The sequence below is a fragment of the Schistocerca serialis genome, chromosome 9, assembly GCF_023864345.2.
Source record: "Schistocerca serialis cubense isolate TAMUIC-IGC-003099 chromosome 9, iqSchSeri2.2, whole genome shotgun sequence".
In the NCBI taxonomy this organism is placed as follows: Eukaryota; Metazoa; Arthropoda; class Insecta; order Orthoptera; family Acrididae; genus Schistocerca; species Schistocerca serialis.
The window spans coordinates 451,526,854-451,671,032 of record NC_064646.1 but is presented as its reverse complement, the minus strand read 5'-3'; the positions used below and the strand labels follow the sequence as shown (position 1 = coordinate 451,671,032).

The following is a 144,179-nucleotide window of genomic DNA, read 5'->3' as shown; positions in this document are numbered from 1 at the left end:
GAGGTGGTACCATGGGTGAGCGAGGGCTACAACATGAGCCTAGTAGTAGATTTCTTGCATCAACATCATGCCAAAATTGGCCTTGGACGACAAACTGTAAAACTTGGTGGAATGTTAATTCCACTAGGGGAACCTGTAGTCAATGCAGAGCTGTCACGAGGGCCGTTCAGTGTAATGAACAAACCAATTGAACCGCGTATATTAGCATTAAGGCTTAATTCGTATGAGTGTGTGTCCAGTGGCACCGGAAAGTCGCTTTGGGTAAGTGTGGAGTCGAATCTACCTGTGCGTACAGTATCTGTTATTGAACCAATGGAAGATAATGAAGATTTGGCTTAATTGGGTTGGTTTGTGAAATTTAGTGTTTTACACGTACAGGAGGGGAACAAGGGGTGAGTAGTTCCCGTGAACGTGGATAATTTTAGCGCTGTAGACGTGAATTTGAGGAAAGGACTTTTAGTAGCAAATTTGAATGTGCCAGATGATTAAGACTGGTGTTCGAGATGTGGGTGAAGTGATCAACCACTAACTGCCGATAGAACTGCATTGCGTGACAAAATCAAGCGTTTGAAACGAGAAGAAAGGGTGCAGATGGAAGAATTATTGTGGGAGTTTAAGGATTTGTTTTTTTCACAGGGGCCGTTACCAGCAACTCCTTTAGTTCAACATATGATACCAACAGGGAATGAAGCAGCTGTTTACCATAAACCATACAGAATACCAAGGTATTTGCAGCCGTTTGTGGAGGATTTCATTGAACGGCAGTTTGCGGACGGTATTATAGAGCATAATAATAGTTGCTGGGGAATGGGAATTGTCGTTGTGCCTAAAAAATCTGTAAATGGAACTAAGAAATACAGGTTCTGTTGTGACTACCGATGCCTCAATAATAAGATAGTAATGTAGGCATACCCCATTCCAAACATATCGGAGATTTTGGATCACTTAGGACAATGCCAGTGCTCTTCTACGATGTATTTGACAAGTGATTATCACCAGTTAGAGGTGGCTCCAGAGGATCGTCCAAAAACTGCTTTCTCTACACCTGGAGGCCATTACCAGTACATTAGAATGCCATTCGGTTTGAAAACTGCTCCAGCAACGTTTCAGAGGTTGCTAGACAGTGTATTGGGGGGTTTGAAGCCACAGAAGTGTCTTGTCTCTTTGAATGACATTATAATGTTTTCAAGTAGTATGGAGCGACATAGACAGCGGTTAAGGGAAGTCTTCACGAGGTTAAGAGCAGCTCATTTGACGTTGAGCCTGGAGAAGTGTCGTTTCGCATTAGAAGAACCAAAATATTTGGGTCATATTATCACTAAGGACGGAGTGCGAACAGATCCGAGGTTGGTACAGGCTGTGAGGGATTTCCGGGAACCGAAAACAGTTAAGGAACTGCAGTCATTCAATGGATTTTGCAATTTCTATCGAAACTTCATGAAGGGTTTTGCAGATTTAGCACCGCCGTTGGCACGATTCTTACGGAAGGGTGTGAAATTTGAGTGGACAGTGGAGTGTCAGAAAGCATTTGACAAACTGAAAGAAGTGTTAACATCGGGTCCGGTTCTTGTGCTTCCAGATTTTGAAAAGGAGTTTATACTTGCATGCGATGCATCAAATCAAGCATTAGGGTGTGTTCTTAGTCAGGAAATTGATGAGAAAGAAGATCCTGTAGCCTATGCGTCTAGGCAGTTGAGTAATTCTTCTCTGCTGTATTCAACAACAGAGACAGAGATGCTTAGCATAATCTACGGAATCACATATCTTAAATATTATTTATATGGGAGAAGATTTCGGGTCGTGATAGATCATGCTGCATTGAAGTGGTTGTTGAGGTTGAAGGATCCGTCCACTAGCCTCGCTCGATGGGCTGTGAGGCTTAGTGAATTCGACTACGAGGTGGTGCACAAGCCTGGGAAGAGGCACGGTAATGCGGATGCACTAAGTAGAAAGGTGGCAGAAGTAGAAGTCATAGGTTATGACCTAGTAGCATGGCAAAAATTACAAGACGCAGACAATGATTGTAAATTGTATCGGACACAGCCACAGTTTAATGTGTACGATGGTCTTCTGTGCAGGGAAACGAAGATAGGGCCAAGGATAGTAGTGCCAGCGAAGTTGAGGAATGAGGTTTTAAAGGAAGCACATGATCACGTGTTATCCGGTCATGGAGGGTGTAGCGCAGTGAACAGGAAAATGGTGGAGAGGTAGGAAAGTAGATGTGCATCTGTATGTCAAGAATTGCGTACCATGTGCTTAGAGAGCAGATTTGAGTCTGAAGCAGGTACAGCTACAACGATTACCGGAAGCAACATGTACATTCTCTTTCCTGGGGTTTGATTTCTTAGGACCTTTTAGGCAAACACCATCTGGAAACAGATTCGTTCTGACAATAATAGACCATTTTTCAAGGTATGTGGAGATGGTGGCTACGCCAAATCAACAGGCAGCAATGGTCGCACAAGCGTTGGTAAATAACTAGATTTTGAAGTTTGGTGTACCAGAGACAATAATTACTGACCAAGGGACGAACTTAATGTTGGATTTAATGAAGGAACTACGTATATTTTTGAACGTAAAGAAGTTGAGGATGAGCGCGTTGCATCCACAGGCCAACGGAAGGAGAGAACGAGTACACAGAACAATCGGAAAGATGCTGAATTTTTATGTGGATTCTCATCACCATCAGTGGGACGAGTATTTGAGGCATATTGTAGGCATATACAATGCAAAAGTCCATACAAATACCGGTTTGTCTCCATATGTGGTACTGTATGGATGAAAAATGCCATTACCATTTGATTTAGTGAAGCTACAGAAAGGAAGGACCGATGAATCTGTACGTCAATTCGCGAGAATAATTCGGGATGTTTGGAAATGGGTACAAAAGGCGAATACAAAGGCTCTGGAAAGGCAAGAAGATGCAGTAAAGCGGAAAGGAAGTTTACCGCAGTACAGGATGGGGTAATGGCTAATGCTGTCCAGCCCCTGTACGCAAAAAGGGAAAACGAAGATGTTCAAATGGTTCAAATGGCTCTGAGCACTATGGGACTCAACATCTATGGTCATCAGTCCCCTAGAACTTAGAACTACTTAAACCTAACTAACCTAAGGACATCACACAACACCCAGCCATCACGAGGCAGAGAAAATCCCTGACCCCGCCGGGAATCGAACCCGGGAACCCGGGCGTGGGAAGCGAGAACGCTACCGCACGACCACGAGATGCGGGCGAAGAAGTTCCTCATGAGGTATCAAGGACCATACCAAGTTGTTGAAACCACATCTCCTGTTAATGTTAAACTTCAGCTGCCAACGAGATCAACTTAGTGCACATTGGGTGGATACGGCCATTTAAGGGTTGCCCAGTTGTGATTCCAGGTGAGTCACAGGAAGGAAAGAGGAAGAATGAGAGAGTGAAGAGGGGTGCTAAGGACAGAGGAAACCAGGAAGATAGAGTACAACATGAAGCACCATATGCCTTGCTATCTAGGAAGTAGTAGAGTATTTGTGGTTTTTGTTTTCGTGTCATGTACCATTGGGTTTGCGCTGAGTAATTAGGCATTGTATTTTATATGTGTTTTTGAGTATTGTGAGCCTGCTAGGGACATCAGTCTTTTTGAAGAGGGAGGAAGGGTGATGGTCATCCCTGTCCTCAGGTTACTGAAAACGGAAGTGTAGTGTCTGATGTATGTGGAGTGTTGTTGGAGGAGAAATAAAACGCAGTTCTGCAGAATTAAATGCGTCAGAGTAAATTTTGTGACAAAGACTTAATAAATATGTGTTGAAAGATATCAGAGTCATATTATTTCTTGTTTAAATTTTTAGTTATTGACAGTGCTTGATCAGGAATGTCATGTTTATTGCACCAGTTCATATAATGTAAATTTAAGGATGAAAGTAGTCACACAATCAGTGTTGAGTTTGAATCAAAAGTAGTGAATGTTGGAGGATAATCTGTGAAGCTACAAACATGGAACACATGCATGGTGCAGTTATTTTTAGCCAGGGAGAAAGGAATAGACTGTCCAAGGGACATCGTGGAGCCAAAATTGAGCTTGCGTTGGATCTTCACCACCTACGAGAATTTGGTAGTAGTAGCAAACCGTTTTAAGCAAGGAGTGTTTACGGAAGCGAAACATGTAGAGCTCGAAGAAAGTGGAATTTTAATCAATGGACCTAAGTGTAACATAATAGGACCAATCTTCCATCTGCCAGCATCAATTTCAGGACTCACAGAATTGAATGTTACGCAGCCACAGCTGTACTGGCCAGAAACCACTTTAGAGTTTTTGTCTAGGCAGAATCTGATGTTGGTAAATCAAACTCTGGAGCCAGGTCTGTTGAGATCCTTAAACCAGTTGATTTTATAGCAAGAGGGGCGCATATCCGCCGAACAGCTTGTTCAACATGTCGCGCAGTATAGGGAAAGGCAACGGCAAATAACGATCATTTTGAGCACCTCTGTGCCAAATGTCACCGCAGCCTTAACTTTGCCTGATCAGAAAGAAAACAACAGAGAGCCAATTCCCAGAGCGATTCGATGGTAGTCCAAGTTCCAGTGGATTGGATACCGAGGGCGTGAGATGAGTAGGTAAGGGATTGATCAAGCAGTGGTCATCCAGTAAGGAATTTTTACGTTTTGTTTCATGTCATGGTTTTAAGAGGGCACTAGACCACATTAAAGGTTTCTATAGTAAGTAAGCATGGCATAAGTGCCAATCCAAACAAGTTTAAGACTTAGTTGAAAAACGACCCGGGGACCGGGTCCTTCCGGAGAGGGGAATAATGTAGCTGCACCAACATTTAGGATAGGGAAAGTTAGTTTTGTGCGATATTCTGAGCACAAGTTACAGCCAGGTTTGGGCCAGATTCCAGTAAGTTATGCTGACCAGCAGTTGCGAATTGGAATGGAGGCCACAGGGGCCATCAAACTGCTGAAAAGAATAAACGCAGGGGTTAGCACGTCACAAGTTACAGGAAGAAGGGGCCCACTGGCGCAACCGGGATGTGAATCGGAGCAATGTGTTAGCGAAACAGAGGCACACAGCCGAGTATAAACAGGTGTTGTTTTCTAACGAGATTCATTGAAGTGTGACAGCTCTCCTGGACAGCAGGGCATGTCGCACCACCAGCTGCACGTGGCGACAGATGGAGCGAGAGTGTCCCAGTCCGCGGCGGGTCGTCGTTTCGACCCTCCGAGGCCGATGCAGGGTCCGCAGCCAGCCAGTGTGAGCCACTCTTCGGCTCACTACTGCAGGCAGTCATCTCGTCTCCCGACACACGCCGGAAACTTACAAGGCGAGGGCTGCAGGTTTGGACACCGGAACGGGGACGGTCGTTGCCGCCGCTTTGCCAGCTACACCAGCTGAGGAAGAAGCAGCAGCGGGGCCAGCCTACGGCTCCCGGCAGAGCAGCGGAGAGTCAACGAGGACGGTGGCCACTGAGTCGACTGCTGGCGCAGCCATCCTGACGTAACTGGAACTCTACAGCTGGTGGACAAGGCCGGCACGACGCAGCGCTGCGTTGCACAGGCCGCTGGGGCAGTGGCCTCAGCAGTGCGGGGCCTGTGATGTGGATTAAGGTGAATGAAGCTCTGTAGTGGAAACGAATAAATCATTTGGAAGGTTCTCACCGACTTTTAACATGCCACATTCTGGCACCAGACTACACATATTGCAGAATCTAGACAAAAAGAATTCTGAGGTACTTACTCCGACAAATACATTTTTTGGTTTCCATTCCCAGATAATACAGGGTACAACGTGCACACCACCACACACCGTACTGTGGCTTGCAGAGTATGTATGTAGTGGTGATGTACATTATCTGATGGAAGCTTTCCTTATGCTTGAATTCAATAACTAAAAATTGTGTCACATCTACCAAAATACCATTAAGATAATTTACCAAGTTCTTTATCACACACAGTGCAACTGATACGAATTGCGTTCTGAGTAGTAAGTTTGTTGGTGCACTTTAAGATGAACGAGTACTGCTCACTAAAAAAGCAAACTCATGTATAAATGAGTTAGACAGCTACAATGGTCCCCTTCCTCTTACCTCCAAACCAAGTATATAGGAGCTATAACACACATCAAATGGCTAAGCCACAAATGCTGCTAGGTATAAAACTGCTCAACGCATCAGCTCCAAAGTACTATTTTCACATGCAGTGTTTGATGAAAGAACCTGCTCGTAGCCTTACATGCAGACTTACTGTACAGCACAGCTTGTGTACTTTGTTCCAAAATGTTTATTGGCTGAAGTGTGTTCATTTCAATCTGTTGTTGGTGTTCTAGATTTTTACAGTTGCAGAATTGTTGGAACTGAATATTGTGTATTTGTCCCGTACCATGCCAGGTGATCGAACACCATTTCTAAATGTTGCTGTTATTTGTTTGCGAATGGCGTCAGTTGTGTGGCAATTTGATGCATATGTCACCAAATTCCTGTCGTACTGTAGATTTTCAAAAATTGACGTGAGGGTGAGGTCACATTCAGATGGTTTTTCCTGCAGCAGCAGTTTTGTTGTCACTGGTTTTTTTGCAGGAGATCCTTCACATTCCACATGAACCCTACAAGTAATGTTCACAGCTAGCCTTTGACATGCAGAGTAGTGATTTGAGTAAAACATCTCGGATGACAAGTACTCATTTTTGATGTCTTCATATTTGTAGTATTTAGAATTTCTGACCAGGACTAGTGGCTCATTTCTACAATGATAAAATTATCCCCAAAGTAAATATGGCAACAGTGCTCGATGTCATAGTGTAAGAAGAAAACTCTCAAAAATGCAAACCATACCTGAAATCACTAGCTGGCTATCCTGGAGAAGTTACTTGTCTACATTGGATTGGAGTAGGCTGCTCTCCAGTGCGGGCGAGATGTGAGTGTGGGTGGATAACAGGTGCGTGGCAGATGATGCCTTCTTTTGTCTGGTCTAGTAATTGGTCATCTGTTTCAGAAAGTAAATAGTTAGCAGGATGGTTGAACTTCATAGGAGCATCTGCGAGTGGGATCCATACAGTTAAATGAGTGTCACCACAGTTGATGTGTGCCGGTTTAACTGCACAATTCCTGGAACTTTGGAAAATGCCCCTGCTGCTAGAAGCAGTGGATCAGCTTGCTTTCCTTTAGACCTTGATCTTCATTTGCATGTGATGAAGTAACTACCAGACATCTCCTACATTCAAGGCTGTAACTGGGGATTTTCTGTGGCTCTGCATCAGAGGTGTTCACAGCCACTGTTGCCCGAGATTTGCTCTCTCCGACACCAATTACGCTGCTCAGTTTCTTTTGGGTGAGGATTCGTGCTGGTTCCAGACACTATCCTGGCTGTACGTACACAGGTGCATGCCAGAGAGGCAAAGCTAACTCAGGCAGGGCCATTATGCAGGAAAAGTTCACTGTGGACTGGGGCATCTAATCCACCACGAGGACTGTTGTGTTGTGGTGCTATGATTGCAAGACAAATACACACATCACAGATGCTGTGGTGTACGATACACTGATTTTCACATATGACCTGTTGATTTCACTCCTCGTTATGTTCAGTATGTGACTGAACAAATCAAATTGGAGTGGCATAACATATTTTACAGCTTGGAGATAAGTAAATTGACTTAGTTAAGATTGGTATGAAATACATTCATCTGAAGTAGAAGCTGCTGTCACTGTAGCCCGATCCAGCTGCTGTCGACATTTACAGTATGAAGATAATATCAGTAAAGATAAAGATCAATAACTGCATCACAAACAATGAGAAATTTCAGTTTCAAAACTTTTCATGTACTTCATCTCCATGGTGCTCCATGAGTGTTTCGTGCCGGCATCTGGAGCACCAGAGATCAAACATTACACATTACTATCACATCTGTTAACCTTTGATTGAGTGGTCCAATATTAACGCCCCCTCCTCCCCCCCCCATCACCCCTTGGACCTAGAAACAAATAGGCAAAAAGTACTAATTATTGGCTAACAACTCCTACATTGGAAAAAAATATAAAAAGTTACTTACATATTTTTTCAGTCCTTTTAATACGTTGTCACGGAAAGGTACTTTTACAGTTCAATCCTTTGCTTAGATAAACTAGAAACAGCACACACGTTCAAAACTATCAGAAAGAAACAAGTGTAACACTAGTGGGTGCGCAGTAAACATGGTGCCCCACTACATTTTACTTACAAAACAATGCAATACTGAGGGCTCTGAGTCGAGGAAGGAGGGCGGAGGAAAGGAAGGGATAAGGAGGGTCGAGTAAGCAAACTTCTAGAGCTGCCACGTCGCAGGACTCTGCGTTCCACTACAACTCTGCAAAATTCCTCTGTCAGGTACTCAGTACCCCAGCACATCTGCTCAAAGACTAATAAACTTCCTTCATTCACTAGTTCTGGCATTTCTCATGCTGATGATTATTAATTGATGACATGTATGTAGAGCACACTGATAATGAAGGTTGAGGATGCAAAATCTAGATTTCTCTCACCAGATCAGGCGCTTCCCCATATTTTGTTCTTAATAACTAATACCTGAAACAGTCATTCACGTTAAACTGTATTTAAAATTTCTGCTACCTAGTACCCACACTGTTTGGCTGATTCGCTTGTTGGAGATAGGATGAAATAATCCTATCATTCTCCATATGATCTCCATCCATGATGGCGTCATCTGAGTGCTTCTCTCTTCATTCCGATTGCTTATATGAATCTAAAACTAGAGATTACTTCTCTGAAGGACACATTTCTATTTGAAACTGAACAATGACTTTTTGTCATATTCTGGATTATTGCCTTTTAGTGGCTTACAGGAATAAATCTTGGGAAGTCACCTTAGATAAATGACACCTCTATAAGAGAGACCCTTAGGGTTTCAACTCTGTCAAGTATACATATGTTTAGATCTCATTGGTCGCAAGTTCGCAGATGCGTTCCTGTGCTCAATAAACTGATCATGCATAGAACGAAAAAATAAAATTTTGTAGCAGTGAATTATCAACAATGCTTGAAGAAGCATTAGGTTGGGTCAGTTGGCAGCATCTGATGTTTTCCTAAGGGAACAGAATTCATTATGATATCTTCTCATTAAATATGAGGAATAAAGTCTTTGTAATTTACAATGGATGTTAGTGTGCATACAAAATGTTTCTGATGTCTGCAAGAGGGGTGCATGACAGACCAGATATTTTCTCCACTTGAGATGTTCAATGTTTGAGAAGATATGTCCTGGCATTCCTGCAGGGTTCATAAGTAAGACGATTCACCTGCTTGAAAAACGAGAGACAAGTTACCTCAGGAAAGATTATCATTGATTGGCTATCTATCAGTACTGTTGCGGAGACCCTGATTCTCACTACATTTATTGTGAAGCTGACCATCTCCTCTCCAGTAATGTGGCCAATATAATAATCAGACATCCAATGTTGTGACAGTCTGCGGGAGCAATGTCTTGTCTCACCGAACTCAAATCTTATAATTTTTACTTCAAAATAGAGATCAGTCAATCCACCAATGAAATCAAAAGTCAAAGCAGATTGTAGAGGTTTATGTACGTAAATAATGAGCTAAGGTAACTTCTGATACGTTCACAGTGTGTGGAAGTTTCTGGACTGAACCGTGTTATGTAGATGTGCATGCACTGGTCAGAAATTTGCCCTCAGTTGTTTCCTTATCATGTTTCCATACTGATGTGTCTCCGGCAGCATTACTTGAATGATTCCCATAAACAGCCATGACCACATTATCTGAAAAGCCTGGAAGGTCAAGTTAAGATTGTAATGAAAGCCGTCATCTACAGTATTTGCCTGTGACATCTGATCAAATGATGGAGCAAAGTAGTAAATGAACAGGAGATATGTTGGCAATATTGTAAAATCAAATAGGATTATTGGGTGACCTTACCAGTTTGTGGAATTAGTGCAATGCCATTTTATGCAAGGAAAAGGGTGGTGTCATAGTTAATATAAAAAGTACACAATTCCCATATGCAAGAACGGAAAACGAGCTATATTGATGTAGTTTGGAAGTCAACATCTAATTGATCTAAATACTTTTAAGGATTTTGAAACCACCAAAGAAAAGTTTTATTGACATAATGAAGCCTTTGTGGAACTGCAACATTTTTTCTTCCCTCTGTTTGATGTTACGACCAGAAACTACTGCAGTCGGTGGTTACAGACATTACAGGTCAGTCTGCACTCCCTGAGTGGTTAGGAGCAAATGCAGAAAGATAAACTTCCAAGGACGGCACGTCGATAGCTTCGATCGGCGCCCAACAGTCACAGACCGACTCCGAGTGGAGTCCCAAAATCTGTGCCTAAGGCTACTTGCGGCAGGAAATTCTAGAAACTCTGTATGTAAATTTTGTTATTCGTGCCCGTGACTTACTGCAGGGTAATTGTAAACATTATAAAAATCAAAGAATGCAACTTGCTGCTCAGTGGTAATCAGTGTTCGTGCCTGCAGGGTTGGAGCGAATGGCTGCATCCCACTTGCAGCACTGTAAAGTACAAACTTTGAGGGTAGCATTCCAAGTGAGAAAACAGATTTGCTGGAGCTTACCTGAAGGTGTCAACAAGTGACATGGAGTTTGCACACCAACACCTTGACCGAGAACTCACCCCGAATAGAAAGAATATGGGTTTTTAAGGGATTGTGGCCGTGCACTATTTCTCCACATCTGTAGTTAACCCGCCAATCCACCGACACTTTACACTCGTTGGCTGTAAAATTGGACAAATACTCAAGAAAAGTATTCATTACCACAGGAGACAGTAAAAGTCTAGATGGGGACCAGTGGCATATGGAAGTGTCTCGTGCTGCCATGTCGTTGACGGTCACCGTGACTTAAGCCAGGAACGAAATGCGGTGTGTCAGATGCTGGATCTACGCAGCCACTGAGAGAGCAGTGGGCAGACGCTATGTTCGGAGCCAATAGTCTCATGCCAGAGAAGAAGAAGAAGAAGAAGAAGAAGATGATGATGATGATGATGATGATACCACAGATGACAGGGTTGGTAATTGAAAAATGTGGAAAAGAAAATGGTGTGCAAATTAATGTAAACCATTTTTATTTTTTTAAATTTTATTTCTCCTTACACTATCAAAATCTGAACAATCAATAAATGGCATAAATTTAGAGTGGGTATTATGTTAACTTTGTAGGCAGATACTATAACAGCTTATGATTGTGATTAGTCACAATATATTAAAAATGATGTTCACTCAAGCAACTCCTTGAAAAATGTGGCCATCTTCTAATCAGGTTTGTTTTATACTCGGGTAAATACGGAAGAAATTTATCACCGTTTTGGAATACTGGAATAACTTTAAAGTTTGCGGTGTGTCCCAATTCCCTTAAAATTTCTAAAAATTTGTTAAATATGGAAGACAATGGTCTACCTATCAAATCTATTCTTTTCTTTACAGTCTAATTGGAGAGCCAGTAACAGCCCCTAGTTCTAGAGTTTGATAAAATTGAAACTGTTCATTTAATTTCAGCAGGTGCAATACTATACCAATTAAAAACATGAAATTCTGGTGGATGGGCATTGAGTAAATTTCATACGTATGTGTCTGTGGAAAGTAATAAATAGAATACAAAAGTTAGAAGAAGCCACAATCTCAACTTCCACTGGTTACTAGTAAGTTTGATGTCAATTTGTCTGGAAAATAGTACTCCTTCTTGAAGCAGCTGATCTCATAGTGTATCCACTACTCTTCACCTATTGAAGTGTGGAACCAACATAACTGGGATCCCCATTCTAGATACTACGGAGATAAACTATCTGGCAGAAAGGAATTGGTATCAGTTTTTTCGCCTTTGTCATAGTGACTCAAATATGCACATTTTTTCAGTCATAGGGCATCGCATACTGGCCAATACTATAACACACACAGCACACCACATTAGGGCTTTTCTTCATAGTTTACATTGACAGGTGATGCCATTTATAGGGATTTGTCAACAGAACCCATTGTCCGACTTTATGCTGAGGAAACATACTGACCTACTATCCTCTGTTCCTCGTGCTTGAGCAGGTTTGTAATCACTTCCTTTCATGCTCTGTGACACATAGAAAAGACGTTTCCAAAAATATTGTGCTGAGCACTCATTTTTCCCAAATAGTGTACGGCATGAAGATGCTTTCACCTTTTGAGGTAGTAAACCCTCTATCTCATAGTGTGAGAGCACAATACTGCTCAATTTTTTACAGTTATGTGCTGATACAGCACATGTGCGTCACAACTCTGTTCTTTTGTTGGTGTTCATACATAAATTTAAATTTGGCAATTGTTTGATGAATGGGCTGTCTTCTGCTATTGATAGGGAGGGTCTAGTCCTAAGCTTGTGAATACATGGCAACTCTGATAACTTTCCTACTAGATCAGCGATATAATTGGTACTCTGATCTGTGGTTATTGTCAGCAACACGAAATTTTAGTAGCATCCTGGTATTGCATTGAATGGTCTGGCAACAGCCTCCCCCACTATTTCAAATGGTTTGGATGCTTCCAGCCACCTTTTTAGTTGAGGTCTGAGTAATAGATTAGAAACTGAATACTGTGTGCACAACATGCCAGTCTCAAAGTCCTGCTCATGGTCCACTGCCAAAATTTTTGGGCTACTGATCGATCAGTTGCACTCCGAGCTCCATGCCAAGCTGAAACATTGTCATATCGTTGCCCTAATACTTTCTTTGAAAGCTGCAGATACCACCATGCGTAGTCTACAGTCAACAAGCCTTTAGGGCGCAACCACAGTCTGTGACACACAAAGTAAGCAGTCAGTGTCAGCAGACCATGCTTCTTGCCACTCAGCAGTGCTCTTATCCATCGCTCACAGTACGTGAACCTTTCTACTTGCTCGTGCTGAAGAGTGTTTTAGTCCTAGCAACCTCTTTAGCACAGCAAGGTCTGCCACAACATTAAATTTTCTTCCCTGCAGGTAACAATGTAGGTACGTAATACCATAGATAATGGACAGCCTCTACCGTTCTCGAATAATTTCATTGTGCTTTATTGAAATGCCTCAGTGCATATACAACTGAGTGTTCCTTGCTTCCATGCCCTGGTTAAGAATCCACCTGACAGCCAAATAACTTGTGTCACTTGATCAAATTACTTTTTGAAGTTGGAGACACCAATGATGGGGTTGTCGTTAATGCTCGTTTTAAATTCTCAAACACGGCCTGGCAGTCAGTAGACCATTGAATTTTTGCCCCATTCCTTAAAGAATCTTATAATATCTCAGTAACTTTGGCAAAACCTTTCCTTAAAATGATGGAACAGCTTTGTTTTCCCAGTTGGCAAGGTGATATGTACAGTATAAATTAAATCTGGCTCAATTTTCACCCCTTCATGACTAATTTATGTAACCGAGAAACTGAACCTCTGCTGCCTCAAAGTGCCGTTTATCAACACTCAGTGTTAAAATTGCTATACAGTCTTTTGAATACCTACTCTGAGCTGTACATGCTCTTCCATATCCTTAGGAAATAGAGTGCTGTAAAACTAGAGAAATGGATGGCTTGTCTTGACAACGTAATTCTGATAGCCTTCGGAAAGTAGCTCACATATTCTTGAAGCCAAATGGCATCCTGCGATATTGAGAGCAATTCCATGGGACAGTGAGTGTAGTATTTGGCCAGCCTTCAGGAACTACTAGCTACTGGTGATAACAACTTTTCAACCCCACTGTCAAATAGTATGTACACAGACCCAAATTGTCTGGAGTCTCCATTATATTTGAATGTAAGAAGTACCACTGATGCATATCCTGTAACAGTTATCTGTAGTCACATGAAAACCTATAATTTATTGTTCTGTCTGATGAATTTTTAGGCAACAATTAAAATAGCTGTATCCCACGGATCATCATTACATTCAGTAATGCCATAAGCAACCAGTTGATTTAGCAGTTCTTCCTTTATTGTTTGTAGATCTTTTGTGGTACTGTATGGTTTCCTGTGAAGTATACCGTTACTACCCATTGGCACCGTATGTTGCATTGTAATTGTTATTACAGGACTAAAAAAGTCTAAATTGTAGCAGTGCATCTTATCACTCTTCTGTCTTTTTCCAAAAGTGACTCAACTTCTCTTGTGATGTAGACACATTGACAGTCGGTGTGGAACGATGGTCTCCACTCGACATACCTAAATTGTCATACTGCAGGATGTCTCAGAACTATATAATCTACATCTATTTCTCTTATGATCACTACACTACCATACAGAAAATTCTACATACAATGTATTCATCTCTTTACAGGATTCCAACAGCTCCGCTGCACACACCATCTGACTTGGTAGGTCATGGCCCACACTCACCAAGACTATCATTTCCATACCTCTTGGTATCATACCATGCAAACTGAACCAGTCTACACGTCTGTTGTTTATTTGATACCACCTTAATTACATGTGAAACTTGCAACAGTTTCACACTAGCAGTGGTTGTTTGGAGCTAGAATGTTGCCACATAACCAGAAAATCTAGGTCCATGACCATGCAATACCCATCACCAACAAGTAGCAATGCTTCCATATGCTCCCGAAAATTTCTTAATCCAACAGTGAAACTGAGTCATGTTGATGCCAATGACACTGCATCATTGTCTACTGCTCCACGTGACCTATATCATGTAGTCTTGACATATCCCGTAGGTGCTCTTAAAAAACTCAAACAGCATCTGGCCTTAAGCAGAATAAGTCTATAAATTTCCGTGTTTTGCCTTGACACACAGCGTTGTGTGCTGACCTTTGTAATTATGACTGAAAATGCTTCTACAGATTGACTAAATTTCTGGAACAAGCCATTAAACTGTTCTCTAAAAAACGTTGAGATGTTTTGTTTCAAAAGGATTGGTAAAGCCCCTTTATAAACTGTTCAGATGACTGAAAGCTGTCCTTAAGTTAGCCGTACACAAGCACGTCTCATCTGGCCAGTCTGCTCAATTACAGTTGAACGGAGACACGATGTTGTAAGTCACGTACTGTGAGGTACAATTTGCTAATAAATACTAACACATCCTAAGTGAATTTGCGCAAAAAGGAGGCACCAAATTAGTTGCAGCAGCATCTGTAGGAGGGATAGAGATATTCAACGAAGCTTTTACCTCTACCAGCTCAGGTTGTTCACACTCACTAAAAGCTTCCAAAGTTCCAAAGAGCTCACGTGATGCAGTATTACACCGCCATAATAGAGTTGCTGAAAACTGTTGCACTTGAAAAGTTCAATCGCTTTGCGCAAACAATGGAGACATGAATAGCACTGGCACACAATCTCCATTTGATAATACAAAAAATGCTGGGTCATCATAGTAAATAAACAACTGGAGACTAAGATTAACCCTTATGTGCAGCACTCGTAGAAGTTTGTGGTTATGGAGTGCAGCAGTGCTCCGAATCTTGTCCGGCCACGATACAGTGTGGCTGTCATTGTTATTGTGCTTGGCAACTTGTGTCCAGACAAACTGCAGCATTGACATGTAACTGAATGCAGGTAGCATTCTTTACAGCTGCTCATGAAATGTGAAAGGTCTGCAGGCTCAAGATGTTTCAGCAAAGAGACTTTTAAGCTGCAGTGAACATCCTATAGACTAATTGTGCCTGTAATGCAGAAAAAGTGTTCAAAACCAAGAATCGCTCACTAAAGTTTAGTGGTGGGATGCAGGGTGAGGCAGAAGTTACCTCTGATGCCAGATGGCTTCCATTACCAGATGCAGTGCCAGTTGGGTGGGACGTTATCATGCTGGGTGGCCTCTGAGGGCTGACTGCATTCAGCAGGCTGTCCAGCAGTCACATCAGGTTTGGTGAGTGGATTCTGGTCTCATGCCTGTGGGCATTAGTAAAACAGTATAAACAATAACAGTTTGGTGTCTTGATAAAGGACAAACATTGAGGTTTCTACACTACAGGCAGCTGGCTTTGGCAGGATGCATCTACCTGGTACCGAGATCAGCGGGGGTGTTATCGTCTCTGGCTGTGTGACATCACCAGACCTGTCAGTCGTGCACAGCTGACACCTTGAAAGAGTGCCTTAGTTACTGGATATATTCCATAAAACCTTAATCCGTGAAACAATGCTTACTTTCGTGTCTTACCTTTCATTTATCATGCACTGGTTTGAATACTTTGATGTCTGGCACTTACATATGGTATGACAGATCATGGCTATTAACCTTGGGATCTAGTTTTGATTAACTTTTGTGTTTTTGGTATTCAGTAACACTTGGGTCTGCAATACTTCAAGATATGGCAGTTCACATGGAAGAAATTCCTTACTAATTGTGTTCTGATTTTACTTGCATTCTACTCTTTCTCAAGGAACAACTGAATGGTAACCACAATAAAAGAGCAGGTGGAAGAATGTAGGATTTTTTTGCACTCATTCACACCCCAGAAATAATAATCTGAAATAAATAAACGGTTGCATGCTTATTGCAAACTAATCCTCAAGGAGATGCAGAGACAGAAGTAGGTTATGCTATGCACATGTCCACATGGTCACAATGTTTTCCCCACTATCACAAGAGGAGGTACAAATTATGACTGCATTATTTAATACGCGAAAGGATATAGTTACGTGTCTGGTATGACCCCAGTTACTAAGTTTGAAAACATACACTAAAGTTGTACTGCTGGTACTAACGTGTGGACGCACAGAATATTGATCCACTTTTGTCCATTATGACATGATAGATGACAAAATCTAAAATACTGGACCTATATAGTTCTGCATGGTATCATTGGAATGTATGCAAAAAGATCTGCATACATGACTTGCTTAACATGAATCTACATAAAATTCGCAAATATGTGGTGGTAAGATGCCACCCACTGCAAATGTTTCAAATGAGCCACGATTTCTTAGAATTTACGTGATCAGTCCATTTTCTGTGTATCAGTGAGGGTGATGGACATGGAAATGTTGTTAGATCGCTTTAACTGAGGTGGGTATCGAATCAAAAACACATTTACTGGATGGACTCTACGGTCATAGCTCAAACGAGGAAATCTCATTAACATCTGAATTAAATACAGGTATAATTTTATTTCTGCCATCTCCTAATAAACAGTGATGTTAACAGCTTGAACGTTAAAGAGCCTGCTAAGTGAGGGCAAAGTCCGGAATTGTAACTACATCACATGAACAAAGCAGAGTTCACAACCAGTGTTTACTCTGAAACAGATGAAATGAATTACGCAGTTCTACACTTCATCCTGAATCATTTCTATCAAGTAACTTGAGGAAATTAAACCAGATTCTGAATCACTAAAGCTTGGTTCTTAGAAGACTGCAGAGCTGTGCAAAAGTTTTATTCACCAGGTTCCAGGCACCTTTGCCCCCTCAGCCTGCCTCAGACTTTATGTGGTAATGGAAAGGAAGAGCATTTCCACTAACTGCATTTCCCCCGCAACCACACCACTCTACTATCCCCAGGCCCTCCTGATAGAGCACAATGGAAATAAGCTTGAAAACATGCTGGGTGGAAGGCAGCAGAAGTCACAGTGGAGCCCTCCAAACGGTCTGCTAACACTCAGTCATTCAGTAACGAAAACCAATAAAGTTGCACAATCACACCACTAATCAAGAATGGTAATCCAGTGAATTACTGACCCATATCACTGACTTCTGTGTTCCAACATTGCGAATTACTTTGTGACGATGAAGAGCTAGTCGGCATTCGTAAGAAAAATATTTTCTGAATCAGTAGTGAATATATGCCATTAGACAGTTTTCTTCCAAGTAACGAGTGCTATCGACAGGGAACCTCAAATCGATTCCGTATTTATAGAATTCCAAAAGGCTTTCGATAATGTTCCTTACGAGTGGCTTCTAATCAAATTGCACGCATTGGAGTGTGTCGCAGTTGTACAACTGGATTCGTAATTTCCTGTCAGAAAGGTCACCAGTGATATCCAGCATTCCCCAATGAAGTGTAATGGGCGTTCTATTGTTTGTAATCTGTATAAATCGTTTAGGAGACAGTCTGAATAGCCCTCTTAAAACTGTTTGCAGATGATGCTGTCATTTACTGAGTAAGAAAGACATCATAGTATGAAAATCAATTTCAAAATTATATAGGCAAAATATCTGTATGACGCAAAGAGTGCCAATATGACCCAAGAAATGAAAAGCTCGAGGTCATCCTTATGAGTACTAAAGAAAATCCATTAAATTTCAGTACATGATAAATCACACAACTCTATAGATTGTAATGACTATATATCTAGTAGAACTGACAGTCACGAACAACTTAAATTGGAACGATCACAGACAATAATGTTGTGGGACGCCAATGTAATAAATCAAGATAGATTGGAGCCCGCACAGAAAGTTTTAAGTGTTCGTCTTCCCTGTGTGTTGTTAGAGAGTGGAACAGTACAGAAATAATGTGAATGCTGTTAAGTGAAACCTCTGCCAGGCACTTATGTGTGAATTGCAAGATGGTCATATGGATGTCGATTGATGATGTGCTGCACCAACAGCATCAGAGTCTGCACAAAGGGTCTTGCTGTCCCACAGCATGTCATAGCCAGCTAGATGAGAAGACTTAGGTCCCCCATCCAGGCTGTTCTGCTACAGACACACGTAGCTACAATGGAAATGAGCAGTTTTTACGTGAAGCTGCTCAGTGTTTCTCATGATACTGTGAACCTGTAAAGACACAACTGGCCTGCTTTGCCCACGTGATCAGCTTTCCTGAATGCTCCGTGATGTCCCAACATTCCATTTCACTCTCTCTGGGTACTACATTTTGTAGTGTCAGTACACTGCTGTTGCATGTATGTTACAGTTTCTTACTTAATCGTGCACAATCAACAGAAAGATGGCACCTCTCTCTTAAGATATTTTGCTGCATAGATGTTTGATTTACAGAACACATGGGGTCATACCATATGAGCTGGGCAGTCAGAAATAACTGAAATATTAGTGGTATCTGCGAACTGAAACTCCACTTGATTACTACAGCTTGGCCTGGTTTCCTCTACTTGCTGACTTGTCAGGGAAGATGCCTAAATTTTTACTTAGCTGCACCAATATATTCTTTTGCAGCGCAGCACTACATAACAGAGTGCTATCAAGATTCTAGTAAAAGACTTAAATGATACTGACCAGTGGATAGCCATCTGATAGATCTGTGTGTTCAACATTTTTCCAGTAGAACAGAATTTGTTACCAGATTTCATTCACTAAACACGAGGAATAAAGCTCTTTAAAATTTACAATGTGTATTTACCATACATGCAGAAAACGTCTGTCCTCCATCATACTTTCATAATGGAGATGGTTCACATACTAGGAAAAACAAGAGTACACATTCCGAACAAGGTTAGCATTGACTGGTCTCCACTACAGTACTGAGAGATAGCTAGATTCCCATTCTGTGTATTGTAAAGTGAACCATTTCCCCTGTGTTAGTGGGGCCAGTGTGATATTCGGATTTAGAGTGCACGGGAGTCTGCTGGAACACTGTTGTCGGCTAGCCTAAACCGAGTCTTGTAATTTTTACATCGTAACTGAGGAGACTGAGTCCACTTGTAAAATCAAAATGTGATGGCAGACTATCCAGGTTTATGTATTAACCAACCAGCTCAGGTACTTGGAATGACTTTATGTTGTGTGGAAATTTGTGGATTGAGCTGTGACTAAAGTATATAGAACTGATATTCCACATTGTGTTCAGCACATGTGAATGCTCTGAGTAGAAATAGAGGTCAATATTTCCATGCTGAGGAGTTTGCAACAGCATTAATTGCAGGTCTATCACAAACAGCATTGATCAAATTATTGGAACAGCCAGGAAGGTCAGGCATAACAGAGGTACAGTGCTAGCTGTCAATAGGATTTGTGTGTGCCAGCTGATTAATAGATGTAGCAGAATAATACAACAACAGGATATGTGTTACTGATGTGTAGTTGTCAAGTAGGAACAGGGTGTATCTCCTTATGCCAGGGGGTAAGATCCTTGCTCCAAATGGTGTAGAATTATTATAAAAATTTTTATTTCTCAGATTGATTACACATAATCTTGATTTAAGCTGTAATTTAAACCATAATTGACATTCATACTTTATACGGTTTACGGAAAGATCAAAGAAAGGTTTTATTGCCGTAATGAAACCTTTTTGGAAAGGCAACAATCCATCATCATGAACTAGCTTAGTTGAACACATCCAAGGATCTCTTTTTTAGTACTCCCGAATTATTATATTGATTTCAAATCCACTACATGAAGGTGAACATTTATCATTTGGAGGTTTGGAGTTACAGACATCTTTGATGTATTGAAGAACTTCAGTAGTGTCATTAGATAGAACGTACTCAAATGGCTGAACTGCTAGTCATGAAAATATACATTTTGCTGTTCATTCTACATTGCTCATCCACTTACACTAAAGAGCATTTTGGTAATCTGGTGCATTATTGTGAAGTCACTTTTTGGTGTTAACTAAAACTACAATAGAGAAACTTTCCAGTTTCCAAACTATTACATAGCAGAATGCCTCTTGTCAGTGGCCTCAATTCAGTACAGTTTCAACAGATATGGTTTGTTGAAGGAAACACATATGCTATTGCTGTTACCTTCTGGATTCAGAAAAGGTTTCATTTAATACCTGATATTTTCTGCATGTATATCATATGTCCTGGTACAGCATATGTTGCAGATTCTTTGACAGTCTTGATGATAGTCTGGAGCACACTACTAGTCATAACTGTATAGTAATTGTAATAAACTAGCTGCCTATACAACCCATGAATCTTGATAACCTGAACATTGGAATGTGGATCAACTCCCATGAAGAGCAACACTTAACAGACGCATGAAGGAATTAAAGTGCAGACCTGGTAACATGGAGGACGACATACATTCATTGTTGAGGGTGTAGTTGTGAAAGTAAAAAAAATACTTTTCTAAGTGTGTGACTTTTGGAGAGGTCTCATAAAGTCAATGCATGAGCACTCTCTTATGAATTCCATGTTATCCTCTGTTTCTGTTTAACAGATGACTCATAAGTGTAGGAAGTGTTCTGCCATAATGCTTTACACTAGCACAATTGACATGTGGTTACATCTTTCACACTGGGTAACGTATTTGTCCACTTTAAAGAAAGAAAACTGTAGCATTTGTTTTGCTCTTCAAGGCTGTCATGTCCACATATTTCTACTTCTTTCTGTACCTCCCTTTAGTATGAGAGGAAGATGACTGCTGTGGAGCGGTCTGTCAGATGGCCTTTTCATTTTTTTAAATGTATAAAACAACTGTTTTGGTGAATATATATTTTTATGGCTTCCTGTTGTTTGTTACACTCCTTAGGAAAAACGTTATGGGAATTTTAAATATTCTATTGTTAAAGAAATTCAAACATTTTGAAAACCAAAACATAGCAAAATTTGCAACTTATTTTTATTTTGTGTATTACTAAAATAACAGCACATATTTACCTCTCTACTCACTCACAGATTATCATCACGCAGATAGTATACAGATCTGCAACATACCTGTATGGAAAAACATGTTTGAGTTTACTAATTTGTCTTAACTAAAAGTTGATTCCCAATTCCATCATCATTTCAGCCTTAGACTGGTTATTCCACTCTATAATTCTGAGAGGGAGAAATTTTGCCAAATTTTTAATTTGAAAATCAAGAAGAAAGTAATTACTTTGTGTATTCTTATTTGGTCCTGAAACAAATTTTATTCGCTTTCAGCTTGCATAAATTCCACGCAGGCCCTCTTAGAATTCTGCAACTAAATCAGATCATTGCACTGTTGACACAGTTATCTTGTTTTCCACTTCGAAGAAGGACAACAAAAGCTGATGTTTTTCATTTTTCAAAGCATTATTTTTGTATTTGACGCTTATGTTTCCAAAACAGCAAGTTTGCTCTGAGACTTTGCAGAATCAGTTGCAGTCCAGGCAGCTAAACGACAGTGTTGAGTTGTCCTGTTCTTATGTTAGTTTTCACTCAGCTGAGTGGTGAGACCTCTGGACGCAAGATGTTTTGCTTTGATTACCTGCATTTTTAATTATCAAATTATGTTTTTATCCTCCTGTTGTGCCTCGATCCTGAGATATGTCATCATTTCATGGGATAATTATGTACGATATTATCAGACAATTATGCTTCTCCCTGGGTTGTGGTCCTTGCATTCTGAGGTGTGTCTCATAAGTTTGACAGACAACTATGCTGTCCATAGTTTCCGTTAGTCTCTGAAAACTTAATGTATTTATCAGGGTTATTGGGTTCAACATTAACCAAATCATCAAGCATACCTAATGCATTCAAGCGTTCAGTGAGGAAATGCACGTCTTATCTGCCTAAATTGTATTTGCCAGGGAAGTTTATTACTCAAAGTACACGAGTTGTGTTCTGCGCTACAGAATATCATAGTTAAATTACAGTGATTCCCACAATTTTTTCAGTTGTTTTATCTAACAGATGACTGCAAATAGAACACTTACATGCACTCTCATATAATGATTTAGTTCCAGGTGTTTCGATTATATGAACAGGGATATTGAGAGGATCATCAAGTCTCACTGCAAGTTTTTCCAGCTTAGAGAGCAACTATCTTGCAGCACCTGTACCAATGTATGGTTCGAAACGGTTACGAGATGAATCGTATTAACATACGACTTGGTATGCCACTGCAAAGAATACGTGTTGTTCTGTGGTGGCAGTTTGTGAAATAGTAGGATCTTCTTCGGACTGCACTACAGATGTAAGCAGACATCCAGAGTCTCCATAGACAACGATTGGTACTCGCTCTTTGCGGAGAAAGTTCATAAATTCTGTGAATTTATCATGATTTGTCGGCATTTCTGTACAGTGTCTATTAAAGAACAGTACTGCTGCTACTCAGATAAATTTTCAGTCATTGCCAGATGTACTTAAACATTTATGGCTGATACGCTGTACACCGCGATGTTTACTCACCTGTGATGGAATAAGATTTGATGACAGGTTCTCTATCCAACAATAATGCTGCTTTCTATTGTTTTCATCAGAGACGATCAGCAAATATGTATGTTTCTCCCGCTGTCTGGTAAATTCTGAGAAATGCAGGGACAGCTGTATGAGCAATCTTACCATTGCTATCCTTTCATGCATCCAAGGTGTATACATGAATAGAGACATGCAGATACTGCTTTTCAAATTAACCTATGTCCTCAGTTCTCATGGGATAACCAATGCCATCATTTTTATAATGATTGTGAACATCATACATTCCACATTTACTAGGACACTTAGGATGGGTCTCCAAATTATTCTCGCAGGCCACAGTATGAAGAACAGAATTCATCTTTATTTATTACGTTAATAGCCGTGTGTTTTGATGTAGTACTTCTCGGTAGTCTTATGTATGAGGAACTCCTATTACACTGACGATGGATGGATACAAAAACGTCCAAATACAGCATGTTACTTTATACTTTCCCAGGGTCTCTTTCTTCAAATTCTTATGACTTTGTAGGAGGTCACACATATATTTCTCATACCACTCACTGAACGAAGTGCTTTGAGATAGCAGTCATAGATTTGTGGAGTAGAATAAATGTAATACAGCAGTCACATCGTGATGTGTAGGAATTGCATTGCTTGACACTTACATGAACGATACTGGGGGTTCTTTAAATTTAAGACATCCTATGACTCCAAACAGGTTTACATGCATCAGAAACACAAGGGCGTCCAGATATCCAATAGCATTTTTAATTCAATCTTGTGCAATTCTGTTTCTGATAGCACACCAAATCACTGAATAAGTTAGGTCTGTGGTCTGTCTTACCTCAGGCAACCGGTCTTTATCACGGGAACTGCTGATGGTGCTACTGCATCCACCACTCACAGAGCTCTACCCGCAGTGGCACTGTTTGCACTGGCTGTGCACCTCTAGCGCAGGCGAGAGGTGGGGGTCTCTCCCCGTGTGAACGTGCGGGCTGATGTGACGTCACGCTGCTTCTGCCACTGCTGTGTGACGTAGGTGTTGGGGTGAAAATGGCAGCAGTCCCCCCCTCCCCCCACCCAGCCACATCGCGCTGCTACCCCCATCACGGCCGCCTCCACGCCTGCGTTGATGTAACGAGTTTACACACGGAAATGTAGCTCTGCAGTGAGTATATGCCATATATATATCGAATCCCCATCGCCTTTTTGCAAATGTACACTACAGGCCATTAAAATTGCTACACCACGAAGATGACGTGCTACAAACGCGAAATTTAACCGACACGAAGAAGATGCTGTGATATGCAAATGACTAGCTTTTCAGGGCATTCACACAAGGTTAGAGCCGGTCGGAACACCTACAACGCGCTGACATGAGGAAAGTTTCCAACCGATTTCTCATACACAAACAGCAGTTGACTGGCGTTGCCTGTGTAAGGAGTAAAAATGCGTACCATCACGTTTCCGACTTCGATAAAGGTCGGATTGTAGCCTATCGCGATGGCGGTTTATCGTATCGCGACATTACTGCCCGCATTGGCCGAGATCCAATGGCTGTTAGCAGAATATGGAATCGGTGGGTTAAGGAGGGTGATACGGAACGCCGTGCTGGATCCCAACGGCCTCATATCACTGGCAGTCGATAAGACAGACATCTTATCCGCATGGCTGTAACGGATCGTGCAGCTACGTCCCGATCCCTGATTCAACAGATGGAGATGTTTGCAAGACAACAACCATCTACACGAACAATTCGACGACGTTTGCAGCAGCATGGACTATCAGCTCTGAGACTGTGGCTGCGGTTACCCGTGACGCTGCATCGCAGGCAGGAGTGCCTGCGATGGTGTACTCAACAACGAACCTGGGTGCACTAATGGCAAAACGTCATTTTTTCGGATGAATCCAGTTTCTGTTTACAGCATCATGGTGGTCGCATCCGTGTTTGGCGACATCGCAGTGAACGCACATTGGAAGCGTGTATTCGTCATCGCCATACTGGTGTATCACCCGGCGTGATGGTATCGGGTGCCATTGGTTACACGTCTCGGTCACCTCTTGTTCGCATTGACGGCACTTTGAACAATGGACGTTACATTTCAGATGTGTTACGACCCGTGGCTCTACCCTTCATTCGATCCCTGTGAAACCCCACATTTCAGCAGGATAATGCACGACTGCATGTTGCAGGTTCTGTATGGGCCTTTCTTGATACAGATAATGTTCGACTGCTGCCCTGGCCAGCACATTCTCCAGATCTCTCACCAATTGAAAACGTCTGGTCAATGGTGGGCGAGCAACTGGCTCGTCACAATATGCCAGTGACTACTCTTGATGAACTGTGGTATCGTGTTGAAGCTGCATGGGCAGCTGTACCTGTACACTCCATCCAAGCTCTGTTTGACTCAATGCCCAGGCGTATCAAGGCCGTTATCACGGCCAGAGGTGGTTGTTCTGGGTACTGATTTCTCTGGATCTATGCACCCAAATTGCGTGAAAATATAATCACATGTCAGTTCTAGTATAATATATTTGTCCAATGAATACCCCTTTATCATCTGCATTTTAATGGCCAGTAGTGTAGTTGTAGAATGATTTCTTGGTTGACTGATTGGTCAACAACATTCAGCTCAAGTATATCGAACGTTTGAACGCTTACAGGGAGATATATAACATTAGATGAAACCTGTTAATATTTTGTAACCAGGACCTACTGCTGAAAAACAAAAACAGAGATTGTATGTAGCAACTTATCCTTTAGATATGTATATGATGCAATATTGCGTTAAGCATGAATTGTCAAGGATATATCTACAGGCAGATCAGATTTGTAAACAATTTCAGCATCCAATGCTAAGCGTTGTTCTCACAGGAAGCATGTGCTATTTTAAATGTCTGCTTAGATTCTCGAAATTTTTTGATACTCTCCCATACCGGCACTATTCACTCAATGAGTTAGTATTCTGCAAACCTTCAAACATACGTACAATAAATTTACTATGACCTGTTTATCATAGCTGTAAATATCTTGCATAATATTTGTTTCGCACTGATGCTGTTTCAATAAAAGACAAACATACATTGTATATTACTTTGTTTATTAAAGTTTTTTACATGCAAAAAAATAAAAAAATACGTCGTTGGCAGATTTCTTATTATTCAGTCTGTGTTACATCCATACAGTGTAGTTTAAATAATTGGTTTCTTTTCGATATAAATACTGGTTGTATTGTGTTCAAACCAAGAGCAATGACATGTTTGGTTTCTCTGTCTGTAAACCAAGTTCTACATGCAGACTTCGATACTGCAAGCATATATACATTAACACATTGTTCTGAATCATCTTGTATGCAATATTCACGTACATAACATACATGGTTAAATAACGCTTGCGTATATGGTTGCCACCGATTTTGCCTGTTGCAATCCATATTACACTCTACAACCAACACAACTTCATGGCACTTCAAACTTTTCGCAGTGTGTTTATCCAAGAGTCATGCGATGACGATGAGAACTGATGTACGAGTTTCACACAGGCCGGTGACGGCTGCCTCATTGCTAAAGTTGTTCATGTCAGGAGGAAGCTGAAATGGATTGTAGTCTGTTGTCATCAAGCTCTCAGTGTGCTTCATCGGGCTACATTGCACTCCCTAGTTCATCTATGTAAATTGTGTTTTAGCATTACGACGGACATTCTCGGCTTCTACTATAACTTCATATTCACGATCACATGCTAATCCTACGTTTACATGATTTGAACCACAAGCTGTTAACATGTATGTACTGATGAAGAGTAGCACTCTGAAATGAACTCAGGATTTTGAGGTCATCTATAATGCAGAGAGATATATAAACCTAAGACTTAACAGAATAACGTTTAAAAATTATATAGCACAACTGCAGGCCAATTACACACATTCTGAAGACATAGGGCAAATGATGCTGTACAACGACTGTCGTGGTAAATGTTATTTCAGTATCCACAGCTGAGGGCATCTCAGGATCGAGAGACCAAGACCATGCATGAGAGCAGCAAAATTGATAAAATCATACGTACTTCTCTGATGAAGTTATGACATACATCCCAGGATGTGGGAGACAGTCCCTGGGTAATTACAAATCCTGATGATAAAACATGCAGATAATCGAATCAGGACGTTTGAGGGTAACGAGATGTCTCGACTAGCGCAGTTGGATCATTACGTGACGTCACAGCAGGGGCCAGGGCGTGCAGCCACCTCAAGGACTTTGCAACATGTGGCCTTGTTTCTGTTGTGATAATATTTAGGCTAGGGAAAGTGGAATGTTTAGAAAGTGACATTGAATCGTCTGCAAAAGAACGCTCACCCTATACTGTAACTGGATTAGCACTGGACAAGTCAGATGTGCTCGTCTAGTGATCTGCGGAGATCGAATCCTTCTGTCTGCATCAATGGGTCTCCACTAGATGCCTGTTGAATACTGATGACTGATCCCACGGAATTTTCCGTGAATGGTTCTCAATCAAAGAGGACACAACAAGGTTTTTTTGATGTGCCCCATGAGGTTTTCCTTGATGTAAAGCGTTGGTGTTCTGTCTGTGCATTATCACGGTGAACGGGGAGCTGAGGATTCTTCTGAATGTTCTTCCAGACTCTTAGGGCAGCTCATGTTCTAAGAGGTGGAGGTGGGATGATGTTAAGAAGAGGAAGTCTTAGAGTGTTAGTAACCTGAATACAGCTCGTAATGCCTGATTGAGTTGCGCGTCTATCTTCTTAGTGTGAGCACTATTGGACCTGGTCGGGCAGCAGTCTTCAGCAACAGAGCACCTATGATAGGGTTAAAGCTATGGATCTTAAAAACACGAGCATTAGCTCCCCATAAGGTATCACCAAATTTTTGAAGACCGTACCTGCTACAACTGAAAGATGCTACTTGTAAGATAAGAGTTCTATCTAGCGCTGTTCCTAGGTATTAACAGTGTAATGCAGTACAGCAAGACTTGGCCTCTGAGTCTAACTTCTGGTCTGTAGTCTGACTGTCTTGTGCACAGAAGTAATGCAGATACAACTGTTTTCTGAGGGTTTAGGTGGAGCCACCATTTCTTCAAGTATACGTTCAAGACTTCCATATCAGTGGATAAAGAGGTTTCAGCATCAGAGACGTTGCGGTTCTGGCCCACCAAGAAAATGTCGTACGCATAAATGAACTTTGTTGACGTTTTCGTAAGGTGTGCACGTACAGACCAGAAAGGTGATGGACGCAGAACAAACGCTCGAAGTAATCCATCATTTAGCTCAAGTACCTTGCATCTGTCATTGTCAGAATATATATTGCTTAGCACGTTATTAAGTCCGTCTTTAGATTTACGACACAGGATAACAATCGTGAATTTCCAAACAAGTCCTTCTCACCAAGCACTGTCGTAAGCAGAAGGTCAGAACGTGACAGAAGCGGCTGTGGGCTGCAGCAGTGAGTGGCCGATGGTGGGGCTTCCAGTCCTCTGCTGGTCCTGGCTGTGTAGAATGATTCCGTGCAGGGGATCCTCGGAGCTGAGGGAATCGACAAGTCGGTCGTGGCGCTGGCGAGGCGGGTCGCGGGCTCTCTGGCGAGGTAACCGCGTCGCGACACAAAACCCCGTTCCAGAGTTCTGCAGAATGAGATTTTCACTCTGCAGCGGAGTGTGCGCTCATACGAAACTTCCTGGCAGATTAAAACTGTGTGCCGGACCGAGACTAGAACTCGGGACCTTTGCCCTTCGCGGGCAAGCTCTCTACCATTCTTTCTTCCCGGAGTGCTAGTTCTGCAAGGTTCGCAGGAGAGCTTCTGTGAAGTTTGGAAGGTAAGAGACGAGGTCCTGGGAGATGTAAAGCTGCGAGGACGGGGCGTGAGTCGTGCTCGGGTATCTCAGATGGTAGAGCACTTGCCCGCGAAAGGCAAAGGTCCCCAGTTCGAGTGTCTGCCTGGAAGTTTCAGAGTTCTGCAGTTTGAAAAGGCGCTCTCGTTTGCGCCCATCCATTACCACTAAGGCACATTCCTGTCGTTCTCTGCGAATGTTGCAGAGTAATGAGTGTGGGCGTTTTAGGCGAGCTGTAGCACACGGAAACTTTGGTGATATTAGCGAAGTGGGAGTGGTGTTTAAGTTACAAGTGACTGAGTTGGCTGGGGTAATCAGATAGCGATAATCTTAATTTGTTACCTTAGAAATCTGCGAGTGATGTTTTTTGAGTGTCTCTCTCCCTACTGACTTTGAACAGTCGGACGTAATGTAGTGACCTGGCCTGTGAGTGTGGCGCAGCTCGGGTCAGCAGACAGCATGGCGGGCTGGCAGCCCCGCGCCTGCCACCTGCCACCTGCCACCTGCCACCTGCCACCTGCCACCCGCCTCGTGACGTGTCAGGGCGGCGGGTCGCGCCGCAGTCTGCGGCTACACTTGCGTCCAGTCCGGCGTCTCTTCCTTCACCAAAATCGCTGTTAGCGTTGTGGATGCCTGCTACATCAGTCACGATCGCTGTACTGTCACAATTTCCGAAAATCCGTCCACGTACTATTATTTACCACGGGATTTCTAGTTGGGCTGAATATTTCATTCACACAGACACTCCTTCACTTTATCACTCAGGTTTTATTTGAACAAATGTTACATCATCTTCTGATTACAAATCACAATAATTTCAGCGTAGTGCGTCCTTCTAGTTAAGCTACTGTGGCACATTTTTTCCAGGATTCACTCTACTGGCACATGTTTATCCTCCCATGGCTCCGTTTCTATAAATGCCCCATTAAGTAATGTTCTTCCCCGTTTTATAGAGTAGCACGTGGAACCCTAATTTTTAACATCTGCTACAGTACCCTTACGAACGTCTACCTTAACAAATCACCATATTGTCTCACAAACGCAATTACTCTAATCTCGTATAATAGTATCCTTTCATACTTTGTCTGCGTTCACTTCGAGTCACATTTTACACATTTATTTATTGCTTTTTTTTTTACTTGAGCCACTCTATGCAATCGAAACACTAATAAGCTCAACAAACCCATTTACACATTCATCCACGCACTACTTCAGCCATCTCCCTGCTCCTTTCATTTTACAAAGATTTGAAAGTCTCTTGCCGTGGTACTTAAATTACAAATCGTATAGAAGTACAAGTTTCACACGCATATCTGTATAAAACTTCCTTTTTCCAGGCAACATATCTTAATTAAGCACCACTGCCACAGTAGGTGACACTGACGAGTGAGAGCAGCGTGTTGTGAATAAGGCAAGGTGGTGATTTTGTACAACCAAACGGTCGAGACGCAGCACGACTATACCAAAACAAGCTTTCCTCACACAAGGCAACCACGTTACATAACATTTCAAGCCATTTTTGAACGATTGTGTGACCACTGGTCCTTTCAGGCAGACGAACGTGCAGGGAGGCGGCGGAGTCTGCGTACACCAGATTTGGAGGACGGGGTTCGACAGGATACTGAGACAAACCCTATTATGAGCTCCAGTGGAACAGCCCGTCATTCAGAGAGAGCCTGGTATGTGCAAATAGCTGGCCACCTTCCTGGACTTTTGCAAGGGTTCGTCCGAATATTCTGTGGAGCCCAGTCCTCCGGATCTGGTGTGTGCACAGTCCGCCACCTCCCTGCACATACATCTGACTGAAAGGACTCGTGATCACACAATCGTCCAAAAGGGTTTGAAATGTTGTGTGGTGTGGTTTTTCTCCGTGACGGCACTTGTTCAGGTATAGCTGCGCTGCATCTCGACTGTTTCCATCTGTTTGACTGTGTCCCGCTTGATCCCGACACGAATACCACACCGTATGCTGCTTACAGTATGCTCCGTCGATCACGCAGTCTCTTATATACGAGGAACACACGGGACGTGGTCAGAGGAAATTTAATTCGTCAGCGCCATCTACTGTGGTAGCGGTGCATTTCTGCACACATGTTGATACGACCTTTTTCCTCCACTTCCCATTGGGATTCGTCCCTGCAGTTTGTTGGTTTTATTAATATATATATATATATATATATATATATATATATATATATATATATATATATATATATGGGTACACAAAGTGTTTCGGAACAATTTTCGTAAGTAATCTCACTGCATTAGAATACGCAGACAGAGGCTAAAATAAACACACAGCTATAAATGAAGAAGACATTAGCAAAGCGCTAAGCGCTGGCTGTACGATATCACATTTAATGTTGTCATATCAGATAGAGTACATCTTTATACCTGATTACTGGCTTTAATGCAGTCTGTAGTGAAGACAGTTATTTGGGAAAAATACCGAAGCAGCCTACAGTGAGGATTCTGCAGCTGGAGACTGTTCGTTGTTCCTCCTGGCCAGATTCCTCTCTGCAGCTGAGCAGAGTTCTCGCCCTGCAGGGATGCCAGTTGGGTTAAACCACGCCAGCAGCCTGTCCTTCAGTAAGGGGAGCGTCGTTCCGTTACAGACGAAGCAGACGAACAGCACTGGTCCTTGCAACATCGTAACTAGGTGTACGTAGTACACAAACTGCGCTATCTCCTGAGCCTGGTGGAACCCGATTCTAATTATAATGCCTATTCCACTTAGGATAACAGCCTTAACTGACATGAAAAAACATTGTTTCTTTGAGGCAAATTTATTGTTAACAAAAATTTTGAGTTGCCGCATGGAAAACCGAGTGCGTAGGTACATGTACCCAATCAGTCCGAGACAAACCATATTGAAAGACACTGATAGTGCAATGCTCGCAAGGACTACTACACGACTATGGATCAGATGATATTTGCTCGTCTTTTCCAAAGCAGCAGCTGCCACACATACTGTACTCCACGGTATTAACGCATACAGCACTTGACGACAGAGTAACCTGCTTACTTCAGCAGGTAGCAGGTCGTCAGGAAGCGTGAGGTGACGAACACAAGCATACATGTGGTAGCAGAATAGGTTTAGCCAGATACAGCTGAGAAGTGTGAGGCCGCTATCTATCAGCACTGCTGTAGATAAGCCAGGGAAACCGGTCATACGATACACGACCTCAGAACACATGATCTGGACTATACAAGTGATCTGAAAGGACAAGAATATCTTTCCAGGCAAGTTGCGTAACTGGGGAAGGTACATGTATACTCCGGCAGTCCAAAGGCGGAAAACAATATTTACCAATACAAGTGAGATTTCCAAAGGCTTTAAGCTGTCGATTTTGAAATTCTTGTATCTCAAGGTGGCGTCGTTTAAGCTGTTTTTGTGGTTCAGTGTTTCTTCTGTTACCTTTTGATGCGGTAGGTCCCCACTTTCCACTGTCAATGGGTGTGATAGAGGTCTTTCATAATTGATGCTGCAATTATCGGAAAAGGCGGAAAAATCGCGACACCTCAGCATCAAAATAGCTCTGGAAACAGAGCAGATGGCATCTGTGGCGTTCGATTCCAGACACGATTGATCGTCAGGACTATCGAAATAGCAGCGAGCATCGTGCACCGACCGTATCGTGCTAAATGGGACGTCCTGACAGATACCGTATGGGCCAACTGCCATCCAGGCCAGCAGACAGAGGTTGATGTTCACCCTCTGCGTGTAGGCCAGGTAGCTGGTGACGGGCACGTGGGGCGATCTCTGCACCACGTCGTCCCACAGCTCCGCGCGGCACCGCTCACGCTGCTCCACGGTCTCCGGCGGCAGGTCTTCCAGCGGACATGTGGGGTGGTCCAGGGCGTTCGCCAGCAGCTGCACACAGTCGGTGTCCACGGAGACCGTGGTGTGGCTTCTGTCCTCCAGCTGCCACTCCTCGTCCTCTTCTAAAAGACAGAGTAATGACGGATACAGGGATTAGTGAACACAAGGTCAATGTAGCGAGGCTCAAAACCGTATCACTAACAATAAACGCAAAGTATATTGTAAGACGTCCTGGTCTCCTGACCTCCATTGCTTACATATTCCGCGCTCAGTCATATTATGCACATCAAGACGCTTCATTCGAACCCAAACTCTATAAGATAAAGTTAATGTTGTATGAATTCGTGTAAACGATATGCAAATAACAAGTAAGCGCACCGTGGTTGAAATACTCGAGGCTTTCATACACACGTACATTCCAGACACGACAGTCACAGGAGATTTTAATTCGAGAGTGGCAGACCGCACGCCGGGAGGCCGGTCCCTTCAGAGGACGAGTCAACCTCGGCCGCCCGTGGAGCAGACAGCATTTGCCTGAGTGAAAGGAAGAACGAACCCGTGTTCGGCTTAAAAGCAAATTCCGCTACATTGTGTGGGAGCGTCCAGCCTACGCATTTTTTACAAACATAGCACGCAGTTTCAGAGATTTTACACAGGGAGACAGTAAACGCCAAACGCTGATGCTACAGATTTCTGGATTAGTCACCTTAAACGAAACGTCATTCTCCCGTTTTAGAAGGGCAATGCTGATTGGCAGATGATATTTCTGACGCCTTGAGCTGAAGGAGTAATGGAAGACACCAAAAGATATACCCCTTCACATCTAGCATGGAGAGGGGCCGTTCCATTGTCGCTCTTGGAGCGAGAACACGTAACGAGAGCGTGCGCGCTCGTACGTGTACTCAAAGAGCGAGGAACAAGTCTCTCCTCAGTACTTCACTGGGAGAGCACCTCTGTCAAGAGCGAATTGGAGTGCAACTCTAACTCTGTCCGTTCACACCGCACAATAAGTTTGGTGGCCAACACAGTGAACAAAGCTTAATCGCAAGGACTCAATATATAGTTAAACGCCTGTGAGCGAATTTTTGAGTGGCATCGTGGTGGACTGGTTATCTGACCAGTGTACCACGCCAATAGGTAGACTAGGGGCGAATAGGAATCCTTGACTTCATCAAGGCATAGGGAGAGTTTGATTGGCGAAGGTCAATCCAGATAGAACGAGAGTTATCTTATTTGTCAGCAGCAAGTGGCGCAGACAGCAGGCACCGCAGCTTACGGTATTGTGCGCTACAGCTCTTGCGAGCCCCATATTTCCTCCACAACAGTACACTTCACTGAATTTCACATGCGACAGCCTCAACTGTACCTAGCAACATTCTAACGGATCATTATTCAAGTTGAGTAGGCGCAGCTCTCAGCCATTCTGCCAAGTCAATAACTATCTTAAATCTTGTATAGAAATTTCATTAGCGAATCCTATCCTTAAGAGGTAACTTCACATTCCGAAAAGAACCCAGAAATAACTTGTTCAGTTCATAACTAAAAGTGCCATTGTGATTCCTCAGAATTTTTGCAAAATAAATAATAATTTTCGTTAGTTTCCTGCTTGTCTTACAATAACTAGCACTACTCCAGTACCCAAGTATCCCACCAGTTACGTAAGAAATTTTGTGAATTTTTGTGTCTTTTTCCTTACAGCGGGCGACTCCAAAAGATATTTATTGCTAAAAGTTTTTCCGGCATTTCTCTTTAGAACGTTAGGAGCATCTGTCTGACTTCTGTAGTAGTGTGGGGGTGGAAATTGCATCTTGCAGGAGCCACAGGGTAAAGGGTACATCTCAGATTAATCTGTTGCGCAGAATGACAGAATAGCACCCACACGTCACCACAGAATATCTATTTAAAACAGCAGATAAAAATTCGCTTGATGATTGATGATTTCCTAAGAGAGAGCCTCCATTCCTTCCAAGCTATTTATGTTGGTATAGACCAGATATGGCTGAAATTCAAAGATACAGTATTGACAGCAATAGGTAGATTTGTACCGCATATGTTAATAAGAGACGGGATTGATCCACCATGGCACACAAAACAACTCAGAACACTGTTGCAGGAGCAACGAAAAAAGACAGTCTTGGGGATTTTGCGTTCTTCTGAATTTGGGATGCTAAGTTTCACGGAAGCCCGAAATTTAGTGCGGACGTAAATGCGAGACGCTTTTAATAGTTTCCACAATGAAACATTGTCTCAAAATATGGTAGAAAACCCAAAGAGATACTGGTCGTATGTCAAGCACACCAGTGGCAAAAAACAGTCAATGCCGTCACTGCTCGATAGCGATGGAAATCCTACCAATGGTGGTGCCACTAAAGCGGAGTTACTAAATACAGTTTCCCGTAATTCCTTCACGAAAGAAGACGAAGTAAATATTCCAGAATTCGAAACCAGAACAGCTGTTAGCTTCAGTGACATAGAAGTAGATATCTTAGGTGTTGCGAAACAACTCACATCACTTAAGAAAGGCAAGTCTTTCGCTCCAGATGGTATGCGAACCAGGTTCCTTTCAGAGTATGCAGACACAATAACGCCTTTCTTAACAACCATATACAACCGCCACTCGACGAACGGTCTGTTCCTAAAGACTGGAAAGTAGCACAGGTCACACCAATATTCAAAAAATAGGAGTAATCCACTCAATTACAGACCCATATCACTGACCTCAATTTGCAGTAGGGTTTTGGAGCATATACTTTACTCGAACACCATGAATCACCTTGAAGAAAATGACTTATTGATACATAACCAACACGGATTCAGAAAATACAGTTCTTGTGCAACACAGCTAGCTTTTTATTCCCATCAAGTAATGAGTGCTGTCGACAAGGGATCTCAGATCGTTCCACATTCCTAGATTTCCAGAACGCTTTCCAGAACAAGTGATTATTAATCAAATTGCGTGCATATGGAGTATCGTCTCAGTTGTGTGACTGGATTCGTGATTTCCTCTCAGAGAGGTCACAATTCGTAGTGACAGACGGTAAATCGTCGATTAGAACAGAAGTGATATCTGGCGTTCGGCAAGGTAGTGTCATAGGCCCTCTGCTGTTCCTGATTCAAATAAATGAGATAGGTGACAATCTGAGCAGCCCCCTTACATTCTTTGGAGATGACGCTGTAACGTACCGTCTAGTAAAATCATCAGACGATCAATTTCAATTACAAAATGATCTAGAGAGAATTTCTGTACGGTGCAAAAAGTGGCAAATGGCACTAAACAAAGAGAACTGTGAGGTCATCGACATGAGTACTAAAAGAAACCCGATAAATTTTGGGTATACGATAAATCGCACAAATCTAAGGACTGTCAATTCGACTAAATACCTAGGAATTACAATTACGAGCAACTTAAATTGGAAAGACCACACAGATAATATTGCGGGGAAGGTGAAACAAAGACTTCGCTTTGTTGGCAGAACACTTAAAAGATGCGCCAAACCCACTAAAGAGACAGCCTACATCACACTTGTCCGTCATCTGCTGGAATACTGCTGCACGGTATGGGATTCTTACCAGGTAGGATCGACGGAGGACATCGAAAAAGTGCAACGAAGGGCAGCTCGTTTCGTGTTACCGCGCATAGGGGTGAGAGTGTCACTGATATGATACGCGACTTGGGTTGGCAGTCACTGAAACAAAGGCGGTTTTCTTTGTTGGCGAGATCTATTTACGAAATTTCAATCACCAACTTTCTCTTCCGAATGCGAAAACACTTCGTTGACACCCACCGACGTAGGGAGAAGTGATCATCTTAATAAAATAAGAGAAATCAGAGCTCTAACGGAAAGATTGAGGTGTTCCTTTTTCGCACGTGCAATTCGAGAGTGGAATAGTAGGGAAACAGTATGAAAATGTTTCGATGAACCCTCTGCCAGGCACTTAAGTGTGAATTGCAGAGTACACATATAGTTGTAGATGTAGATGTAGAAAATGGGTGGTGCCCATACACTGCAGATATCTGAATGAAAAGTCTCCTCTGGCTGATAAGATTGGGCGTTCTTCAAAGACATTGTCCAGGTTCAGTGGCAATTACCCAAAAGTATGTATGGCGACATGTCAACACAAATTAAGAGTATCGAGAAAAGCAGATATCAGTGTCACTATAAAAGTCCATTTCATCTACAGGGTGTTTAAGAAGTCCCTGTATCGCTCTTGACATAGTAAAAATGAGGAAAGAAATAGGTTTTATTGATATTCCTGCTTTGAAGCTGGTGAAAAACCATGTTATCAATATTGCATTATTTGTTTCAGTACTGTAGTCTTTGATTTGCGAATCCATGGTGCAACAGTTTTTTGTAAAAGAGCTATTGGAGGCGGGTGTATGGGTGTATTGACATCCGCAGATAGCAAACTCGATGAGAGGCAGGATGAGACCATTTGCCATGATCCACCTCGTAAAGCAGCCTTGCCTGATTGAGGCAACTGTCGTGTTTCTTCTGGCTGTCTCAGACACAGGCCACGTATTGGAAGCAATAAAACGGGAGAGGAAACGTGTGCTGAACAGTCCCCAATGAAATCCACTTGGAAAAGAAGAGTTGGACATCAAGCATCTCGGTCAACAATGTACAACCACACTGTCAGATAATTCATAACAAACATCAGCCTAAAGCCTTTCGTACACAGTTTTTTCTTTTTCAATGATATGAAGCAATGAGTTGTAACCTACAGTACTTCGTTGTGACAACTTCTGCCACGCCTCGCTCAAAGTGTTGCTTCCTAATGAATGTGTGATATATTACAGTATGCACAGGAGAAATATTGTTTTCTTGTCCAAGGAAAATACCCACTATCAGCAAGAGTTGGAAAGGAATCCACCTCATCTTCCGTGGGCCTGGATGTGATCACAATAGCTTTTTGGACCACACTCTTTTGAAGCGTACATGAATGGGAACTTTGATTTGACTGTACAATAGAAGTGTTCAGTACCTCAGCTCGATGACAAGGCAGTAATGGATCGTGTGTGGAGCTTGAGCATGTTTTGTTGTTCTGGTGTATGGATGCATTATTGAACAATGTGACCTCGGTGTCGTTCTGCCACATTTCAACACATTGAAATGGCGAACACGAAATCCCACCATGGCCACCTCAACAACCCTTGGAAATGGCCATGACAAATTTCTGGCCATGACAAATTTTTGCCCTCTGAAGGCAGAAGTGCAACCTCCTTGCTTCTCTGCACTCGTCATGGAACCGTTGATGCCCTCACGGGCATAACAGAACTCAGACTGACACAACTCATGCCAGACACCGGCAGAACTGGAAAATCTCGTCTTGTGTGGCACCTCGAAACAGCGGGACGAATGGCTTACTGCATCTTTCTCACTGGCGCCTGGTGATGCTGCTTAGACGCACAGTGTCTCTGTGGTGGTAGACTGAAGATTTTCTGCAGGCGATTATCGTCGACACTACACACGTCACCGTCAACAGAGTCTCAGGCCCACATGCCGTGATGTACTGCGGAGAGCTAAGTTAATGTAGAACGCTGACGCAAGGCTGGTGATGAGAAACTTTACACTTCCATCTCCCCTTCCACTACTGGGGAAATACTGGCAGTGGAAATTTCTACCGTCACCCACTTAGATTCGAAACAGCTTACCTCCGAAGCGAATGCCACCACTCAGGCATCTTTATGTGTGGTAATTATTTATTTAACCTGATCAGATTAGGGCCATCAGGCCCGCTCTTACATCGAACCAGTGTAGCACTTATGCAGCATTGTACACATCATAGTTACATCATGACAGTAGTTCGAATAAGAAACATAGATTAATCTACTGACAATACGAATAAAATAAATAAGACATAATAAAGTAAATACTGGCGGAATTTTTACAACAGCTGCTATACATAAAAATTATGATAAAAGTAGTAATAATAACAGTAAAAGAAAGAATGAAATAGTAATGGTAAACATGAGAAAAATTGGGAACTGAGGAAGATCTAGTTGGAAAGAAGGAAGTAATGGGGTGAAGTGCATTCATATACAGAGGAAGGCATTACTGTTACTTAAGTACATACGTCATTAACTGCTTTTTTTGCAGCCGGACATGCTTTTAAGTTCTCTAATATAAGCAGTGAGGTTATTTCAGAGTCGGGTTCCTGCTACCGTGAAGGACTTGGAGAAGGTGACTGAGCGATGTAATGTAACAGAGAGGATTTTGTATGATGGGAACGTGTGTTTCTGTCATGTTGTTCAGACATGAGCGTTAAGGACAAGGAGAGGTATAAGGGACAGTGTACATTTATGAGACAGTAGACGAGACAGAGTGTATGGAAATGTCTGAGTTCGTCTGCACGCAGCCAGGACAGTTGTGCGTATGCTCGTGAGGTGTGACCAAAAAGTCGAACGTCACAGGTATATTGGACGCAGGCATTCATGACCAGTTCCGGACGTCGAGAATTTTCCTGAGGGATTTCTTGTAGGATAATATCGCTGTAGTCAATGACTGGGAGTATAAGAGTTTGTACTTGTTTCTTTTTCAGATCGAAAGGGAGGAGTTTTTTTATATTTTTGTCGGGCGTGATGGGATGCTGATGCTTTGTTGCACACTGCAATTACGTGCTCTCTCCAATTTAGATTTTCATCTATTATTACTCCCAAACTCTTTGCTGAGGGAGAGAACGTGACATTTGCTCCATTTACGATAAGAGATGTTACTGATTCGCGATGTTTTGGGCTAATGAGCTTAGAGTGACCAACAAGTACCGCTTGGGTTCTAGATGGGTTGAGTTTTAGTCCTACGTTCTGTACCCATTTTGATAGTGCGTGCCGGCCGGTGTGGCCGTGCGGTTAAAGGCGCTTCAGTCTGGAACCGCGTGACCGCTACGGTCGCAGGTTCGAATCCTGCCTCGGGCATGGATGTGTGTGGTGTCCTTAGGATAGTTAGGATTAATTAGTTCTAAGTTCTAGGCGACTGATGACCTCAGAAGTTAAGTCGCATAGTGCTCAGAGCCATTTGAACCGTTTTTTGATAGTGCGTGGAGGTCAGTATTGAAACTCTCAATATTTTTCTTAAGATTGACTGGTTTTGCACTTAGATACAACTGAAGGTCATCAGGATACATGTGATATTTGCAATAGATCAGAACTGATGACACATCATTGACATACAGAGAGAAGAGTATAGGACCTAATACTGAGTCTTGGGGAACGCCTGACACTACCTGACGCCATTTTGATTTTATATTCCCGGACAGGACGCGTTCCTGACGAGACGTCATGTATGAGCGAAACCACTGCACTGCAGTTGGTGAAAAATTTAGATCGCGAAGTTTAGCAAGTAAGATGTCGAAGTCGACAGTATCAAATGCTTTGCTGAAATCTAAGGATCCTTACCAGATAGGACTGACGGAGTACATCGAAAAAGTTCAAAGAAAGGCAGCACGTTTTGTATAATCGCAAAATGTGGGAGATTGTTTGTTGTTGTGGTCTTCAGTCCTGAGATAGTGTCACAGAAATGATACAGGATTTGGGCTGGACATCATTAAAATAAAGGCGTTTTTCATTGCGACGGAAACTTGTGACGAAATTCCAATCACCAACTTTCTCCTCCGAATCCGAAAATATTTTGTTGACACCGACCTACATAGGGAGGAACGATCACCACAATAGAATAAGGGAAATAAGAGCTCATACGGAAAGATACAGGTTTTCATTCTTTCCGCGCTATACGAGACTGGAATAATAGAGAATTGTGAAGGTGGTTCGATGAACCCTCTGCCAGGCACTCTCTATGAACAGCACAGCACAGCGTATGTACGCCCCTACTCCACCCCCTCGTCTGTTGCATCCGTCATGCCTGAGAAAGAAATGCCCGTCTAGTTTTACGGAAGTTGTCGGAATACTTGCTTTGAGCTAGGTGTCTGACAAAAGTATTACGCGTATATCAGTACGGTGGAAGTCTGGGAGAGAAATGATTGGTAGTATTTATTACAATAATTGTCTGAGTTTTTAACATAACTGATTTTGAGGTAGCAGCAAGAGGTGAAGTTACTGAGATAGATTCAGAAGGAATGTTAGGAAGCTTGTAAGGCTGGTTGGGGTAAAGAAGACAATGTCGTCGGCGCCATGGAGCTGACACATTTGGGTGGTGGATTTAAGAGCTTTGTAGAGGAGATAGAGACGGATGAAGATATGCTGTTGAGCAAGATTTACAGTGACAAAAGAAGCGTGGTGTGTCAGACAAGGAGCTGTACGGGAGACGTAATTGATTGGGACACCGTCCCCTTGGCGGTTTCCTCCCACAGATCCGAATAGGGGACTAGTCTGGAATCTTTCGTCAATGGAGGCATCATCACAACACTTTTCAATTACAGACTACATGTCCTGTGGATACACAGCAGCAGTTTCCATTACCTTCTGCACCCTCATGTCTTTAAGCATTGGTTACACTTCAGGCTTCTAGGAGGAGTTTCCCACTCCAAGGGCAAAAGAGTGCCCTGAAACTCTGTCCACGCTTCCATCATTGTTGTTGATTATTATACTACATTAAAGTAAAGCGCGGTTCGAACCCTCGTGGCAGGACGTTTTGATTAGTATTCAAAAACCCCGGGCATGGATGTGTGTGATGTCCTTAGGTTGGTTAGGTTTAATTAGTTCTAAGTTCTAGACGACTGATGACCTAAGAAGTTAAGTCGCATAGTGCCCAGAGCCATTTGAACCACCTACTCTTAAATCATAGGTGAACCCAGGAATAGGATTGTAGGGGGCGAGGTCCGGCAGTTATGCAAAACACCGTTTTTTCTAAGTACTCAAACATCTTTCAGGACAACTGTGCCATCACCATTGGGTTTCCGTTTTATTTACTCTGAAATGTGAACATTCTTCCTGTTAAATGATTACAAAATTAATTGGATATTTCCTTCAAACAATAGTTCGTTTCTTTTGTTAATACATTTACACTTGGTGTGCATGATTTCTCAGGACCACTTATGTATTATTTATTACCAGTAGCTTGCCATCTGCAACCAAACGAGGTTGATGAGAAATCATGCACACCAAGTGTAAAGGTATTAACAAAAGAATCGAACTACTGTTTGAACTAAATATCCAATTAAGTTTGTAATCATTTAACAGAAAGAATGTTCACATTACAGAGTAAATAAAACGGAAACCCACTGGTGATGGCACAGTGGTGCTGAAACATGTTTGGGTACGTAGAAAAAAACGGTGTTTTGCGTAACTGGCGGACCTGACATCCTACAATTTTAACTGCAAACACGGAAAACACAAGGAGCTGCAAACCCAAATGATGAATACCAGGGATAGGAACTTGCATACATACAACTTGACTAGAGCCAGTAGGATATAAATGCATCTTTGAGGTAATGGAGTCACGAACAGCCTCTCACCTGCATTTTCTCGAATGCGCCGTCTTACAGTCTTGCGTTGTTAATGCTATATTTTTGTGGCGTTATGGACAGGTACTGTAAACTGTGAGCAAGAGACACAGTGGTCGTATTTGTGGACACTGCATGTACCGAATTGTCGAGCACTCCGTAGGTGCAGCGAGGGTCAGTGAGGATACCGTTAAGATATGAGGCACGGAGTTCGACTTGTTGACGTTGTTTGCCAACGTGTGGGTGTTAGGACGAGTGGATAAAAAGGAGAAGGAACGCTTTCCAATCCATTGTTCACTTTATGGGAAGTGTGTGTCACAGTCCCAGGGTTTTTTGGTCTGTAGGAGGAGGTGCTGCAATCAGGATATCTCACATGTAGCCAATGGCAACCAATACTAGTGGTATGTTGTAGCAATTATCTGTGCTTTGTAGAATGTAAGGTGACACTGGGACTGTGTTATGTGATTGTAACAATTTTCATTAGGGCATAGTTCCAATATTGAGATAACATGTGAATGATGTAGATCTTGCTGGAGCTGAGAAAACAGAAATGTGGATGGAATGTTATGCTGCTGCTTTCTTCTGATGTGTTACGTGGTGAACCAAGGTTAGGTATAGGTTTTAAGCTAATGTTTTGGGGTAGCCAAAGACAATGTAGAATTGGGTTTTCTAAACTGGATGTCTTTGATGTTTTGGATGTGACACAAGAAACTTTTGGTATGATGACGGTAAATTTGACTGGATAGTGTGGAAAACTATGGTTCTGAGGATGGTGGGGATACAATGCATTGAATTGTTGGGATGAGGATGGTAAGTTTAGTGTAGTGAATAATGCCTTTACATTGCATTTATCAGGTCACGAGAGTTAGGTCCGTGTAGATGATACAGTTGTGCAAGGATTGCACATTTGGGAGCTACCAGTATGCTGGAGTAAGTTGAGTCAACGACTTCTGTTAATCAGTAGAACGAGAGATCGGTCCAAGTTGCCAATTTTTACTTTTTGTTCATTCGGTGAGTTATCTGTGTGCACTGTAAATGTTCATAGCACATTTTTGACACCTTCGAAAATGTTATGACGATTTGAAAATGGACCTTGGCAGAAAACTAGTCATCGAATGAATAAAAAGTAAAAATTTGCAACTTTGACTGGTTTTTCGTTTTACTGATGGGTTGTTTTGTTTGTAATTGGGATCGGTCGGTTGGTTCTCCCATTCTGGGTCAGGCAGCCGTCACATAAGAAGCATTTTTGAAATCTGTAGGCTTGTGGTTGCAGTTCATTTGGTTCTGCACAATAGGAGCGATAGCAAATAAAGGCTCTGTTACTGATGTGACGGTCTGTTGTGGGCGAGGGTTAGGTAAAAATGTGAGAAAGGTTTGGGGTATGTGGATGCTGAGATGGGAATTTAATTTCTGCGTGACACCTTCCACTGCGTGTGACGTTCACCAGCCTGGTTGACAGCGGTGAAAAGCAGTGGAGTAAAAGAGACTGAGGTTGAGTGGGACTGAGGGGAATTGAGCGAAGCATTGATTCCAATGTTTTGTAGGTGGATCGTTTCGAAATCATGGTTTGTGCAAATTGTAACGATGGAATCATTTCTAAGAATTAGCTACTGGATGTTTAGTCTTGCTAGTACGTTTTCAAACTGGGCTCTAAGGACATACGCGTAAGCAATTTAGTGGATGAGTGGTACTAAACAAAAGAGTAAGTCATTGGAGAGAGATTTAGAGAGGAAATGGGTGTGGAGTGAGTGCACTTGGTACTACGAGATATATCTTCCTTTTTTCGTAGGTTAGCAGGTGTATGGAGGCTGAGTCTTTTGTTAGAACCGACCGGAGTGGCCGAGCGGTTCTCGGCGCTACAGTCTGGAACCGCGTGACCGCTACGGTCGCAGGTTCGAATCCTGCCTCGGGCGTGGATGTGTGTGATGTCCTTAGGTTAGTTAGGTTTAAGTAGTTCTAAGTTCTAGGGGACGGATGACCTCAGAAGTTAAGTCCCGTAGTGATCAGAGTCTTGTTAGATTTGGTGTCTGGATAGCACATTTTCAGGGATCTCAATGGACAGTTTGGAATCTTCTGTGGGAGGGTGGCTGTGCTCTAGCAGGTGATTGGTGCATGAGAGCAGATCTTCAGCTTATACCTAGACACAGCGCTTTCCTGCAGCCAGACGCTGATGCTGGCGGTCGCTTGTTTACTCTGCTGAACCCACACCGCGGGCGGCTGCGGCTCGTCGCACTGGCACTGCCGGCAGCCACGGCGTCGCTCGCTGTTAGCCGTGCTCGACGTAGGGGTGCTCGACTGTATTCTCCTCACAGGAGAAACAGAGAGTAAGGAGACAGATGGAGCCAGGTTCCTTCAATACCGCAGAACAGTATTCCTGAATCTGAGTTTTGATACGACCATCACGTGACAACATAGTAATTTCTTCCGAACAGCGATATCCATTATAATCCGCTGAAAATGTGAACGGCTTTTAATTCTCAAAGAGGCGCCCTGATGCAGAAAACGTCATTCCCTGCGCCACTTGCCGCCCACACAGTACGGAAAACTTCTGGGGATTAAAGACAATAGCAGCTTTCTGTGCGCCAGCACGTAGATCGTGGCCGCTGCCATTCTCAGCAGTTGAAATGAGTCCTAATTTTTGACGTCATAGTGTTAGTGGGGCCGGTCATTCGGATCTGACAAAAGGTATCCACATTTGCCTCAGGGACTTGTCGCCAATTAGGTTCTAGTTCTGCTGGACGGTGATGCGTGAAGAATTAAGCAGTGAAGCGCCAAGGTTTTAAAGTGTCGAGGGCAACTCGTTTGGACAGGGGCGTTGTAGCAGCCTGCTGGGTGTCGCAAGCCATCCGCGGCATAATCACGTGTCCGGACGACATTCGTAACCGCTCCTCCACCCCCCGCCCCCACCCCCCCCCCCCCCACCCTCGTTCGTTATCTCGACCAAACTGCCACGATCTGTGCGGTCTCTCTGAATTATGACGACAGCTTTCCCCTAACGTCAGGCTTAACGTCAGCTAATTGTCCACACAACTCTGTAAGGTCTTCTAGCTGCTCACTCTGTAATATCTTGTCGCTACTCGCCAGTATTTAAAGGCATTCAAACATTAACTTCAGCTCACACATTTATTCTCCGCGTCGATTACAAATTCAGCCATAATTACACCCTACAGAGAGCAGTACAAACAGATAAAGTAGCAGTCTCTTATTCCCCGACACGTCCACTTGTTTGTATGTGGCAGTTTTATGCTTCTAAGTGTCTGCAGTAATTTGTCTGCTGTAGCATACAGTCCCCTAGAACTTAGAACTACTTAAACCTAACTAACCTAAGGACATCACACACTTCCATGCCCGAGGCAGGATTCGAACCTGCCACCTAAGCGCTCGCGCGGTTCCAGACTGTAGCGCCTAGAACCGCTCGGCCACTCTGGCCGCCACAACAACAACAATATTACAGTTTGTAGTATTAACATTTGTAAGCACAATATTAACAATTTACCTTGAACAATTAACTGTTCAGTCACAAATCGAAATATTATTCGTAAAAGAAAATTAGTGGGCACGAATAATATTATACCGGGATCGTATATGAGACATTTAGAACACTACACCAGTTACAGCATTGAGAAAATATTAATTTGTCTTTAGCCCTTACGCTACCAAAACGAATCGTCGTTTTTAAAACAAGTCCCATATGGGTCTAAAAAAAACTACATGTACAGAGCTTTAGATTGCTTAGAGAAGGTACAAAGGAACACTTTATGTGACACACGTGCACGAAGGTTTTACCTCCACTGATGTTCATAGACGGTGTTCAACATGGAGTGCGATGAATACCCTTTTGCAGACGTTGCTCGCCCCCTGCGGGAGGGAGACGAGTTGCTCGGTGTACCGGACACAGGCAACCAGCTCACCTGCAGTGTCTGCCAGTCAGGCTGAGGCTGTAGCCGGTACACCCGCGAGTTTCGAGTGTGTTATGCTATTATTAGCACCCAGTTGCCACTTGAGTTTCATCTCTAAAACATCATTCGTCACGCTTCAGTTTGAACACAGTCTCCGAACATCACTGGCGTTGAAACCTTTGTGGACCACTAGCGGGGAGAGGGAGCACCTGTGACACTTGCGCCACGTAAAAATTTATTTCTTTAATCTTCTTTAAACACACCAGAATTTTGTGTGCATACCCTTTTTTACTCCCAGCATAATGAAGGAATCGATAGTACATCGAAATGAAGTATTTAGCTTGTAAGAGATCCAGATGGACAGTGGCCAGCCAGTCGCAAAACTGACTTCGGAAAGAGCACCGCTGATTATCTTACGTGACATACGAAATAATGTAGGATGTAAAACTAGATATTCAGAAGCATATTTGAACCTCATTCCTGTAACAACTGGACAGTCGTCACTGTATAAGCATGAAGTGGATAGGTCCGAGTGTTAAACTTACCCATAGACTCGAAATAAAGATCGAAGAGTGTATCTAGGGGATCGGCTGCAGTAAACCAGTAGACACGGTAGAAGGAGTACAGTGCGTCAGCGACTCGGAACATGTGCGACGATTCTGGCTGCCGCTCCTCGCACAGCGCACTGAAGTCGTCGTGGAAGAAGACGTTCCACGGCTGGTAGAGCAGGAGGCGTGGACTCAACAGCGGCCGCCTGTAACACACGAGGAGCGAGGTTGAAAGCTAATAAGTAACCGCCAACAGTGTACGCGAGAATGTAAAAGTATCCACAATGGATTTACACTCAGCAGTGCATTAGAAATTGCCTGTCAGATGAAAACTGAATGCCACACTGGGACGCAAACTTGGAACATTTGCAGAGTTTAAAGCAAGCATAGAAACACAACAAACAATCGCAAACCCATTGGCTTTTTACACTACTGACCATTAAAATTGTTTACACCACGAAGATTACGTGCTAGAGACGCGAAATTTAACCGACAGGAAGACGATGCCGTGATATGCAACTGATTAGCTTTTCAGAGCATTCACACAAGGTTGGCGCTGGTGGCGAAGTCTACAACGTGCTGACATGAGGAAAGTTTCCAACCGATTTCTCATACACGAACAGCAGTTCACCGGCGTTGCCTGGTCAAACGTTGTTACGATGCCTCGTGTAAGGAGGAGAAATGGGTACCATCACGTTTTCGACTGTGATAAAGGTCGGATTGTAGCCTGTCGCGATTGCGGTTTATCGTATCGCGACATTGCTGCTCGCGTTGGTCGAGATCCAATGACCGTTAGCAGAAATCGAATCGGGGGGTTCAGGAGGGTAATACGGAACGTCGTGCTGGATCCCAACGGCCTCGTATCACTAGCAGTCGAGATGACAGGCATCTTATCCGCATGGCTGTAACGGATCGTGCAGCCACGTCTCGATCCCTGAGTCAACAAATGGGGACGTTTGCAAGACAACAACTATCTGCACGAGCAGTTTGACGACGTTTGCAGCAGCACGGACTATCAGCTCGGAGACCGTGGTTGCGGTTACCCTTGACGCTGGATCACAGACAGAAGCGCCTGCGATGGTGTACTCAACGACGAACCTCGGTGCACTAATGGCAAAACGTCATTTTTTCGGATGAATCCCGCATCTGTTTACACCATCACGATGGTCACATGCGTGTTTGCTGACATCGTGGTGAACTCACATTGGAAGCGTGTATTCGTCATCGCCATACTGGCGTATCACCCGGCGGAATGGTATGGGGTGCCATTGGTTACACGTCTCGGTCACTTCTTGTTCGCATTGACGGCACTTTGAACAGTGGACGTTACAATTCAGATGTGTTTCGACCCGTGGCTCTACCCTCCATCGATCCCTGCGAAACCCTACATTTCAGCAGGATAATGCACGGCCGCATGTTGCAGGTCCTGTACAGCCTTTCTGGATACAGAAAATGTTCGACTGCTGCCCTGGCCAGCACATTCCCCAGATCTCTCACCAATTGAAAAAGTCTGGTCAATGTTGGCCGAGCAACTGGCCCGTCACAACACGCCAGTCACTACTCTTGATGAACTGTGGGCATGGGCAGCTGTACCTGTACAAGCCATCCAAGCTCTGTTTGACTCAATGCCCAGGCGTATCAAGGCCGTTATTACGGCCAGAGGTGGTTGTTCTGGGTACTGATTTCTCAGGATCTATGCACCGTAATTGCGTGAAAATGTTATCACATGTCAGGTCTAGTATAATATATTTGTCCAATGAATACCCGTTTATTATCTGCATTTCTTCTTCGTGTACCAATTTTAATGGCCAGTAGTGTAGTATTCTAGCTCATCCAGATTTCAGAGCACTTTAATGAGACACTAATTTTAACTATTTATTGCAGAAAATTCACTCCGTTCTGTGCTGCTGTATCGCACGAAATGGTTTTAGATGTAAATTAGACACATCAAACTCGAGAGCTGCAGCGCTTGCAGCAGGATACATTTTTTTCTAGAAAACAAGAATTTCCCATGCATTCCAAGAAAATGATCATGTGATTTTCGTGTTAAGGAGATGAATGACTTGTTCAAATTTGTAACAGTTTAAGGTAAGTTGTCCAGATTTCTGTTGACTTAACTGTATACTTAATCAGTGTGTATTGTACACACCTGTTCACCTATGGGAGAATTTTAAAATCTGACGTGAGCTGAAGCGAAACCTTCCACAATACCACATGCAAATGGCCCAGAAGCCGAAACTGCAGCCGGCCGCTGTAGCCGAGCTTTTCTAGGCGCTTCAGTCCGGAACCGCGCTGCTGCTGCGGCCGTAGGTTGGAATCCTGCCTCGGGCATGGATGTGTGTGATTTCCTCAGGTTAGTTAGGTTTAAGTAGTTGTAAGTTCTAGGGGACTGATGAGCTCAGATAAGTCCCACAGTGCTTAAAGCTATATGAGCCGAAACTCCAATTGTAAAATAAATAATTTTTACAGTCAGTGGTGAATGTGACGTCGATACACATCCAGCTAGCCAGGCATCAAGCGAGACCCGCCCTAACAGCACGCCGTCTGTCACGGGAGCTGCAGTGCAAGGACACCGCAGTGAGCAGCGGCCTCGGGGGTTGCTTCCTGGACGAATTCTCACTCTGCAGTGGAGAGCGCACACCCCCTGAAACGCCGGGGATCCGACACACGTCTCTAGTCTGCCAGGGAGTTTGGTGTCTGCAGTAATTGATGTGACAGCCGCGATGTAACTCTGACGGTACATTCACGTCTGTCGACAGACCTCGTCTTTATGTGAGAGCTCTGCTTCCAGCTGGCCTACAATCTTCATACGCAAACAGATCCACTTATTCAGTCCCTTTCAGCTAACCCACCGGCTAAGGCCAGAGCGATATGATAACTCAAGGTATTTCAAATCCGTCTTTCCAACTACCAAAAATATGTGTTTATTTCAGAATACGTGTTTTATCAGTTGTGGCGTTTTTATGATGTTTCTGCTTACACTCGTAAGTCGCCGTCTAGAGTTTCACACTGCTGTGTTTGATATATCCGCAGCTTGATTTGCAGAAGTACTACACAAAAAAACGCACCATACAAATGTTTGTTTACTTGGTTGTGAGCCATTAGCTGGGTCTCGCTTCGTGAGTGGTTGGCTTAGGTCTCTCGTTGAGTGGAAGTTATCATACAGCAATTGTTGGGAGTAAAATGTGGTTCTAAGGTCAGTGTTCTGTACATCTCATGATGAGAATGGAACCCTCAAAATCTAGCATAAGATATTTTTTTCCTAATCAGTCTGACTGCCCCTAGAACTTAGAACTATTTAAACCTAACTGAGGACATCACACACATCCATGCCCGAGGCAGAGTTCGAACCTGCGACCGCAGCAGCAGCGCGGTTCCGGACTGAGGCGCCTAGCAACTGCATTCCCTATGGCCCTTCAACGATGGAAAGTTTACATACTGCCACATACTCCTTGTAGCATGGTCCTCGATTATCCCTGTTACGTGAGAACAGCGTTATCAACTAAAGGATGAAGCAGTATGATAATGAGTTCCGTGTCCTATCTGGGTCCCCAGTTTCATCGGAAAGCAATCCGTCTCTGAGCCGTGGAAAAAAAATTGCTGATCTGAAGAGCGCGCCACAGCGCGTAGTGTGAAGCAGTCGCCCTCCGTTTCTGGCGGTGGCGCAGCTGTGGCAATCGCAGCTTTGGTGTCTCCCTCTGGTGGGAAAGGGAAAAGGTAGCCTGTTCACGTGCATTTAAGGGGCGCTATGAGCTCGGCAGGGGGTCAGTCTGTCAGTCTCGGCGGGTCTGGTCAGTTGGTCAGCCGGATCAGTGTGGGGCAGTCAGTGTCTGTCTGTCGTCCGGAGTGCCAGTATGTGTTAGACCGCCAGTCTGCTCGTGTTTGTTCAGGCAATGGTCATTGGCAGTTGGATCGATCGGTTGGTCGGTCGCGCATTGGGACACAAGATGACTGGTCCGTCTTGAGTGTCGGCGCATGTGAGGTCGCCACGTGAGTCCAGTGGGCCGCACCGTACAGCGAGGGGTAGTGACTTCGCGGTCGACACGAGAGCAGCAGGAGCCAACCCACGACACCGGTCTGGCCGGCGCGAGCTGCGACGCCGTCAGACGCGAGATCGGCGTGCCTTCCTGCGTCCGTTGAAGCTGCTGGCAGCGGACGGTTCGGGAGAGCGTTTTGGGGGGTGCTGCGCCAGGTCTTCGCTAGAAATCGCAGTTATTAGAAGTTAAGGGATTCGTGATATGTTGTTTCATTTACTTGTTAAATTCTACTTGTTACTTGGTCAGTCTCTCGTCCCCAGCTTGCTCGTCTCTCTCCCGTCCGCATTTGTTGGGCAGTTAGTGTTTATCTTTGTGTCTGTCGGTCTGCCGTACGTTAATAGCTGCCTCTGTCATGTTTGTCGAATTCGGTGTTAACGAATTTATTGCTTAAGGTGAAAAGGCCGAATTTTTGAAATATGTTTTTATCTTGCCTATCATCTTGATAGGCGGTATATGTGTAATGTAGAGCATGTTTGTATATTTTACGTAAGACTGCATTTCATGGACTTTTATTTAAATAGTCATTTTAGTATATAAAGTTGCCACCCTTCCACCGTAAGAGTTCTTTTAAAAACAAGTTGCACTTTCGGTGGCAAATAATTTTAATGTGAGTGTTTTGTACCGTTTCCATCCCTCCTACGGGGTGCATAGTTTATGTGTTTGTGTGAGTTGTTAAAATTTTTAGTTTAAAGTAATCTGGTGTGTTGTAGATTTGCACCAGTGTAGTCTTTCAGAGGTTGTTGTGAGCGGTTGTGACTACGGCCGTGTTAAAAGGGAGCGACAACGTTCTCAGCCCGAAAGCTCATATTGTCAAAAAATTTTTTTTGTTATTTCTGCCTCTGAATAAATTGTAAGGTGATATTTACAGGGTGCTTTCTGATTATAATTTTAAATCTGTTTCAAAGAAAGAAAAGGGCTTTTAGGAATAAATTTCCATTTATTGAAATAATTTAACTGGCAACTACTTCCACGCTCACCTAGTGTGATTAAATGTGTTAATGTTCTTGATGAATCGCTAGTAAATAAAGTAAATTCTTTAAGAAAAGATTTTGAAAGTAAATCCACGATTCAGTCTCAACATATGTTGCGCCACGGTGTTAAGGCTCGCAAACCATTTCCACGTAGCGTATGTGAGCGCGCTGTTCTCCTTGGATGTACAGTACCACAAGTACTCCACTAACGAGCTAGGACTCAATCAGTGCTGTGATGAAATTCGTAATTTGCATTCCTCAGATGGAGGAAAAAGGTCCATACTGACAATCGTCTAAATAATCACTATACAGAGATTCGGTTGGGGAAGATTTTCGGGAAAGAGATGGTTTTAATGTAATAGATCTGTACATTCCATAAGGCAACCAAAGAACGGATTTAATGCAGGAAGGAGGCAAACGTACAGTCTCCACTAAAACAGAGACCTCGAACCTTCCGGACAATCTGTCAGTGTACTAGACAGCAGTAATGATACAATACTGACTACCATATTCAGATTAAGAGCACATGCGTTTGCACACACAAGTGCCAAATCAACAGAAGACGCAATGAACACTCGTCACAGGGACCTGGAGTTTCTACAAGCTCTGTGTAAATGCGCGGCTGACCACTACCACGGAAGACAATCGTCGTCAGTTTGAGTACAAGAAGGGCAGGGGCCAGTGCGCCATCCACGGTTTCGGCTTGTACTGATGGAAGATATCGTGCGACTCCAGTAATTAAGTGCACTGGCGAAATTCAGAGATGGCCTACTGTAAATGGTGATACGTGAACTACAGAAGACGAACGAAATGGCACGCTGCCCGAACTAGAAGGGCGGTACCAAAGCCCCACCACTGCCGTCGGAGCTCTGTGCCCCTCCCATGCATCTCCGATTTTCGACTTTGTGTTGACACCCAACAGACACACTGGTCCGTATGAATAAACAAGTGGACATTCTCTGGAGAGGATTCTCAGAGCAAAAGAACATTCTCCGGGAAAGCTCACATGATTAAAATATTTGAAGCTATATTCTCTGACGAGAGTTTTCCTTGTCACTACCTCTGTTCCTTATCGAGGCCTCAGTGTGTGTAGTCTGTCCTGTCTGGCACGGAAAACAAGCGTAACGTTAAATTTCAGCTCGCAACGTTAAATTTCAGATCATTCCATGTAGGCTTGCTCAAACAGGAAGAGGCGCACTAACTTTTTTACACATTTTATGTGCGCCAGCAAATTATTAAGACGATTACGGACAGTTTACGAAAATGCATTTTCTTGCGGTGTTACCGAATATTCGACATGCGGAAAACTTTTCTATCACTGAAGTTTGGTGAACACATTATGCGAACGAAATCTTGAGACTACATGACCTGTTATATACTCCAAACTGGACCTATACCAGAGTTCTGTGACACGAGATTATTTTGGTTAAATACGGCGCACAACATTGTGCTCGCTTATCAAGTACGGAAGCGGTCGCGAAAAACAGATCGCTAGGTTGGGTAATAAACAAGTTATTAATGTATCTTATCCGCCTACTTATTTCTTACATAACAAAGTATAAGACTTACGGTGTGAGGAGACACGATGGTGAACATTTGGAAATCCCTGTGACGCGGTTGTTTGGTGTAGGCCAACACCTAAGATTTCTCGTTCCTCAGTCTGAAAACTTGGGTCTACTAAATAGCAACAAATTTTTTTTAAATTTTCACTTCGTTTGAAAGGTCTTCCCCTCTTCTTTCGTGATTTTCTGGAGGACAGTTCGCCAGGCAGTTAAAGTTCTCATTGTTAAACCTATATAAAGGTCTGCAGTTTCTCTCTTCAGCACTTTGTTGGGCTACATATATCTTTTTTTGCATTCCAAGCAACACGAATACTGCAGATACTGCAAAAAAGTCGGTAAAACTTAACCTCAACAGAACTTACTCAGCTCTAAGAATGCTACAGAGCTCACTTTAATGTATTCCGTTTGTAAGAAGGTCCTCCAGTTTTATTCACACGAAATCGGAGAGCGTTCTTTCTTTTGATCAACTTCCCTCACCCTTTTGCTCACGTTGACAATATTTTCGGATGTAGTATATCCTCCGACTCGCTTTGATCATGCAAACCTGAAAATGTCCTCCCAAAAGTTCGAGTATGAAGTATATTCTCCATTTTAATGCTACGACCCACTACGCTACGCCACCACCTCAGCTCTTTCACCTGCACTCTCTTAGTAGTTCTTCACCGATAATCTCCCACCGTTCCCCGTACTCTTCATTGTTTTACCACTCACAAAGAGGTGTGATTAGGCAGCTCCTTCGCCACTGCCACCATCACCATCACAGTCACCCACTCCGTCACCAGCAACGTTGCTGACTCCGTCACCGACGCCACCACCAGCCCCACACCCGTGACTCACCCCATCGCCCGCACAGACGCCACAGCTGGGAGCTGCAACCACACCCACCACCAGTGTACAGTCATCGCCACCGTCACAAACTCCTGTTAATGGTCCTTATCTACACCCAACTAGGGCCACCTATCACTCCACAAACGTCCATGCATGTCGTCATAAGACAAGAGAAATGAAATAGAGCACCATTCCACAGTAAATCAAACGAAAAAAGATTTTACTACATTCATGTACATGAAAGCAATAATTCAACTATCGTCTTCTACATCTACAACTACGTACATTATCCGCAAGACACACTGCGGTGCGTAGCGGAGCGTACGCTGTACCACAAGTGGTCGTTTCCCCCCCTGCTCCACTCGCAGGTAGAGCCAGGGAGAAACGACTATCTCAATATCTTTGTATGAGCCCTAATTTCTCCTGGTCGTTACCACAAACGTATGCTGGCGGCAACAGGATCATTCTTCAGTGAGCTTCAAATGCCTGTTCTCTGAACTTCCTCAACAGTGTTCTTCGAAATGAATGTCTTCTTCCCTACAGTGATTTCCACCTGAGCTCTCTAAGAATATTCGTAACACTTGCAGACTGATCGTAGCTACCGGTAACAAATGTGCCTGCTCGTCTCTGAATTGCTTCGATGTCTTCTTTCAATCCGTGCTATACCTGGTCTCCTTTACCGATGAAGTGCACTTTCCTAAAATTCTCCCAATGAACCGAAGTCAACCGTCCTCCTTCCCTACCAGAATTCTCACATGCTTATTCCATTTCATATCGTTTCCTAACGTTACGCCCAGACATTTAAACTACGTGATTGCGTCAAGCAGGACACTACGAATGCTGTATCCGAATATTTTTGCTTCTCATCGGATTTTTTTTTTTTTTTTTTTTACACTAAGACCCAGCTGCCATTCATCACACATACTAGTAATGTTTTCAAAGTCGTCTTACATCTTTCTACTGTCACTCAATCTCGACACCTTGCCGTACAACGCGGAATCATCAGCAAACAATCGAAGATTGCCGTCCACCCTGTCCACCAAATCATTTGTGTACACAGAGGACAGCCGCGCCACCATCACACTTCCCGGGGGCGCCCCTGACGATACCCTTGCCTCTGATGAACACTCGCCGTCGAGGACAACATACTGGGGTCGATTACTTAAGGCGCTACAGTCTGGAACCGCGCGACCGCTACAGTCGCAGGTTCGAATCCTGCCTCGGGAATGGATGTGTGTGATGTCCGTAGAACTACTTAGACCGAACTAACCTAAGTTCTAGGGGACTGATGACCTCAGAAGTTAAGTTCCATAGTGCTCAGACCATTCCAGACGTCGAGAAATATGGAATCTGCCTGCTGCCCTTCATCCGTGGTTCTCATTATATCATGTGACAAAAAAAAGCAGGTATCGTTACGCACGACCGATGCTTTCTAAAGCTGAACTATTCGGTCTCTAGGAAATTTTTTACATTCCAAGTCAGGATATACTGTAGAATTCTGCGAGAAAACGATGTCAAGGATATTAGTTATATTTTGAGCATACGTTCCTTTACACTTCTTGTACGCAGGAGCCAACCTGCGCTTTTTTTCCAGTCGCTTGGTGTGGTGTCACCGCCAGACACCACACTTGCTAGGTGGTAGCCTTTAAATCGGCCGCGGTCCGGTAGTATACGTCGGACCCGCGTGTCGCCACTATCAGTGATTGCAGACCGAGCGCCGCCACACGGCAGGTCTAGAGAGACTTCCTAGCACTCGCCCCAGTTGTACAACCGACTTTGCTAGCGATGGTTCACAGACAAAATACGCTCTCATTTGCCGAGACGATAGTTTAGAATAACCTTCAGCTACGTCATTTGCTACGACCTAGCAAGGCGCCATATTCAGTTACTATTGATATTGTGAATCATGTACCGTCAAGAGCGACGTTCATCATTAATGGATTAAAGTTAAGTATTCCACCAGCTACGTTCGTTTTTCTAAATTCTAATTTCCTTGTCCTGTTCCAGACCTCACGCCAGCCTGCGCGAACTAAAACGCGTGCATTTCGGCCTCCTCTAATAACACGGTGTTGGCTCTCCTGCCAACCACAACATTGGCGACGAGGATGGGATTCGAACCCACGCGTGCAAATCACATTTGGAACTGAAAGTAAACGCGCAACCGAAATTTTTCAGAGCGCGCAATGTTCCCCACGCATTGCGTGATGAGGTCGCAAAAACATTACAGGATTTGGAATCACAAGGTGTACTTGAACGTGTGCAGGCTTCTCTCTGGGCATCACCCTTAGTAATTTTGCGAAAACCTTCCGGAAAATTGAGACTTTGTGTGGACTTCAAGGAAACAGGGAATCCGCAAATAGTGACTGCAACTTTTCCTTTACCCCGCCCGGAAGACCTTTTGACAAACTGTGCCCGGGTAAATATTTTTCGGAGTTGGACCTAGCAGATGCGTACTTTCAAATACCGGTGGACGAAGAATCCCAGCGCGTTTTGGTGGTTAACACGCATCTTGGGTTGTATTAATTCAAACGACTGCCATACGGGTGTGCATCCGCCCCTGCATTGTTTCAGCAATATCAACAAACTGTTTGTGCGTCGGTCCCTACTACAGGAAATTATCTGGACGATATTGTGATCTCCGGAAAGACGGAAGAAGAACATTTGGCCAATCTCAGAACATTATTTCAGGTCTTGCGACAAAATGGTCTTCGCTTGCGGAAGAACAAGTGTGTGTTTATTGCTCGTGATTTGCCATACCTTGGACATGTACTCAATGCGCAAGGCATACATCCCAGTCCCACGCACCTTCGTGCCATACAAGACTTGCCTTCGCCGCAGAATTTGAAGCAGCTACAGAGTGTGCTGGGAAAAATAAATTACTATAACAGATATGTGCCACATGTCTCTTCCATTTCAGCTCCGCTTCATCGCTTACGCCGTAAAGGTGTTCCGTTCGTCTGGACGACGGAATGCGAACCCGCCTTTCGCCAGTTGAAATCGGCGTTGCTTTCCAATACTTGCCTTACGCCATTCGACCGCCAGAAGCCCCTTTTGTTGTTGGTGGATGCATCGGATTTCGGGATCGGTGCTGTGCTTGCGCAGAAAGATGGATCGCACGATCGCCCTATTGCCTTTGCGCCCAAATTGCTGTCGTCTGCGCAAAGAAATTATTCACAGTTCCAGAAAGAAGCATTGGCTCTCGTATTTGGTGTTACAAAGTTTCATGATTTCTTGTATGGTCATCACTTTACCATCATCACAGACCACAAACCTTTCACATCGCTTTTCCATCCGAACAAGCCTGTACCTCCACGTACAGCGCACAAATTCATTCGCTGGTCTATTTTCCTCTCGCAGTACCGCTACGATATCTTGTATCGGTCCACTGCTAAGCACGGAAACGCCGATGCGTTGTCCCCTTTGCCTGTTGCTGAGGATAGAGCATTCGATTCCACCGAACGTGCTTGAATGTTCATTGATGCGGAAACCGATGACGTGGTCGAGTCGTTTCCGATTGATTTTCGTCGTGTAGCTACAGCCACAGCTGGCGACCCTGTCCTTGCTACCGTTCTGCGTTATGTTGCTACGCAATGGCCCTTGTCAAAGTCACGGATCGGGGATCCGTTGGTTCGCCGATTTTTTGCTCACCAGGAGAGTCTTTTTGTACGACGTGGTGTTTTGCTGTTGCGTTCTGATAATGATCAGTCCAAGGTCGTGGTACCACGTTCGTTACAGTCCTATGTCTTACAGCTTCTCCACCAAGGACATTGGGGTATAGGGAGAACGAAACAACTTGCTCGTCAGCACTGTACCTGGTTCGGAATCGATGCCGCGATTACGAATATGTGCTCTTCTTGCATGGCGTGTGCCGAACAACAATCAGCACCACCGCGGAAATTCTTTGCATGGCCAAAAGCCACTTCCCCTTGGCACCGCTTACACATCGATTTTGCTGGGCCATTCCGGAATGCTCGATGGTTGGTTGTGGTAGATTCATTCAATAATTTTCCTTTTGGTGTCCGGATGTCTTCCACGACGTCATCACCCACCATCCAAGCGTTACCTGCTATCTTTTGCATTGAAGGTCTTCCACAGACTATTGTTTCCGACAATGGCCCACAATTCATGTCTGCAGAATTTCAATCATTCTGTACAGCCAATGGTATTCAACATCTGACGCCCGCGCCGTTTTCGCCACAGTCAAACGGTGCCGCTGAACGATTGGTCAGGACTTTCAAGTCACAGATGTTGAAGTTAAAAGAGTCGCATTCTCGGGAGTGCGCGTTATTGCTCTTTTTGTCCTCGTATCGCTCTCAGCCCCGAGATGGTCGCTCGCCGGCTGAGTTGCTCCACGGTCGCCCTCATCGAACCTCGATGTCTTTGCTACATCCGCCGCATCAGGTTCCTGTGCAGCGACAGACACCTGCTTTTGCTCCAGGCGACGTTGTCTACTATCGCCACTACCGAGGTTCACGGCGTTGGCTCAAAGGGCGCATTCTTCGCTGCCTCGGCCGCGCTATGTATCTGGTTTTGGGGGCCTCTGGTGAGGTGCGCCGGCATCTCAACCAGCCGCGCCTCTGTCGTCGCACGGGTTCTGCCGCTCCCCGTCTGCTTTCAGCGACGGTGCCGTCCGGTCAGCGCCCCGGGGACCAATCTACTGGCTCGCCTCAGGCCCAAGTGTTACCGACGCTGCCTTCCATTTTGCCCCATGGCGACGCACCGCCGTCGCTGCCTGTTCTCCCGCCGGCGACGCTCGCAGTGGACGTTTCGCTGCAGCCGCCGGGCGCCTCCCTGGGTCACGCGCCGCCGATCGCTTCCCGGGACCAGTTGTCCTCCGACATGGAACTCTTGCTCGCCCCGGACCATGTGTCGTCTTCGCCCGTCGGGTGCCCCGGCCCGATGGAGGTCGACCCTTCGGCCCCTCCTGTCTCTCTACGGGCGCATGCACCGCATGTTGGCGTGCACCCTGGAGAAGGTTTTCAGACGTTTCCTAGCTGCCCGCGGTCTGAATGGCAGGGTGCGGGTGGCACAGCCTCGCCTGTTGTTAGGCTCCCCACCTTGTCGCATACGTCAACATGGGGTCCTCCCCACGGCGGGCGGAAGCCTTATGCCACCACCGTACGCCGATTTGCGGGGGAGGAATGTGGTGTCACCGCCAGAAACCACACTTGCTAGGTGGTAGCCTTTAAATCGGCCGCGGTCCGGTGGTATACGTCGGACCCGCGTGTCGCCACTATCAGTGATTGCAGACCGAGCGCCGCCACACGGCAGGTCTAGAGAGACTTCCTAGCGCTCACCCCAGTTGTACAACCGACTTTCCTAGCGATGGTTCACAGACAAAATACGCTCTCATTTGCCGAGACGATAGTTTAGAATAGCCTTCAGCTACGTCATTTGCTACGATCTAGCAAGGCACTATATTCAGTTACTCTTGATATTGTGAATCATGTACCGTCAAGAGCGACGTTCATCATTAATGGATTTAAGTTAAGTACTCCACCAGCTACGTCCGTTTTTCTAAATTCTAATTTCCTTGTCCTGTTCCAGACCTCACGCCAGCCTGCGTCAGCTAAAACGCGTGCATTTCGGCCTCCTCTAGTAACACGGCGTTGGCTCTCCTGCCAACCACAACACTTGGCACTTAGCGCTGGTAGAAAGATTCTTGATAAATGCCAGCTAAGTAAGGGGCCGATGACGTAGGGTACTCTTGGAAAAACCGAATTCCATTCGGACTAGCTACATATTTGTTTTCAAATCTTTCAGTTGTTTCTCTTCGCCAAGGGTGCTTATCACTATGTAAGACATACGGGATTCAGTGTGATGGTCAGACGACAATAATTTTTTACGATTCTCCTGCTTGAACGATTTCGAAAACGTAGAATTTGGAACTTTGGCCTTCCTTTTGCTGTATTCTGGTGCCAAAGTAGATTGGTCAACGAGTGACTAAATGGAAGCCGTAGACACGCTTAGCGACTTTCATAGGACCAGAATTTTTTCGGGTTCTCTATCAGATCTTTAGTGAAGGTGTGACGGTGGTAGCTGTTGTGTCGCTCGCGCATAGATCTTTTCACAGAAGCACAAATCTCTAGTAATCTTTGCCTGTCGTCATTTGCCCGACGTCTTTTGAACCGAAAATTCAACAGCCTTTACTTCCTCAGCTTTTTTCCGAAATTCGTTTTTAAACCACAGTGAGTCTTTTCTGGCCTTAATCCACTTACTGGGCACATACTTGCCTGGAGCACGATTTACAGTCTGGTTCCACAACACTAGCCATAGAGGAATTATGAGGGAACTTCAAACAAATGATAGTGGTCCACTGTCTAAGTGAGATGTTAACAACCGCACGTGCTCTGTAACCTCTGCAATGAATCCATAAACACCCCAGTCTATACTCGGCACGTTAAACTCGCCTCCAACTAGTATTGCGTGAACGGGGTATTTACGCACTATTGGCCGTAGACACTCTGTTAATGACTGTAGAACTGTCACAGCAGAATTGGGTGGCCAGTAAAAACATCCAACAATTAACATGGTTTCATTTAAATCTGTTATTCGCCACCAGATAACTTCAAGATCATACTCAAATCCAACCTCAGTAGAGAGAATACTTTTGTCGACTGCAATGAACACTCCCTCTCCTACGGCGTCTAAGCTGTCCTTCTCACACACATTTCAAGACTCGCTAAATATCTCAGAGTATTCTACTTCAGATTTTAGCCAGCTCTTAGTCCCAAGAATAATTTGAGGTTGAGAACGTTCGCGGAAGGCAGCAAATTCGGGAACTTTGTTACGATTACTTCGACAGTTTACTGATAAAGTTTTTGCAGTCGATTTACATTTACTCTGAAAGAGGTCTGATTTCGCTATGTGTAACCGACTGTGTGCATGAGAGTGCCTCAAACCACCGCCTAGTCTTAAACCCACTATGTGCAGTGCACAAGTGCTGTGCTACCCGAGTAGCTGCATCCTTTGTGTAGTGCAACCCTATCTTCCGATCTACCCATAAATTCACCTCCCCAACCATTCTTACCTTCGTGCCCACTGCGTGACAGAATATCCATGCTTTTTCCCATCACACTATCTGCACGTCTCCCTACACCGTGTACCAGTAGCCCACTCATACGGATGACAGATGTGGAGCAGTGAACAAAAAATTCCCGCAAAATAACCAATGTGGACTAGCAATAGGGCGTTTTTAAAAAATAAAAAAATATAAAAAAAACAGTTGCCTACAAATCATTTTCAGTCATCCTGCAGAACAATTTTTCCTGACCATGTATTTTATCACCCTAGCAATCACCTGTGCTACTGCCTGTCTCTGTCCAAGTCCTACTATTCCACATTATTTCCTTTCTCACACACCCGTCCCCAAAGTGACTCCTGTGCCAACTTCTTCAGATATAACTGCGGAAGTTTTTCATCCAGCAGTCACGACCCAGTCTAATTGTCCATCCTAATCGATGTTTTCCACCTCCATAGCTACAAGTCACCTAAAGTAATCCAAGAAGCCACCACAAGACCTGGGATGCCTACTGGCAGCTTATTTATTTCCACATACGAAGCCACCATGTCACCCCCCATACCGCCAACATAATCCCTTCCACAGTCAACAACTCGAGAGACAATTCCGCTTTCCTCTCGCTCGCAACTTGGTACATTTACGTTCTATGCTGCAGACACACCAATCACAGCACAAAATATAACAACCATGGCTGTCCGCTTCGTCCCCTTTGCTGACGTATTCCCACTTTTTGTTTAATTCTCATCACTTTTTCCTTCGTCTATTGAGAACAACGTAACTTGTTTCCTCTCTTCCTCGCCGATTTGATTCCAGTATCTGGGCTACAGTCGCTACTACACGATATTAGCGTAATTTCTCCGGCAGGTGACTTTTTTGTCCCGCATAAGGTGAGGACATTCGCAATATTTGTGTCAGGCGCCACAGGTTTTCCCACGTCACTGTTTCCACAGAGTACGAAAACTTGCGAAGTATCTGCAAGCATCGGTACTTTCTCCAGTCAAAGCAGTAACACCGTTCATTGTGCTGCTTTGACAAAACACAGTACATAGAGTTCCACACAATAAATGGAATGACACCATTAATAAATACAGTGTGTTACAAAAAGGTACGGCCAAACTTTCAGGAAACATTCCTCACACACAAATAAAGGAAAGATGTTATGTGGACATGTGTCCGGAAACGCCTAATTTCCATGTTAGAGCTCATTTTAGTTTCGTCAGTATGTACTGTACTTCCTCGATTCACTGCCAGTTGGCCCAAATGAAGGAAGGTAACGTTGACTTCGGTGCTTGTGTTGACATGCGACTCATTGCTCTACAGTACTAGCATCAAGCACATCGGTACGTAGCATCAACAGGTTAGTGTTCATCACGAACGTGGTTTTGCAGTCAGTGAAATGTTTACAAATGCGGAGTTGGCAGATGCCCATTTGATGTATGGATTAGCACGGGGCAATAGCCGTGGCGCGGTACGTTTGTATCGAGACAGATTTCCAGAACGAAGGTGTCCCGACAGGAAGACGTTCGAAGCAATTGATCGGCGTCTTAGGGAGCACGGAACATTCCAGACTATGACTCGCGACTGGAGAAGACCTAGAACGACGAGGACACCTGCAATGGACGAGGCAATTCTTCGTGCAGTTGACGATAACCCTAATGTCAGCGTCAGAGAAGTTGCTGCTGTACAAGGTAACGTTGACCACGTCACTGTATGGAGAGTGCTACGGGAGAACCAGTTGTTTCCGTACCATGTACAGCGCGTGCAGGCACTATCAGCAGCTGATTGGCCTCCACGGGTACACTTCTGCGAATGGTTCATTCAACAATGTGTCAATCCTCATTTCGGTGCAAATGTTCTCTTTACAGATGAGGCTCCATTCCAACGAGATCAAATTGTAAATTTTCACAATCAACATGTGTGGGCTGACGAGAATCCGCACGCAAATGTGCAATCACGTCATCAACACAGATTTTTTGTGAACGTTTAGGCAGGCATTGTTGGTGATGTCTTGATTGGGCCCCATGTTCTCCCACCTACGTTATCATGATTTCATACGGGATACGCTACCTGTGCTGCTACAACATGTGCCTTTACAAGTGCGACACAACATGTGGTTCATGCACGATGGAGCTCCTGCACATTCGGTGACTGATGGATTGGTAGAGGCGGACAAATTCCATGGCCTCCACGCTCTCCTGACCTCAACCCTCTTGACTTTCATTTATGGGCGCATTTGAAAGCTCTTGTATACGCGACTCCGGTACCAAATGTAGAGACTCTCCGTGCTCGTATTGTGGACGGCTGTGATACAATACGCCATTCTCCAGGGCTGCATCAGCGCATCAGGGATTCCATGCGACGGAGGTTGGATGCATGTATCCTCGCTAACGGAGGACATGTTGAACATTTCCTGTAACAAAGTGTTTGAAGTCACGCTGGTACGTTCTGTTGCTGTGTGTTTCCATTCCATGATTAATGTGACTTGAAGAGAAGTAATAACATGGAAAGTGAGCGTTTCCGGACACATGTCCACATAACATATTTTCTTTCTTTGTGTGTAAGGAATGTTTCCTGAAAGTTTGGCCGTACCTTTTTGTAACACCCTGTATAGGCTTCGATCAGAAATCGGTAGCTAAGGTAGAATATTCAAAATTTATAGGTGTATGCATTGATGAGGGATGAACTCGAAAAAACCCACTGAAGATCTGCTGAAACGTTTGAGTTCAGCTACTTATGCTATTAGGGTCATTGCAAATTTTGGCGATATACATATAAGTAAATTAGCTTACCACGTCTATTTGCATTTTCTGCTTTCGTATGGCATCATTGAGTAAAAGAGTGTTCATTGTACAAAAGCGTGTAATCAGAATAATTGCTGGAGCTCATGCAAGAACATCCTGCAGACATTTAAAGAGCTAGAGGTCTTCACTGTAGCCTCACTTATGAAATTTGTTATTAACAATCCGAACGAATTCATAAGTAATAGCAGTGTACATGGCTACAACTCTAGGAGAAAGGATGATCTTTATTACTCAAGGTTAAATCTAACTTTGGCTCAGAAGGGGGTAAATTATGCTGTCACTCACCTAATAGCATCAAAAGTCTGATAGATAGCCATATAGCATTTAAAAAGGAAATTAAAAGAATTTCTTAATGGCGACTTCTTGTACTCATTAGATGAATTTTTGGATATAGGAAGTGGGTAATTTCCCCAACCCCCACCAAGAAAAAAAATTAAAAATACAAAGTGTCATGTAATATTTTGTGTAATGTAATATCTTGTATGGACACCTTTTATTAACCTGACACGTATCCTACAAGTTCGTGTAACAGTAATGAATACTTCCACGGAAAAAAGAGAAATAGACTCTAACAAATCATAGTGACTTTGAGAAAGATTTGAGTGTACACAGGTTTATACCTGAATTTCAGGAGCGAAGGCTTGTCTTGTTCTATCTCGTAGTGCGCTACCTGTTTGATAATGGATTGCGTGTCGAGTACCAATCCGGTTAATTTTGTGTGTAGCATGTCTCCCACACGTTCCACGTCCTTAATCCAACCGTGAAGTCGCTGATCACTCGTGTGGTTACCCTGAGACACACAGAAAACAGTTCAAATTACTTTCATAACATTCACACGCAGCAGCCTGTCTTAGTTTACAGTTACATACATCACTACTACATAAAACTGAAATTACTGCCAGGGTATGAGTGTAGGACATTCACTTTTCTACAGGGATTAAGACATCAGTGTGTAGCAGGTGCCTAGTGGTATCTTATTAAATAAACACAATTCTGAAACTATGATGAGAGAGCTGCAGATATTTTTTGGTATTGAACAACACAAACGTCTGAATCTATACGCGTAAATGCATACTCTCGTGATATCATGTCCGAAGGAAATGTTGGGGGTCTGCCAGCAGCGTCGAGTTCCCACATGCCGTGGCTGGGACTCGGAGGAGATTCTATTCAAAATGTTGAACGATTTTCGAAAATAGAATCGTCAGATTGTTGACGATTCCGTTAAAATCTTATTCGTTACCAATGCTGTAAGGAACTTGAGCGCATGTTACGACCGTTTACAAACGCAATGATAGACATCAGCCGCTCCACATCACAGAAATTATCTGAATTAGTTGGGCACACATGAAATGTCAGTTTGACTCAAAATTTTGTAGCGTTTGTCAGTTACCTGGCTGCTAGCTTTTGCCAAAAATTTCCGTTTCTTGATTGGCATCTAACACGATGTCGTATATATCTGTCTCGAATATCGAAGGTTTGAGGGAATGTAGCACGGTTTATTGACCTTACGTGTTTAAAATGGGGAAAAAAATGAGCCCGTCTTTGATGTTAACAGAGAAACTATATCAGAAAAGATATTTCGAAACTGCTCCGGCGGATGAAAACAGAATACTGTGGAATGATTAGGGTTCCATCTCTCAACCTGTAAAATGAAACCCTTATAGAATCGTTTCGTGGCTGTCTGCCTGTCCGACTGTTAAGAATCTTCTTGTTAAGGGCGGGTATACGTAGGCCTACCAAGTACAGATTCATGCCATATATTAATGTGCGAGGCCCTGTGAGGCATCAAAATTTTAAGCTTACAAGTCACTCCAATCAAAGGATGCGGCCGTTTATGTCACAAACATTGATGCTCGAAAACACAGTCATCGGAAGCTATAGGGTGCTCCCCATTGACTTAAGAACATGAAATTTGGCAACAGCTAAGTTTTCCAGTAAAAGTGCAGGAATATCTGAAAGTTCTAAAATTGTAATTATATCACATAAAAAAATATCTCTCGCCATTTGGACTTACAATGCATTGATCGTCTGTTAAAAGCGTAACACACGAACGTTACAGCATACAAACATACACTGAAGAGCCAAAGAAACTGGTACAGGTGCCTAATAATGCCTGAAGCAGAGTTGGAAGGAACTGACACCACGAATCCTGTAGGGCTGTCCATAAATCCGTAAGAGCACGAGGGGGTTGGAGATCCCTTGTGTACATCACGTTCTTCCAAGGCATCCCCTCAGTAATCTTGTTGTCTGTGGAGTCTGGCTCCAGTGACACTCTCCTGAGCTTAAGCACCAGTGTGTAGCAATTATGGAGGTGTGGGCTGCCGGAGTGTCCTGCTGGAATGTCTATGTCCGTCGTAATGCACAATGGAAGTGATCAGACAGGGTGCTTACATACGTGTTATCTGTCAGAGTCGTATCTAGACATATCAGCGGTCACTACATCTGCACACACTCCACATCATTAAGCAAGCTCCACCATCTTGAACAGTCCTCTGCTGACATGCAAAGCCCATGGATTTCATGAGGTTGTCTCCATACTCCTATACGTCACTCCGCTCGATACAATTTGAAACGAGACTGGACCGATCTGGCAACATGTTTCCAGTCAACAACAGTCCAGTGTCTGAGGTGGCGCCCGTCTCTGTGATCGAGCGGTTCTAGGCGCTTTAGTCCGAAACCACATGGCTGCTACGGTCGCAAGTTCGAATCCTGCCTCAGGCATGCATGTGTGTGATGTCCTCAGGTTAGTTAGGTTTAAGTAGTTCTAAGTCTAGGGGACTGATAACCTCAAATGTTAAGTCCCATAGTGCTCAGAGCCATTTGAACCATTTTTTTCGGAGTTGGCGGGCCCAGGCGGGGCGTAAAGGTTTGTGTCATTCAGTCATCAAGGGTACACGAGTGGGACTTTGGCTGGGAAAGCCCATATCGACGATGTTTCGTTGTGCGGTTCGCACGCTGACACTGTCTGATGCCCCAGTACTGATACCTGCAGCAGTTCGCGGAAGGCTTGCACTTCTGTCACGTTGAACGATTCTCTTCAATCGTCGCCGGCCTCGTTCTTGCAGCATCGCTTTCTGGGCGAAGCAGTCCAGAGCAATGAAATGTGATATGATTTGTAAGACAGCAGCGTGGCTGACTCGATTCGATCATCGCATAAGCTTGGACGATACAGGACTGACCTATGAGGACATGCTGACATCACTCCGAAACTTTTATCACGGAGACAGCTTCGTGAACGTCAAAGGTTGCGAGAAGGTGGTACGCATGAGCGTAATTTTCAAGAACGCTGCCATCCTGAAATTGGAATCATTCAAATGTCCATCAGAGAGACATCTCAAGCAAGTGTATGGTGGAGGAGAGAAAAACGGGTTTACTTCTCTTGCAGATATGTGCAAATATTACAAAGGCTGAGCAATAAAAAATGTTTTTCTAATAAAATTTTTGTAGTTATTTAGATACTCCCGACCTCTTTTTTTTACAGTTCTTTTGTCAGCTAAGTTTATTTACACCCACACTCTTTTTCGAGAAATGTCGAGATGATTTTGCAAGTGTCTGCAATGCGTCACTCGAAACGCTGCAGATCAGCAGCTGCTGGCAGCCGGCGTGTTCCATTTCGTGCATTTCTGTCACAGCGTAATCCCACTCGTTTAATGTATGTAGTTCTTCTTCTTTCTAGAAATAGACGCGTACCAGCACAAAATAGTTTACGCCTGGTAAGTAATGAGTGTTGTACCAAGTTGAGAGAAGAATGTCCAAACATGCACCTACAGACTGCGACCTGTCGCAATGACCTATGTGTAAGTAATTTTAGTGCCGAGAGAAGGGGCATTATCGGCTGGGACTTGAATTCCTCATCAGCGCACGTTGCGTGGCTGGAGGGGCCTGCGAAAAGCCCTGCGGAGGGCGGCCCGGGTCTAGCTCTCTCCGACTGCTAGCCAGCGCTGAGGTCGGAGTCAAGCGCTCGTGTGGCAACCGTGATTCTGATGGTGCCTGCAGTGAGCGCCCACGCGCACTGGATAACAGTGCTGACACTACACTGTTGTCACTATTTCCCGACGATGGTGTGGTGTCATTCATGATGAACAACTTGGCACAGGATGATACTAAGTATACGTATTCGATATAGTAAAGCACTATTTCTGTTTTTGTTTATAAATGATACTTACGATTTCTACTTCTTCCTTTCTAGTGGCAATAAGCCATGACTCGCTATGGGATTTGAATGTGGCAAATCTACATCTACATACATACTCCGCAATCCACCGTACGGCACGTGGCGGAGGGTACATCGTACCACAACTAGCATCTTCTCTCCCTGTTCCACTCCCAAACAGAACGAGGGAAAAATGACTGCCTATATGCCTCTGTACGAGCCCTAATCTCTCTTATCTTTGTGGTCTTTCCGCGGAATGTAAGTTGGCGGCAGTAAAATTGTACTGCAGTCAGCCTCAAATGCTGGTTCTCTAAATTTCCTCAGAAGCGATTCACGAAATGAACTCCTCCTTTCCTCTAGAGACTCCCACCCGAGTTCCTGAAGCATTTATGTAACACTCGCGTGATGATCAAACCTACCAGTAACAAAGGTAGCAGCCCGCCTCTGAATTGCTTCTATGTCCTCTCTCAATCGGACCTGATAGGGATCCCAAACGCTCGAGCAGTACTCAAGAATAGGTCGTATTAGTGTTTTATAAGCGGTCTCCTTTACAGATGAACCACATCTTCCCAAAATTCTACCAATGAACCCAAGACGACTATCCGCCTTCCCCACAACTGCCATTACATGCTTGTCCCACTTCATATCGATTTTGCGTAAGGCCAGAATTTCCTTGGGTTCTCAGCAAGATCTTTTGCTAAGGTATGACGGTGGTAGTAGTTGAATGCTTCGCGCATCGCTCTTTTTACAGCAGCACGAATCTCTACTAACTTTTGCCTGTACTCATTCTCCCGAACTTTCTTGTACCGCGAGTGCAACTGCCTTTGCTTCCTGAGCATTCTCCGAATCGCGCTGTTAAACCACGGTGGGTCTTTTCCGTCCGTAACCCACTTTTTCGGTACATACTTGTCCAATGCGTGATTTACAATGTGTTTAAAATTTGCTCATAATTCTCCTCCGACTAATATGGCGATGATGGTGATGAGGATCCCCGGGAATGACTGATTGTTCAGGAACAGATATGTGAGTACTAATACTTTCATTATCCTACATTATTTAATTTTTGGTTGTTTCTTATGAGATATTCTTGTGTGTAGATGTGCCCAATGAGAAAATCGCTATTCTGACAAAACCACCAGCTACTGGTGCCTCTACACCTGTGTTGTCGTTTGGGTTGGTCAGTATTCTCTCTGACACACTCCCCGATACTCGATCCACTCTTAAGGACCAACATGCCTCTTTGTTGTTGTGTTCATTTCTGGAACACACTTTCAGCAACACATCATCATTTTGTATGTAGGTACACAGAATTTACTATTATTAATAATGACTGAATAGAGTTTTTTATTTCTAATTCATTAAATACTTATCAACTGCGTCTTTTCTTCTTCTGTGCGTAGTTACTAGACGACGGTCTTACACTGCAGCCCACGCCTCTCTGTGGCCGCCTGGATACGCCATCGATACATAACATCCCTCCAATAATGGCAAAGCAGTTCTCTCCTGTGGACTTACGCACCCCCAAAAGAGGACGTGACGTTGAGGAGAAGAGAATTGTCCAACTCTGCGGCAGAACAGGCGTGACATCGTGGGGAGAGTCTAGCCCAGAGTGGTCATACTGAGTCACTTTTCTGAGATGCGGGAAGGGGCTCAGCAAGAGGCTCAGCCAAATGGTCTACCTCGATAACTATTCCTAAGATTCTGATCCACTTATTGTGTGGTCCAGCTACATTTCTTTTCCAAAGGATATACTGATAAAAAAGCATGCATTAATGTCCAAAATCTTGATGAGAGGAATATAAAATGCCTTGCATTGTCGCTTCTCGCTAGCGACAGAAATTATCCTAAAAATGCAAGGCATACGGACACAAAACGAATATCAGATGTGCACGGTCGGTAAAGTTTCCAGCGCACTGAATTCCTCACAGAACTCCATATCCTTCCAAAGGCATCCAGAACCGCATGTATTCGGTTCACCTATATGGCCTGGATATTGTTAAGCCAGAAGAAGAAGATGAACATGAGCACACTGTGTGGCACAACTGAGTCTGGAGTCTGGGCGCCAGTGACACGTCACACGGAAATTCGCAGAAGGCACACAATTGTCCCGACGGCTCCCTGCCTAACAAAGGCCTGCCATCTTCTATTGCCGGCGACTTCTGGGCGCTGGACGTGATGGGCGACCGACTGGCGCTGTTCAAACGTGTCTGCACAATGAGACCGCGGGACACGGCCGTCCGGAAATGTATTCATGAGGCTCCGCAGAAAAAATTCGCTTCCATCGGCCTTCACTCGCCGTACACTTTTACTGCAGTCGTTTAAATGGGCACCTTATTCCTTTGAACGCAGGTAAAGCTTACTGCTATTCCTTCGCTAGCACACAAGCGAGAGCATTAACTACTGCCCATGTATGAAGTCAGATCGTAATAAAGATCATCTTCCCTAAAAACATGAAGTGGCATAACACCGAATCGGAAGTGAGTGCCCTGCAATCTCTCAAACTAAGAGGCACTTCCATACTGAATGCAGAGAACAAGCACTTGGTGGATGTATGGCAGGTGTTCGGCATCTCTGATTTACGAGAACATGTAAAATGATGAACACCAATGTACATCTGCTTGCCGACATCTTAGAGAAGTTCTATAGTGTTTGCCTGAGATTTCGTGAGACGCCATGTTAAAAAAGACGCCTATCAGCATCGAACTCTTGACTGATGTTGACATGCATGTGACTTTGCCAATGTGTGCACAGGTATGCCAAGGCAAATAACCTGCAAATGAGCGAGGAGCAATACAACAAACTATTTGACAAGTTTTACCATTTGGATGGTTCTGATGGATGTCCAAATGGGAAGTCGTCATATGGAGGAAAAAAGATCAAATATGTGCGTGCTGATGCTGTTGAGGGATGTGTCCTGGAGGTAGAGCTGGACTATTCCACCAATTTGCATGAAAAGCACAGTAATTTGCACAGCCTCAAAGGCTTTCCCGATCAGGGACTACAAGAGGTGCTTCCTCAAAGGCATTGGCGCTGCACCACAAATAGTGTTCAGGTAATCTTTCGATTTCTTCACCTCCCAGTACCTACTGCAACCTACATCCTTCTGAATCCTCATAGTGTATTCATCTCTTGACTCCCCTCTACGATTTTTACCCTCCATGCTGCCCTCAGATACAAAATTGGTGATCCCTTGATGCCTCAGAACGTGTCGTACCAACCGATCCCTTCTTTTAGTCAAGTTGTGCCACAAATTTCTCTTCTCTGCAATCTTATTCAATACCTCCTCATTAGTTATGTGATCTACCCATCTAATCTTCAGCATTCTTCTGTTGCACCACATTTCGAAAGCTTCTATTCTCTTCTTGTCCAAACTATATATCGTCCATGTTTCACTTCCAGTCCATGCAAATACTTTCAGAAACGACTTCCTGACAAATCTATAATCGATGTTAACAAATTTCTCTTCTTCAGAAACGCTTTCTTTGCCATTGCCAGTCTTCATTTTATATCGTCTCTACTTCGACCATCATCAGTTATTTTGCTCCCCAAATAGCAAAACTCATTTACTAATTTAAGTGTCTCATTTCCTAATCTAATTCCCTTAGCATCACTCGACTTAATTCGACTACATTCCATTATCCTGGTTTTGCTTTCGTTAGTGTTCATCTTAAATCCTCCTTTCAGGACACTGTCCATTCAATTCAACTGCTCTTCCAGGTCCCTTCCTGGGTCTGACAGAATTGCAATGTCACCGGTGAACGTCAAATTGAGGTATATACTGCATTTGCAGCTGGAAGCAGGGCTGTCCTATAACGATCACAAGTGGTTCATCTGTGGGAATGGGTTTTGGACCCTTCCACACCCAGATTCTTTGCTGAAGCGATTTACCGTGTTTATTTATAGGAAACAGTTTGATGATGGGTTTGTCACAGTTTGGTGTGCTTATATGAGATTATGAATGTTGCATTGCACACTGAGCATGTGTGTATGAGTATATATTTCGTGTGGAACGTGTGCAATATGAATGCCTGTTAAGAAAGTATTTTATATATTTGTAGTGTATGTGTGTTTATTGTTTTTGTGCTGCCATTGCTGTTGCTGTCACAAGTACGTACACACTGAAAACTTCTCTCTCTCTCTGTCAGTAATAAGTGTTTTTTACATACCGTGAATTAAAAAATTATCTTATTCATAAAAATGTGTATACTGTAACAAATATTAACAAATATGAATCAGTTACGAAATGTCAAAGGTGTTTGGTACATCATAAATATGAGAAGAAATGGAAAGTAAAAAATTGAGTTGTTTTCACAATACAGTTGTTCGTCTTCTTCATATTTTTTTGAACAAAGTACCTTCTTTAAGACTATCAGCTTTAGGAGGGTTGCCCAGAAAGTAACGCACCGTATTTTTTTCTCAACCGAAAACAATGCTACGAATGCGAAACGATACGTATGTTTTATCTGAAGTCTCCTGAGTGAGCGCGGCAAATTTCTTCCACTTCCAACTGATGGCGTAACTGCTAGACAGTTTCAAAGTGGCGTCTGTAGGTGATGTACGTTACAAGCAACATGCCGTCATTGAATTTCTCACTGCAGAGACAGAAACTGTGGGGAATATTCACAAACGGTTTTGCAAAGCCTATGGAGCATCTGCTGTCGCAGAAGTGCAGTTAGTCGCTGGGCACGGAGGGTGAGGTCATCAGAAGGCGGTTCGGCGGAGCTCCACGGTTTGCAGCGGTCATGGAGACCATACATGTGTATCACACGAGACGTGTTGCAGCGAGCTGGTGTCGTCATTCGCGAAGGCAGACGCGTTGCGGCTCGGCAGTTGGCGCTGCACCTGTCAATCAGCAAAGGAAGTGTGGACGCATATGCGGACTCGTCGATATTCGAAAGCGTGTGCAGGATTGGTCCCACGGTGTCTAACGGTGGATCAGAAATCGCACAGAAAAAAAAACATTTGTCTCGGTTTGTTGTAACGTTTTGAAGCTGAGGGGGAAGGCCTTCTTGTCCCAGATTGTGACAGGTGATGAAACTAGGGTCCACCATTTTGAGGCCGAAAAGGAACGACAGTCGATGGAGTGGGACCTTTGCCACTCCCCACAGAAGAAAAAATTCAAAGCAATTGCTTCCGCAGGTAAGGTCGTGGTCATCGTATTCTGGAACTGCGAATGTGTGATTCTCGGTGATGTGACGCCAAGAGGCGCTTCCATTAATACAGAAGCAGAAGTCAATACATTAGGAAAACTTGCGACCCGTTTCCAGCCAGTTCAGCGCCACAGCAAACCAGGAGATGTTTTGAAGTTAAAATCTTCTGGGTTATTAGGCCGCGTCATGTTTCTTCTAAAATGTTCGACGTTTCGGCCCCTCTGCTAGGATCTTCCTCAGGATCTTTTGGTGTCCACTACTGCTAGAGTGTTCTAGCTGCTACACAATAGCGCTTGGACACACACAAATCTGAGGACTGCTGAACACATTGCAGAACTGGGTCGGACGATGTTACCCCATACACCCTACAGCCCCCTCGGAATTCCACTTGTTTGAGCCATTAAAGGACGCCATTCCTGGAAGACTTTTGAGGACGATGAGGAGGTGATTCACACAGTGAAGCAGCAGGACAAGGACTGGTACCGATAGCGCATACACGCCCTTGTTTCGCACTGGGGGAAGGCGGTAGAACGGAATGGAGATTACTTGGAACAATTAGGCGTGTACATGAAACAGCATTGTTTCGTGTGTGTGTAATTCTCATTATATTCAATGAAGAACTGTTGAAAAAATAAATACGGTGCCTTACTTTCTGGGCAACCCTCGCATATTGCTGACAGATGCCAGAGAAAAAAAGGAATAATTTTTTCAAGATAATATTTTTAATTTTACTTATACGCATACATATTTATGCACACTATTGCCGAAACATTTCATGTTTATCTACGTTTAACCCGGGTTGTATTTACTCGTAGGCGGAGACGTCAGACTCGATAAAAGTTTGAGTTGGGCCAGGGGACACGTGCAGGAAGCCTAACGATTAAGACGAATAATGTCAGAAAGCAGCGTCCTCTTTCAGGTTTGTCTGCCACGGATCTTCATTGGTTTTTATGTCTTCACTAAATATTCTTCTTGTGATTGTAGTAGTACAGTGCCTTTATCAAAGACACGCGCTGACGTAACACGCGCCAACTGACTGACCTCAGCTGCCGGTTTTCACTGGGGCATTGTCGTGTCACACGGACGGCGCCGGTGGTGGGGAGCTCAGGGGTCGAGTCACGGCTGCGCTAACACCTGGTCGTGGAGTCGCGTCAAAGTTAAGGCGGGAGGAGCTTGAGCAGTCGTGCCGAACTGTACAAACTATCTGCTACGTGTACAGGTTAACTAGGAGGTCTGAAGTCGACGATCCTCCATGTTGAGCAGAAGTAATTTTATAGGACCAGATGTTAACTTATGCAATTCTTACGAATGCCAATTGTTACTGTGGCATAAATTATAGCTGACCATAGAATACTTACAAATTAGAACTGAAGCAACATTTACGAGCTTTGGCTTCTGTGGAATAAATGCGGTTTGAATTACGAATTTTATCAGTGTGCATGAGAAAGATATAGTTATGTTCTAGCGTTTGTAGACTAAGAAACTAATGTTCTTCAATTTCTGCTCATTGTCTTCTTATAAAATTGGCAAAGTATCCTTACGATATTGTCCATGACAGCAACCATATCAGTGTGTAAAACTTAATTTATCTGCTACCTTATTAAATACTGAATTTTTTCTTGTTATGTAATCTCTGAACCCCCCCGTCCCTCCTTTCATTAGGAGTACAGATTCCGAATAAGCAGAGACGCGGATGACGACACAAAATGCCAGACAATACACTCGAGATCAGTCTCCACTAAGTATGTAGCAAACAGGCTCAGGCTTGCAAACCATAATCTGATGCAAAGTTCCCTAAATCTGTTAGGGAAGTAGTGACGAACTACGAAAAAAGTAAGATACAGACGATTTTCTTCCCTATCCTCAGCCTCCCTGTGTCATAACCCCACAAGGCTCACAGAAGTAGAGGCTGGTTCAGAATTCTTGCAGAGGGTTAGCTTTAGGACTGGAGAACCGAAGATAGCTCCAGGGTGAGCCACATAAACCGAGAAGCAGACCCTGAGAACTGACCGGGCGGTGTGTGTCGTTTTCTCATCCCCCGTACCTATAACACAATTTATAAGAGGAGCAAAAAACACCACTTACCGTATCTTCAAATGCGAGGGGAACCAACAGCTGTGAGGCATGCGACACACCGAGTGAGAAGAGATTGGCAAAGTCTCGCCAGGTGTTGGAGAGGTGCTCCCGGAAAACCGCAGTCAGGTCCTGCAGTTCTGGACAAGATAGGAGACGACAAACTAGTGAACAAGCCCGTGAATCAGATTACTGTAGAAGCAAAGCTTTCATATTCTGCCCTCACCAGCTCACTAGGTGTATGCAAGTAGCATTTTCAAACTATATCAATACACACCATCAGTAATCGTAAGAGTTATAATATGCACACCTTGACCAGACGTTACAAAGCACATACTCCAGTGACACATTGAAAGAGCACATAAAACACAGCGGGAGGAGTACCATCACCTAGCGTAGATTCAGTCTTAAAAATTCTTCATAGGTTGCCTAAGGGTAGAAGCACCAAACTACTTGAAAAATGGAAATATGCAACTACTTCAAAAATCACCCACACGACTTGCTCAGCAATAAGGGAGAATTGAGACGATTTGCAGTCAGGTTTGGTGCTAATAATAGAAGGCTACGTACATGAGGATGCGTCATTCGCCTATTTGACTGACTTACTGACAAACATAAGACATATGTATTTGAACAGAATCATGTGTATGCTGGTTTTACAATATGAGTGGTCCTTATAACATGTCGAATGAGTTGTATGGTTTGCATGAAAACAAGGAAGAGTCATGTGCACTCACACACGTTTTTACATTTAGGATGCCTTTATTTTAACATAAATAATATATTTTAGTAATTCAGCAAAAAACTGTATGAGGTGTTTAGCAAGTGCAGCTGAAGTAACCCTTCTCTCCCTAATCATTCTAAGGGCCATAGAAATGTATGACTACATTTGTACATGTATGGTACCTTACATATTAATAATACACGCCGGCCGCTGTGGCCGAGCAGTTCTAGGCGCTTCAGTCCGGAACCGCGCTGCTGCTACGGTCGCAGGTTCGAATCCTGCCTCGGGGTTGGGTGTGTGTGATGTCCTTAGGTTAGTTAGGTTTAAGTAGTTCTAAGTTCTAGGGGACTGATGACCTCAGAAGTTAAGTCCCATGGTGCTCAGAGCCATTTGAACCATTACTAGTAGATTTTATAATTAGATGGTAGTACACGAAGTGTTCTGTAATTTGTGGGAAGTGTTCCATCCAGATTTTGTCTGAGTTATTGTACTTCCTTTTTTTTTGTCATGTTGGATCAATTCATGTACGATAGTTATGGCAAATGCGATTTATGCCTTTGTAATGTTAATCTGCTGCAATGAATACACATGTAAAACGATATATATGATTATTATTACCAGTTTTTATGGGAATCCAAGCTACTATAAGTCTTTGGCGATAGATAGCATATGTACTGTTACGTCCTATCATAATAAACAAATTTATTATCTTATTTCCTTATATCACATGACTGTATCATAATAAAGAATGCCAAATTCTGTTAAGGAATGTAAACATGATATTAAGATTTCAAATAACTTCCGGGAATTCAGCCAGGTAACACTTTCAGCAACCGCCGATATTTCGGCGGGAGAACACCATTGAAAATGGCGGGGTGTTCTCCCGCCGAAATATCGGCGGTTGCTGAAAGTGTTACCTGGCTGAATTCCCGGAAGTTATTTGAAAGTTGTATACGCCAGGAGAAACTCAGGTCTCACATGAGATTAAGATACTCTGATATGAAACGTTTACTGTGGGGTGTACAATCACTGGTGACAGCAAAGAAAAAACTACTTGTGAATATGTTCCCCCACCAACTGCCTCAGTTGTCATGTAAACACTGTACATGAACAGTGATTTGATGGGATTCATTCATGTTAACATCGGTAACAACAAATCTACCTCGTGCAATTTCTACGATCCTTAACTGCATTTAATCCTGATGTATTCTCATAGTTACAAGACTCAACATACCCATACAACGATGAGATACATACATATCAGCAGATTTGTAACTTTTGACGTCTACTGAGGCGCAATGTAAGCGATGTGTTGTTTTTAACATTTTTATAATATAACTGCCATATGGATGGCACGACAGTGCCATTCTGTACATGCCGTCTGTCATTTATTTTTCAGCTTTTGCTGTATACCACCTGATAATGGGCTTAAGATCGAAACTGCAGTCGTGAAAATAAATATTTTTTTTTTTACAATAGATGGCAGCTATGATGTCTTTTAGAGAATCATACTCAATTATTTTTATGCCTGTGTGATATATTTCGAATTTCGTCGTTATGCAAGCTTATTTTAAGTACAGAAAAGACATACCTACAGATGTAGATCGAGGCGCTACTGGAATTATTCATGGGCAGATCGCATTAGAGAATGTCCAATGAACGTGTACGTTCAGTTTACGGGCAGCTTTCTGACTTTGTAAAAGATCGAATCTTCGGCATGAGGGACTTGGGAGCATCGTACCGAGAGCATTACAGTGACATTTGGCTGTAGGGCAGCGACAGCAGGACGTGTAGCAGCAGGTTGGGGTCGAGATAACAGACAGACTGATATCATCTGGGTTGAGATCTGTAGTTGCCATGTGTCGTTTACCACTGACACCGTACCATAGGTGGTATAGTGTAGAGACAGAGTCAGCGGGGACACTGAGTGGCGTTCTGTGGTGTTCAGCACTGGGTGTCGCTTTTGCCTGTGGCCGTCAGGTCACCAGGTGACCTGGTGAGAGGTCGTCGAGATGCCTGCCTGTCCAGTCCACAGGAACAAACAGAGTTAGAAAGACTTTCGACCAAATCATGTGGAAGGCATATGGAACAGTCATTAAGACTTTCGAAAATTATTGAGAGATTTGGAAACCATACTATTAATCCAATTGGTTTGTAGACTTTATGGTTCTGGAGATATGCAATCAAAATCTCCGGAAAATTTTATCCACACAGTTCTAAAGGTTGCAAGGGCAGGTAAGTGTGAGAACATTCGCACAATTAGTTTAAGAATTATTGCACTTAAGTAAGTTGCTACATATAAGGAGGAAAGAAGATTAAGGAAGAGATAGATGACGAGCAGTTTGATTTTAGGTTGAGTTTAGGAAAGGTAAAGGCATCAGAGAAGGACTCTTCAGTTGCCGCTTGATAATTAAAGCGAGACTTAAGGAAAATCTAGACACCTTCGTAGGATTTGTAGATATATAAAAATCGTACGACGGTATAAAATGGTGCAAGACGTTCGAAACTTTTAGGGAGATGGGTGTAACCTCTAGGGAAAGAAGGGTCTGGTGCAATATGTGCATTAAGCAAGAGGGTAAAGTAAGGAGACCAAGAAAAAAGAGCTGTCATTAAAGCCAGCTAATATCAAACGTCGATCTTAGCTTAAGGACGAGTAACTGAGAATGTAAGTTTGGAGCACAGGATTGTAACAAAGTGAATCAGGACTGTGGAAAAACCGGAACTGAAGAGAATCGAAGCGTTTGAGAAGTGGTGCTACGGAGGAATGTTGAAAATTAGTTGGACGGATAAGACTTTCTAAGCAGAATCGGTGAAGAATGGAACATACAGCACGTGTTTGTAGGAAGATGGGACAGCATTTTGTTCTTGGTCTCGCATTCTTATTGTTCCCTCTTGGTTCTTGTACATATTGTATATTACGCATTTTTAGTCGCCTATTTCTCTTATTTTTCTCAGTATTTCTAACATTTTTACGTTTCCGGATGATTTTTATAAGTCTACGGGTCCTATGAATGCGTCATTTTTTTTTTCGAATTTTGCTTCCCTTATCAATTACAACATCAGTCACGCCTCCTCTTGGGCTATCACCCTTCTCACAGCGAAAATGATCCTCATCTATCATAGCCTGTATTTGCTTTTCCACTCCGTCCTATATACCTGTCGTCAAATTCCACTCATGAGGTGTTACGCTGATTGTGTGATAGGTCTCACAAGTGTCTGCTCTTGTCTTCACGATTGTGTCTAATAGTGTATCGCCATTCTCGCATATTGTAGAGGCCAAGTTGAATAGGTTTTGGTTGACACTTGCGCCAATAATTTCGGAATCTGCGAAGGTATGTTACCTATCCCTTCTGTCTACACAACCTGGGTTAAGCTGTGACTCTTAATATGGGGTCTCCAGTGTCTTCCATTGCCATTGTCATTTCTTCTTCACACTTCAATTTAAGTGTTTCTTCTGCTTCCCAATGTTTCTTTTCCGTTACCTCCTTATATCTATCTTTGTTTGTCCAACTTCTGTGATTCCCTTTTGACAGACGTCCATTCCTGTTCAACTGAGCTGTATTTGTAGTATACATCAAGGTAGTATTTACAGCCTAAGAGGAATTCAGATGCATTTCATGATTGCTCTGCACTTCAGTGTCCCACTTTTTTTCGCATTTACTCTCGCAGATCATTGTCTTAAACCTCAGTCCACTCTTCATCGCTACTGAATGGACATCTGAGTTTATATCTGCCCCTGAGTATGCCTCACAGTCCAATCTCTGACTTTGAAATTTCTGTCTGAACAAGGTGTAACCTACCTGGAATTTTCTTGTCCCTCGATGCTTTTCGAAGCATACTTCCTTTGAGGAAGCAAGAGCTTTCGATAGATAGAGAAGGTTGCGAGTTAAAACAAAGAGCGACAAAGAAAGAAAGAGACAGAGTGATAGAGAGAGAGGGGGTGGGGGACTTCCCTACCATTCCACTCAGCTTCAAGGCCAAACCTGGTGTGCGATCATGCTTGTTTGTCCCGCAGGCATAATAATATGTAATTGTAGTACACAAAATTTTGACATTTTTATCATTATGTAATTTGTTAATAGAAAGGCGAAGAAACGTGTAAAAGAAATGCATCCACAGTTTGAAACAGTTGCTCCAAAAATCGATATTTTGACCTTTTCTCCATCTACGTGATTTTAAAGATGCAAAGTTACAATTTTTGTATTATGTGTATTCTGATATAAAGCATAACATATGGAATTTATGAAGCACTATGCTTTCATTTCTGTCATCAGTGATAAAACCTGCTACAGTTGCAGTGATTTTATCACTGATGATGTATATCAACAGTTGTGCATGTCGCGTCAAGAAAAACGTGTGTTCATGTCTCTATCCATTGTTGTTGTTGTTGTTGTTGTTAGTAGCAGCAGTATAATTATCATTATTGCATGCTGCTCGTGTATTATGCATGTCGTAATGTTGACCCACTAAGATGTCAGGTTATAGGTAAGAGAGTGCATAAATGCCATAATTTTATCAGGTGAAATAAACGTATAAAGAAGTAAATAAATGTACAAAAGTGCCAAAGTCCGCTACCGTTTGTAATCCACTTTAAACTGTTTCTAAGGTAACCCGCTCCACCCTTCATTGCGACCCACAGTGTGTGTTCCGCTGGGGCTGGCAGCGTGTAGTGGACCTCTGCATCCTCAGCGGGACACTGCCGCCGCCAGATGGCCTCACAGCTCAGAAAACTTCGGAACAAAGTGCCAGCACCTCTCTGTATTGTCACTTTTATCAGAACGAACATTGGCGGAAGTCTTAAAGGGTCACGTGTCAGAGATCCGTGCTGAAGTTTTGTGTACGTGCAGCCTAGATCCCACGACATCACGTAGTGATTTTCAGATTCGGACTTGTCCCTACCTACGTGCTTAGTATCTTGTGGGCGGCCCCGCGCTCCTAGACAGCAGCCGCGTTCACAGGGCCGTGTGGACACGCTCCTGGCTTGGCGACCACTCAGGCGTCGTGTCGCATCTCGACGTGCCCGCGAAACCACCCGATGTCAGCCTTACAGGAAATGTCTGGGACCATCGTGTGGAAAGCGGCTGTCTCGACATCCCTGCCATCTGGCGGCTCTACGGGTATGTTGAGTGACGTCACTCAATAACTGGAGAGACTTGTGGACATAACTGGAGAGACTTGCGGACTCTTTGTCGCCGACTGTAGGCCCTTATCGAGGCTAGACGAGGTGTGCTGTACTGCTGAGTTAGTATCATCTCTCCTTATCTGACATCGGCTGAAGTTTCTCCTCGACGTTTATGTTTATTATTCGTAACCTTCCAACTAAACATGACCATATTGACCTTGTGTTTTAAGATGAAAAAGGTATTCTTGCAAAATCTCTACCCTACCAACTGAAGCCCTGCGCCCTTTCAAAAACAAAGTTGGCTGTAATTGTAACGATATTCATTTATGACCTCTAGAATGCACAGTTTTTTAAACTTTGGCACGTGCAGGCTGCCTGTCACCGGATCCGCCCCACTGCAGCTGCCTAATGCACGAGTGCAAAAAACTGTACAGCGGGGTGGGATCCACAGCCCTGATGTTGAAAGCGTGGGAGGAGGCGCGTGGGACCGGTCACGTCTGGCCCATGTATTTCGAAACTTGGTTCTACAAGCACACTACTGGCCATTTAAATTGCTACACCACGAAGATGACGTGCTACAGACGCGAAATTTAACCGACAGGAAGACGATGCTGTGATACGCAAATGATTAGCTTTTCAGAGCATTCACACAAGGTTGGCGCCGGTGGCGATACCTACAGCGTGCTGACATAAGGAAAGTTTCCAAACGATTTCTCATACACAAACAGCAGTTGACCGGCGTTGCCTAGTCAAACGTTGTTGTGATGCCTCATGTAAGGAGGAGAAGTGCGTACCATCTCGTTTCCGACATTGATAAAGGTCGGATTGTAGCCTATCGAGATTGCGGTTTATCGTATCGCGACATTGCTGCTCGCGTTGGTCGAGATCCAATGACCGTTAGCAGAAATCGAATCGGTGGGTTAAGGAGGGTAATACGGAACGCCGTGCTGGATCCCAACGGCCTCGTATCACTAGCAGTCGAGATGACAGGCATCTTATACGCATGGCTGTAAGGGATCGTGCAGCCACGTCTCGATCCCTGAGTCAACAGATGGGGACGTTCGAAAGAGAACAACCATCTGCACGAACAGTTCGACAACGTTTGCAGCAGAATGGACTATCAGCTCGGAGACCGTAGCTGTGGATACCCTTGACGCTGCATCACAGACAGAAGCTACTGCGATGGTGTACTCGACGACGAACCTGGGTGCACGAATGACAAAACGTTACTTTTTCGGATTAATCCAGGTTCTGTTTACAGCATCATGATGGTCACATCCGTGTTTGGCGACATCGCGGTGAAGCCACATTGGAAGCGTGTATTCGTCATCGCCATACTGGCTTATCACCTGGCGTGATGGTATGGGGTGCCATTGGTTACACGTCTCGGTCACGTCTTGTTCGCATTGACGGCTCTTTGAACAGTGTACGTTACAATTCAGATGTGTTTCGACCCGTGGCTCTACCCTTCATTCGATCCCTGCGAAACCCTACATTTCAGTAGGATAATGCACGACCGCATGTTGCAGGTCCTGTACGGGCCTTTCTGGATACAGAAAATGTTCGTCTGCTGTCCTGGCCAGCACATTCTCCACATTTCTCACCAACTGAAAACTTCTGGTCAATGGTGGCCGTGCAACTGGCTCGTCACAATACGCTAGTCACTACTCTTGATGAACTGTGGTATCGTGTTGAATGTGCATGGGCAGCTGTACCTGTACACGCCATCCAAGCTCTGTTTGACTCAATGCCCAGGCGTATCAAGGCCGTTATTACGGCCAGAGTTGGTTGTTCTGGGTACTGATTTGTGAGGATCTATGCACCCAAATTGCGTGAAAATGTAATCACATGTCAATTCTAGTAGAATATATTTGTGCAATGAATACAAGTTTATCATCTGGACTTCTTCTTGGTGTAGCAATTTTAATGGCCAGTAGTGAGAACGCATATTATTTAACATGAAAAACAGGAAAGCAATACGAGCCGATACTATGTTCTTGCATGCACGTATATGGTCAACATTGTTTAGCAATATTCTAGTACTGAAATTCTGCAGCAGTTATATGTATGTAACACACACACTCACAGATCACTGTTACGGACAGAAGCTAAGCGAAATGTGACATCTTCAGAGCGAGCTTCTCAATCAGTCAGTAGCTGATTTTACATCTCTGTATCAGAGACGTTGCTTGGCGAAAACGTTGTTGTGAAAGGGTATCGTCATCATTCTCCCCGTCATCCTCTCATAAAGAAAAATCTAAAGTCACTCGATTATTCTTCTCTCCATTTACCGGGTCTTCTCTATGATTGCTCCACCTAATTGCAAGGTACAAATAATGGCACAAAGAAACACTCATACACTTTCGTTTGCCTCGTGTAATAATTAGTCGAAGAGCCACACGCTTACCAGTCACAACTTTAAGGGGCGTTGACGTTGGAACGTTGTAATCTGACCGTCACCGGAGGTGGCACACTATTGCTTGTTGCTTCAGCGACTCTACAACCACGAACCTGCTGCTCACTGTGCCACACAGTAGTTTGCGCTCCGACATTGGGTGGCCGCAGCGGGCCGGAGCGAGCGAGAAACGAGTGCTTCATGTGTTCAAACCTGTGCGAATTCCTTAGGGACCAGACAGCTGAGGTCGTCGTTCCCTAGACTTACACACCACTTAAACTAACTCGTACTTAGAACTCACACATGCCCGAGGGAGGGCTGCGCAGTCCGTGCCGTGGCGCCTCAGACCGCGCGTGGCCAAACAAGTGGTATACGAGCCTTAAAAAGCTACGTGTTCAGAAGGTCACAACTGCGTACTGTCAGAGTTATGGCCCATATCTGCACGTGAGATCGATAGCTGCGGCTGATATGTTGCAAGTGTCCTCCTTTTATCCTCCAAATATGAGACCAAGTTGGTGATTTTACTTTCATAGATGCAATCGGTTGTTAATAGATAACTGTTCCTTTTCTTTAGTGTGGTTATTATCCAGTTCTAAGTTTTTTGTTTCTGTGTTCTTAATTAGGACACAGTTTTCAGGTCCGGCGCAACTCCACGATCATCTGTTCATCATCTTAGAGGAGATTTTTTACAGAATGCCTTAATGAGGGCATTACACTTTCTTTCACCGTAACCTACTTCCACATAAGGTACTCACCGGTTTTGTTCAGGAACCTCCTCCCAAAAAAGTCAAAGTCGAGCCGGTGGTGGGTCTCACACTCTGTCCTGGCGATGGCGGCCCTCGTGATGCGCCGGACGGCGAGCACCGACTGCGAGAGGGCGGCGCGCCTCACGCGGTCCGCCCGCAGCGCTGTCACGTTCCAGTCCGACCTTCCAACACAGAACGGAGGTAGCTGATGCAAGAGATGGCACTCTCAAACTTGACTGTATGGTCAAAACTAAACTCAACTTGTCCCTTTTCCAGCTTTTACGTTTCCCACTGATAAAGGTCGCCAGCTCATTAGAGACGAATGGAGGTGTCAGACAGGTATTCTGGCGTAAACCGTGACTGGTATACGAGTCCGATGACATATTCTGTTGAACTGAACGGTTTCTCTGGAAATAAAAGAATGGCCGTGCAAACGTTCAGCCAGTATTATGACAGGACGAGCACGGCAGTCCAGCTTTACAAACACGGAGTGGCCACTGCCCCACCACATCTCTCACCGCTCCTTCGCGCCATAACCACAGGCAGCACTTCTACTGCAAGCCTACTTTTTCCGGATGTAGCCACGTCTCCCTTTTGTCATTTGGATGAGGTTGAGCTTTTTTGACAAGGAAGATCGTACTGCACAACCTTTCTCAGTTACTGGATTCTGGAACAAGCTATTTACGACTGTATTCTAATTGGACTCTGTCATACCAACTAGCGCCTTGGCACCCTTGACTGTGAGATTAGTAGGGACAAAACTGGATAGAACAAGCAACTACCGAGTGGGAATTGTTGTAGCAATGCCATTAATAGTCAACATGGCCCCATCTGTCTTATTTGTACGTGCGCTGTTCTCCCACGCTTTAGCGCAATGTGCAGCAGCTGAATATCCCAGTCAAGTTGCAGCGTTGTTTTGTTCTCGACATTTACTTCAAATGGTTCTGAGCACTATGGGACTTAACATCTGTGGTCATCAGTCCCCTAGAACTTAGAACTACTTAAACCTAACTAACCTAAGGACATCACACACATCCATACCCGAGGCAGGATTCGAACCTGCGACCGTAGCAGTCGCGCGGTTCCGGACTGAGCGCCTAGAACCGCTAGACCACCGCGGCCGGCGACATTTACTTCCCAGTTGTTTCCAGAAATGTGGTGCAGTTGATTAACCGTAGGGCCAAACATCTTTTACAGGTTGGCACAGTGCTGCATAAATTGTAAGGTGGCTATAATTTCGCACCTTACAAGAACTCATCCACATACTTTGCTGTGACCTACAAACGCAATTAGATATCATGTGATAGTTTGTACATCGTATATATGAATATATAAAGGAAACTGACATTGTCACGTACGTCTTGTAAATAACTGTTAACGCGTATTGCATGAAAGGTCACGGAGTGTCTTCATTATAAAAACGGCGTAATGAATGATTCCCTATAGCTTGACGGATGTCGTTGCAACTGAGCTCTGGAACACAACAGGGTGACGGCCGGCCGCTATTGTAGTAGGGGCCGGCGGGATAACCGGATAATACTTCCGAACACCGAAAATCTCGGACACAGGTGAGAGGAACGAAAAAGCGGCACTTTGCAAACCACGCAAGCTGGGTTATTTCCAAGGATTTTTACGCAGAAGCGTACCATTGCACGGGTATAGGTTTTGCCTCGCAAAATTTCCGCGCTGGACGACGAAATACTAAAATAAGGTTTGTTTGCGATCGGAAGAATCTGTAGGAAAGGAGAATATTCCGTGGTTTCGGGAATATGATTCGTTTTCGGAATTACGAGAGTGGGGAGCCGAACCTTGCTGGGAAGCCAGCGGTGGAGAGACGAGGTCTTCCGTTTTAAGCTCCCGTGTGTGACGGTCGCTCAGTATCAGCTTCTTGTTGGTACGGACGGACTTGCTGTCTTTGCTCTCACGAGATTTTGTAGTTAGAACGGTTAGGCACTGTGCTGTTGTCAACTTATACGATTCTGGACTTCGATTCCGGGTTGGAAGTCGTCGTTGAGTACGCAGCGTTCAGTGATCGAGAGCACTTCCTCTGCCTATAATTACGTTGAGATCTGAACTCCGTCCTTGTGGTTGGGAGTTGGCGTTTCTCGTCTGTAGAACACAGAGAGGAGAAGACAGTATTAGAGTATATTTGTCAGAGGACCGCCTTCTGCCGTCCTAGTGCTTGAAAGAGTTTATCTGTGGCTGGAGTTCCTCCATCGTCGCAGACGAGTACGAGAAGCAGCACTTCGACGCGGAACAACGTTTATCATTTAGTAGGATTAGTTGCCTCCATCATTCATTTATGTTTAGATTGTAAATTATATGTTAAAGTCCATTAAGAGATCCTAAGGTCTGCTTCAGGGGGTAGTCAGACAGGGCCAAATCACAATTTTAGCGTTTATTATTTTCCGTTGCGCACATGCATTTTACACCCGCCTGGAGTAGCGTCTTGGAAAATGAAGTGACAGGCAGAGGGTGACACCTAGGAAATCAGGGAAGGAGCTGTGCAAAACTTTGATCCCATCCAGGGGCACGTACAACTGCCTGTGTGCCTCTTTTTTATGGAGACAGAACGCTGTCAGCTCGCTCTGATTCACTTCTGTTTTGCTGGACTCTGTTTGTAAAAGTACTCACTCAGTTTGGTGTCAGCTTGGAGGCTCGTCGACACAGTCAGTAAGCAGCTAGTTCCATTCGATGAATTTGGTCCCTAGGCGTCCATTACGAACAAGAACGGAAAAATTACCTAGGACCTTGGAGCGCAAAAAAATTGGCTAAGGGGACACATGCAATGGAACCTGAATCATTGGCGTCGGGTTCCGTTCACTGGCGAGTACAGGTTTCGAATGACGCCTGGAGATCGTTGTACAAGGCTGTGTAGGTGACCAGGTGCCGGTGCAGGTCTCTGCCCCAGCCCAACCATTTTCATAGGTCCAATTTTGGGCTGTTGTTAAGGCTAGGTATGTGGCACTGCTCTAGCTGCTCTACGGGTAGCCTCTTTGATTAGTAAGCAAAAAGTACTAGGTTTGGGACTCAATACCAGCCGCCATTTAAATTTTTATTAATAGTCAGCACTGGCGGCCGAGGACTTCCGGCGTAAGATGTCACCCTCATACTGCCAACGACCTTGTCAAAGAGGGTGGAGAAGCGGACAGAGGTTAAGGCCACTACTCTCTCCGTGGTGTGGGAAAATGCCCCTAAAACGAAGAAGAATCAGCAGTGCTCAATGGCACGAGGATACAGAAGGCAACGGAAACCACTACATTGAAGACACATAATGTGCATCCACAGGACATGTGGCCTGCAATTGAAAAAGTGTCATGATGATCTCTCCATTGACAAAAGATTCCTGAATAGTCCCCCACTCGGAAATCTGGGAGGAGACTGCCGAGGGGTAGGTGACCGTGAGAAAAAATTGAATAGCCAACGAAAGGATAACGTGCTACCAGACAGGGTGTGGAATGTCAGAAGCTTGAATGTGATAGGGAAGCTAGAAAATGTGAAAATGGAAATGTGAAAGCTCAGTCTAGATATAGTAGGGGCCACTGAAGTGAAATGGAAAGAAGATAACGATTTCTGGTCAGATGAGTATAGGATAATATCAACAGCAGCAGAAAATAGTGTAATGGGAGTAGGTTTCGTCATGAATAGAAAGGTAGGGCAGAAAGTGTGTTACCTTGAACAGTTCAATGATATTGTTCTTCTTATCAGAATTGACAGCAAGCAAACACCGACATCGATAGTAGAGGTGTAAACGCCGATGTCGTAAGCTGAAGATGAAGAAATAGAGAATGTATATGAGGATACTGAAAGGGTAATACAGTACATAAAGGAAGATGAAAATCTAATAGACATACAAAACAGGAATGAAGTTGTAGGAGAAGAATTGGAAGACACAGTTACAGGAGAGTATGGGCTTGGACCAGGGAATGAGAAAGGAGAAAGACTAATGAATTTCACCTAGTAATAGCGAATGCTCTCTTCAAGAACCGTAAGAGGAGGATGTATACTTGGGAAAGGCCGTCTGAGGGATCTCTCAACTTCGAAAAGTAAAATGGTGCAATATGTTAGAAATTCCGAGACAAACAGGGGTAAGCTATAGGGAGAAACGGGTAAAATACAATACGTACAAAAGGCAAGAAGGAATAATAAGAGTGGACGACCAAGAATGAAGTGCTCGGATTAAAAAGTGTGTCGGACCAGGATGTAGTCTTTCCTCCCTGCTGTTCAATCTGTACATCGAAGAAACAATGATGGAAATAAAAGGAAGTCTCGGGAGTGCGATTAAAATTCAAGGTGAAAGGATATCAGTGATACGATTCGCTAATGACATTACTACCCTGATTGAAAGTTAAAAGGAATTACATGACCTGCTGAGCAGAATGAACAGTCTAATGGATACAGAATATGCATTCAGAGTAAATTGAAAAAAGACGAAAGTAATGAGAAGTAGCAGAAGTGAAAACAGTGACAAACTTAACACCAGAATTATCTGTCATGAAGTAGATGAAATTATGGAATTGTACTTCGTGGGCAGCAAAACAACCAATGACGGACGGAGCAAGGAGCGCATCAAAAGCAGACTAGCACTGGCAAAGAGGGTATTCCTGGCCAAGGGAAGTCTACTAGTACCAAACATTATATCTTAAGTTGAGGAAGAAATTTATGAGAATTTCCGTTTGGAGTACAGCATTGTATGGTAGTGAAACATGGATTGTGGGAAAACCAGAACAGAAGAGAATCGAAGCATTTGAGATGTGGTGCTACAGACGAATGTTGAAAATTAGGGGGACTTGTAAGGAATGAGGAGGTTCTGCACAGAATCTAAGAGGAATCGAACAAGTGGGAAACTCTGATGATGTGAAGTGTAACTGCTTTTATGACAGGGAGTAAAACTTTGGTTCTTTTTCATGCGTAGCTTTTTATCTTCAAAGAGGTATGCCCTATTTATCTCTTTCTCAGAGTAGCCTTTTCTTCTGAGAGTAGTGCTTAAATCGTCGGGATCTTCGTCCAGCTACTGTGCTGACAGATTATTTTAGGCCTGCCCACCAATCATTTCGGCACTGCTCCTTTCAGTCTGGGATAGTGACTGAAATTTTTATGAAGGTATTCACGCTTATGAGTGAGGTTCCTGCAGGCCTGTGCCTAACGTCAGTGGATTTCCTAAGTATATGCACACTCAAAAATGTTTCAACTCTTTTTCTATACTGTGTTTCATCTTACAACTAACATCGTTCGGAAAATTTAGAAATTGTGAGTTCTTATTCTCCGTGAGGCTACACAATGAAGTATATCATCAGTATAACAAAACCGACGATAGTGGTTTTTCTTGGTAGGCTGATGAGCTTTCCTTCCAGTTTTGCATGTAAACTGCACTGTAACTCCGCTGAGTGTGTTTCCTGTAGTCACATTACCGGGTTTTTCAAACAGTTTGTTGTCCTATGGAAAATATGTCGATGTGAAACAATATATACAAAGGTGAGTCAAATGAAAACCTTAAATTTGTAATAACAAATCGAAATTTCGCGCCGTTATCCTGTAAGTTTGTAAGCGTGCTACAAACAGCGAGCAGAATGACCTGAAGGTGGCAGCATAGTGCAGATGCACACATACCGTCGCAGTATCAGTATAAAGATGGCCACCCCACTTGCGACTTGCACCAGGGAAGAACAGCTTTCTGTTATTCGGTTTTTGAGTAGAGACGGTGTGAAACCTATTGAAATTCCTCGACGAATGAAGGTTCAGTACGGTGATGCATGTTTGTTACAGCAGCAAGTCTATGAATGGAGTAGGAAGTTCGCAAATGGTGTGACTTCAGTGGAAGATGCTCCTCGTCCAGGTCAGGAACAACGAGTTGTGACTCCACAGAACATTGCAGCAGTTGAAGCCGTAGTAAAAGAAAACCGCCGAGTGACACTGAATGGCATTGCAGCAGGTTTACAGATTAGTCATGGGTCAGTACACCACATTGTGCATGATGTGCTCCAGTTTCACAAAGTGTCTGCAACATGGGTGCCACGGCAGCTGACTCCTGAAATGAGAGAACGACGTGCTGATGCTTGTGAAGAACTTCTTCGGCGCTTTGAACGAGAAGGTGATGGCTGCCTTGCAAGAATCGTTACTGGGGACGAAACCTCGGTTTACTTCCACCAACCGGAAACGAAGAGAGCGAGCAAGGAATGGCGTCATTCCTCATCACCATAACCAAAGAAGTTTCGAACAGAACCATCAGCAAGGAAGGTTATTCTGACTCTCTTTTGGGACGAAAAAGGCGTCATTTTGGAGCATTACATGCCTAGAGGGATCACTGTCACCAGTGCATCATACACAGATCTCCTAAAAAATCATCTGCGGCCACAGACGTAGACCATTTTGAGTGTCTGCCTCATCCACCATACTCACCAGACCTTGGTGGCTGGTTCAAATGGCTCTGAGCACTATGGGACTCAACTGCTGAGGTCATTAGTCCCCTAGAACTTAGAACTAGTTAAACCTAACTAACCTAAGGACATCACAAACATCCATGCCCGAGGCAGGATTCGAACCTGCGACCGTAGCGGTCTTGCGGTTCCAGACTGCAGCGCCTTTAACCGCACGGCCACTTCGGCCGGCTCACCAGACCTTGCCCCCAAGTGATTTCCATATGTCTGGACCACTCAAAGACGCAATGGGACGAAAGAAGTTCCGTTCTGATGAAGAGGTACGGCACGCAGTGCATGAGTGGTTGTGCAGACTACCAAAAGAATTTTTTTTTCTTAAGGAATTTATGCACTTTGTTAGTCTTGAAGTACTTTAAGCGTTGGGGAGATTATGTTGAAAAGTGATACAGCTTTGTACCACTTCTGCACAATAGATAATATTTGGCGACTTCTCTAGTCAAGGTATGGTTTGGCGTGCACAGAGACAAGTAGTGGAATCTGTCAGCTTGCTTGGGCGGGCATTACCTTGCTGAAATGCAAGCCCAGTATGGCTCGCCGTGAAGGGCAACAAAACTGGTCGTGGGCCACGGTCGACGTGTCGCCCTGCAGTGTGGCTGCCGCGGCTGACTACTAACGCGGCAGAGCCGAGAAGGTGGATGGCAGCCCAGACCAACTCTCCTGGTAGTTGTGCCGACCGAATGGCGTCGCACCGCGATGCTATATGCAGTGTGGCGCTCTAAGGCGTCATCAGTGGCTAGAGGTGAACAGGGGACGCAGATTTGATGACAGATGTAACACTTGACATACGTTCGTTTCATATTTTCAAGGAAACTGATGTCCGCTCAGGTACAAAAACCCTTCTTACAACCGACCAACAGCCAGCGTGTAAAACACAATGCATCACAATAATACATATTGAAAGCACAAATACGAGGGTCACTCCAAAAGAAATGCACACTATTTTTGTAAAAATACAGTTTTCATTCTGCATGTGTGAAAGTCTTACAGCGTGTAGATACATCCTTCCCGCTTCTTTTCAAACTTAGTTCAACCTGTTCCCATGAGTGGTGCCATCACAGCATGTCTTCAAGATGGCTGCTACACTTGACGTTCGTCAAAAACAACGTGCTGTCATAGATTTCCTGTGCTGTGAAAACGAGACAGTGGAAAACATCCACAAGAGGTTGAAAAAGGTGTATGGAGATGCTGCTTTCGATCGCAGTACAGTTAGTCGGTGGGCGAGCTGGTTACGTGACGAAAGCGGGCACGGCAATGTAGAGGATTGTCCTCGCAGCGGTAGGCCTCGTACTGCACGCACTCCAGACAACGTGCAGAGGGTTAACGAATTGCTGACTGCTGACAAACGCATCACAGTGAACGAATTGTCACGCTACGTTGGGATAGGGGAAGGAAGTGTTTGCAGAATACTGAAAGTGTTGGCGTTAAAAAAGTTTGTGTCAGGTGGGTTCCGAAAATGTTGACAGTGGCTCACAAAGAAACAAGAAAAACGGTATGCAGCGAACTTTTGGGACAGTACGAGAATGGTGAAGATGAATTTCTTGGAAGAACTGTGACAGGTGATGAAATATGGCTCCATCATTTTTCACCAGAGACGAAGAGGCAATCAATGGAGTGGCATCATGCAAATTCACCCAAGAAACAAAAATTCAGAACCACACCTTCTGCTGGAAAAGTTATGGGTACGTTGTTTTTAGATTCCAGAGGACTATTGCTTGTCGACATCATTCCAAGTGGAACCACCATAAATTCTGATACATAGTGACGACACTGAAGAAACTTCAAGCTCGATTGAGTCGTGTTCGACCACACCGGCAAAAGCAGGATGTTTTGCTGTCGCACGACAATGCACGGCCACATGTCAGTCAAAAAGCCATGGAAGCGATCACAAAACTCGGATGGTCAACACTGAAACACCCGCCTTACAGTCCTGACCTGATTCCATCTGACTATCATCTCTTTGGGAAACTGAAAGACTCTCTTCGTGGAACAAGGTTTGAAGATGATGACTCCCTTAAGCACGCTGCCAAACAATGGCTCCAAGAGGTTGGTCCAGAATTTTACCGTGTGGGTATACAGGCGCTGGTTCCAAGATGGCGCAAGGCAGTTCAGAGGGATGGAGATTATGTGGGGAAATGAAAATATTGTTCCTAAAGGATGTATCTACACACACTAAAACATTCAAACATGTGGAAAAAAAGATGGATTTTTTTTAAAAAAATTGTGTGCATTTCTTTCAGAGTGATCCGCGTATTATCAAGGAATACGTCAGTATCAATAGCCATCAGCTATTTACAAAAATTTCCGTAATAGCTTCAGAAAAGTCATCAAACCAGCTGACAGCATCATCTATACGAGTGGTATGTACAAATCTCAGAACAATATCATAATAATCTGGTATATAAGGAGGACAGTGGCAGGCGAGCAATGGAAAGCTTCGTTTATCAGGTCAATGAATGTGATAGTGCGAGGACGTTACTAACATTATTGGGGTATGAAAAACTTTAAATAATAAACTGTCCTTTGTCGAAGAGAAACTCCTGCACTTGAGCTACTCAGATTGCTTGTAACACCATTTTTAACGGGAGCAACTGAAGGTAAAGCTGAGTGGTGCAAATGTAAGCAAAAATTAAGCAGCAAATACGGGTACATATGCTTGAAATCAGATATCATGTGGGATTGTGTATTTTTCTATATCATGCATTGTCGCTGTACTTCATTACGTCAGTAACCCAGCTTATGACATAGAGTTTTTCATATACGAAAGTAAATCTTGCGTTTTGGGCCTGTAAAAACATTTATTATAGAATACAGCATCGTTTTATGAGTGTTGACCCTGTTTGTGGCATATTTTCTGCGTTTTTCTGTTGCCGTTTTACCCTTCCACTATAGCCTTTTGCATGTAATAGTCTTTTTCTATTGTTATTTGTCGGTACAAACAGAAACATTTTCTGGAACAGAATAAAATAGCCAAGGTACTCAGTTCAAAACGGTTCAAATGGCTCTGAGCACTATGGGACTTAACTTCTGACGTCATCAGTCCCCTAGACTTACTACTTAAACCTAACTAACCGAAGGACATCACACACATCCGTGCCCGAGGCAGGATGCGAACCGGCGACCGTAGCGGACGCGCGGTTCCAGACTGTAGCGCCTAAAACAAGCTAGCCAGCGATGCAAAAGAAAGATACCAAAGGAACCTAAAGACTCTCTTAAACAGCATCACCCGCACCCTCACACAGAACCAGACAAAAAGAATGAGACAAAAGAATCCTAAAGCTCCAGTCTTAACAAGCCTCCCAAAGATCCACAAATATCCTGTGCCAGTCAGGCCAGTGGTGGACTTGAGAAAAGCCCAGTCTTACGTTTTAGACAGACACATGCACACATTCCTACACATACACAAACAACACAAGCCTCAAAAACACAGGAGAGAAAATTAAGGACATCAACATCCTCCAAACAGCAAAACTGGTATCTTTTGACATTACACCCATGTACACACACATACCCACAGAAGAAACTATAAACATTATAGACCAACAGCTAAAATACAAGAAATTCCTATATATACAAGTAAATTAAATCTCGTCCATTCTTAGGGGAATCACAGAACAAAACTACTTCACTTTCAACAATAACTTCTATTTGCAACAAGAAGGGTTGCCCATGGGATCCCCCATCAATGGAACATTAGCCATTACTTTATTGGATCATACAGAGAACACAATATTCAACATTTTAAAACAAGATGATACGAAATAATTTATTGGTGCCAGTATGTGGATGTCGTAATCATCTTATAGATGACACACAAAACAGATAGAAGGGCTAAATAGTAACGCCAACACAGTACACCCACAAATCCACTTCACAGTGGAAATAGAAAAAACCGAGAAACTATGTTGGATCTTACAGTTACAAGAAACAACCATCATCATGAATTTTCAATCTACAGAAAATCCACAGCTATGTCATCCATAGCTCACCCAACTACCTGACACTGCATAAATATGCCGATTTCACACACATACTTCACAGGATAAACAGAAAACCTCTTAAACTGGAGAACTACATACAGGAACCAAATATAATCCAAAGAAATGCTGTTGAAAATGACTATAAAACAGACATCATAAACCTCAACAGCAAGATAAAAATGAAACATAAAAATAGAGGCCACCCAGTCAAAGATCTGCAGATCCAGAGGCAGAACACACAGACAACACAGCAGGCCACATCACACCAGGAAAAGGACACACACTAACACAGAGTAATAAGATAGAACTTAGAATTTGAAACATCTTGAAAAAGCAAGGGATTCCAGCAACATTCAGAACAAACAACACAATTCAAAAAAGGCTAAGACCAGACAAACCTCACACAAATTCAGGAATGCTGGAATATACCAACTCACATGTAACTCGTATCTAGCCCAATCATAGGACACACAAGAAGAAATTTCGGTACCAAGTACACAGAGAACATAGGAGCCCTAAAGAGTGACAGCACACATTCCACTATCGCAGAACATGTAATGAACAACAACCATAGCCCCACTATGTAAAGTGATCTCCATGTAACAAAAAGTACACACACGCAAAAGAACCACTGCCCATCACTTACAAAGACATAAATGAGGAACAGAGGGCGTCATAAGTCCCAGTGTAATTTTCATAGCCTTCCTGCAACATGAGTCACATTTCCTGCGACACACGCGCATGGTAAGATGACATCATGTTTTCGATTATGCACCAAGTGCAGAAGTTATGTTTTCCTGTGTATAAAGGTAGCTGCAAGCTGCCCAACGAACGTGAGTCCATGAGCAACCTAGCACACACCAAAACCGTATCCACAGCACTACCGCAATTCAAATTGCATAACGTTGAGATACGCAAGTTCACATTTGTGTGTTTGTTTACTTACAGTCGCTCATACAGTTGCAGATGACATGATGTGTGCCGAGAAAACGCAACAGAAGAACGCAGAAAATATGCAACAAACAGTAACAGCAATCTTAAAATCATGTTGTAATGTGTAATAAATAAAGTGCTATGAAAGCACTCGAGGAAAATAATATTTAAAATCGAACAGTACACATATAGTAATGTTTTACGGTGTTTGTAAATGTTCTGTTTTCAACATGTTTCAGATTTAAAGAACCCACTGATGATGGCGATATTTGTCGCTGAAACTAGTTTGGGGAATAAATAAATAGACCACAAAAGTGTTGTGCATCGAGGTGGATCCATAATTCCCATATTGTTGTTCATGTCTCAATCAGTTTGTGAGAGTAATATCCGCAAAAGGAGGAGGACTGAGTTTGAGTCCCAGTCTGACACACAGTTTCCATCTGTCAGCAGGATTCGGATTCTCGTTTGTCCCATTACCGATATATATTAATTTGAGATAACTTTATTACAGTTACCATTATAATTATCGTAGCTATTTTTTGGTGTCGTCCCTTAGTTCGAACCCTGGTTTGTGCAGCTCTCCATGCTACGTTAACCTGTGCGAGCCCCTTCACTTCCAAATAAATACTGCAACCTGCTTTCACGTGAAGTTTGCTGTACTCATCACTTGTTGTTCCTCTACAACTTTTACTCCGCACACTTTTTCTCGATTATCAAACGGACGATTCCCTGACGCCTCAGGACGTGTCCTGTCAACTGATCACCTCTTTTAGTCAAGTTGCGCCTTTTTTGTCTCTAGTTCAATTTTGTGCCACCTCATTAATTAAACCATCTACACACCGATTCTTCATCAGTTTTGCTCTAGCACTACATTTTAATATCTCTCATTCTCTTCTTGTGTCAATTGTTTATCGCCCATGTTTCATTTCCATACAAGGCTACACTCCAGACAAATATCTTCAGAAATGACTTGCAAACAGTCAAATTTATATTAAACAATAACAAATTCCTCTTTTCCAGGGATGCTCTTCAAGCTGTAGCCAGTGTGTATTTTATATCTGGCCTACTTCGGCATCAACCGTTATAATGCTGCCTGTAAACGATGCCGCATCTACTGATTTAGGGTGCAATTTCGTAATCTAATTATACTTTTGAATGTGACACGTCAGCCTTTCAGCAAACTGATTAGCTCGCTTAACGAGTTATGGATATGTCGAGTATTTCACAAGTTAATATAACGGAGACATAATCACATTTGATAAAAAATGGACCTAAGTAAGTTAATTATCCTTCGATGCTTGACAGAACGTAACGATACTGCCACAAGAGAAAAATTTACCCGATGTTGTGCAGCTGCAACGAATTTAATCACAACCGTCCTGTTGTCACTTGACGATAGCATAAGAAGCTGAATCCCAGTCTGTGGTTACACTATTGGCCAATAAAATTGCTACACCAAGAACAAATGCAGATGATAAACGGGTATTCATTGGACAAATACATTATACTAGAACTGACATGTGATTACATTTTCACGCAATTTAGGTGCATAAAGCAAAAAAAGCACTACGTCTTCAGGCCACAGTGGCCCACCGGGACCATCCGACCACCGTATCATCCTCAGGTGATGATGCGGATAGGAGGGGCGTGTGGTCAGCACACCGCTCTCCTGGTCGTTGTGATGGTTTTCTTTGACCGGAGCCGCTACTATTCGGTCGAGTAGCTCCTCAATTGGTATCACGAGGCTGAGTGCACCCCGAAAAATGGCAACAGCGCATGGCGGCTGGATGGCCACCCATCCAAGTGCCGACCACGCCCGACAGCGCTTAACTTCGGTGATCTCACGGGAACCGGTGTATCCACTGCGGCACGGCCGTTACCAATTTGGGTGCATAGATCCTGAGAAATCAGTACCCAGAACAACCACCTCCGGCCGTCATAACGGCCTTGATACGCCAGGGCATTGAGTCAAACTGAGCTTGGATGGCGTGTAGAGATTCAGCTGCCCATGCAGCTTCAACACGATACCACCGTTCATCAAGAGTAGTGACTGGCGTATTGTAACGAGCCAGTTGCTGGGCCATCACTGACCAGACGTTTTAAATTGGTGAGAGATCTGGTGAATGTGCACGCCAGGGCAGTAGGCGAACATTTTCCGTATCCAGAAAGGCCCGTACAGGACCTGCAGCATGGGGGCGTGCATCCTGCTTAAACGTAGGGTTTCGCAGGGATCGAATTAAGGGTAGAGTCACGGGTCCTAACACATCTGAAATGTAACGTTGATGCGAACAAGAGGTGACCGAGACGAGTAACCAATGGCACCCCATACCATCACGCCGGGTGATACACCAGTATGGGGATGACGAATACACGGTTCCAATGTGCGTTCACCGCGATGTCGCCAAACACGGATGCGACTGTCGCGATGCTGTAAACAGACCTGGATACATCCGAAAAAGTGACGTTTTGCCATTCGTGCACCCAGGTTCGTCGTCGAGTACACCATCGCAGGCGCTCCTATCTGTGATGCAGCGTCAAGGGTAACCGCAGCCACGGTCTCCAAGCTGATAGTCCATGCTGCTGCAAACGTCGTCGAACTGTTCGTGCAGATAGTTGTTGTCGTGGAAACGTCCCCATCTGTTGACTCAGGGATCGAGACGCGGCTGCACGATCCGTTATAGCCATGCGTATAAGATGCCTGTCATCTCGACTGCTAGTGATACGAGGCCTTTGGGATCCAGCACGGTGTTCCGTATTACCCTCCTTAACCCACCGATTCCATATTCTGCTAACAGTCATTGGATCTCGACCAACGCGGGCAGTAATGTCGCGACACGATAAACCGCAATCGCGATAGACTACAATCCGACCTATATCAAAGTCGGAAACGTGATGGTACGCACTTCTCCTCCTTACACGGGGCATCACAACAACGTTTCACCAGGCAACGGCGGTCAACTGCTGTTTGTGTATGGGAAATCGGTTGGAAACTTTCCTCATGTCAGCAAGTTGTAAGTGTCGCCACCGGCGCCAACCTTGTGTGAATACTCTGAAAAGCTAATCATTTGCATATCACAGCATCTTCTTCCCGTCGGTGAAATTTCGCGTCTGTAGCACGTCATCTTCGTGATGTAGAAATTTTAATGGCCAGTAGTGTAAGTGAATAATAGTTGCAGAACGTCAAGAAAGTTTTCCTTTATGATATTAAAATAACATTGTCTGCAAATGAGGAATGAAAACTTGAAATTTGTAAATAATCAGTGAACAGTACACGTATGTCTGTATCAGCAACAACAACACTTGTGTGGTGATCGTCAAACGACATGTCTTTTGTAGAAAAAAATTAATCCTTTATGAGTGAAATTAAAAATGAAGTATGTGCGAATTCGCCAACTTGATTTGCAAGGCGATGCTTATCATTAGGCGAATTAAGTGTAGCCTAAAAGTGTACAAAACCCAGATCTTCTGGAAAGCTTGAAATAAGCTTATGAGACGAAATGCTGGCCCCCCGACTTAGCAGAGTACACGGGTCGCTTTGAAGAGCCGGATGCTGTGGTGCTGGGGAGGCGCCAGGCGGTCACGTGACCCTCCACCGCTGACGTCAGTGGTGGCGCTGGGGTGGCGGTCGCGGTGTGTACGAGCCGGTCGCTCGTGTGACCCCAGGGAGCTCACCTGGGCCGGAGTGGAGGTGTCGAGGAGTGGCAGAAAGGAACTACTGCGTGGGGTAGTCATGGACACGTAGTTCTGCAACGACCGGTGTACCAGTCGTAGTGATGTGAGGCAGCATAGGAACAGTACCGTAAAAAGATCCCAGCTGACAGGGACTGAAGAAGTGTGTCACTCCGAGACACTGACGATCGGCTTCAAACCAGACACGAACTGCAGACGCCAGCGACTGCAGGTCCGTCTGAACCAGCTGCCGAACAGTCGTCGCGAAGGCAGCTACAAAGACCCGGCATTTCGAGTCGGTGACTGTCGCTCACAGAGGTGCACACAGCTGCGCGTGTCGAGTTGGCCAAACGACACAGAGGCGGACTGCAGCTGGATGGAGGTGCGTAACGTCGTCATACGAGGCGCGATTTCGCCTCTTCTGAAATTATGGATGTGTCGATTGGACCGTCGGCGCAACGAGGGGTTTAAGCTGCAGTGTGTAGAAGATTTAGTTCGAGCCAGTGCTGGTGCCGTGGTGTTATGAGGGTATTTCTGTCAGCGTGACTTGTGAACGAGGATGTTCATTTGAACATTCTCGGTGAGGAAGTGTTGGCCTATCTCTTGTACCTTCGTGATGAATATACACAGGGGTCCAAAAAAATGTATCCACTGTTGAAAAGTCCATAACTTGCAAACTAATTGACGGAGTTGTCCCATTTTTGGTGAAAGCTTAGCTTAAAGCCCAACTTAAAGATTTCACTGTAGGTGTTCGAAATGGTCACCATTGTTGTTGTTGTTGTTGTGGTCTTCAGTCCTGAGACTGGTTTGATGCAGCTCTCCATGCTAATCTATCCTGTGTAAGCTCCTTCATCTCCCAGTACCTACTGCAACCTACATCCTTCTGAATCTGCTTAGTGTATTCATCTCTTGGTCTGCCTCTACGATTTTTACCTTCCACGCTGCCCTCCAATGCTAAATTTGTGATCCCTTGATGCCTCAAAACATGTCCTACCAACCGATCCCTTCTTCTAGTCAAGTTGTGCTACAAACTTCTCTTCTCCCCAATCCTATCCAATACCTTCTCATTAGTTACGTGATCTACCCACCTAATCTTCAACATTCTTCTGTAGCAGCACATTTCGAAAGCTTCCATTCTCTTCTTGTCCAAACTATTTATTGTCCATGTTTCACTTCCATACATGGCTACACTCCATACAAATACTTTCAGGAACGACTTCCTGACATTTAAATCTATACTCGATGTTAACAAATTTCTCTTCTTCAGAAACGCTTTCCTTGGTATTGCCAGTCTACATTTTATATTCTCTCTACTTCGACCATCATCAGTTATTTTGCTCCCCAAATAGAAAAACTGCTTTACTACTGTAAGTGTCTCATTTCCTAATGTAATTCCCTCAGCATCACCCGACTCAATTTGACTACATTCCATTATCCTCGTTTTGCTTTTGTTGATGTTCATCTTATACCCTCCTTTCAAGACACTGTCCATTCCGTTCAACTGCTCTTCCAAGTCCTTTGCTGTCTCTGACAGAATTACAATGTCATCGGCCAACCTCAAAGTTTTTATTTCTTCTCCATGTATTTTAATACCTACTCCGAATTTTTCTTTTGTTTCCTTTACTGCTTGCTCAATATACAGATTGAATAACATCGGGGAGAGGCTACAACCCTGTCTCACTCCCTTCCCAACCACTGCTTCCCTTTCATTCCCCTCGACTGTTATAGCTGCCATCTGATTTCTGTACAAATTATAAATAGCCTTTCGCTCCCTGTATTTTACCTCTGCCACCTTTAGAATTCGAAAGAGAGTATTCCAGTCAACATTGACAAAAGCTTTCTCTAAGTCTACAAATGCTAGAAACGTAGGTTTGCCTTTCCTTAATCTTTCTTCTAAGATAAGTCGTAAGGTCAGTATTGCTTCTCGTGTTCCAACATTTCTATTGAATCCAAACTGATCATCCCCGAGGTCGGCTTATACCAGTTTTTCCATTCGTCTGTAAATAATTCGCGTTAGTATTTTGTAGCTGTGACTTATTAAACTGATAGTTCGGTAATTTTCACATCTGTCAACACTTGCTTTCCTTGGGATTGGAATTATTATATTCTTCTTGAAGTCTGAGGTCACCATTAACATCCACAAGCAAACGATGCCGCCAAACTGCAGCACGCACTACTGATTGCAACGTGTTCAGTTGGATATTTGCACATGAATGTACGATGGATTCTCGAAATTCATCCAATGTGCATGGCTTTTGTCGATAAACGACGTCCTTTAGTGTTCCCCACAGGAAAAAGTCCAGTGGAGTCGGGGGAACGTGGTGGATACTCCACAGCACCTCTATGGCCTATCCATCTTCCTGGTAGATTTTCGTCGAGATACGCCCTAACACGATTTTGGTAGTGGGCTGGGGCACCATCTTGTTGAAAGTAAATTCTTCTGTCTCCATACAAGTCTCGGATGGCAAGTAAAATGGATGTCTGAAGCTTGTGAAGGTACATCTCACCGGTAGCTGAGCCATCAAAGAAGAATGGCCCAATCGAGCCCCGGTGAGACAACTCACACCACGCATTTACTTCTGGCAAATTCACGGCATTGTCTACATGGACGTTCGGATTTTCGGCGGCCCAGTAGATGCAATTGCGGCGATTTACTGTACCATTGAGTTTGAACTGTGGCTCATCATACCACACAATCATCCCTGCAAACTCTTCATCGTTGCGCACCACGTTAGTAAACCACTCGCAGCACTCCATTCTACGACCTGGGTCGTCCTCGTTCATTACGTGTAGCAATCGTGGGATGTAGCACTTCCACTTTGCTGTCTTCAAAATTCGCCGAACACTCGAGCGACTCACTCCAGTCTCACGGGCACACTGTCTCACAGACTTCTGTGGTGAGCGAGTGAATTGTTGTAACACACGACTGGAGTTAGCTGGACTTGTTACTGTTACAGGTCGTCCAGATCGTTGTTTGTGTACATCTTTAACACAAACTTCGGCTTCAAAATTGTCTCGAATGCGACGAATAGTTAAACGTGTCGGTGGCTCTGTTTGATAATCATTTTCCATTGCCGTTGAACCTCATTAATGTTTTCGTACTTAAAATACCACTTCAAAACTGACTTCCTTTCATCGAATGTAAGCCTTGCGCCAGCCATGTTTTCTCGAGTAACTAGGTGCAGCTAAGAACAAAACACTGGTTATCTGGCGACTGTCATCTGACAAAACAAACAAACGCAATACAACGCTTGTGTGGCGATTGCCGGAACTACAAACTATTACACTACCAAAGATGAGACAACTCCGTCACCTAGTCTGCCAGTTATGGACTTTTAAACACTGGATACATTTGTTTGGACCCCTCTGTACAGTGGACACTGGCGGTGTAGAAGAGGACGACAGTGGTGCTCTCCTCTCAGGGCTGCGTGCATACACTCGTGGTTTCACGAACGCTCAGGCGCCCTACAACACCTCGAGGCGATCACTAGCCAACCCGACCTTAAAGCTGCAGACGTTGTACGGCAGCCGACATCCCCGCTGACTGGTACGACGAGTGGGAGGCCTCAGGTGGATGTTGCGTGTCTGAAGAAACTTCCGGCACTGTCTTCCGCGACGAACTGACGGGAATTTCGAGACCAGAGGCTGTTATATCGCTATGCCATTCCACGATCCTTCGAGCAGTAGCTGGCTTGAATCTGACTGTCTTAATAAAACTTAATGATGTGTTAAAACAATGAGAATCATACAGCCAACTAGTTGTATGTCAAAAACTTATTCGGACCTTTACCTAGGTTTCAACGGATATAAAAGTGTCTTCCTCGAAAGAAGTAATAACACGTGTTATTGTGTGGAAAGAGAAACCAACTCGTACGGCTCAGTCAACACTAAAATGATCCATATAAATGGTGAGGCATAGCTACATGGCTTAATGTACAGTAAACCTAGGTAAAAGATTGAATACACTTGTGACGTGCCACTGGTTGGCTGATTACTATGGCGTCCCCGATTTTACAGTTGCTGACTGCTACCATGTTGGAGCTTTTAATGCCGTACGTGTAGCAGATGATGCAGACCATTAGTACTATCTTACAGGCCACGGTGTTCACTATAATTGCTTCTTTCGAAAAAATAAGTAATTTAGCCACTGGTTGTGTTTATTGTTCACGTTTGAATTTGTTTACAACTAACAACGACATCAAGCTACAGCCGTTCTATTGTCATCTCTAATGACACTGTACTTACATTGGTGGGAAATAGGGATATAAATTCAATTTTAGTAAGGCAGTCAGTCTCGATCGCAACTGCTCTATTGGTGGTTACCGCTTTCAGTCTTTGACTATCATCATCATCAGACGATTTGCACTCTCCCGTAGCGACATGCGGAGACAGGAAGTGGAGACAGACGTATGCCACGAAGCACATTAATCGACTGCTCGGCCGCCACTCTCAACTGAAGAGGTGGCGGCAGAAGGTATTGACGCGCTGCCTCCTCGGGTGTGTGCTTATCGAGAGACGCTTAGTCTCGGAAAGTGGGCAAAGTGCGTGATAGCGTTCAGAACAAATTTAGCGACAAGCGAGGGGGATTAGTCGGACGATCGGCGGATACGGCGTCGAGTGGCGAACGTACCTCGGCGCAGGGCAGGAGCGGATGCAGTCGGCGGCGATCCGGCAGAAGATGTGCTCGATGAGTTGGTTCTCCTGGGGCAGGGTGAGGCTGCGCAGTTCGGCCAGGGCGCGGCCACACCCCTCCGCCTCCGCCTCCGCCTCCGCCTTCTGCCCTCCAGCCGGGTCGTCGCTCCACATGCGGGCTATCAGGCGCCCCACGGCGGCAGAGGCGGCCGACGGCTGCTCCGGGCGCCTGCAGTCCTCAAAGACCGGAAACATTACTGAAAAACGCGGTTCAGTCACCTCGAGGTCTGCACGGAATACTTCTGTCCGCATCAGTACTAGCAGCCACTGGAAGTGAAACACTAAAAATATAGGAGAGCAGCAGTCGACACGGCGTGAGGTGTACTGCACACTTTCACAAGCAAATGGTCACTGAGTCAGCTGGCTGTCAGCAAGGCGGCCACAGCTGCGGTCTCCTCGGCGAGGAAACGGGCAGAGCTGCGCCGACAGTGCAACACCGGACACTGGACACTGTGCCGTCTCTCCAGGTGAGCCTCCGTTCTGATTGCAGCATGGCTATGGACGATCCGTGCATCGAGGACCCGAGCAGAGTGGTGGGTCGCACCTTGCATTCTTCTTTCGCAATCTTGCCAAATGTGTTCAAATGTATGTCAAATCTTACGGGACTTAACTGCTAAGGTCGTCAGTCCCTAAGCGTACACACTACTTAACTTAAATTATCCTAAGGGATATAAATTATCCCGAGGGAGGACTCGAACCTCCGCCGGGACTAGCCGCATTTTTGCCCAATTCATGTGGAGCCAAAAGGGTATACAATACGTAATCGGTTACACAGATTGCAGCTGTTACATTTCTGACTCTCCGAGACTGTTCTTTTGCCCTATTTTCGACATCCGTGGGACACTACGTTTACACACTATAATTCGAGGCCACATATCACCCGTGCTGTTCTGGTCCAGCTCGATAGAATCAGTGTACGATTGTTGCCCTGACCAGAATGTCCTCCGGATCTCTCAGTCTTTGAGAACACCTGGTCACTGGTTAAGGTGGGATTGTCAGACCACCAGTCACTATCCACTCAGAGCACGCGAGGAGGTGAATCAGTACCGAGTAACGCGACAGCATGTGTCATGCGACCGAGGATCGACTCAGTGTGCGACCAAAATAGAGCCATTGTTCATACCATAAATATCTACTAAATTCTGTACCCTGCATAGCCCTCTCCCCCCTCTGCGGTCATCTACAAATAGAATCATCTTTTCTGCCTAGTCTACTGTGCCTGTCCTTTGAGGTACTGTACTTGTAAACCCATAGTTTGTCGACCACTGTCAAGTGCCTGTCAGAAGGTGCTTTCCGCTCTACTATATACTAGTGATCCTTGGCCTTCCGACATTCCATTCGTGTATATCACTCTGTCTGTATGCAGCAATTACTCAGATATTGTCGTACTGGTCGCCAAGGCAGTGATATGTGGGCGGCTCGCCTAATACTGGTTCCTTATACTTTGTGCGCTCACACAGCATAGCAGGCCTCTGTGTTCTGCCAGGTTCGCTCTTACAGCATTCCTGCGTGGTCTTCCGATACTCAAACCAGGCTGCGACCACCCTTGTCACCCTCTTTGTAAAGGCCCCACGTCACCTCTTCTTACTCCTATCTGGTATGCACCCTACACATTTCAATAGTATTCTGGAATGATTTTCGCAACCGTTTTGTAAGCAAGCTCCTACTTAGAATGACCGCATTTTCGCACTATTCTACGAATGACGCGTAGTCCACCACCTACTTCATCTGTGACTGATATTATGCCATCCTACCGTTTCATGTCTCCACGAATTGTTACACCCAAGTACTTCTATCACTACACTCGTTTCACTAAGTGAAAAGTACGGTTTTATATTTGTGAACATTTAAAGCTTGTTGCTGCCAGTCTTTGTCTCGCTTTGAAATCGTATCAGCATCTGGGTTGAATACTTAAGATGGTTATTTTTTCTTTTTTTTAAAAAACATTAACCGTAACCCTACAGGGTGTAGTTGTCTATAATGGTTTTCTGCTAACGAATCAACATATAACACGAACAAAAACAGTGTCAATACCTCTCGTGACTCTCCATCCATGCTGCATCGTCTGTACCTCAGTCCAGTCACAAATTTCTTTCCACACCACGTTGGGTAGTATTCTGTTTAATGAACATTGGTGTGATAATTAGAGAAATTCTATACGAAAGTTAATAAATACTCCACCTGGTCACCTAGAATCGTTGCTTTTAAAATGACTTGTCTGAAAAGCACTATTTGGGTTTCACACGACCAATGCGTTTCAGACTCAGACTGGCATGGAAGACGTCATTCTGTTCGGGGTACTTGGACTTATCAATACGGTAAGCGACAAATATCAGAAAGTGTCAGACAGACAGTTGGAATACTCACTGTTGTCACCACATAGGATCACAGCGGACTGGGACAGTTCTACGAGCTGACGACACACAAAAGCATGTACAGCCGTCAGTCGGTTGTGAACTTGAGTTCTGCCGAAAGAAGTTCTACTAGAGGAACGTGGAATGTACGTGACTAGGCGCAGAGAGTATTGCTAAAGTCAAAAATACACTTACTGTTAAGTGATTTGATTGGGGAGATGGGAAATACGAGCTGCCCAATAAGACATACAGACTCGCGCACACAAATCTTTGCAGAACGCCAGGGCAGAGACGGCCTAACGTCGGTGTGGGAGCTGCCAGAGCGGGGCTGGACAGGAGACTCCAGGCTGGACGAGAGGGCGCTCCAGACGCCGGAGGGAGCCTCTCCAGAGCTCCAGTCCGGGCTGAGCCGTGGACGACGGCTCCAGCCGTTCTGTACCCGCACTTCCTGGAGCGCCGCACACTTAGCCTCCCTCGTCACAGTCTGTCCGCCAAAGACTGCGTCACAATCACAATAACTGCAACCAGGAAAGCTGGAATTCTCATTGGTATAATCGGCACACCACTCTTTTCTTGCTTTCATCGTCGGGCCGCGCCTCTGAGCTGTTTTTTCCCCTCGGTTGTCGCTGTGCTTGCCTGGGATATCTCATCAGGTAATTAGCAGACGCGCTGCCATTCGTTGTTCTGTACACGTCTGAGGTAGCAGTGGGATGGCAGTTTGTTCCTTCGTACTTGTCCGAGAAGGTGCAACACGGGCGACTGTTGTGGTAGTGTGGTTGACAAAAGGTTCCTCACCGCAAATGAAGCAGCAACGAAGGCTCTGAGTGGCAGAGATTGGCCACGCATCAGAAAGTGCCGATCTGCTTCCATCTGCCGTAAAGTTTCTGCACAAACAAAGGGTATTCTGCCTGTTCATTCCCTCACGAGGGATAAAGCCATAACTGGCGAGGGCGGCTCAAGTCTTTGTGAGCAAATGCGTGAAAAAAATCCGCAGTGAGTTAGAGTGCAACATTAAGCGAAAGAGAAGAAGGCGTAGTGTCTGTGTAAAGAAACAGACGGTCAGCCACACCCGTCAGGGGAGCCCAGATCAGGTCAACTCGGCGGTGAGCTAATCTCGCCAGCAAGTATTTAAACAGTTTCTTAGCTATTCCGGGAGACTGGAAATTCTGATGACGTTTCTAGCAGCCGGTGTGACTGCCGGGCTCTGAACATACAGAAAGGCGCTTCTGATGGGACTGGGGGCAGCTACTACTATTAATCGAAGAATCGGGTTGCAAGCAAGTCTTCTGGTCCACACTGTATACCAATTAGGTTCCTTTCGGAGTAGTCTGATGAATTAGTTCCATACTTAACAACCATATACAACCGTTCGCTCGCCGGAAGATCCGTACCCAAAGACTGGAAAATTGCACAGGTCACACCAATATTCAAGAAAGGTAGTAGGAGTAATCCACTAAATTACAGGCCCATATCGTTAACGTCGATATGCAGCAGGATTTTAGAACGTATATTGTGTTCGAAATTTATGAATTACCTCGAAGGAAACGGTCTATTGACTCAGAGTCAACTTGCGTTTAGAAAACATGGTTCCTGTGAAACACAACTAGCTCTTTATTCACATGAAGTGCTGAATGCTATTGACAAGGGTTTCCAGATCGATTCCATATTCCTCGAATTCCGGAAGGCTTTGGACACTGTACCACACAAGTGGCTCGTAGTAAAATTGCGTGCTTATGGAATATCATCTCAGTTATGTGACTCGATTTGCGATTTCCTGTCAGAGAGGTCACAGTTCGTAGTAATTGACGGAAAGTCATCGAGCAAAACAGAAGTGATTTGAGGCGTTCCCCAAGGTAGTGTTATAGGCCCTTTGCTGTTCCTTATCCATATAAACAATTTGGGAGACAATCTGAGCAGCCGTCTTCGGTTGTTTGCAGATAACGCTGCCGTTTATCGACTAATAACGTCATCAGAAGATCAAAACAAACTGCAAAACGATTTAGAAAAAATATCTGAAAGGTGCGAAAAGTGACAGTTGACCATAAATAACGAAAAGTGTGAGGTCATTCACATGAGTACTAAAAGGAACTCGTTAAATTTCGGTTACACGATAAATCAGTCTAATCTAAAAACGGTAAATTCAAATAAATACCTAGGTATTACAATTACGAACAACTTAAATTGGAAAGAACACACAGAAAACGTTGTGGGGAAGGCTAACCAAAGGCAGCGTTTTATTGGCAGGACACTTAGAAAATGTAACAGACCTACTAAGGAGACTACGCTTGTCCGTCCTCTTTTAGAATACTGCTGCGCTGAGTGGGGTCGTTACCAGGTAGGACTGACGGAGTACATCGAAAAATTTGAAAGTAAGGTAGCACTTTTTGTATTATGGCGAAATATGGGAGAGAGTATCACAGAAATGATACAGGATTTGGGCTGGAAATCATTGATAGAAAGGCGTTTTTCGTTGCGACGGAATCTTGTCACGAAATTCCAATCACCAACTTTCTAATCCGAATGCGAAAATATATTGTTGACACCGACCTACATAGGGCGGAACGATCACCACGATAAAATAAGGGAAATCAGAGCTCGTACAGAAAGATACAGGTGTTCATTCTTTCCGCGTGCTATACGAGATTGGAGTAATAGAGAATTGTGAAGGTGGTTCGATGACCCCTCTGCCAGGAACTTAAATGTGATTTGCAGAGTATCCACGTAGATGTAGATGCCATTGCGGTACGTCTATTGCAATTAACCAGTGTCAACGTTCGAGTAATACCCACCTGATATCAATAAACGTAATTAACTCGTGCACAGGGAAGTCCGCGCCCCTGACCCAACACGGAGACCTCACCTCGGCGTCGCCGTGTCTCAGGACCCTCTCACTCACTTGGTTCGCTGAGTAACCTTCGATGTATTCTTCTACGGCTCGCAGTTTCTCGTATACTCTCGCGAAGGCCTGTCCCCGTCAACTGCGTAGCGACACTTGAAGCTTACCGCACGGGAATGGCGCCAGAAATATCGCCATTGAGGGAATGCCCCTGACAATTTGTGTAAACTGCTGCAGTGAGCGTTAATTCAAAGTGTAGTTAGGTGTGACTGGCGCCCCCCCCCCCCCCCTTCCGCACGAGCCACTGGCTGCAGGCGGGGTGGCTTCCCACGCAGCGCCTCATCCCTGTACCCCCGCACTGGACGACTCGCGACGCGGTCGGCTCGCGTTCTCCGGCCGTGGGAACACACTCCAGCCGCAGCCTGGAACCTCTACAAGCCCAGAAAAAAGATGGATGTGAAAAATACAAATGCATGTAAATAAACAATCGTCTTTCGATTCTGCCTCGTATGACATCATATTATCTGCATTTTCAGTTTTTATGTTGATCAGATAGCAAGCGTACATGTGAAAGCGTTACTAGAATGAAAATTTCACTCTACAGCGGAGCGTGCGCTGATGTGAAACTTACTATCAGATTAAAACTGTGTGCCGGACCGACACTCGAATTCGGGACCTTTGCCTATCGCGGGCAAGTGCTCTACCAACTGAGCTACCCAAGCACGACTCACGCCCCGTCCTCACAGCCTTACTTCTGCCAGTACCTCGTCTCCTACCTTCCAAACTTAACAGAAGTTCTCCTGCGGACCTTGCAGAACTAGCACTCCTGGAAGAAAGGACATTGCGGAGAGAAGGCATAGCCACAGCCTCGGGATGTTTCTAGAACGAAATTTTCACTCTACAGCGGTGTGTGCGCTGATATGAAACTTCCTGGCAGTTGGTAGACACATGCCCGCGAAAGGCAAAGGTCCCGAGTTCGAGTTCCGGTCCTGAACACAGTTTTAATCTGCCAGGAAGTTTCATATCAGCGCACACTCCGCTGCAGAGTAAAAATTTCATTCTAGAAACATCCCGCAAGCTGTGGCTAAGCCATCTCTCCGCAACATCCTTTCTTCCAGGAGCGCTAGTTCTGCAAGGTTCGGAGGAGAGCTGCTGTGAAGTTTGGAAGGTACTGGCAGAAGTAAAGCTGTGAGAACGGGGCGTGAGTCGTGCTTGGGTAGCTCAGTTGGAAATTAGAGGTTGCAAGACAGTTGTATCAAAATCGACTAACACCAGTGCCTCAATGCATTCGTATACATTTATGCCGATTGTTAAACCGGATGGTAAATTGGCAGGAACGCTATTTATTGCGCTGCAAGAAGTAACAGGTGATCTTCCCCCTATGGTTCTTTCTCGTATGAGTGATCTTGGCAACGTCAGTAGGCAATATTTACGCCAGAGCAAGCAAGAGTGGGAGAACGGATGTAAGAGAACTACAACTATGGTATGAACACTGCGTTGGCCTATAGCTGATCAAAATACACTACTGGCCATTAAAATTGCTACACCACGAAGCTGACGTGCAACAAACGCGAAATTCAACCGACAGGAAGAAGATGCTGTGATATGCAAACGATTAGCTTTCCAGAGCATTCACACAAGGTTGGCGCCGGTGGCGATACCTACAACGTGCTGACATGAGGAAAGTTTCCAACCGATTTCTCATACACAAACAGCAGTTGACCGTCGTTGCCTGGTCAAACGTTGTTGTGATACCTCGTGTAAGGAGGAGAAATGCGTACCATCACGTTTCCGACTTTGATAAAGGTCGGATTGTACCCTATCGCGATTGCGGTTTGTCGTATCGCGACATTGTTGCTCGCGTTGGTCGAAATCCAATGACTGTTAGCAGAATATGTGATCAGTGGGTTCATGCGGGTAATACGGAACGCCGTGCTGGATCCCAACGGCCTCGTATCACTAGCAGTCGAGTTGACAGGCGTCTTATCCGCATGTCTGTAACGGATCGTGCAGCCACGTCTCCATCCCTGAGTCAACAGATGGGGACGTTTGGAAGACAACAACCATCTGCACGAACAGTTCGACGACGTTTGCAGCAGCACGGACTATCAGCTCGGAGACAGTGGCTGCGCTTACCCTTGACGCTGCATCACATAGATGAGCGCCTCCAATGGTGTACTCAACGACGAACCTGGGTGCACCAATGGCAAAAACATCATTTTTTCTGATGAATCCAGGTTCTGTTTACAGCATCACGATGGTTGCAACCGTGTTTGGTGACATCGTGGTGAATGCACATTGGAAGCGTGTATTAGTCATCACCATACTGGCGTACCACCCGGCGTGATGGTATGGGGTGCCATTGGTTACACGTCTCGGTCACCCCTTGTTCGCATTGACGGCAGTTTGAACAGTTGACGTTACATTTCAGATGTGTTACGACCCGTGGCTCTACCCTTCATTCGATCCCTGCGAAACCCTACATTTCACCAGGATAACGCACGACCGCATGTTGCAGATCCTGTACGGGCCTTTCTGGATACAGAAGATGTTCGACTGCTGCCCTGGCCAGCACGTTCTCCAGATCTCTCACCAATTGAAAACGCCTGGTCAATGGTGGCCGTGCAACTGGCTCGTCACAATACGCCAGTCGCTACTCTTGATGAACTGTGGTATCGCGTTGAAGTTGCATGGGCAGCTGTACCTGTACACGCCATCCAAGCTCTGTTTGACTCGATGCCCAGGCGTATCAAGGCCATTATTACGGCCAGAGGTGGTTGTTCTGGGTTGTGATTTCTCAGGATCTATGCACCCAAATTGCGTGAAAATGTAATCACATGACAGTTCTAGTATATTTGTCCAATGAATGCTCGTTTATCATCTGCATTTCTTCTTGGTGTAGCAATTTTAATGGCCAGTAGTGTAAATAGCTTTTGCTTTTGCTAGTCGTGTATAAATCGTACTCCTAAAGAACAAACAATCGCTCCTGGAAAGTCTATGACATTGTAGTTCGTACTACCTGGAACCACGAGATGAATTCAACCTCCAGACGTCTGTCTTTTCCGTGTGTATAAAAAATAATGCCTCACCGCCTGCAGCAAAGCCTCAAAGGACAGCCGGTTTCACGATGGGTTCCACGACGGGCTGTTTAGCATTCGGTTGCCCGCCACCACACTCCGGCGGTCCTCGCCACCGCGTCACACCAATGTGATTTTTGTTGGCATTCTTCAAGAGTGGATGCCTAGCTGAACGTTCTGCACGGTTTGTGATTCCCAGGGAGTTCGCCTTTCATCTTGATGGCGCGAACCTTTGTGATTGCTGTGGCGCCCCATTTTTTTTCTGTTTTCACGGTGCAAGCCGGTTTGTTTTGACCATTCCTTGAATGTCGACGATGTCCATTTTGTGAAGTGTAATACATTATTTCTACATGAGGATCATCTCCGTACACTCGTTTTCTGTCTCCGTCCAGATGGACATTAGCACTTAATATTCTTTTCCTCTCGTAATTTTCAGTTTCAAATGAGCCTTACTAAAGACAGATTTTGCGATCTCGCACCCAACAGGTTCCTTGTAAGTCATCTAACACAGAAGGTTAAGAAGCGCGAGAAATCTATTGGACACAAGAATGCTTATTTAGATTTATCAGTCCTTGCAAAACACAAATTAAGCAACACCTTAGCTCAACATTCACGCAAAATACAGAACGACAGAACGGCAACGTAAGGGGAAATCACTATGTCCTTTCCAAGGTAATAACTGGCTGTATTAAGTTCTGCAGTGCGTTTAAACTTGCGGTTGTTGTTGTTGTTGTTGTTGTGGTCTTCAGTCCTGAGACTGGTTTGATGCAGCTCTCCATGCTACTCTATCCTGTGCAATCTTCTTCATCTCCCAGTACCAACTGCAGCCTACATCCTTCTGAATCTGCATAGTGTATTCATCTCTTAGTCTCCCTCTACGATTTTTACCCTCCACGCTGCCCTCCAACACTACATTGATGATCCCTCGATGTCTCAGAACATGTCCTACCAACCGATCCCTTCTTCTAGTCAAGTTGTGCCACAAGCTCCTCTTCTCCCCAATTCTATTCAATACCTCCTCATTAGTTATGTGATCTACCCATCTAATCTTCAGCATTTTTCTGTATCACCACATTTCGAAAGCTTCTATTCTCTTCTTATCCAAACTATTTATCGTCCATGCTTCACTTCCATACATGGCTACATTCCATACAGATACTTCCAGAAACGACTTCCTGACATTTAAATCTATACTCGATGTTAACAAATTTTTCTTCTTCAGAAACGCTTTCCTTGCCATTGCCAGTCTACATTTTATATCCTCTCTACTTCGACCATCATCAGTTATTTTGCTCCCCAAATAGCAAAACTCCTTTACTACTTTAAGTGTCTCATTTCCTAATCTAATTTCCTCAGCATCACCCGACTTAATTTGACTACATTCCATTATCCTCGTTTTGCTTTTGTTGATGTTCATCTTATACCCTCCTTTCAAGACACTGTCCATTCCGTTCAACTGCTCTTCCAAATCCTTTGCTGTCTGTGACAGAATTACAGTGTCATCGGCGAACCTCAAAGTTTTTATTTCTTCTCCATGTATTTTAATACCTACTCCGAACTTTTCTTTTGTTTCTTTTATTGCTTGCTCAATATAAAGATTGAACAACATCGGGGATAGTCTACAACTCTGTCTCACTCCCTTCCCAACCACTGCTTCCCTTTCATACCCCTCGACTCTTATAACTGCCATCTGCTTTCTGTACAAATTGTAAATAGCCCTTCGCTCCGTGTATTTTACCCCTGCCACCTTCAGAATTTGAAAGAGAGTATTCCAGTCAACATTGTCAAAAGCTTACTCTAAATCTACAAATGCCAGGAACGTAGGTTTGCCTTTCCTTAATCTATCTTCTAAGATACGTCGTAGGGTCAGTATTGCCTCACGTGTTCCAACATTTCTATGAAATCCAAACTGATCTTCCCCGAGGTCGGCTTCTACCAGTTTTTCCATTCGTCTGTAAAGAATCCGTGTTAGTATTTTGCAGCTGTGACTTATTAAACCGATAGTTCGGTAATTTTCACATCTGTTAACACCTGCTTTCTTTGGGATTGGAATTATTGTATTCTTCTTGAAGTCTGAGTGTATTTCGCCTGTCTCATACATCTTGCTCACCAGATGGTAGAGTTTTGTCAGGAGTGGCTCTCCCAAGGCCGTCAGCAGTTCTAATGGAATGTTGTCTATTCCGGGGGCCTTGTTTCGACTGGGTGTTGTGTGATGTCCTTAGGCTAATTAGGTTTAAGTAGTTCTAAGTTCTAGGGGACTGATGACCATAGATGTTAAGTCCCATAGTGCTCAGAGCCATTTGAACCATTTGAACCTTGTTTCGACTCAGGTCTTTCAGTTCTCTGTCAAACTCTTCACGCAGTTTCATATCTCCCATTTCATCTTCATCTACATCCTCTTCCATTTCCATAATACTGTCCTCAAGTACATCGCCCTTGTATAGATCCTCTACATACTCCATCCATCTTTCTGCTTTCCCTTCTTTGCTTAGAACTGGGTTTCCATCTGAGCTCTTGATATTGATGCAAGTGGTTCTCTTTCCTCCAAAGGTCTCTTTATTTTTGCCGGCCGGAGTGGCCGTGCGGTTAAAGGCGCTTCAGTCTGAAACCGCGTGACCGCTACGGTCGCAGGTTCGAATCCTGCCTCGGGTATGGATGTGTGTGATGTCTTTAGGTTAGTTAGGTTTAAGCAGTTCTATGTTCTAGGGGACTGATGACCACAGCAGTTAAGTCCCATAGTGCTCAGACACATTTTTTATCTCTTTAATTTTCCTGTAGGCAGCATCTAGCTTACCCCTAGTGAGATAAGTCTCTGCATCCTTACATTTGTCCTCTAGCCATCCCTGCTTAGCCATTTTGCACTTCCTGTCGATCTCATTTTTTAGACGTTTGTATTCCTTTTTGCCTGCTTCATTTACTGCATTTTTATATTTTCTCCTTTCATTAATTAAATTCAATATTTCTTTTGTTATCCAAGGGTTTCTACTAGCCCTCGTCTTTTTACCTATTTGATCCAATGCTGCCTTCACTACTTCATCCCTCAAAGCTACCCATTCTTCTTCTACTGTATTTCTTTCCCCCATTCCTGTCAGTTGTTCCCTTATCCTCTCCCTGAAACCCTGAACAACTTCTGGTTCTTTCAGTTTATCCAGGTCCCATCTCCTTAAATTCCCACCTTTTTGCAGTTTCTTCAGTTTTAATCTACAGTTCATAACGAATAGATTGTGATCAGAGTCCACATCTGCCCCTGGAAATGTCTTACAATTTAAAACCTGGTTCCTAAATCTCTGTCTTACCATTATATAATCTGTCTGCTACCTTTTAATATCTCCAGGATTCTTCCATGTATACAACCTTCTTTCATGATTCTTAAACCAAGTATTAGCTATGATTAAGTTATGCTCTGCGCAAAATTCTCTTTAATTTATCCCCAATCCATATTCACCTACTATGTTACCTTCTCTCCCTTTTCCTACTGTTGAATTCCAGTCACCCATGACAATTAAATTTTCGTCTCCGTTCACTACCTGAATAATTTCTTTTATCTCATCATACATTTCATCAATTTCTTCATCATCTGCAGAGCTAGTTGACATATAAACTTGTACTACTGTAGTAGGCGTGGGCTTCGTGTCTATCTTGGCCACAATAATGCGTTCATTATGATGTTTGTAGTAGCTTAGCCGTACTCCTATTTTTTTATTCATTATTAAATCTACTCCTGCATTACCCCTATTTGATTTTGTATTTATAACTCTGTATAGATCTGACCAAAAGTCTTGTTCCTCCTGCCACCGAACTTCTTTAATTCCCAGTATTTCTAACTTTAACCTATCCATTTCCCTTTCTAAATTTTCTAACCTACCTGCCCGATTAAGGGATCGGACATTCCACGCTCTGATCCGTAGAACGCCAGTTTTCTTTCTCCTGATAACAACTTCCTCTTGAGTAGTCCCCGCCCGGAGATCCGAATGGGGGACTATTTTACCTCCGGAATATTTTACCCAAGAGGATGCCATCATCATTTAATACAGTAAAGCTGCATGCCCTCGGGATAAATTACGGCTGTAGTTTCCCCTTGTTTTCAGCCGGTACGAGTACATAATGAAACAGTAGAATCTAACAGACCTAGAAGAGAGTGGGTAAATTTCACTTCGCTTTAGGAGCAGTTGCGAAAGAAACATGAAAGGAGCTGCTGTCTTTTAGATACATCCAACGGCATACAAAAGAATTTATTAGAGTGTACGTTACATGTGTGTCGCGAGGAAATCAATTCAGAAATAGCTATGACAGGTTTTGTGTCTGCGTGAGCAGGTGAAACTTCTGATACATCTTCTAAATTTCAGTTGTTTGTACAATTTCGTTTTCTGTTATCTACAGAAGAGCCAGTAGAAAGATTTTGGATATTTTTAAATGAATCGCGTAACAATGCTTAATCCCTAGCTGCTTCAATTAAAAATGTATCCGCCGGCGTTGTGCAAGAAACGAAAGAAAACGTAAATTCTCACATTTATAACGGCTCCTCCGTCATGCGTGACCATCATACAGAAATCCAAACAGGTGTAAGAGAAGAGCTTAATTTCGTGTATTACGTGGATTGTTATGAACACCAGCTGAACTTAATTCTTCCCCAAGCTACAAGTCGAAACAAACAAATAAAACTGGTTTTCAGAACTATTGCAGGGGTAGCAATATTTTTCTGCCATTCACCTCGAAAAGTAGCTGTTTCAGATGGAACTGTGAAACGGAGACTCCCTGATGGATCCATAAGACAGAACTTGAAATCGAGAAAATTCCTCACGGTTCATGGGAATAAAGACGCCGCTCTAGAATGTCTTAAACACATTGACGGTACCAGCAACTAGACGATAGTTGTGAATCAGACGTACGGTCTAACGTTAAACCTCCAACACCCAAAATTTTCCTTTCGGTTAGAGATATTTTCTAAAATAACTAGCTGACAAATCCAGGAATGCACAGGTAATCATTTGGCAATTTTGTATTAGAAATGAAAACAAAAATTAACTGTGTTTTTCTGTAAATTAGAAAAAATTTCATTTACACGTATTCGTGTAAACCCTTTTAAAGTTACGAAACAGTCGCACAAAGAAATATGCATAAGTTCCTGATGTGTAACCACAGCTGGTTCTCATGTCTAGACCGGGATTTTGTAAACGTCTCTACAGACCCTTTATGGCTCTGTAGACGTCTAATGTTTTCGCCTACAGCCGTTTGAGCTTCGCAGCTCAAAGCTGTCTAAAGCTCTGCCAGGTATCAGGGTTTCTCTAACTGGACTCGACTCTATATGTGTCTCAGTACTAAAGAGTAAAAGAATTAAAAATTCATACATGATGCGGCATATTCACGCATCTCAGTGTTCATGGCGCCATATCTCCTGGACAATGATGTGATATGACTTTGTAGGTACGTTGGAACTGTGTGCAGAATACACAAGAAGCAATAAATTAAAACGTCATGCACGATGAGCAGTTTGGCGGGCATCTCGCTGTTTATGACTGTCATATCTGCTGAACTATGATAGGTAAGTAGTTCTTACCCCCAGGGCAACTGTATGCTGACAGTAAGCGATGTGTGTAGCAAGTTTGCTTGAAATCGGGTCAGCATGCGATGTGCATCATCTACACAGACACACACACACACACACACACACACACACACACACACACATATATATATATATATATATATATATAATATATATATATGATGCGGCATATTCACCTATGCGGATGCCCCAAGTAGATATCTATTAGAGCCAATTACAAAAACACAACACTGATCGCATCTCAATAAAGCAAGCACCAGCATCACTTAGAATTTAGAGACGATGTTGATAATACCACAGAGCAATCAGAGGTTTGAATTCTGCAGCCATTTGTTGGCCTCTAATTTACTTCATCAGCACTTCTACCTTTCATTGAGAAATAAGTGTCCCGAAAAAATTCTTTCTGATGCTGCGCAGTCCTATACGTGTTACGTAAAACTGAGTTAAGAACAGAACTTGGAATCATTTATTCTCGGAATAATTTTCAAGAAAAGAGAATCGCAGTAGCCCTTATAAAGTTATTCATTGGAAATAACCTGCAACAACCTTTTGGCGACGTCAAGAATCTGCTGAAACTAGCGGCTGCTACCCCATGAAAACGTGTGAACCAAAGAGGTGTTTCCCCACTCTGTCGCGGATCGAACAGTTTCTTAGAAGTACCACAGATGAAGATAGGCTGTCTGATTTTGCAGTGCTTTCTATTGAAAAGGAAACGATTCAGAGGTCTCCAGATTTCAAGGACAGAGTCGTAGATCCATATCTAAATGGAAAGGAAGATGGACTTTCTCTATACGTCTACTGACGATTCGACCCCACGAAAGAGGTCAGGGCCGGCCGGAGTGGCCGTGCGGTTCTAGGCGCTACAGTGTGGAGCCGAGCGACCGCTACGGTCGCAGGTTCGAATCCTGCCTCGGGCATGGATGTGTGTGATGTCCTTAGGTTAGTTAGGTTTAATTAGTTCTAAGTTCTAGGCGACTGATGACCTCAGAAGTTAAGTCGCATAGTGCTCAGAACCATTTTTGAAAGAGGTCAGGTCAATGTAAGGCAGTTTTGGAGCTTCAAAAATATTTTGAATAATTCAGAAAATTAAATTATTCGGAAAGGTAAGTTGTAAAGAGCAGTCGCTTTAGGCATCAGGCGCTGACGGCTGTGCTGTACCGCTGAGGATACGTCCACTGCACCGCGGTGAGAGAACGGCGAATGTTAACTTCTGACGCTCACAATGCCGTCCGCCATTTTCTCTTCCCACGCGTAACTTTCCACTCTTCACTGCGCCTGCGCAACGATCGAAATTTTGCACTTAGTTTGCATTACATTCTCTTCCTTATCGATGTATTGCTGTACGCTAAATTGTTAAGAGCCGCCTGTCATCACTATATTCATTTTTAAGTGTTTTTTACTACAATGCCAGTCTCCATAATTATGTATTAATACGTAAAGGGCGCTATTATGACGGGGTTTCTCACAACCTCTGCACGAACTTGCTTTGTCAGTACAACATCTACTCATCATACTTGGCAGCCTCTTACCGCCATGTATTCTCACACGTACGGAAAACGTTTTGGGCTCAGGTAGGAGACGTAGATGGTTAACTTATAATATTTCAAAATGTTCTAACTCGCAAAAGGGTGAACAAAGTCCACTGATCGAAAAGGTTAAGAATGAAATGCAGTTTGCCCCTAATAAATGTACTCCTGCACTGTCAGGCAGAAAACGTATAGTTTTTGATAACAGCATGTGTAAGCCAAGCCTCCTCTAAGTGTTTGAAAAGAGGACTGTACATAACGTCCTGTGAATCCGTACAGCACGAAAAAGCACTTACCGGAATAGCGACAGTAGTTGAACCTTATTATATATTCGGCATGACCGGGTGACCAGAATCCGTCGTCGTCGTCGATGAGGTGGGTGCAGACGCAGTCCAGCACCGACGTCCCGTTGGACACCAGCAGAGCCGCCAGCGCAGCAACTACGCCCGCCGGCTGCATTGTCTGCAGGCGACACTGGGGAGCGAACAGAAACGGGCAGCGCGGGCGCAATATAACGACGGGCGCAGCGGAAGTGTAACGCAGGACGGCCAAACCACAGGAAGCGTGGCGTCTCTCTTCCGGATCACAGCCATATTCCTGTTCGCCCAGCAGTAATTCACAAAAGTCGTCAGGTAAAACAAAAGTGAAATCTGGCCTTCCCCAAGGAACTGCTGTAGGCGTTCTGCTGTTTCTAATCTACAGGGTCGTCCATTGAGGGTGACCGGGCCAAATATCTCACGAAATAAGCATCAAACGAAAAAACTACAAAGAACGAAACTCGTCTAGCATGAAGGGGGAAACCAGATGACGTTATGGTCGGCGCGCTAGATGGCGCTGCCATAGGTCAAACGCGCAGCAACTGTGTTTTTTTTAAATAGGAACCTCCATTTTTTATTACATATTCGTGTAGTACGTCTTAGTTGGACCACTTTTTTCGCTTTGTGATGGATGGCGCTGTAATAGTCACAAACGTATAAGTACGTGGTATCAAGCAACATTCCGCCAGTACGGACGGTATTTCTTTCGTGATACATTACCTGTGTTAAAATGGACCGTTTACCAATTGCGGAAAAGGTCGATATCGTGTTGATGTATGGCTATTGTGATCAAAATGCCAAACGGGCGTATGCTGCTCGGTATCCTGGACGACATCATCCAAGCGTCCGGACCGTTCGCCGGATAGTTACGTTATTTAAGGAAACAGGAAGCGTTCAGCCACATGTGAAACGTCAACCACGACCTGCAACAAATGATGATGCCCAAGTAGGTGTTTTAGCTGCTGTCGAGGCTACTCCGCACATCAGTAGCAGACATCGGGAATCTCAAAAACGTCGGTGTTGAGAATGGTACATCAGCATCGATTGCACCCGTACCATATTTCTATGCACCAGGAATTGCATGACGACGACTTTGTCATCGTCCCGTCATTTCTCTTGTACCCAGTGGCAGAACTGTACACGACGTTCAGATTTTTTGCACGCGTTGTATTTAGCGACAAAGCGTCATTCACCAACAGCGGTAACGTAAACCGACAAGTGGAACATCAGCGACCCTGGCGGGTTAACGTATGGCGCGGCATTATGGGAAAAAGGATAACTGACCCCCATTTTATCGATGACAATGTAAGTGGTGCAATGTATGCTGATTTCCTACGTAATGTTCTACCGATGTTACTACAAGATGTTTCACTGCATGACCGAAAGGTGATGTACTTCCAACATGATGGATGTCCGGCACATAGCTCGCCTGCGGTTGAAGCGGCATTGAATAGCATTTTTCATAATAGGTGGATTGGTCGTCGAAGCACGTTCACCAGATCTGACGTCCCCGGATTTCTTTCTGTGGGGAAAGTTGAAGGATATTTACTGTCGTGATCCACCGACAACGCCAGACAACAAGCGTCAGCGCATTGTCATTGCATGTGCGAACATTACGGATGGCGAACTACTCGCTGTTGAGAGGAATGTCGTTACACGTATTGCCAGATGCATTGAGGTTGACAGACATCATTTCGAGCGCCTATTGCATTAATGTGGTATTTACAGGTAACCACGGTGTAACAGCATGCCTTCTCAGAAATGGTAAGTTCACAAAGGTACATGTATCAGATTGGAACAACCGAAACAAAATGTTCAAATGTACCTACGTTCCGTATTTTAATTTAAAAACGTACCTGTTACCAACTGTTCGTCTAAAATTGTGAGCCATATGCTTGTGACTATTACAGCACCATCTATCACAAAGCGAAAAAAGTAGTCCAACTAAAACATTCATAATTCTTTACGTACTATACGAATATGTAATAAAAAATGCGGGTTCCTATTTAAAAAACGCAGTTCATATGCGTTTGACCTATGGCATCGTCATCTAGCGGGCCAACCATAGCGCCATCTGGTTTCCCCTTCAAGCAAGGCAAGTTTCGTCCTTTGTAGTTTTTCCGTTTGACGCTTATTTCGTGAGATATTTGGCCCGGTCACTGTCAATGTGCCACGTTTTATTTTCAACATACTGGGGTCATTACCATCTTATTAAGACAGTGACAGTTGTAAGACGGACCACTAACGATATAATGTGGACGGCACATCAGTCTAGGCGTACTCGAAAATAGCCATAAAGCCGAAACAGTGTACATATATTAAAGATTATAAGCAGCTATTTGGTGCAATGTTCTCTAATAACCATGTCGTTATCAGTCATTTATTACGCTGCTGGCCCTGAAGAAAACAAAAGAAAAATTTCTATACTTGTTTCTTCCATTCTCAGCTCCAGAGTTGCAACTGACAGCCGAAATTGGAACTCGTTCTTTTTTTCAGGGTAAATCTGTTCTGCGTTAAGGCATTAGAATATATACCAAGTTTCGCTGCCACACGATAATAAGAGCCAACACTGGAGCTCTACGAGTAACTGCTTTTTAATTGTAACCACGCGGTACGTGCGTACAGACAATCAGAGCAGCTGTATGTCTGGACTGAAGAGTTTCTAGCAAGCAGAACACAACATGTCACTCTAGTCGCAGAGAAACCTTCAGACGTTAAAAAGTAATTTAAAAGTATGCCCCAAGGGGTGCTAAATGACCCAGTAGATAACGTCAGAATTTCCACGAGACTTTCCGAAGATGATGCTGCTGTACATAGTGAAGTCGCGAATCGAAAAAATTACTGCGAAATGCCGTAAGACTTGGAGGGGAGACGGCCGGTGTGGCCGAGCGGTTGTAGGCGCTTCAGTCTGGACCCGCGCGACCGCTACGGTCGCAGCTTCGAATCCCGCTTCGGGCACGGATGTGTGTGATGTCCTTAGAACTATTTAAACCTGACTAACCTAAGTACTAGGGTAGTTAGGCTGTTACGTCCCATAGTGCTCAGAGCCATTTGAACCATTTTGAACCTGGAGGGGATCGACGCCTGGCGCAGGGAGCGGCAGCTGACGGTCAACGTGTACTGGGAACACGTAAACAGAAAGACCCTTCGTTGTACGATTACACCCTGTGGAAGCAATTATTTCCATAATATATCTAGGAGTTACGCGTATGGAGTGATTTGAAGTGGAAATCACACAAAACAATCGAGGGTAGGGCAGATGGCAGAGTGAGTGTCAATGGAAGAATTCTCAGGAGCTGCAGTCCAACGACAGTGAAAGTAGCTTACAGGACGATAGCTGGACCAAAACTTGAGTATTGCTCGTTAGCCGGCACTCCGATAGAGAAAACAGAGAAGATCCGAAGGAGAGATTCATTGAGCGAGCGCGGAAACGTCACGGAGAAGCAGACCCAGCTCCGGTGGCAGGCGCCGTGCCTCGCTGTGTGCTGTACTGCGAAGTATACTCGAACGTTCGTCCCTAGAGGAGTCAGCTAATGTATTGTTTCCTCCTACGTATGCAAGTAGGCTGTTTAGGTTTTTATGTTGGTAACGCCACGTAGCGCTCTATATGAAAATCACTGGCTGTACTGTGTGAACTCTGTGGCTGGTTTGCATTGTTGTAATATTCGCTATTGCAGTGTTGGGCAGTTGAATGTGAACAGTGCGTAGCGTTGTGCAGTTGGAGGTGAGCCGCCAGAACTGCTGGATGTCGAGAGGGAGATGGCGGAATTTTGAGAGCGGGCGATCTGGACGTGTGCCCGTCAGAAACAGTAAATTTGTAAGACTGGATGTCACGAACTGATACATATTATGACTTTTGAACACTATTAAGGTAAATACATTGTTTGTTCTCTATCAAAATCTTTCATTTGCTAAGTATGCCTATCAGTAGTTAGTGCCTTCAGTAGTTAGAATCTTTTATTTAGCTGGCAGTATTGGCGCTCGCTGTGTTGCAGTAGTTCGAGAAACGAAAATTTTTCTGAGGTAAGTGATTCAAGAAAGTTATAGGTTATTGTTAGTCAGGGCCATTCTTTTGTAGGGATTATTGAAAGTCAGATTGCGTTGCGCTAAAAATATTGAGTGTCAGTTTAGTGCTGATCACAATAAGTAAAGAGAGAAAAGTCTGAGTACGTTCAGTTCTGCCCAGCTGTCTGAAAATCAAATAACGTAAGGGGCCTATCAGCTCAGTAATTCACTAATTTTCCAAAGGGGACGTTTCACGTACATCTCGTGAAAAGAACACGAAGACAAAATTAGAGAGCAGTCGTTCTTCCCGCGAACCATACGGGAGAGGAACAGAATAGGTGGAGGTGACAGCGTTGCGCAAAGTGGCTTGTGGTGGAGTATAGATGTAGATGTAGTTGTAGATGTTACCACATGTCATTAACGTCACTAATTCTTCCTGAGTATGCAAATTAATTATATCTAAGATTTAGGGTCTAATTAGTACTCTAATAACACCATGTCCAGTTTCTTCATAGTCAAGTAAATAAGGGCTTTACTAGCTCTCTTACCTTAACTATTCCTCGTCTTTCCCAGAACAATTTTATATCGATTACATCCCCCAGGTAGCAGTTTCGGAGGTCGCACCTTACTACTGTGTCTCCCCCCTCCCCCACCACCACTTCCCTCCCCAGCCCAGGTATAGTACTTGCCGTTATCATCTCGCCCTCTCCATGCTCACTTTTAATGTGCCACAGAAACCTACAATTGTAATAATAACAATTTGAATAAAATGTACTATCTGACAAAAAAAGAAGGGCAGGAGAAAACGAAATGAAACTTCACAGGTCTAAGGGGTATTTGGTGTTATTTCTGCAATTGCAAAATCGACTCAAATTTACAGAGATGTGGGCACAGGAGCCCAAATGTCAGTACGACGTTGCACTGCGTCTGCCCCTTAGGCGTGTGTTGATTCGGTTGGGATGGCTGTCTTGGAGTCGTTATAGTGAAAGTATCTAACCAAAATTGTATCCTTTTAGTCTGTGAAGGTATCAGTGATAAGATTGTTCTAAATTAATTATTCAGCAAACCTGCATCTGACAGTGTCTGTGAACTTGTTTCTTGCACTCCTCCATTTTGCCAGCAATGCAACATGTATTTGACTCAGCAATCAAGTTTAAGAGGATAACGCCGTTTGTGCAATGGCATTAAGATGGTACTGGAAAGTTAACTTTTGGCCCTGATGTTTACTTGGTACTTTCATTGGTGGGTAACTTTAGTTTACTACTCATTTTCATGTTCAATACAAGCAAAGGATGTGGATTATGATTCAGGCTGTTAGATTTAAACACAATGTTGATCTCAATATATATATATTTTAAAAATTTTAAGTCATACACAAAACCTACCATTTGAAAATTTTCGTAGCACGAATCACTCTTGAAAAAAATTTTACTAAACGCTTATTGCGTCAAACCTTGGACCTACAAATCCTAACTCTGAACATTATCTAACAAAAAACAATTTGAAATGATTATATATCTTCTCTCATTTACGTGCAAAAGTTTGGTCAGGGGCAGCGACCAACCTTAACGCTGTCACCGCACATCTGCTTCCTCCGGGCACCTAGCTGCGACTCGTCCCCTAAAGCTGTCTCCACACGTCTGCTTCTTCCGGGCACCTATCTACGGCTCCCCGGCTCTCTTAACCATCAAAGATCCTAATACTCAAAGATATTATACTCGTTCCACCTTGCGGTTGGTAACTACCGACTATTTTCTGGAGCTACCCTGATCAGCACTTAGCACATACCTTTCAATATGGCCGGCCGGGGCCAGCAGGCACACAGCTGTTGATACTGGAACTGGGACGAACCCGGCGTCCAAGGCTGTCCCACACACGTTCTGTCGGGGCAGGGAATACTTCTACGCGATACTGCCCGTTCAGAGAGACACGTGCGATGTGTGGGCGAGCATTGTCCTGTTGGAATACAGCACCACAATACTGTCACACGAGAGGTAATGCATGAGGACGCAAGTTCTTTCTATTCTGTAAGTAAACAGAAATAAAATTTGTTTCATTTAGTTTATCCAATATCAGTACTGCCTTTGATCTGGTGGTAAATTATAAAAAAAGTAATAATATTCACTCTCACCTTTAAAGTTATCTTTCACATCAGAGTCTCCCAACGAATTTTGTCAGTAATGTCCCACATACCGGCAAAAGTACGGCAAGAAACAAACTTGGGGCTGGGGTGCGGGGAGACACAGTAATAAGGTGTGATCTCCAGAAGTGGAACCTGGGGGAAGAAATCGAAATAAAACCACGGTCTGCCCGCATCTCGTGGTCGTGCGGTAGCGTTCTCGCTTCCCACGCCCGGGTTCCCGGGTTCGATTCCCGGCGGGGTCAGGGATTTTCTCTGCCTCGTGATGGCTGGGTGTTGTGTTCTGTCCTTAGGTTAGTTAGGTTTAAGTAGTTCTAAGTTCTAGGGGACTTATGACCACAGCAGTTGAGTCCCATAGTGCTCAGAGCCATTTGAACCATTTGAACCACGGTCTCCGTATGTCCTTCTCTCAATTACTGGCCTTGAATTTCCAGCTGTTCCGTCTCACTTCATCCCCAAGCGTCATTCACATTCCAGTCTGTGCATCGTACGTGAAATGCAAGCAAACTCTGTTGTATACAGGGTGGGGCAAATAAAAATGGCGCGGACGAATGGCAAGGATTGGACTTGAATTTGTCTACATGACAACAGCCTGTGACGCAGACACCACGTATATGCCGGCCACGTGATCCACACCAGCTGAGAGTCCAGTGCGGGCTGTGTCAGTGTGAGCGGAGCAGTGTAAAAGAGACGATGGTACTCACAGAGGAGCAGCGGGTGCCCGTCCTGGAAAAGTTACGTGACAAAACAGGCATTGGAATGGTGTGGTCAGTTGTTTGTAGAGAAGTTTATTGTTGTCAAAGTGCCAGCCGAAAATGCCAAGCAACGCGTAGTCCAAAAATGGCGTCAGACCGTATCTGTTTTGAAAAAGTCAAAAACATTCTGAAACATACCCAGACACCAGGAAATATGACTGTAGTTCACCAGAAAATGCTTAAAGGTCCTACCAAATGAATCCGACGCCTGTTACAAGACACTGGAATGACACGTCGATTGTGCTGAAGAATACTCTACCTGGGCCTGCACGTGCATCCCTACTGAGAGTCTGTTGTTCTCGCATTAAAACCAGCAGACGTCCCTTAGCGCCTGCAGTTTTGTGATTAGCTGAGATAACAGTGAATGGCTTGGACATGGATCCGTTCTTTATGTCTGACTAAGCCTGGTTTCCCCTGAGTGGTTACGTCAACTCAAAGAACCACAGGTTCTGGGCAGCAGAGAATCTACATAATTTCCGCAAAACATGACTGCATTGTCGGAACGATGGGGTTTGGTATTCAAGGTCTGCACACCACGTTACTGGCCCCATCTGCTTTCATCAGAGACTCACTTCGGGGCGTTACATTGCCAACATTTTGAAATCGTTTCTGGCAACTAACAGAGGAGGTAAACACCAGCAGTTGGTTCCAACAGGAGGAAGCATGTACCCAGATAGGCGGCCGAACAAACGACTTCGTTTACACCATCTTCATGTCTGACAGAGTTGTTAGCAGAGGCCAGTCTGGTCATGATTCTAGCTGGCCAGCCAGCTCACCTGATCTGGCACTGTGTGATCATTTTGTTTGAGGAGCCCTCAAGTCTAGGGTGTGTCGCAACAACCCTGATAGTCTTTAAGAATTGCGGCACAACATTTGGACCGAGCGAGGTGGCGCCGTGGTTCGACACTGGACTCGCATTCGGGAGGAAGACGGTTCAATCCCGCGTCCGGCCATCCTGATTTAGGTTTTCCGTGATTTCCCTAAATCACTCCAGGCAAATGCCGGGATGGTTACTCTGAAAGGGCACGGCCGACTTCCTTCCCCATCCTTCCCTAATCCGATGAGACCGATGACCACGCTGTCTGGTCTCCTTCCCCAAACAACCAACCAACCAACAACATTTGGGATGAGACTGCAGCAATTCCAGCAGTCCAGCTTCGATCCACCTTCAGTAGCTGGCTGACCAGGACCCACAAGTGCGAACAGTTGGACGGTGGTCACTGGCGGCAAATGCCGGGATGGTTACTCTGAAAGGGCACGGCCGACTTCCTTCCCCATCCTTCCCTAACCCGATGAGACCGATGACCAAGCTGTCTGGTCTCCTTCCCCATCCAACCAACCAACCAACAACATTTGGGCTGAGACTGCAGCAATTCCAGCAGTCCAGCTTCGATCCACCTTCAGTAGCTGGCTGACCAGGACCCACAAGTGCGAACAGTTGGACGGTGGTCACTGGCGGCATTTGCCACAGCCAGGTTCGTACTGTATCTCCTTTTCTCTGCTGTGTTCCTTTGTACCCTGGGACTCTGTTATCTGGGCCACTTTTATTTGCTCCACCATGTAGACCGCCGAGCTATCTTCAAGGCTAAATGCTTCATCAAGTCTCATCCACATTTATCCTCAGATCCTTAGTTTGTAGCTAGACAGCATGACATAGCTAGCAATTATAGTGATCCAAAATTGATAACGTGCCGTGACAACTGCTGTAGGCCGCAAACTCCGTTACAACCTGGAACTAAGATTCTGATGATGACGTTCTTGTGCCAGACGTTCTCGATATTCCTTCTGTGTTAAATCTGAATAAAAATTGCAGTTCACAAGAAATATCTCCCACATTATTTCAGAAACAAGTGATTAGCATTGTGCTACCAGGCAAGTGGTCTGTGGCTGCCCCACTCTGTACATTGCCGAGCTTTCTTCAATGCTGTTTCCTCAAGTTGTGATGTAAATAATTTGTCGAATTCCTTTACAGTCCCCTAATGGCAGTATAATAACCGCCTTTCCGGTGAATGTTATTGCTAACATTCTGATGTCTGCAGCCTCTTACACAGCAGAAAACGTAAGATATGAATGGTGTGTCGCATTTATTGTTTAGCAGAATATCTATGTCCGTCTTCTAAGAATTACCTGTTTCTTTCTTTTCATTTACATTAGATATACATTAGTTTTGTAACATACTTTACTTTTATCAAGTGCATTTCTGTGGGATGGCAAGCAGTTTCATCATACACAGTGCCGAAACCTCGTCACCGCGGAACCACCGTCTGACCTGCTGTAGAGAACTGCCGTATTGCTGCAAGCTCACTCGGTTACGACTGTGACGTCATGACGTCAACAAGGGTAACACTTTTATTACGCGCTACCTCGGGAAATGGTTCCGATTCCAAATTAGCGCGAGGGACTAAGACAGTTTCGTCTCGAGCAGAGAGGAGTACACGCCTAACTCAAAAGGGTCAGACGTTCAGAAGTAGAAGTGGGCAGTCGGGAGTTGGCCACCAGACGTGTGACGGCGCGCCAGCGAGCTGGTGAAAGCTAAAGTCTACCGACAGAGCACGGTTTCCTATGGGGTTGTTCAATTTAACGTGTCAGGGTCAATGACGTGTCAGGGTTAATGTGGGGATCATTCAGTGCGACGTAATTTTGCAAAACAGGAGACATTGCAACAGCTGTTGACCACGGGTGGTACAGAAGAGGTTGAATTGGTTTGTTTGGTGATAGTTGGTTCGGATCAGATACGACTATTCTGCAGTTAGCAAAAGTAGTGCACGACACACGTGTCGACAGAACGTTCTGTGGTAACAGCGGTTGGTATGTGATTTGACTGTGAGACTCAGATTTAAGACTTTAATTTCGGTCCTCTTTGGAATGGAACCGTTTACCGCGGAACCATCTCACTAAGCAGACGCAGCTGTCTCACCCACTTCAGTCAGAGTGGCTTAAGTCAGTATCTTTAGGTCATGCGATTGGTCCAAAGGCTGAAGCAATGCTGTATGCTATCGTGCTGAACGTCAGAGTTAAAATTAGTCGTTCACTTTTTCCATGCGTTGTAACATATGAACTTGCGACTTGAGTATGAAACAGAAGTGAAACGTTCAAAGTGAAAGGAGGGTGGCCCGAATTGTTAATAATGTGAATCCCCTCTACTGTCCGGTGTCTAAAGAAAAGGGAAGTAAACAAGAAATGAATTTATTTCAAAAAAGAAATATTAAGTAAAGAAGCCAGACAACTTTAACCGTATAATTAGCAGCTTTAACCCTTGTGGAATCAGCAGCCATTCCCGCCGACGTGGCCGAAGCCTCTAACACACAGTTCTGTGGGGCCGCTCAACCTGGAGGCGAACTGGTTCGAATGATGGAGAAAATTTTCACCAGCAGTGTTTTACCGGCAAGAGGAGGAGAGGTGCTGGCAGAAAGTTTCCCATTACCAGCTTTTGTTCCAAAGTCGTGTATGAAATTCGAAACTTGCCTGCAGTGCCTGATGAAGCGAGGGCGTGCGACGCAGTTAATGGAGACCGTCGGATGGGGGCCTCAATGTTGGAGGCCCTCTTGGTGCTGTGGCTGTGGGCCCTTTGCCAGCACTGCGCTGCACCCTGCACACTCTTTCACCATCGCGCAACAAAGATATTACACTGCACTCCACACAGACACACACAATACTTGTAGTATCGCAAATACTGTAGTGGAGCACATTGCAAATAAATAAAAAATAATACGCAAACATATTTAGAATTTTTTATTCATGAAGGAAGAAGGTAAAGTTGCTGATAAGAGTCTAAAAAATAATATGAAATATTTATGGAGAATGATCAGGGATAATTTGAGTTTCTACGAAAAGAATACAAGATTTTCGGTGAGTTAATATTACGGAACATTCTGTTCTAGTAATAAAACAAGAGATTATCAACAATCAAGCACAAATTATCTAGCTGACGTGCAGTTAAATTCATCGCCTCCTCTAGAGGAAACATTAGGACTCGGTAACCAAATTTTTTAGCCTTCATTCGTCGTATGAACATTGTAATGAACATATTCGTGTTGCTTACTTGAAGAGCATTACTTTGGCAGTTCTGTCTCACATAGGTACTGAATTCGGTGATCCGTATGTTTCATGAAGTGACCACTATCGATACAAAACTTCCTGGCAAATTAAAACTGTGTGCCGGACCGAGACTCAAACTTGGGATCTTTGCGTTTCGCGGGCAACTGGTCTACCAACTGAGCTACTCAATCACGACTCGCGGCCCGTCCTCACAGCTTTAATTCCACCAGTACTTCGTCTCCTACCTTCCAAACTTCACAGAAGCTGTCCTGCGAACCTCGGAGAACTAGCACTCTTGGAAGGAAGGATATTGCGGAGACATAGTTTAGCCACAGCCTGGGGAATGTTTCCACAATGAATTAAAGCTGTGAGGACGGGTCGTGAGTCGTGCTTGGGTAGGTTAGTTGGTAGGCCACTTGCCCGCGAAAGGCAAAGGTTCCGAGTTCGAGTATCGGTCCGGCACACAGTTTTAATCTGCCAGGAAGTTTCATATCAGCGCACACTCCGCTGCAGAGTGAAAATCTCATTCTGGAAGTATCGATACAGTCCTGCAAAGTTTGAAAGTACGCTTTGGAACGCCGTTTAAGTTTGACTGATACTATGTTCCAAAAGGAAAGACATATAGGCGTTCAGATACTTAGGTCCAAGGCGGGCTTTAAACGTAAATCGTCCTGATAGTCTTGCTGTATTAATAAAGGAATTGAGCTATTGTTGTTGAATGTTGTCACCGACTTATTAGACGAGTTGTGTGTTTGCCCCAGAGCGGCAGAAGCTGGAGTGAAAGCAACCAGTGCGGTCTTCCAGTGGCAGGGCGGCAGCGCCGGGGCGCCTTTCCGCCCCCACACGCCCCCATCTGGTGTGGGCGCGGCCGGCGGTCGAGAGCCCCGCTCTCGTACTGCGGCTGCCTGCCCGTCTCGCTCAACGCAGTCTGCGAACCGGAACACTTCCACAGACAACCGCCTCCTGTAGAGCTTTACACGCTGTGATCAATGTTGGTTTACTCGCGTGTGTACAGCGGAGTGACGCGAATAACAAAGGGTGAAACGAGGGCTACCAGTACTACAGCAGTGCCGACACACAGGCAGTACCCCCTCTGTGCGTTGGCGGTGGTAATGCTACTGGTCAAAGTGCCGCTAAGGCGGAGTTGCGAAATGCGATAAATGTTACAGAATTCGAATAAAAAACAGCTGACCGAGTGAGTAACTTAGAAGAAGATATCCTCGAGGTAAAGGACCACTTTAAACCACTTAATAAAGGCCACTTTCCCGGCCAAATTCTGTACCAGTCAGGTCCCCTAAGGAGTGGGGAGGTATAATATTTCCATATTTACAAATCTCATCTACAATTGCTAACTCGACCAAATGTCGGCACCTAAGGGATGCAAAGTTCAGCTCGTAACACCAACTGTTAAGAAAGGAAATAGGAGTAATTCCTCAAGTACTGCCACATACCAGTAACGTCGATTTGCAGTAAGATGTGGAACATATGCTCGGTTCGAACATTATGAACTACCTTTGAGAAAACGATCTGTTGAGACATACTCAGCACCGATTCAGTAAATATCGTTCTCGTGAAACAAAGCTAGTTCTTCACTCACTCAAAGTAATGTGTGCTGTCGACAGGGGATCTCAGTTGACAGCTGATGGTTGGTGTGCTGACACATTATCTGCGAATCCAGTAGTGCTGGCAACTGATGGGTTATGCATGGGGATCGTATCAATCTGTACCGCATCAAAACTGCCTGAAGATGACGCATTGAAGCGTCGAAACTGGTAGCAACAGAACAAAATAAAACCATAAGGATGGCTGTAGGTGTTTTTATTTGTCACTAACGAGTATTGTCCCACCCGTGCGACTGTAATCGTGCATTCCTTGTCGAAAAGACCACATTTCTTAGAAACTGATACAAAGTCACCGAATAAAACAGAAGTGACTTTAGGAACAGCAGACGGTTTATAAAAATTCCCTTTCGTGCGCCTAATCTGTATAAAAGATTTAGGAGACAATTTGAACAGCCCTCCCAGGGTGGTTTGCACATCATTCTGCCGTTAGCCTTCTAGTAAAGTTGGCATAATATCAAAACCAATTGCCAAATGCCAAATTATTTAGCGAAAAAGTGGCAACTGACTAAGCAATGCAGAGAGGGAGGTCATGCACGTGAATACAAAAAGGAATCCCTTGTGTACCGGATACACAAATATAAAAACTGTCCAACTAATTGCCTAGGAATTGCAATTATGAAATATTCTAATTTGAACAATGTTACAGGAAACGTTGTGGGGAAAGCGATCCAAAGACTGTGTTATTAGCAGAACGCTTAAAAGATGCAACACTGCGTTTGTCCGTGGTCTTCTGAAATTTCGATGTGCGGTATGAGACACTCGGCTGACTGAGTTGGTGCAGGACATCGAAAAAGTTCAATGAAGGGCAGTTCGTTTTGTACCGTCGCAAAATAGCAGAGAGAGAGTGTCGTGGATATGATCTACGAGTTGGGATGCCAGTAATCCAGTAATTTAAACAATGACGATTTTTGTTGTGCTGAGAACTTGTCACGAAATTTCAGTCACAAACTTTCTCCTCCGAATGTAAAACTATTTTGTGGATGTCCAACTACATAGGGAGAAATGATCATCACAATAAAGTAAGAGAAATCGCAGTTATTACACGAAGATGTGTTATTTCTCCTGCACGATATTTGAAATAGGCTGTAGGTGGTCCGACCAACCCTCTGCCAGGCACGTGTGGGTGAATTACAGATGTAGATATAGACGAAGTGTCCGCCGTCGGCCTTCCTCGCGGTCAGCAGCGTAGCTGTGGCAGGGAGACCTCTGCTCGCTGCTACGTCCTCTTTGTCTTTGTGCAGGGTGTGCATTTAAACCTTCTTACGGTAGTCGAGCGTTGGTCCCTCTCTGCAATTTCGCTATCTGTGCACGAGTCATCACCAGACCCAGATTTCCATGTCAAATGTATCAATATGCATGCATGCATGTCGAAAGGAAGTGCATCGTATTCAGGACAACACAGGCACTTCAGTATCGTATTTATCCGCCGACACTGGGAAAGTGATTTTCAAGTACAGTGTCTCCTCTGAACGGGAATATATGTAATGGATGTACAAGTACAGATTGTGGACACGTGGTTGACGACTTGAAGAAGTTTGCGTCTGGTGGAGACAAAGTTCCGTTGTCGAAACTATTAAAAGCATCTCGCACTGAAGTCGGTGCAAAATTTTGAGTTTCTATAAAACGTCGCCAATCTTGGTGATATTGCGTTGTTTTAAGTTTCGTATCCTTTTTTCTTTACTTCTGCAACAGTGAGCGGTTTTGCGGCAAGAGAGAATCGTGCCGGCTCTTTTAACATGTTTGGTATAAATCTGTCGGTTTGCGGAAAGCTACTAACGCAGGATCGCGATTTCTCGACTCCAAGTTGTATTTGCGCAAGTGGACCATTGCGGATATGCACCAGGAAGAGTCCAGGCGATTTTACATGTGTGTGTGTGTGTGTGTGTGTGTGTGTGTGTGTGTGTGTGTGATGTCCTCGCTGTAACTGCATGCGGTTAGCGGTCAGCTGATATCCCGGTTGTGGTCTCAGACGCTTCCCGCTTCCGACAGCCCGGCTGTGGGTGACATGACGACACAGGCCGAGGGAGGACAGCGGGCGACACGGACTGAGTCCACACAGTACGGGGCCCGCCATACAGGCCAACCCACAATCACTACAGTGGTGACTCGTGACTGCAGACGACGCTTGCCGCTACGTCGATAAGCAGTACAGAAAAAACAAAAGTCTTCCATCGTTGTGCAAGAGCAGTGAATCGGAAGGCAGTGCACACTTTTGAATCAGAATATCCTACAACGCTGAATCCGTCGTCCTAGCCATGGTGGCACTGCGTTCTCTGTCACCTAGACCTCCGGGCCTCACAGCTACAGATTTCTTATTGTGCGATTGTGCGAAATACCTTGTGTATGCTCCTCCTTTGCCATTCCAGAATACAAATTGCACATTTCTGATGGGTCGGTGTCTCCACATACCCTTCTAAATGTATGGCGTGAAATGATTTCTCGCTTACATTTTGGGCTTGTCACCAAGGGCTTCATGCAAAAAAGTGGTTCAAATGGCTCTGAGCGCTATAGGGCTTAACATCTGAGGTCATCAGTCTCCTAGAACTTTTTTAATCAGAATATGCAAAAGAATAAGGACAAAATTCATAGGAGTCAGTAGACGTATAGATATCAGAGTATTGGATAAAAACAGTCTTGCTTAAAATTTTATTTTTTTTATTTTTCAACTATGCGTTTCGCCTTATTTAGGCATCTTCAGGTTGATCTTAATTTGATATTTCTTAGAACGATCCTAAGAAATATAAAATAAAGATCAAGCTGGAGATGTCTAAATAAGGTGAAACGCGTAGTTCAAAAATAAAGAAACTAAAATTGCAACCAAGACTACTTTTAACCAATACTGTTAAGCACTGGTTTGCTGTATCCCACATATGAATTGGAAGAATTTCTATAGGTATCAGAGTAGTCAATCTTACCTGGTGATTATAACTGCAAGGGAGAGCCAGAGAAACTGTCACACCCTCATCTCGCTTGTGCACTAAGAAAATATTCGACAGTGTGGATTAAAGTACACCAGTCACACCCCCACCTCCACTATTTAGCAACAAGGCCACACCGCGGTGGGGTGGCGTGCGCGCCTCGGTGACGCAGACAGCCGTACTGTAGATGCAGCAACGTGGAAGGGGCGTGTCTGCAGCAGCCAGACCAGCATATGGTTCCCAAAGAGGGGCAGCAGCCTCTTCCTTAGTTAGAGGGAAGCAGTCCACACGAGTATCAGAAGGTCTGGCCCTGCAAAATTAGCCCACATGCCCTCCATACGTTGGTGTTATGGGCGGATGATGCTCCCATCGACGCAGCATCTGAAATTAGATACAAAATAAAGTTGAAGGTAAGATGACTAAATCGAACACGTATTGAAGAGGTACTGGATCGAACCGATTGAAAACAATAGTAGTCCAATCTGACTAATAGAAGGAATCGATAGACTGGATGCATTAGGTATCAAGGAATCGTTAATTAGGTAACCGAAGGAAGTGCGTGGTAGCACAGAAAAATCGGAAAAGCTGAGCACTGAATTCTTGGAGGTATCGGGAATTCTTTATGTCATGAGGTACACCTGAAAGCGTTACTTACAGATATTAGCATCCATAGGTTTAATCCTGACGGGCAAGTCAATTTGCAACACATTGTTCATGATTTCCGGGCCTGTTCATTGCAAAAGACTATACAAATTTTCCCTCAGACAAGCCTGTCGTGTCATAAAGACTGTAAACAAACCAAAGAGTGTGGCTAAAGTTGAGGCGCACGGTTCCAAAATCCGCCTTATCCACTTTTGCAACTTTTTCAGGAAACGAAAAAAATATATCTGAGAGCTGCATGTAATTCGTGACATGCAAGTAAGATATTTACAAATTAAGATTGGATAAGGCGTGTTTTTGAACTCGGTATTGGATAACGACTGTTTTGGAACTGTCATCGTGGATGAGGGCGGGTTTTGCAAACGTGGCTAAAACTTAATAATGATAATTTTCGTTATTAATTGGAATTATTATCGACGTTCTTCTATTATTTACGTTATTTGAAATCACAAAATATTGCAGTCATAGTATATAAAAATATGAAATGCCAATAATCAAACTCAATATGAATCATAATGTAACAAAATTTTCCAAAAATGACAAGCAAATGTTGCACGATACACATTACTTTCCTACATACTTTTGAAAGTGTAATAATGTGTACCCAGAAAATAATCTAAGTGCTGATTTAACACAAAATCATTCATAGTCTGAAGTCAATGTCTTCTTCATCACCACATTCATTTCCCCCTTCGTCCAGTTGTACAGCGATATCTTCATTCTCTGCATGTTCCTTTTTCTTCAGGCTGGAATGCAAGATGATGTCCTCGTTACTTTTCCCACGCTTTGCCAAACCGTTTAGAGAGCAGTTTATTGATATCCTTTGATTTTCTGGTTTTAGTGCCACACCGTTCAGTAGAGTACTTAAGGTAATATAATGTCAATTATCTGATGTTTCCTCAAGAGAGAACGGAAAACACCAATGTCACACCTATAATTGGGCTCACCTCTAAACAAAACTACGGACTTGCCTTTCTTGAAGATAACTCTTTTACACTGCTGAAGTCGGAAATGCCATCTACTTGGAGGTTTATTTATTTGAGATACACCATGTTTGCAGTTTTTTATAGGGAAATCACTTCCGAGCCGTAGAACAGTACCTTCTTTCTCAAACAGTTCAATATATTCTGCAGGATCCACAATGTCGTTTCTTCTCTGAACCTTCTCTATTCTTCAAAATAAATGGTCTGGAGGCAGGGAAAACAGCGGTAGATGTACTTCCTGAATGTTATTAGGAGATTCAAGCTGCAAGCAATAACACAGCATTCCAACCATTGCAGAATTCTTATTTTGGCCAGGCCATACAGTTCGACAGCTAACCTCCTGTAGATTAGAATGGTTCAGGTGGTAGTATCAAACGGAAACCATTTCATTGCACCCTTTGGGGGTTTCATGTTCGAGTCAGTTATAGATCGTAACCATTTCTTTGTTCTGAGGAGATTTTGGCCCACCTCAGCAGATTGTAAGGTTATATGAATATAATTGCCTGGAGTAATATGCCACTTGATCTGGTAGCTTGGCCAAGAACATATTTTTCTGACAGTCGAAAGAATATTCGTTCATGGCTGACTCTTCTTTCTGTAAGAGGGCTTTAAAAGCAGCGGCTTTGAGCTTATGCACACGGTATTGTGTCATTGCAGATAACTTTTCGTTCGGTGATAGTTGGGCTGACTTCATTTGCAGCCGGCCGGAGTGGCCGTGCGGTTCTGGGCGCTACAGTCTGGAACCGAGCGACCGCTACGGTCGCAGGTTCAAATCCTGCCTCGGGCATGGATGTGTGTGATGTTCTTAGGTTAGTTGGGTTTAATTAGTTCTAAGTTCTAGGCGACTGATGACCTCAGAAGTCGCGTAGTGCTCAGAACCATTTGAACCTTTTTTTTGAACTTCATTTGCAGGGCGAGGAACTGATATTCAGGACATACATTGTTTTGAAATAAGCATACTTCACTTTTATTTCCGGGAGGGCTCCTGAATTGTAACTTGGCAATATTTTGCGAATTCTTAGTTTCGTGGCTAAGTACAATCTCGTAAACTTGCGTCTGCAGTAGTGAGATTCGACTGGCCGTAGTTTCTCAATGAAGACTTTAACCTCTTCTCGTATTTTGAGATACTTAGGAGACCTCCTGTCACCTCCTCTGTTCTCCTCTGGTGACAGACCTGTGGTGAATGACTTCTTACACACTCCTTTCACTCTGTCCTTGCCCATGCTCAGTATTGATAAGAAGGTCTTCCGACAAGTCTGCTTGCTTTCACTCTGACGAAATACTTGACAGACACGCATTTGCTGGACTGTTCGGCTCCACAGTTCTCTCTCTCTTTTAGGTGCTTATTGAGCTGTGTATCTCAGAATAAATTCATCTCTTTTCACCTTGTCACTAAGCTCATATCACGCTTGATGAAATCGCCTAACATCTTTCATCTTACGTTCATTGGCCTGGAAGACAGTTTAACCTGTGTTTTCATGTGGGAATTGTTGGGAGGTCATGGTTTACAAAATACATCTAACCAACTTCAATAGTTTTTATAAGGAAAGACTAAGGTAGACAAGAGATTATGTTGAAGCAAAATATACGTAACGGTGAGACAGGGTTGTAGCCTCTCCCTGATGTTATTCAATCTGTATATTGAGCAAGCAGTAAAGGAAACAAAAGAAAAATTCGGTGTTGGTATTAAAATCCATGGAGAAGAAATAAAAACTTTGAGGTTTGCCGATGACAATGTATTTCTGTCAGTGACAGCAAATGATTTGGAAGAGCAGCTGAACGGGATGCACAGTGTCTTGAAAGGATGGTATAAGATGAACATCAACAAAAGCAAAACGAGGATAATTGAATGTAGTCGAATTAAATCGGGTGATGCTGAGGGTATTAGATTAGGAAAAGAGACGCTTAAAGTAGTAAAGGAGTTTTGCTATTAGTCTGGAACCGCGCGACCGCTATGGTCGCCGGTTCGAATCCTGCCTCGGGCATGGATGTGTGTGATGTCCTTAGGTTAATTAGGTTTACGTAGTTCTAAGTTCTAGGGGACTTATGACCTCAGAGGTTAAGTCCCATAGTGGTCAGAGCCATTTGAACCAATTTGAGTTTTGCTATTTGGGGAACAAAATAACTGATGACGGTCGAAGTAGAGAGGATATACAATGTAGACTGGCAATGGAAAGGAAAGCGTTTCTGAAGAAGAGAAATTTGTTAACATCGAGTATAGATTTAAGTGTCAGGAAGTCTTTTCTGAAAGTATTTGTATGGAGTGTAGCCATGTATTAAAGTGAAACATGGACGGTAAATAATTTGGACAAGAAGAGAATAGAAGCTTTCGAAATGTGGTGCTACAGAAGAATGCCGAAGATTAGATGGATAGATCACATAACTAATGAAGAGGTATTGAATAGAATTGAGGAGAAGAGGAGATTGTGGCACAACTTGACTAAAAGAAGGGATCGGTTGTTAGGACGTGTTCTGAGGCATCAAGGGATCACCAATTTAGTATTGGAGGGCAGCGTGGAGGGTAAAAATCGTACAGGGAGACCCAAAGATGAATACACTAAGCAGATTCAGAAGGATGTGCGTTGCAGTAGGTACTGGGAGATGAAGCAGCTTGCGCAGGATAGAGTAGCATGGAGGACTGCATCAAATCAGTCTCAGGATTGAAGACCACAACAACAACAACATTTTTTTTCCTCTCATACCAACAGTTAGTTTTCTCAGCCTTGTTGAAATGGTTCGAGTGGCTCTGAGCACTATGCGACTTAACTTCTGAGGTCATCAGTCGCCTAGAACTTAGAACTAATTAAACCTAACTAACCTAAGGACATCACACGCATCCATGCCCAAGGCAGGATCCGAACTTGCGACCGTAGTGGTCGCTCGGTTCCAGACTGTGGCGCCTAGAACCGCACGACCACTCCGGCCGGCCCAGCCTTGTTCCCAAACCTTTTGAACATGGCTTACACATTCTATTATATTAATAATGGCATCTCCATCTGGATTAGAGTTCATCACATTGTTGTATGCCTTACTGTCACCATCGCCCAAATATTTGGTGTACTGTACGCCTCTTGTTTCTACGGAGCGATGAAATATTTTTTGTAGTCCATGAACTTCCGTACCACCACTTGTTCCTCTAAAATTAGCCACACGGTTGTGTTCTTTATGTTCATTGACTTTACAACATTTGCAATATTTAGACATTATCTTCACATCTAACACTTTAGCGGTATCTACACTCGTGGCAGTCACTACTCAATTCAGAGAAGTATGTCCTCTATTCTGCCAACTTCTATCAAGTGCAACTGCAATATCCGAACATCCATCATTTTCTTCCACTGCTTCCCTAGCAGCCAGTTTCATGCTTTCCCTCACTGACCTCACATACAGCTTTCTCTAATAATGCAGTCAGTTTTTCAAATTTATTTGGTGATTGATGTAAGTTCGTCACTGAACAATATGTTCTCCCTGCAGCCATTCCATTGCCAATGCATCGTAAGTCATAAACTAATCTAGTATTGATTTCATAAGGGCCACTTGCATCTGGTTCTGAAGAACTCATAAATGAAATCACACCTGAGCATTTAGTGCAATTTAAATCCACAGCTATTGCTACGTCTTTTCTCCCACTGGCACTCTCACAATTTTTCACACTCTGTGACTCACCACACTGTCTGCATTGTACAACTTTAGAAATTACATCTGATAATATTCTCAAATTTATAATAATGTTACAGCACCCCTTGTCACTTACAGTAAATTCGTTGTAACTCTTTTGAGAGCTTCTTTGATGATGCACTTGTTGAAGAACTACAGTTAGAAACATCGTTGCCAGGCGACATAACCTCTTGTACAGAAAGTTTTCTAAACTTGTTTCCTCTAAATTATAGTTTCTTGAAAATGCCTTTACGTTTCGTCATCTTCAATAAACACAACAAAACACATGTAAACAAGTAAAAAAATGCCTTTACGTTTCGTCATCTTCAATAAACACAACAAAACACATGTAAACAAGTAAAAAAATGCCTTTACGTTTCGTCATCTTCAATAAACACAACAAAACACATGTAAACAAGTACTGCAAACGTAAGTATAACAACCACTCGCAATCACACTTGAACAAAACTAACCGCGTGTTTGAAAGCGTGTTGTTTACAAACAGCAAAAACAAAAGAATACCGACCGTTGCATTCCAAGGATAGCCAACATACTCGGGAGTAAAAATAAAAATCCTACCATGCAATTTAGGGGATATAAAGATCTAAAATAAATGCAGAAAAGTGGGTGATAGAAAAGTGGGCGTGGCACATAAATGCTCGAAAAAAATTTTTTCAGATAAATCCTTAATCTATTGGAATATGATGAACGCCGAAAATCGATTTTTGTCGACCTGAACCACGGTGTGGTCCGCTTAATTGATGTTATTCTAATTGTCTTGGGCTTAAATTTGATGTCATTGGATCATTACTAGTTGCCATCGATACTGGATCAGGGTTAACATTTACTCAATAATATTTTAATGGTTACGTTTTTTTTATAAAAAGGATGGGTTAGGCAACGTGTTTTTTCCTAATTTTCAGTAGGAATTTCTTTTCAATAAATATGTTTTAGGAAGACGCCTGAATTAATGTTAGCTCGGCACCTTACCACTTCCTTCTGCTCCTACCACACCAATGGTAGCATATCGCAGTGAGAAGGCGGTGGGGTTCTGAGCCTGTCGCGTGGTAGGACTTTTTCTCCCCTTTCCAGTGGTTGCGACCAATTTGTGAAAACACTTAATATATTCCTTCTTGCTTTGCGAGTTAACCCAGATGTACTACGGAAGCCAGGAATGTGCTGAGGATATCTTGAGTAGCCAAATCTCTGTTGGAGCATGAGCTCGGACTTAGTCAAGGAAAAGTTGACGGTAGCGTTACTGCGTTAGTGTGGCGGCTGCGCAGTGTGCTGGCACGCTGTCGACACGGCAACAGTGTGGGCCAGGTGAGTAGCGCGTGTGCGTGCTCTAATAGGATGCAGACCAGAACAGAGTTCTTGCACGGTGGAGCTCCTAGCCACGTGCTAGTGTTCCGAATACAAGCGCAAATCAACATTTGCTCAGTCGGTTGGACAGGTTGGGGTTCACCAGCAAGGCCATCTCCCTTGAAATAGCCACCAGAAAGTCATGACAACACGTTATGAAGAGTCACTACGGCGCATGCGTCTTCATATCGCTACGCTACAAATGAAGACCTACCCAATACATTTGAGGATGCATTTTGTACTGTAATACTGGGCATGCCCTAAAATGTGTCACGAAGAACCTGAAGGTGTATGTAAAAGTGGTTACAACGTCACCCTCATTGACAAGATGTAGTGTGGAAGCGGGTGGGTTGAAACGCCCTGTCCATTTCCTCCAATGTGTTGACGACCCCAACTCAACCAGGTGCAACCAGAGACACCTTGAAGCCAGTCATTCCAAGACACAAAAAATTTTATATGTCAAACAACGACTTTTTAGCCCTGTAACTACTGCCTTATGAAACCATCCTATCCAATTTATTAACTCGCTAAAATACACAGGACTAGCCCTCGACTGTAAACTAACATGAAAAATGCACGTACAAACCATACAAGAAAAGTGTACAACAGAAGAATTCATTTGTAGTTCGTTACCCATCAAATGTGAGAATTGCATCCTTCTACTGTACTCCACAGCTGCGAGCCTGGGAACTGGCTTGTCTCATTTTCCAGAGCCTGGAACGTCGCCGCTATGTTCTATGACGCCCCCTCCGAACGTCAAATGAATGACTGCTGTCGACTGCCTAGCTCTGTAAGACGAGGCTCCATCTTACTAGAACTCCATTTTCGTGATGTTGACATAGAATACGCGAGTAGGGACTGACTACAGAAATCATCGGACGTAAATTAACGGTTAAGGCGAGACGAACGTTGTTGAATATGTTTCTCGGAAAATGGGGTCCTCCTTGGCATCGGCCTACAGGTCTCTCGATAGGTCCTTACATAACTTAAGGTCTCGTCAATTTAGGTTCTGCACGAGCCTTAACTGATATATGGATCACTGTCTGTAGCTTTTCCAGAAAAATCGTATTGAATATGCAAGTGTTCCAAGGAAGCGGCGAAATTTGCTTTAGAAGAAAAGGCGGAGAGTTTAAAGTCGTCTTGACGTCGAGACCATTCGAGCGGCGACATGGGATGAGGACAGGAATCAACAGTACTCGTATTGAAGGAATATCCGCGCCGGTTGTGTGCGGTGACTTGCCGAAACCACAAAAACATAAATCTGGGAAGACGGACCGTGATTCGATCGTTACCTCTCGCAAATATGGCGTCGAATGTGACACGGCTTTTGCTACACACTTGTGATTTCTGTCGACATTCCGTATGTGGTCACAGCGTGAGAATGTCAGGCACCCCAGCTGTACGCATCACGTGGAACACGGACACAAACGCGCACAGAATAAATGTCTGTGGGATAATGTTCAGGTTGCCAAAGTATGGCTCTGCCGCATTTTATAGACGAGTTGTGTAGTTAGTGATTCAGGAATTAGTGAACAATTCGAGTGGCACTGTGACCACAGGAATCTGATTTGCAAATGCGATGTAATAAGATACTGATCCTTCTCTGATATTTTCTCAGCCGTGGTCTAGGGGTGGCTCCGCATCGAGTGGCGAGTGGGAGGGTTGCCAGATTACTGCCTCACCACTGTGCGCGCGCACCTGGTCAGCTTTTGGTTCAAATGGCTCTGAGCACTATGGGACTTAGCATCTGTGGTCATCAGTCCCCTAGAACATAGAACTACTTAAAGCTAACCAACCTAAGGACGTCACACACATCCATGCCCGAGGCAGGATTCGAACCTGCGACCCTAGTGGTCGCGCGGCTGCAGACTGCAGCGCCTAGAACCGCTTGGTCACACCGATCGGCGATCCTCCCTGTTCTCAAGTTCTCTTCAATCATTGTGATGGTTGAATAAGTCTGGTGCTCCTTGCTGAACTATATACATGTCAGAGGGTCTCACCTCCTGCCAGAAACTGACAACAGTTCACATTGGTCTCTTTTAGTGGTGTGAGGAGTATACGATGCGAGCACAAGTCCACTCAGTACCGTTCGCAGTGTTATAGTAGGATCCTTTTAGTGAAGATGGTTGTAAAACACGACATTCCTTCAAGTCTACAGTTTTGTGTGCATCGTATTGATACAACATATAATGAGGAAGTAGCGACGAGCTTTGTCATCAGCTGAAGTGGCCACCTCAGATCTAATTGCTAGTGAAGGGTATTTGTGTTGAAGTCCTCCTTTGTACAGCGTCGTAACTTGGTGGAAGTTGATCTCGTTTCTACTGCTCACGTGACTGCTGCCACGTGTTGCCCAGGGTGCAATGGAGCAACAGAGGAATGCGCAGCTTTCTCCTCCTCACACTTGAGTTTTATCTTCTTAGCAGGGCCCTGTAATTGTTGTTGCCTGACTCGCAGAGTCCGTAGTGCAACATAAGGAATGTCGTAGACAGGACAGTTGGGTTCCGAATACGTGTACTCCTCACACATCGCCCCCTGAAGTAAGTTTGTTGGTTGATGAATATCGTAGTGGTGAGTCCTGCATTCCTGGAGGGGGCCTATGGTAACA

At 44.1% G+C, this 144,179-nt stretch overlaps 1 protein-coding gene across 1 annotated transcript; it reads right to left on the bottom strand.

Moving 5' to 3' along the window:
• Positions 1–29,549: 29,549 nt before the first annotated feature.
• Positions 29,550–119,585, bottom strand: LOC126418498 (uncharacterized). The gene is made up of 7 exons (XM_050085284.1): positions 119,414–119,585; positions 103,697–103,955; positions 84,060–84,232; positions 75,076–75,203; positions 64,308–64,477; positions 46,465–46,673; positions 29,550–32,746 (listed from the first exon to the last, which is right to left on the bottom strand). Exons 1-7 carry the CDS (start codon positions 119,574–119,576, stop codon positions 31,260–31,262), a joined length of 2,589 nt encoding a protein of 862 aa, XP_049941241.1. The 5' UTR covers positions 119,577–119,585; the 3' UTR covers positions 29,550–31,259.
• Between the last annotated feature and the right edge of the window lie 24,594 nt (positions 119,586–144,179).

Coding starts and splice junctions, on each gene's coding strand:
- LOC126418498 (XM_050085284.1), bottom strand. CDS start 119,576: ATGCAGCCGGCGGGCGTAGTTGCTGCGCTGGCGGCTCTGCTGGTGTCC. Junction 64,478..75,075: donor CCCTCGCATTTGAAGATACG/GTAAGTGGTGTT, acceptor TGTGTGTCTCAG/GGTAACCACACGAGTGATCA. Junction 32,747..46,464: donor TCTTTATTTCGAGTCTATGG/GTAAGTTTAACA, acceptor TCTGTCTTTTAG/AAGAGGACGAGGAGTGGCAG.